Source organism: Crotalus tigris, unplaced genomic scaffold (genome assembly GCF_016545835.1).
Source record: "Crotalus tigris isolate CLP2741 ecotype Arizona unplaced genomic scaffold, ASM1654583v1 scf7180000018432.44079421565:4894166, whole genome shotgun sequence".
NCBI classification, from domain to species: domain Eukaryota; kingdom Metazoa; phylum Chordata; class Lepidosauria; order Squamata; family Viperidae; genus Crotalus; species Crotalus tigris.
The window spans coordinates 2,624,082-2,768,260 of NW_024096999.1; the positions used below are offsets into that span (position 1 = coordinate 2,624,082).

Genomic DNA, 144,179 nt, shown 5'->3' on the forward strand with positions numbered 1-144,179 from the left:
ATTCAAACTTCAAAGAAGAAATGATATGTATATACATCGGAACTAGTCATTTTTTTTAATTAACAGGGGTATCTCTTGGCACAGTTTTGCTATTAAATAAATAAAGCATTTAGTCAAAACCATCTATATTAACTATACAAAATATTGAAAAGCAAACTTTTTTGTTTCTTTTTCCTTAGTGTTTTTTTTACAAAAGTTCAGTATAGACACTTAAGATAAAAATTAATCAAGAACAAAAAAAAAACTGTGTTACACATGACATGTATTCCACTATTCACACTGAACACACGTAATACAAATGCCAAACAGTATTTAAATACTGCAGTTTTACGTAACTGTTTTTTTTTTTTAAAAGAAAAAGTACACCATCAATAGTTAATCGCATTTCACAAAACGGAAGCCGGATATATTTTGGAGCTGTGAAAATGAAAAACATAAGAATGCTCAGTCAATACGGACAATTTTGTGCAACCCTCCTGCCTCATTTCTTTTAACATTCAGTTTAGATGTTTTGAATAACTTAGCTCAGTAGAGACCCATAACCAAAAGTTCATGGAATGCCATAAAAGGGGGTGAAGCAAATGTCCATCTTTTCAAAAATCAGAAAAATTGGTCCTGGAGGAGATACCTATGGAGCTGAGTCCAACTCTTTGAGGCTTCTTTAGGACAGAAAGGTGAGGCAGCACAAGATGGAGAAGACCACGATGGAATATAGTGCATTGATATGCAGGTAGACTAGCATAGAGCTGGAAGGGACCTTGGAGGTCTTCTAGTCCAGCCCCCCACTCAAGCAGGAGAACCTGCATCATTTCAGACAAGTGACTGTCTAATCTCTTCTTAAAAACCTCCAGTGATGCAGCATCCACAATGTCTAAAGGCAAGTTGTTCCACTGGTTGATTGTCCTCACTGTCAGGAAGTTTCTCCTTAATTCCAGGTTGCTGCTCTCTTTGGTCAGTTTCCAACCATTGTTTCTTGTCCTGCCTTTGGAGTGCTTTGGAGAACAGTTTGACCCTCTTCTTTGTGTCAGCCCCTCAAATACTGGAAGACTGCTATATGTCACCCCTATTTCTTCTGTTCTTTAGACTAGCCAAACCCAAGTCCCGCAGCCGGTCTTCGTATGTTTTAGTCTCCAGGTCTTGGATCATCTTAGCTGCTCTTCTCTGACCTTTTTCCAAAGTCTCAGCATCTTTTCTGTACTATGGTGACCAACATTGGTTGCAATATTCCAGGTGGATCCAGGTCAACTCATTGCGGCCAACTCACTGCGGAACAAGAGTTACCCTAATATGTAACTGGTGGAACAGAATCGTTAAAGAAAGGATGCCAAAGGAGGGACAAAATTAAATATGAATGACAAAAATTAAAATAATTTTTGAATTCCAGGTAGTCCTCAACTTACAAGAGTTCATTTAAGGACCGTTCAAGGTTACAACGACACCAAAAAAAAAGTGACTCGTGACCCTTTTTCACACTTACGACCTTTGCAACACCCCCCCCATCGTCACAGGATCGAAGTTCAGATGCTTGGCAAACTGGTTCATACTTACGACCATTGCAGCGTGTGATCCCTTTTTGCGACCTTATGACAATGGAGACAGCCAGATTCACTTAGCAACCAGTTTACTAACTTATCAATGGCAGTGATTCACTAAACAACTGTAGCAAGAAAGGTCGTAAAATGGGTCAAAACTCACTTAACAAATGTCTCAACAGAAATGTTCATCGTAGGTCGAGGACTACGTGTATTTCAAATAATTGAATTGCTGAATTGTCCCACAACGAGTTGGCCGTGGGCAGTTTTCCTACAATGAGTTGGTCGCAGCGAGTTGTCCCATTCTGCAGGTGTTTCTTCTCTCATAAACCTAAAACTCCTAGTTAAACAGCCTGGAGATTCAGAGATTTGTAGGCCAATGCACTGATGTATAGAAATTGCAACCGTAAAAATGATGGAAATTGGCCTCCAGGCTTTTTAACCAGGATGGAGACATGATCAATCTATCTACATGACAGAAGATCTGCTAAGATCGGGTTCCAGATGAGTCATCTTCATTGAGGGCATCTGGCAAGGAGTCTCACATAACCATGATCTTCGTTACCTTTCTTCTCAACCTCTACTGCACATCCGAATGGCCACAGCGCAAAACAAACTGGGCTAGTGTAACTTTGCAGGACATCTCCCCATGTTTACGCTTCTGATCGAGGACCTGTGTATTAGCATCAATCTGATCTGCATGATGATCTGTATAATTGGGCTAATAAAGATGCCCTTTTTTTGGGTCAGGATTTCTTTTTAATTGCGTTAGGCAAACTTGTACATTCAGCATCTCTCCATTTTGCTAGAAGTCTCTTCTCTTTGTGAATATTTTTCCGACTTTACTGAAACGCAATTGTCCTGAATGCTGCCTTTTTTTTTTAGCACAGATTTCTACAGAGCTAGGTTTTTTTTTTTTCCTTCTTTACCAAAGCAACTCAAGCATTCTTTCATGTCCCTTCTTTCAAAGCATAACCTCTTTCTTGGCACGCTCTAAACGTTCAACTCATTTTTCTGTACGTTAAGACGTTTAATCATGTAAACCCCAGTTTCAACTTGAAGCAGCCTATGCTGAAATGGAGGTTATCTTATCTTAATGAGAAAAAAACAACAACACACTTTTCTTGATCACCCTTAGACACGAGATGATGCAACTTTCATTATTTCACATCTCCAGAAAAGCCATCGCTTCATGCTTTCTTTAAACAACCTAAAACTGAGTTTTATTTCTGCCATACCGAACAATTCTTTATTTATACCATTACACTTTAAACTTTAAAACTACCCTTATTAAAGGCATGTATCCCAGGGGAAAAAAAAAAGTCTCGGAAGAGTGTTAAATCAATACCACTTGATGCTTCATTGCAAGAGGATTGGGAAACAATGTAGGTCAAAGTCTCCTAAATTCAGAAGGGAACTGGAAGGAAAAGCAAAACAGGATGCATAAAAAGAAACGGGTAGGGACAAATCTGAGGAGTAAATTAAAAGGTGGTATGTGTTTTCAGCATCTCTGATCTAGCACACCAGCGTTCCGCAGTCAGATCTCTTTGCCCTCCGTGGCTTTTTCTAATGTAGTTTTTGTTTGTTTACATTCGATGGTGGTACTCTCTAAACGTGGCTGAGGAATTCTGGGAGTTGAAGTCCACAAGTCTCCAAAGTTGCCAAGTTTGGAGACCCCTGACCTAGATAGCCTAGGCTAGCTAGGGAATTCTGAGATGAGAAGTCAAGTACATTTAGAATAGTTGGAGCAGTGGTTCTCAATCTTTTTAATGCCGCGACCCCCAACCGGTCGTAAGTCGAGGACTACTCAACCGGTTGTAAGTCGAGGACTACTCAACTGGTGCAGCACCGTTTGCAGAATGGGACTTTTGGCAGGCTCAGCAAGGCAGAGACAGCCTGGACAACTCCTATTGGCTTTTGAAAGCCAATAGAATTAGACTCTATTCAAGAGAGTCTATTCTATTGGCTTTCAAAAGCTAATAGAATAAAAGGGAGTAGCACAGCTAAGAAAAAAAGGGGGGGGAGAAATGGTGGACTGCGTTGTTTGGCGACCCCTGTGAAATGGTTGTTCGACCCCAAATGGGGTCCCGACCCACAGGTTGAGAACCACTGAGTTAGAATATTTCTAAATATCCTAAATGTACTTGACTTCTCATCTCAAGAATTCTTAGCTAGCTGAAGCCTGGGCTATCTAGATCGGGGCTCTCCACACTTGGCAACTTTGAAGACTTGTGGACTTCAACTCCCAGAATTCCTCAGCCATTGAGGAATTCTGGGAGTTGAAGTCTGCAAGTCTTCAAAGTTGCCAAGCGTGGAGTCCCCCTGATCTTGATGGTACCAGATTAGAGGACATAAATTGATATCTGGATTATTTCTGATGTGCCTGGCTTTTGGGGCCAACATTATATCGAACACGAAGGGTCCTTGTGGGCTCTTTCCGATTCCTGATTCTCCCCCCCCCCATTGAATTTCCCACTGGTTTAATTTGTTTTTTTTTTTGAGGGGGGAGGGTACCTCTAGGCTCCAAAATCCATTTCTAATCTGTCCTCCAGTGAAGCATTTGCAACGTTTCCTATTCACGACTCTTCAGGTTAGAAGATCAGAATTATTTTGTTCTTGTTGTTCAAGTTGCTAAGGAAAGTAGAAAACATTCAGCCTTTTAAAACAGTCCGAAGGAGCAAGAAACTCTTTCTCAACCGCCCCTCCCCTGCACTTCCCCTCTCCCCCCCCCAATGGAATGTGTTCTTTTCATGGGTTTGCATGCAATATAACAAATATCACCTGAATACATCAGACTTCATTTAACACTATCTTATAAATAAGCTTATTCCTTCTATACCAGGCAAGTAAATTGCTATTATTATTTTTTTGCAGTCCATAATTACATATATATCTATCTATATATATATTTATATACACATACGGGAGAACAACAAAAGGACCGATAAACGCAAGCAGCAAAACAATGCTGGACCAAAAACAAGTCAGCCAGTGGTAAATAGAGAAGTTACGATCCAACTTTCCCTCTGCTGATTTCTAAACAACAGAAATAATGTATAAATACTTTTTTTTGGGGGGGGGAAGACTTTAGAAAATTAAGAGAATAAATCAAAGAGGCTACATGCCCTAAGGAGTGACACACAGTGTGGAATATCTCGCCAGCTGATGCCAGAAGAAAGAAACTAAACTACAAGGAACATCAATTTTGATTTGTTTTGAAAAGGTTCGCGGGGAGGGGCAGGGGGAGACGGAGGAAGACAAAAGCTTTTTTTTTCCTTTTTTCTTTTTCCCCAACAAATGCTAATTAACACATACTTCTGGTCTCTGGCCCTTGAAACCATCTGATCTTGCGTTGTGTCAGCTTCATCTATTCAACACTTCTGCAAACGTTACACTTTCTCTTTGCAAAGGGTAACGTGACATTTTGATTCAACCAACACTGGAGCTCGGGGTGGTAAAAAAAAACCAAAACAAAAATATAATCTAATAACACTTTTAACATTTTGTAAATGTAAACAGCAACCTAAAAAAAGTCCCGAAATGCATATACTGTTTTCAAAATAATTACACCCAAATGGTCAAAAGCTTCCTCTGTTGTTTCAACAGCAACAAAAGCCTATCTGGATTTCTTGCTGGGGGGGGGGGGATAAAAATCAAGATTATAGCCAGAGAAAATGAGGGGGGGGGGGAGGAAGAAGAGGTGAATCCAGAGCCCCCCCTTCCCTGTCTTGTAAAACTCAAAATAAAACAAAAAAGCCCTTGTGTAATTTGAGGACCAGACTTAACACCATTTCCTTTTCAGCTACTCTGCTCCTGCTCAGCCACTAATTTATGACGGGAGGACAGGGTGTTTACAGGTGATGGTGGCTCTGCCTTTGGATTTCTCTCTCTAAAGAGATGGAGCCTTATGGTCTCCCAAGAGTAGTTAGGAGAAAGCAATGTAGAGTAGGCTCTTTTTCATACAGCCTTACTTCCATCTCACATATGGAACAAGAACCGTAGAACATAGAAAAGCAGCTGGGTGGAGAAGAATCCTAAGTCATGGTCTGCTGGATTATGCCCTAAGACACAACACTTGTGAACATGGTCATGGTTGATTATAAGACACTCCTGGTCTTTATAACAAACCTCAAGAAAGTCCCCTGGTCATTCTGACCCTGATCTTCAGAGTCTCATCGGAGAATATGGTGGTCAGAGGAGCCTTGAAAAGACCAGCAGAAGTTATCGGAAACTAAGCACAAGTCACTTGTTGATGTCATCTCAAAGCAACACCTAAAAAGGTGTTCATAAGAACAATGAAATCCTTGGTGATGTATGAGTTCAGAGACCACCAAGGACTCCACACTTCAGTCCTGAGCTACATACATGCTCTTCTAACCATAGATACCGCAAGATGCCAGAAACCCCCAGCTATTATTAGGAGTAGTAACAAGCAGCAGAGATGGTCTCCTGCATCAATTCAAGATTGACCATGCTTTTCTGTTCCCTGAACACCGCAAATTCCCACAGACCTTCTAATCAAGGGGTCTCCAAACTTAGCCCTTTTATGACTTGTGGACTTCAACTTCCAGAATTCCTCAGCCAGCATGCCTGGCTGAGGAATTCTGGGAGCTGAAGTCCACCAGTCATAAAAGGGCCAAGTTTGAAGACCCCTGTTCTAATCTAACAATAACAGAGTACATTTGTTCTCATGGTTTAAATAAGTTTGAAAATGACCTAACTTATAAAGGTGCCCATTAAAAAATAAATGGAAATAATAAAAGTTTGGACATTATAGCTTTGTTGATGAGCAACATGAACCCTTTCCTCATCACTAGTATTGAGTGATGAGTAGTAAAATAGTAGCAGGCTACATGAATGCAATCAAGTAAAAAAAAATCCTTCCCTGGTTCCATCACCCCTTCCTTTCTGGCAGCACATTCAGTCAAATAAGAAGTTTTGAATTACCCAAGAGGTAGCAACTATTTTTGTATTTCTGAAATCCAGAATTGCTTCCCATGCTGACATGAAAAAGAATTGCATGACGTGAGCCAACCTGCGCAATAAACTAGGTGTCTAACCATTTGTTCAAAGTCTCTTTTCCAATATCACAAAGGAAAGCTTGCTTCAGTGGCCTCCCTTAGGAAACTGGTTTTAAACACAGCTCATCACAGGGGGCTTTGTACGAACCAATGTGTTATGTTCAACTACCCATTCCCACCATCAGAATCCCACCTACCTCTTAATGTCCATCAGTCAAAAGTTCTCCAGTGTTTTGCTTAGAGAACATCTACACTCAAGGAGGCACCATGAAATTCTCCTTGAACATAAGAGATCTTCACACATGACCATGGAGAACTTCTCACAAACTTCTGAGGACATTTGTGATGTACACTTCTGGGAGCGGACTAGTTCCACACACCCTTTCATGTCTTCTCTGAATACATGAAAAAGTTTCTGTGAAGATTCCCATAAGGATAACTATGGCTGTTTTCTTATCTCTGTGTGTGTGTGTGTGTGTGTTGAACAAGCCAATTCTTCCAAAAATAATAAAAGCCACAAGTTATTAAAGTTAAGTGATACAGTTCCACATAATATAAATAATATTAGGTTATTATTATTATCACCCTTATTTTTTTAGTGTTTTTCATACAAGTTCTAAAATAGTTTTAGCAGAATATTAATTATGATAGCAACCATACTAACATGAATAAGGACAACACCGATCTTTCCCCAAGAGGCCACAACACGCTTCCTTCATGTGGGAGAGCTCCCCAAGAGCTGGGGGGGGGGAAGAGAGAGAGAGAGAGAGAGAGAGATCCATTTCATGTCTGGTAGAAGTGATGATAATGGTGATGGTGCTCGTGATGGTGGTGGTGCTCATGTCTCTGGATCATCTGCCCAACTTGACCTTCGTATAAGATGACCGCAGGGAGATCTCTAACGTGCTCTTTTTCCACAACGGTCCCAGGAGCTTGGAAACTTTTGCACAACTGATGGGTCTCTTTGGCCCTCTGCTTATGTTTCTTGTAAGTCTGCTGAGACTGCATGGGGTGGTAAGGTAAGTTCTGACCTATCCGCGGGGTAGGAGAAGCCATGGGAATTGGCGCTCCTTGGATGGGTTTACTTCTCATAGCCCTCCCGGTGTGTACAGAAGCAGTATTTTTGCTCTGAGTCTTGGGAGACTTCACAAAATGTCTGCTGGCCTCTTGACTCCGCAGCCTCTGCTGAATTTCTGCCAGCTTTGCGTATGAAGCTTCCATTAGGTTGATCTGGACAGGGTCTACCACAGGTGACCTCCGCTGGTGTGCGTGGAAGACCTCGGGCTCATGTGAACGGGATCTTGTTTGATTGGCAACCCGAATGGTTGGATTGTGCTTCTGAACTATCGGTGGAGAGCCTAAGAAACAACAAAAGACCATTTAAAAATTGCAGGGCACCTGAGCAACTGCCCCCCTGATTTAATGGACATTGGCGGCTACCTTAATGACTCCTGCTATGAATATAACAATTTTAGCATTATTAAAGACAGATAAATTGGGTTCGTTTAGTCCTTGTTATGGACTTAACTTGGAAGATGTAGACCTAAAGAGGTATGGGGAGACAAAATACTAGATTTCTAACAATCACTTGTAGATTGAGTCACAGGGTAGATTAATAGAAAAGAAAGAGATGGGTCTACTGTATGATCAAGGGCAAGTTAAAAAGAACTTAGATTAACTAACCTCATTTAAATACATTTTGCTTAGCACACCACACCACAGGTAATCCTCGACTTACAACTGGTCCTCACATTCTGCTCAGCAGAAGCACGAGGATCAGTGCCGAGCTCCAGCTGGAGCCTGGCGCTGATCCTGGTGCTTCCGCTGAGCCCGGACACCCCTGCAGCTCCAGCCATCTCTCGCTCAGGCTTGTGCAGTGCTGCCACCGGTTCAGCTCATTCCCCTCCCCCGCTACCACTTTTCTAGGATGGTCGTGTACCACCTGCCAGGTGCCAATGTACCACAGGTGGTACCTGTACCACTGGTTGAAAAGCCCTGCTCTACAGAGCCCTTTCTGGAAAACAACAGATAATCAAAGCTGTCCTTATCAGTTGATACCTCCACACTTCATCTGTTCTAGCCCTCTTCCAGGACCTTTGCTTCAAGTCTCAAAACACATCCTGATCTCTGAATATTCAGCATGACCCCCCCCCCCATCCAGGTAAGCCAGACAGTCTCATTTCAAACGATAGCAGGATCTGGAACAAATTGCAAGGCATGGGGGCAACATACCTGGCCCAAACTTCGAGGTGTAGTTTTCTATTCCTGCAAGATCTAAATAGTGGTTCCGCCTTTCAATGTTTTCATCAACGCAGTGATGGTAGCACCCGTTCGGTTCAGGCTTAGATTCGCCATGATGGTACCTATTCACAAATTACAGGATGCCGTTTAGTATCATCGTACCATGTTAGCGAATGCCTTTAAAAACTAAGCTTTGTGCTTTTGGTATAAGAAGGGAAACAGGAAACGGCTAAGAGGTTTGAGTAAGGGAAGCTTTTGGTTACCCAAATATCACTTACTTTGAAATTATAAACAATAGAGGCATTTTGAAGAGGGAAATTAAAATTTGGATATTTTAAGTGCAAATGCTATTAAGGTATGTTTTGGTTAGAAAAGTAATCTAAAACTGATATTATTGATATTATGAGAAAAAATGTAACAAAAATGTTGATATTCGATTGTATATTTACTAATAACAATAAGAATGGTATTTGCCTAGTGTGGGAAAACAGGTACTACTGGAAGAAGAGAAGGAACTGGTGACATGGGTGGCATAGAAGTTTAATCAATCAATACATTTGAAGAACTAGAGCCTTCAGAGATGGTTTAGATTTCAGAGAGACATGCCCTCCAAATCCCCTGATTTTTATTTTTTTTTAAGGACTTTAAATTGAAAAGCTCAACAGGTGACAAGGGCAAAAGACCAGGTCCACACATGAAGATCCAATTAAACAGATTTATTGCTAAGAACCTATGCACAGGACTCTTCTCAACTAATGGTTAGCCTCTGCTTGGAATTAGATATGGGTCCACAGAATTCAAGGAGGTTGGACTCACTTCATTTGTGTCTATGTAAGGATTTTAGGTTGATGCCTCTTTTAACTCCACCCCCAGGTTCTGCCATTCATTCTCCTACAACAGGAGATAGCAGATAGTTATCTTAGTTTGGGCTGAGCAGCAAAGAAGGTCAAGGTTTGGTCAATCCTTGAATGAGAAACTACTAGAGAAGTTCTTTACTGCAAAATGTTTGCAGCCTGGCTACTTTGCAGAACTTTGCAATTGTTGATGTTCGTTTTTGCTGGTCTTTTAAAATTAAAATTCTAAACATTTCAATTCATTTCACGCATATCGTTAACAAGAAGGACGTTTAGCGGTGATGCCTGTTCTTCCTTGATTTGTGGGGAGTTGGGGACAGTTTTATTTTCCATCAAATGGGCTAAGGCTAAAACAGATATCAACATTAACGAACATCAATAATTTGACAGGTTCAACCCCTCCTGGTTCCAAGCTTCTGAACTGTGCCATGTTAATATGGGACCATCCTTGTTAATGTGGGACATCCTATGGGGAAAACATATCTTGGGCACAGCACTGTTTGAAAGGGCCCCCTCCTTCCAGAAGTGCTAAACTGAATGTGTAAATCCAAGGCTATCTAGCATGACATTTCTCCAGAGAGACACAAAACATTTTTCTCTAGTTTACCTGAGGGAACCCCTTGGCTTCTTGTCACAACTTCTTGCTTCTTCCCCAGCTTTGCTCTCTACTCGATGCCTTGAGCTTTGAAGATCTACTTCCACAACACACACACACAGACACACAAAGAGAGAGACACAGAGAGAGAGAGACACACACACACACAGAGAAACACACACAAAGAGAGAGAGAGAGAGGAGAAAGAGAGACAGACACAGAGAGAGACAGACAGACAGAGACAGAGAGAGAGAGACAGACAGAGACACAGAGAGAGAGACAGACAGAGACAGAGAGAAATTGTTACTTCATCTCTTCTTATTGAGTTTCTGGTACAGTCCAACTAAAAAGGGCACATCTCTTCTTGGTGAAAAATAGGTAGACAGATTCATTTCTTTGCATCCAGCCTCAAAGGCAGGAAAAGATTCAGCACACCTCTTGAAAACATTCTCCAATTTTAGAGGAGAAAAAAAGTGATTGACTGAAATGAAGAAGCGCAAGCAGGAAAGATGTTCAAAGAAACTTTGGCCAGAGAAAGCAAAAAAAAAAAAGAAATATTTTCAACCGGACCGACTGGGGTGGAGAACGCAGTCCATTAAACTAAGGAAACTTTGCAATGTACTATTTCAATTGCCAATTTCCTTGAAAGGTTGCAATTCCACATCACATTAAGCCAGGATTGATCAACCCATGGTTTCCTTCAACGCACCATTATGTTTTAGCTTGTAAAAAGGTACATTGATTTAAATCCAAAATGAACAGATTTTATTATGGCTTGGTATAACAGGCAAACACAGCTTAAGAGTCTCTCTCAGTCTAAGGAATATCTTATGATACTTTAGTTGGAAAAGGAAGAAAGATCCAAATCAAATCTTACCAGCGTGATTCAGCATGATGCTTCTCTTCTTCTGGCTCCCATCTGGAGCAACAGTGAGCTTAACCCTCAACGTTTTACTAGAGGTGGGTGAATGATTTACAGAAGCATCCACAACTTCATAGATGGTATGAAGCAGGCTTGTAATATCCTAGAAAGAGAATAAAATACATGTGTAAACACCAGTAATGATAGTGTTTACTCTGCCAGTAGTCACATTTTCGTATTTCCTTTACAAAAAGAGTAATTCTTACCAACAGTCTGAAATCCCACAATTACAATTCAAAGAGCTATGAATATTTTGCAATATCACAGGAGCTAAAACCAAGGTGGGTTTCCAGGAAGGCAGAGGATAGACTATTGTAAAATTACAATTACGGAGCAATTGCATAAAGATTCTGGCTCAGTTAATTTGCACCCAAACTGTTTAAGCCAGTGGTTCTCAACCTTTCTCATGCCACAACCCCATAATACAGTTCCCCATGTTGTGGTGACCCCCAACCACTTATACATCACTGGATGCCAGGGGCGTGGCCAAAGAAAAGGGGGGGAAATGGCGGACAGCCTTGTTTGGCGACCCCCGTGAAATGGTCGTTCAACCCCAATGGGGTCCCGACCCACAGGTTGAGAACCACTGGTTTAAGCTATCATGGTATAAGATACTTCTCAAGTGAAGGAAACATATTCATATCCTCAATATATCTTCATTACAAGCATCAATCATACCTGTTAATGCACTTATGAAAACTCATTTTACTAAATGATGGAACAACTAACCAACAAAGAACTATTATTATTATTATTATTATTACAAAAAATCAGGCATCTGCGAGTTTAGGTTAAATATTTTCCAAAAATTCCACCCTGATCTAATTCACTTAGTCTGCATCAGCTGAATATCTAACTAATTGACAGAGGGAGAGACTAGATAACCAGCTCTCAACACAATTGTATTCCTGATGGCTTGGTCCCCCATTCCCAAATAGACAGATTCCCACAACATGTCTATTGTCCCCTTCTCTTCTTTTGGTTTGGATCACACAACTATTGTGGTTTAGAAGGTGGTAGATACTATCAATGATAAGTCCTGGGTCATATTTCAGCGTCATGTCAAGATCAGCTAATGCCAGTCAGCAAATCATGGTCAAGATCACCATAGCTTTGATGGAAGTAGGAGTTCAGTCATATTCAAAGTCATTCTTTTCAAATTCGGATAATCCTTGACTTACAGCCATTCATTTAGTGACTACAGCCATTCATTTAGTGAACATTTCAAGTTACAACAGCATCTTCCTTGGCCGCTGCTATATATATATATGACGGTTGCAACGTCCTGGGGTCACATGATTCCTTATTGCCGTGGTGGCAAACCTATGGCACGCGTAACACAGGTGGCAAGCAGAGCCCTCTCTGTGGGCACGTGCACCATCGCCCCAGTCCTAGGCCTTCAGCTGGGTTTTATAAAACCTTTTCACTTTAGGCCTCCACCGCCGTGTGCAAAAAAAAAAAGGTTCTATCAATCAATTTTAACTTCTCGCGGGGAAAAAAAGATCTCGCAAAGTTGGAATTGATTGATTGAACTTTTTAGTCCCACCCAGTCTGCCATTACCACCGCAGCCACATCCACCATATGGACCACGTTCACCCAATGGGCCATGCCCACCCAATGGGCCATACCCACCCAATGGGCCATGCCCACCTGGGTTTTGGGTTGCAGTTTGGGCACTCGGTCTCTAAAAGATTTGCCATCACTGCCCTATTGCAAACTTCTGATAAGCAAAGTCAATGAAAAGCATGCTCCATACATCATCCAGGTAATTTTAACAGGGAGGAAGTCTCTGCAGACAACTTTGCCGATGAAAGACGTGTATAAATAACCCCAAGTTTCTTCTGCATTAAATCAGGATGGGTTCTTTTGCTTCACAACTGCCAAAAAATTGGCAGCAGGGTTTGAAGTAGGCGAGGTTCAGAAATAGTCCACAATCCCTAAAGGCGGCTTAACATATTTTATAAAGAAAAGAAAGAAGGGGAAAAAAGCCCAATGTCTACGCCATCCTCTCCAAGCAAAAAATTCATGGCTCTCCTTCCTGGGTAATGGTTATCCCTGTATTAAATGCTGCATGTGAATGCACTTGTTGTGAGTGTTCTAAGAAATCCTGGTAAATTAAAAAAAAAAACTGGTAGCCATCTAATCAAACCACCCTGGTTACCGTCCATGTGCAGTTCCCTGAAAAAATACCCGACACTTAACACTTAAAAGCAAGTGGCCTTTTAAGATGTAAAACCTCTAAGTTTAATAAGGCGGGCTAATTAAAAGCCTCCCCGTGTTTCAAAAAACGCTGTGACTTGTAACTGAAGTGAAAAATAATTCCAGATAGACATGAATTCCCTTCTAATGTAATTATAGTTTTGCACCAACGTTCTGCATTCATCTATCCCAGAGACATATTTCTTCAGTCTTGGCTTCAAACGCAACAGCTGGATTGTCTCTCTCTTTCTTATCCAAAGCCGTTTGATTGCTTAAACCCATAAAAATAAAAATCTTGAATATGGGGAGTGGAGGGGGACGCAGAAATGAGTCTATACTCTTCCTATATTCATTTCTCCTTTCTTTTACATCCTCGTGGTATCTCTCTTCACCTCTTCAGAAGCTCTATTAACACAGACCTCCTCAAGCAAAGCCTTAAAGCTATAGGGCAGCGGTGTCAAACTCAATTTCATTGAGGGCCGCATCAGCGTTGCGGTTGCCCTCAGGGGGCCGGGTGGGTGTGGCCAGGGTGGGTGCGGATGGAGTGGGTGTGGCCTACTGGGTGGGCATGGCCAGCTCTACATCGTTCGCGTCAAGGGTGCCTGTGGGGGCTTGGGCAAGTGTGGGACAGATCTGAGGGTCTTTGGCAGAAGGGGGTGGGACCAGGGCAAGTGTCAAGGCATGGTCCATTGGAGGAGCCTCACTGTTCCTCTTAGGCCATACGGGGGGGGGGGTGTTAATGGAGCTAAGACTGAATCTGTTTCAGCATAGATGGCCACCACAAAATTGTACATTGGCTCCCGGCCGGTTTGGTCCAGGGCCAAGGCAGCAGGGGCCGTTCCCTCACTGTTTCCAGGATGGCTTCACGGGCCACATGAAACCACTTTGTGGGCCGCATCCGGCCCCCGGTCCTTGTGTTTGACATGTCTGCTATAGGGCATCCACTAAGTTATTCACAAGGAACAACACTCAGCCTCCGTAACAACCCATGGGCGTTCTCTCTGAAATGCCAGTTTTGCTCTCTAATTCACCACACCAAAAATAACACACTTCACACTTTGGCTAAGCTTCGCTGTTTTCCTAGCTGAAGACATTTCCGTCTCTCCCATCCCCCCCTCCCGCCTTGCTGAATCCACAGGAATTCTGCATTCTCACCTTGTCATTGTGTGAATTGCCGGTATAACACACTACCAAAACTGAAATAGCCTACAGACAAAGTGGAAGAGAAACAAGTCCAGGAATAAGCGGTGTATTTGTTATTTCAAGTGCAAGGTTAAGTCCAGACTGATGGAAGAACCTGGAAATCTTGAGCAAAAAGCTTGGCCTGAAAATTTGATGCATTTTTACGGCACACGGGTGTTGTCACTTCTAAATCTATAAAGCATGTAAGCCTCAGCAAAATCTTACACTTTGCACTTAGATCCCTCCTCGTGATAAATACGATTATCGGTCCCGCTGGGAAAAAAAATGTTCAAAGACCACGCTTGTTATTTTATTGGCTTGGTTCTTATAGCAACTGGAGGAGCCAGAAAGAATGTCATATTTGCAAAGGGTGCTCTTGACACTCTGTTTAAGGAATAATTTGTCTCAGATGTTTATCGCTTTCCAAATTCACACTTTTAAAATGTTCCTTAAACACACACATACATGGACAGCGCTAATCCTTGACATTAAACAATGCCAACTGCGAAAACAAAACCAGCAAAGAATTCTACTGCAAGGATTCTAAAAGCAGAACCGTGAAAAAGTTGGGTTTATATTGAATCAAACGGAATACTTTATATGGCCAAGTGTGATCAGACACACATGGAATTTGTCTCTGGTGTAGAAACTTTCAGTGTACGTGCAAAGCAACAGAATAATCATCATAATCATAAAACCAATAAGAGAGGGGAATAAAGATGATAATACAGCCATAATACATATTGTTAATGTGTATTAATTAATTAGTTAATAGTAATAAATGTTCATTCAGGATTGCAAATTCAGGCAAAGATTTCAACAAACATGAATCAGTTCTGTGGAGGAGAGTTTGATTCACAGATCAAATTAATGCTAAAGTAGATCTTCCATCTGATTGCCAATGCAATGCTATTCCAGATGAATCCTCCATATGATGATAGATATCAAACTATTACTACTTGGTATGCAGACATGCATTTGAGCAGGAAGTCTCCCACTTGGGATTAGCTGAAGAGAGAAAGATCTTTGAACTCACAACACTGTGGTACAGGGGACACTTGTAGTTCCTATGAAAAATGTCCAAAATCTATAATCTCAAAAACATTCCATAAAACAGGGGTTTCCAAACTTGGCAACTTAAAGACCTGTGGCTGAGGAATTCTGGAAGTTGAAATCCATAAATCTTAAAAGTTGCCAAGCTTGGAGAACGTTGCTGTGAGGGATGAGTGCGCTGCACAGATTTATCTCAAAAACCTGCAGCAAATGAATCAGTGGCCCTAAAGAAAATCAATATCTAAAATTCATGCTCTCCTGAGCTAGAAATATATTGATTTATTCCATGGAGAACCTGCCTTTTTCTCAATTTTCTTTGCCAATTTTTTTTTACCGTGTGTAGTTTTTATGTGTAACTTGGCTTACCTCACGGGTGACTCTGCCATTGTTGTCAAAATCATAGAGGGTGAAGGTCCATTCTTGCCTGTTGTCTTCCTCAACAGACACATCACACTGCAATTCCTAAGGAACACACAATCATGAACGTGCATATGGTTAACCAAAACAAAAAGGCTAGTTGTTATCTAAAACATGCTTTGTTTGAAGATGCTTTTCCAAGGGAAAAATCCCTTTTTTAGCAGAGATAGTTGAGAAAGTGATTAGGCTGTGACTTCAAAGGGCTCTGCAAGAAACAGATAATCTAGATTCTTTCATTAGGGCTGTCCTTGAAGACTATTCAAGGCATAACTCTGAGAGCTATGGTCATGCCTGTTGATGATTATTGATGAATCCATGACTGGTGTGGTTACAATGATCCTTGCTTCCTTTAATCTCTCAGAGACTTTTGATACCATCAGTTTTGGTATCCTTCTGGACTGCCTATGGAGATGAAGAGGAGGTGGACATACTAAATGGTGGTGGGTCTCCTCCTTTATGTGTGGTCAGTTCTGTTGGCACATGTGGACAGATCAATCCAAAGCCCAATAGAATTAGACACTCCCACTTGTTTAACCATCAGCATGAGCCCGTGACTGAAGTCATCCACCAGTTTGATATAAGGTATAATCAGTGCTCCATTGTCTGTATTGTGTAGAGGGAGATACTATAATAATAATATTATAATAATAAAGTTGGAAGGGACTTTGGAGGTCATCTAGTCCAACCCCTTGCTCAGGAAGGAAACCCTATACCCTTTCAGACAAATGGCTGTCTTCTTAAAAACTTCCAGTGTTGGAGCATTCACTGCTTCTGGAGGCAGGTTGTTCCTCTGGTTAATTGTTCTAACTGTCAGAAATTTTCTTCTTAGTTCCAGGCTGCTTCTCTCCTTGGTTAGTTTCCATCCTTTGCTTCTTGTTCTGCCTTCAGGTGTTTTGGAGAATAGCTTGACTCCCTCTTCTTTGTGGCAACCCTTGAGATATTGGAACACTGCTATCATGTCACCCCTCATCCTTTCTTCATTAAACTAGACATGCCCAATAATTCCAGCAACCATTCCTTATATGCTTTAGCCTCCAGCCCCCTGATTATCTTTGTTGCTCTTCTCTGCACTCTTTCAAGAGTCTCAACATCTGTTTTACATCATGGTGACCAAAACTGGATGCAGTATTCCAAGTGTGGCCTTACCAATATAATAAAATAATATAATCCCTCTCCCTGGTAGACCTACTGCACATAAATTATTGGGATGAAGACAATTATGTCTGCGAATGCATCATAAACCATAAAAATAGAAGTATGTTATTTTGATATGTGATTCCTTGCAGCGCTAAGCAATATTAAAGATAACAATAGCACCTGAGACTTATATACTACTTCACAGTGCTTTACAGCCCTCTCTAAGCGGTTTACAGAGTCAGCCTATTGCCCCCCAACAATCTGACTCCTCATTTTACCGACCTCGGAAGGATGGAAGGCTGAGTCAACCTTGAGCTGGTCAGGATCAAACTGCTAGCAGTGGTTTCCTTATCTAGTGGCCCACCAAAACTGTCAATGACAATGCAATGATCTGCATTGACTGGGAAGCATACCTAGTTCTTACATAGTTAGAACTTGCTATCTTTGCTTCATCTTGCAACGAACACCTGAAGAACTCAGATTGCAATTAGGAAAGTTTGTTAAAGACATTGCCAAGGCAGAAAGTTGCAGCTATAACAAGACCAGTAACAAATGTTGGGACACTACTGCACCAAGAAAGTTACAACTTAGAAGGACACGTTAGAAGGATGCTGGCTAAGGCACATAGATATATAAACTCTGGTAAACCTTTAGCTTATTATAATAATAAAACCCACACTCCTTTTGAAAAGAAAGCTTATTAGCATAAACATGCAATGTATGGAGAAGGAGGAGAGTAAAATAGAATAACCCAATCAAAAAAAACATGTGTTAAGGAACCAATGATTGATTCTTAGGGTGTTAACTTCCTTAATTATAACTGTATAAAATTTCTATTTGTGCATTGTTCAGGGTCTCGACTCCTTTAGCTGCCGAGACCCTTTTGCTGGAGTATTCCAATAAAAGAAGCTGAAAATGTCATGTCTTATGTCTGGTGGTCTTTACTGCCTTTGGCGCCAGCCTAGGACCCATTTTGAAAAAAACACACCCATTTTTACCAATTGAAAATAAAGGCAAGATAGAGACACAGCATTCAAATTGTAAGTTACTCCCTTCCAGGTCTAATGCAATATTCATTTCCTAAAATGTCTGGTCAAGACCACCAACCAGGTCATGTATTTTTACTTATTTGTTTTTATTTATTTTAAATTTTATTGGCCGCCCATATGAACAATACCTCTGGTTTGTATACCCCATAATCCCAGAAAGTGTCTTATAGATTTATTTTATTTTTTAAATGTTACAACTTCAAATAAGATGTGTCAGCTTCCATTTGTCCTCTCCAAAACGGCAGTCGTATTTAGGGGCGATGTGTCAGCTGTTCTCGGATTGGGCAAAAAGAAGATGTTGAATAGAGCTTTTTAACCTAATTCCCTTCAGCTAAGTTTCCTGCAGAGTTTGAAATATTTTCAGTTTCCTTAAGTGCCCAGGAGAAAGCTACTTGCAAAACCGCTTAGAAATCGGAAGTCAGACCCTCCAGTTTGAGAAAGAACAAACTAATTAATCTAAAGAGAAAGCGGAAAAGATTTACAGCATAAAACATGAACGTTGCTACAAACTGGTTCCCCCCCCCCAAATCTATCCATTGAAAAAACTCTTTTCATCCACAGATTTTAAGTATCCTTCCTGCTCATCCTCACTTCTGGCCCGTGAAAAACACCACAGTGTCCGAATCCAAACAACAACGCCCCCTCCGAGCTGCCTCATCGAATTCTGCACATTGATTTAGACTGAAACCTTGAAAGGTTTTAAGGCCCAGCAATGCAACTAAGGCCTCTTGGTATGAAGTCTGTAAATTGAGAATGTTAAAGAAAACATTCTTTAAGCAACACTTTATGCAAAACCAAAGAATTTGAGCCTTCTGATTGATCATCCTTTCTGGCAATGACACATTCAAAGATTCTCCTGATGTTGAGTCACTGGAGCCTGACATGAAATAAAACATGCAGGCAGTCCTCAACTTACAACAATTCACTTAATGAGCGTTCAAAATTTACCACAGCATTGAAAAAAGTGACCAACTTTTTTACAATGAAAAGGAGGACACAAATAAATTGAAGAAAAAAAATATCGTAAATAAAAGAAACATTTTACTCATTGCAACAATGAGTTGCATGTGCATGTGCAAAGTTTGCCAGCCGGGTGTTTTGGCGCGCTCAGCAGCAATTCCTATTGGCTTTCAAAAGCCAATAGGGGGAGTAGCACAGCTCATGCAAAAGCTGAAAACAAAAACCATCAAAAAAAGGTGCCGGAACGCCATTCAGAACGTTCTATGAGGGGAAAAAAAAGCCCTTCAGATTAGTCTTCAAATATCGAAAAGGAGGACATGAAGGAGGACACTTTTTGAGGGAAGACAGAACTCACAAAAGGAGGACTGTCCTCCCTAAAGGAGGACGGTTGGTCACCTTACTTATAACCAGTGGCGGGATTCAAATATGTGAACAACCGGTTCTCTGTGTGGATGCCACTTCCGGACGTCCGTTCTGGGCCTGGGCAACAAAAAATTAGCTACCGGTTCTGCTGAACTGGTCCGAACCAGCCGAATCCCACCACTTATAACCATTTTCCCCACTTACGACCGTTGCAGTATCCCCAGGGTCACATGATCCAACATTCAGAAGCTTGGCAACTGACTCATATTTCTGACGGTCGCAGTGATCCCGGGCTCCTGTGATCCACATTTGTGGCTTTCTGACAAGCAAAGTCAGTTGGGAAGCCAGATTCAGTTAAGAACTGCGGCAGGAAAAGTTGTAAAATGGGGCAAAACCCACTTAACAAATGTCTAGCTTAACAACAGAAATGTTGGGGTTGATTGTGGTCATCACTGGAGAGCTACTTGCATTTAAAAAATAAAAATGGCCGAAGTCTGAGACATATCGTGGAAATTATTTTCTTAGTTTGGGTTTTGACAGCGACGCCCGGCCGCCATTTTGGAACACAGTTTGGGGATGCCTGAGAAGAGCTAAAACTCAATCTTGTATCCAAGAAGACATGGACCAGCTCGAGTAAAGGAGTGAACCACTACCGTTGTTGAGTTAGTAAAATGGTTGCTAAGTGGCTTACTCACTGACTTTGTTTGTCAAAAAGTTGCAAAAGGGGATGGCATGGCTGTGGGACACGGCAACCGCCATAAAGATGAGTCAGTTGCCAAGTGTCCGGATTTTGATCACGTGACCATAGGGATGTGAAAAACGGTCCTCAGCCGTGGTAACTCTGAATGGTCACTAAATGGACTGCTGTACCTGGAGGACTGCCACAAAAGAATCGTGAAAGGATGCCCGGATGTTTTAAACCTGGCTAAGGTAAGAACTGAAGGAGGGACTCTCCAGTTCAGTCTTGTGTTTCCAAAGAGGGAAAAACTGTTTGCACAACCAACTCCACTTCAATCCAACGCCTCACCTCGACTTTACAGGACCCTCCTCACCTTACTTCTGTGGAACTCTCCTGATCAGAGTCAAGGGGAGCCAAGCAAGGCATGGGGGCAATTAAAATAAAAGCGGTCGCACTCAAAGAAAATAAACAGTTCCAAATAGCTCTGGCAGGATGGAAGGCCTGAAATACCTCCTTGATCTGCTGACTTGAAACCAATTCCCTACAGCAGTTAACGGTAAAGCCCCCACTTCCCCTGCTGAGTTCAAAGGCAGCCGTCTCCTGCTTGTTACAGGCCCCAGCTTGAAAGCTGCCAAAAGACCCCTACACAGTTGTGGAAGTGGAGGTTCAGATTACACAAACATTCTCTGCATCTTTACCGCGGCCTCCGATTTAGACCTCTTGACTGGTATTTCAGACTCCTGGGTGCCTTGTCATAAAATGAAAGCCTCTACTGTGTGCTCAGCCCATCTGCTTGCGCCACTGAGGAGCTCTGGTCTCAAATGCAAGCGACCTATCTCCACACTTCTCAAAGGAGGAGACTCCTTGGACAACCCAGAGATAGAAATCAGCAATGTGCATCATTATGGTTGGTCAGACAGATGTTTAGGCTGGATTTGTCCTTTTTATCTGCCTATCGTCCTTCCCGAGGACCTTCGATGGTGTTAAAGATAACGTTACAGGACGGAAGCTGATCCAAGCAAGCAAAGCTGCCTTTTGCAATTGACTGGTGAATTTGTCAGTGCCAGATGATGACATTCAAGTGGTGCTCCAGATGTTTCAGGATTGAACCAAGGCAGCAATTATTATTATTAGCACTATCTTTGCTTTCTTTTGCCACATTCATTATACTTCTATTTGCAAGGGTTTATCGTTTGGGATTTTCTCCAGTTGTTTCTCTTCTGTTTTGTTGTCTCCAAGTACTGCCAAGTCTACTAGCCAGAGTTTTTTTGTCTTTCTTATCCACAATTGTGAATAAGAGGGATGGGGGGAAGGAGAGAGGGAGGAAGAAAGGAAAGAAGGAAGAAAGGAAGGAAGAAAGGAGAGGGAAGAAGGATGGAAGGATGGAAGGAAGGAGAGGGAAGAAGGATGGAAGGATGGAAGGAAGGAAGGAAGAAGAGGGAAGAAGGAAGGATGGATGGATGGATGGAAGGAAGGAAGGAAGGAAGGAAGGAAGGAAGGAAGGAAGGAAGGAAGGAAGGAAGGAGAGGGAAGCAGGAAGAAAGCAATCTTAAAGCCACTCAAATCATAGAAACCTCATTGACTGTGTTAGATATCAATGAAGCTACATGAAAAGTCCCTGTTTTCTCAAAGATGTCTCTCTGTTTGATTCACTAATTCTATTTTGAAAGACCAATCAAGGAGGCGGGGGGGGAGTTAAGATGAAAGTCTATTCTTTTGCAACTTCAGTTATCAGTCCTGGAACAATTTTGGCAAGATCACCACCAACTTCTGAAGACTCTTAATCTGTCCACTTAGCTGAATTTATATCAAAGAGGAGAATTAGATCACTTAGGTACTTGTAATTGGCTCTGTTTACTCCCAGCACTATCTGTGTCTTTTACAGCAACAACACACTGATCACTTTTGGCAAGAAGATAAGAAAACAGAAACTCGGAGAAAGAAGCGTAATGACAGCCAACAGAGAAGATTCATTAATGCCAATACATGAGACGTAAGAATAATATGTATAGTAATATATTTAAATTTTGCCACAGTTGGCATCCCTGGTGCTTGGTTGGCCCTTGAGAAAGTTCTCCTCGTATGAGCTCATGGAACTTCATGGAACTACTGCACACACAAGAACACTCCAAATAAAAGGTTTCCCTTGAACCAAGTTTGATTCCTAGTGATTTCCTGGAATGAGTATGCAGGGTGTTGTTTTTTTTTCAATTTGTTGTTTTTTCCAGCTTCTCAGTCAAGTCCTGATCAAGTCTGATCCTGCTTAGCTTTTCCAGATCAGCTAAGGGCAGCCAGTGCTGCAAGCCAATTGGGCATGAATCTAGAGCTTAATTCACAACTGTAATTATTCCATGGGACATAACTGGGGAAACTTCACATAAACACGCATGCCCCACTATAATTAAAGTGTTTAAGTAATAAAGATATTGAGACTCTAGAAAGAGTGCAGAGAAGCACAACAAAGATGATCAGCGGACTGGAGGCTAAAATATACAAAGAACGGTTGCAGGAATTGGGTATGTCTAGTTTGATGAAGAGAAGGATGAGGGGTGACATGATAGCAGCCTTCCAATATCTCAGAGGTTGCCACAAAGAAGAGGGATTCAACCTCTTCTCCAAAGCATCTGAAGGCAGAACAAGAAGCAATGGATGGAAACTAATCAAGGAGAGAACCAACCTAGAACTAAGGAGAAATTTCCTGACAGTGAGAACAATTAATCACTGGAACAATTTGCCTCCAGAAGTTGTAGGTGCTCCAACACTGGAAGTTTTTAAGAAGAGATTGGAGAGTGATTTGTCCAGCATGGTAAGAGTCTCCTACTTGAGTAGGTGGTTGGACTAAAAGACCTCAAGTTCCCTTTCAGCTCTGTTATTCTTTCGGTTGCTAAAGATGCTTTTGTAAACAAAAGCTGGAATAATCTTCCTGGGAGTTGCAAAGTTTTTGAACTTTGAGAGCAAATTCTGCTTGCCCCATGGATCAACTTGGGTTCTTCAAAGGTCGGGTCTCCTAATTAAGTAAAGTCAATCAACCACCCTCAAGAAGCAGATTGAGATATGATGATACAACAACCTATCAATGGAGAAGTCTGCCCATCACCCAAACTAAGCTCTCCCTTGTACTAGTAGTTGCTGCCTCATTGTCAGTTTTGAAGTACGATTCAACTGCTAGCATGGTGGCCTCTTGTACGTACAGCAGGAGATGGAGGCAGAAAGCATGATTATTGGGTCACCTCCAATTCTTTCCAAATCTTCCAGGATACGGATCTAGGCAATCACTTTGCAACCACATACACACAATATAATCCTCCACAATATTTATTATGTGCTCCCAAATAGGGCAGAAAGCTAGCAGTTCTCTGAACTCTTGAAGCGTCTTCTATCTTCCAGGAAAACAGGGCATGCATTGAAAGAGGCTTGTGAAATGTTTCAAAGACAAAACATTTCAAGACTCCAAATGCCGTTTCAAGTTCAAAAATGGGTTATTTCATCGTTTCTGGAAGCGTTCTGATGTTGTTCCAACTCTCCTGGAAGGGTTCCAAGTGCAAACCAGAGCTGTCTTGACCTCAGAACACTCCCCAAATGTTTGGAAGAAGACCAGCATCGCTGTTTTGAACGACGCTTGCATTTGCAAAACCGCTAATGTGGAGCCGATTAGGAGTCAAATAGGATGGGAACGGCATCTTTTGAAGATCTCAGAGCAACTGGCCGCCCTAACAAAAGGACAACATGCTTTTACCTCAAATTTTAGCTGCTTCTTGGCATTTGTGCGGACATCAGTTTCCTTTTCGGCTTTCTTTTCATCACCGCTGCAAGCTCCATCTGTCTTTTCTGGAGGCAGAGCAACTGGGAGTAAAAGAGAGAGGCAGAGTTAAGGAGAACGCTCTAGATGTTGGGTTGAGTTTAGCTGTAGGGAGGCACAAAATACCTGGTTTCGCCGAAAGTAAGCCCTACCCTGAAAATAAGCCCTAGTTTGGGGGCGAGGCACACAGTTAAAAATCAAGCTACGACAGGGGTGGGGGTGTGAATCTGCCCCACACACACCACACCCACTTACCTTGCAGCTAGGCCTCTCCTCACCAGCCCACTTCTTCTGCAGCGTCTTCTGCAGCCAGCCTGCATTTCTCAGTCACGGGCCTTCCGGAAAGGCATGACTGCAAAATGGAGGCTGGAATGCAGTTGCAAAATGAAGCTGCTCCTTCAGCCGCAGAAGAAGTGGACCTACTGGGCAGGGCTGTCAGCGCCGGAGGGGAGTATAAAAGATACCCCCCAAATAAGACCTCTTTTGTAGGCAAAAAAATAAAAATAAGACCTGATCTTATTTTTGGGGAAACACGGTACCTCAACCTTGGTCAGAGTGCAAAAGAGATGTGTTGAGCATCCTAAGCATGAAACAAACCTTTTAGAGTTTTGTTCTAAGTCTGACATAGAGCCCATTTTTCCCAGCATGGAGCCCAGTTTAATTCTATTGAGAGATGCATTTTCCAGGGCAAACTGTTTGTACCTCAAAACATTCAGAATAGCTGCCCAGAGAGCTTTCTTGAACATGACATAGAATCTATTTGGGGTTTCATGCTTAATCAGCTGATGTGCTACAGATCTCATTGTATGTTTTAGCCTCCAGTCCCCTAGCCTCCAGTATGTTGTTAAGTCTATGTGTCCCTTGATGGCTGATTTGTCAAGTGTGCCAGCCTTCTACAAATTCCCTGGCATCTTTATCAATTTTCTAGGCTGGTCACAACTACAGATACAGCTTTTCCATAAATGAAAAAAGGCATCACCATTTGTGGAATATAGATATATTTCTTTAAAGCCCCCTTCAAAAGCAGCCCAGATAACTTAAGATGGACAGCTATATGAATCTTTTAAATAAACACATACATACATAAATAAACAGGCTGCCTAGGATGAAAGATCACTGCATCAGTCAAACTGCTCAGTCTTTGGAGTAAATAGGATAGGGGGGAAAATATCAAAGGATAGCATTTTTGGCTTGAGGCAAACAAATTTTGTTTTAACACGTGTTTAACTGAAATACAGAACATTTAAGTGCTTTTAGGCTATATGCCCTTCAGCGATCTGTTTCTATGCATATGAAGCAGCACAGGACAATTAAAGGGATCTGCTCACATGTCTCTCTCACACACGCACACAACTGAAAAGCAATGCCCTGAAAGCATCTATAAAGAAAAATGCAAACAATGGCCGGGAAGAGTTAAGAATGGCAGCGCAACAACCCAAGAAAATCCACAAGGCAAAATGCAAAGAGTTCAGCTCGGTGCCATGTGATCTTCCACCCAAAACCTTGCCAACAATATTACATTTGTCTAGGCGAGATTGCTATCTTAAATAAAAGGGGAGATCGTCAAGGATCCTAATTGTCAACTCAAGAGCAGTTCAAAACAGATCCGTGGGCAAGATCACTTCTGGAAAAATATTTTCTTTTCCCCCCCAGGCATATGCACACAATGAACACAAATGCATTCGGGAGACCAAACACCTCAGGTCTGCAATTGGGAAAAAATGGCATCATTTTGATACCTATGGGAATAACTATGGATTAGATGAACCAATAGAAGGGAATGTCTAGGTCAGAATTGAACTGTGGGCTCCTTGGTGCTCTCTGAGCTTTGTGGTTCGCTTGCAGACATTTCATTACCCAACTATGTAACATCATCAGTGCTGTACTGATCATCATCATCAAGCACTGATGTTAGGATAGAATAGAGCTGGAAGGGATCTTGGAGGTCTTCTAGTCCAACCCCCTGCTCAGGCAGGAAACCCTATACCATTTCAGACAAATGGCTGTCCAGTCTCTTCTTAAAAACTTCCAGTGTTGGAGCATTCACCACTTCTGGAGGCAGGTTGTTCCACTGATTAATTGTTCTCACTGTCAGGAAATTTCTCCTTACTTCTATAGGTTGCTTCTCTCCTTGATTAGTTTCCATCCATTGCTTCTTGTCCTGCCTTCAGGTGCTTTGGAGAATAGTTTGATATTACCTGGCTAGCAGGTAAATAAAACCTCTGCAAGCAAACCATCAAGTCCACAGAACACCAGGCACTCCACAGTATTAAATTAAGTTACTTTCAATATGTCCCAAGTCCTGAGTAAAATCCTTTGCAAGTGTTGCTTGAAAACATTTTCAAGACGCCCTCAAAACAACTCTTTCTAGATCAACTTGGGCAATGGTGTCCTTTTTTCACTCTTTGGAATTCATTTCTACCCTGTGTGTGTCCATGTGCACATGCCTGCATGGTTATTTACTCGACATGTATGGCACATCGTTGCAGAGACAGCGTTAGTTCCTGAAGCAGCAGTCTGAGCTTGGGAAAAAAAAAAAAGACCCAGCTGCTTTCATGTTCCTTCTCTGCTTTGACCTTAAAGTTGTATTATAAAATACGTTGGAAACTCTGCCTTTAATTTTGACAGGAGTTTGGTACTTGCCAGTGGAGGCAGTGTCTGGGAAAGACCAGATTTGACAGTTGTTGACATTTCCTGGGTCCTGTCTCTCAACATTGGCAAGGAAGACTTTCTTGTTAACCTCAATGGTATGCCAGTTTCTTATTATTAACTATAAGACGGTCTTCCTGTCTAGAAAAACCAGAGAACTGAATGGCAGAGCTCAGAAGCATCCAGGACAGATGTTAGTCATCACACCTCCCCAGATAGCAAATCAGGCGTGCTCCCTCCCCAGGTAGCATCAAACCCAATCACCCTTCTCTAAAAGGATGGTGGCACAGCTAGTCCTCAATTTACAACCACCATTGAACTCAGCATTTCTGTGGTTAGGTGAGACATTAGTTAAGTGAGCTTTGCCCCATCTTATGACCTGGCTTGCCACAGTTGTTAAATGAAACACTGCAGTCGTTACGTTAAGTCACACAGTTAAGTCACACTTCTCTGTTGACTCTGCTTCTCAGAAGATCACAAAAAGGGGATCATGTGATGCCCCGGGACACTGCCAACTGTCATAAGTACAAGTCAGTTGCCGAGCGTCTGAATTTTGATCACGTGACTGCGCGGATGTTGCAACGGTCGTAAGTGTGAAAAAGAGTCTAGGTCATTTTTTCCCAGTGCCGTAAAGATGTTCGAATGGTCGTTAAATGGACCGTTGTAAGTCGAGGACTTGGTAACAGGTAGTCCTCCACTTACAACCATTTGGTTAACCACCCTCTGAAGTTATACCACCAGAACTTTAGTGGAGGCAAGGAAAGTGAGGAGAAGGAGGTCCACTCTATCTACCATCAGATTCTGGAGCTGCCTTTTAGTTGCCTGAAGTAAAGTTTGAAGATGAGAAAACTCTGCAGATGAATGAGCTTATTCCACCAAGTATTTTTCTTTTTTCAAAGGAAAATTTTGGAAAACAAATAAATACCAGCTTGCTTGAGACATTTAATTTGGGGGTTAGGTCTATCTATTAAATTCCTGCTTAAGAAGCCTGTTTGGGGGGGGGGAATGGGGGCATTTTCTGAATTTACCAAAACTGGAATAAGCAAACTCAATTACTGGACAGTTTTTACTCAGTCCAGAAAAGCGGGGGGGAGGGGAGAATAAAATGAAACTATCATATTATCTAAAACTAAGGCTTTTGGTTCTCATTTTCAATTGAACGAGGATTACATCTTTGAAAATACATCTCATTTGCTTCTTCGCAGGCTCTCTTTTCTCTGTTGCTAATTAGGAAGTGTGTGCCTCCAACGCCGCAACACAATGTTCCTTTTCTATCCAAAACTGGAAATGCAACAAAGGGAACAAGGCTGAGAAATATTACATTTCAAACACGGTGAAACAGGACTCTTGCATTAAAGAGACTAATTGGTACAAGAATACTTCCAGATTATCTGTTGCTGAGGTCGCTTAATTAATAACATCTATTTGTTATTAGAGAACTAGGCCCCACAAAAATGGTGTCTACAGAGAGATGGTTCCATGATTGTATTGTCAATCTGCATTTTGTACTATTGAGTTGTGCCCAAAGTCATAACAACACCAGCCTTTGTAGAATGTTACGTTCAGGATTATAGATAGTATGGTATGGTATGGTGTGGTGTGGTATAGACAGAATAATGATGGAGTGGAGTGGAGTGGAGTGGAGTGGAGTGGAGTGGAGTGGAATAGAATAGAATAGAATAGAATAGAATAGAATAGAATAGAATAGAATAGAATAGAATGATAGAATTAAGAATAGAAGAATGATAGAATTAAGAATAGAATAGAATAATAGAATTAAGAATAGAATAGAATAATGATAGAATTAAGAATAGAAGAATGATAGAATTAAGAATAGAATAGAATAGAATAGAATAGAATAGAATAGAATAGAATAGAATAGAATTTCTCGCCTTGTAACCATTTTATTAGAGATCACTGGTCGTTAAGGAGAACATTTTTTCAGAAGTGGTTGGCTATTGCCTCCTTCTTAGAGCTGAGAGGGAGGGACTGGCCCAAGGTCACTTAGCTAGAAATGAGTTCTAGTCCAACCTTAAACCCAGACAGTTGGGTGACCTCGGGCCAGTCCCTCTCTCTCAGCATTATGAAGGAGGCAATGGCCAACCACTTCTGAAAAAATATCCTCATACTTATGACCATTGCAGCATCTTCCCCTCCCGATGGTGTGATCAACATTCAGGCCCTTGGCAACTGGCATGGATTTAGGGCGGTTGCGGCATCCCTTGGTCATGTGACCATCATTTGCCATCTTCCCAGCCAGCTTCTGATAACCAAATCAATGGGGGGGGGGAGACAGATCCACTAAATGAATCTCCACGATTCACTCAGCAACTGCAGTGATTCACTTAAGAACCAAGATTTTAAAAAAAGGTCATAAGATCAGGCGGAGGCCATTTCACAACCGTCTTTTTAACGATGGGAATTTCGGTCGTTAGTTGACGGCTACATCAATTCAGTGGAGCTGAATTCTCAGGAGAGACTGAGAAAAAAAAATATTCTTCCAGTCTATTACTCTGGTGGCATATTGCAAAATACAGCCAGCTTGACAAATCAGCTTTATGTGGACTAGTCGTGTTACACCTGGGCACAAACAGTCTACTGAAATTCTCCAGCTGTAGGGACTGTTTGCTTCAATTTCTCCAAGGAAGGGGAAAAAATATCCAATCATTTCCCAAGGATAAGATGTCTCCTTAAAAGTGAAGATCTCATTATTTTTATTCTTTGGAGAGAAGTGACCCTTGGGATTTATTGGGCATATAGGAAGTTGAGGAAGCTAGATTTTTTCTCCCCTCGAAACATCCTAAAACAGGGGTAGGCAACCTTGGCTCTTTTATGACTGGTGGACTTCAACTCCCAGAATTCCTGAGCCAGCCATGCTGCGGGGAAAGGGAGAAGTTTCCAAGCTGAGCCAGGCTGGCTCAGGAATTCTGGGAGTTGAAGTCCACGAGTTATAAAAGAGCCAAGGTGGCCTACCCCTGGTCTAAACCCATGTTGTATAAACCCAACTGTGAATGGTTTTGTATAAGGAATCCAGTGGTAGGATTCAGCCAGTTTGCACCACTTCAGTAGAACCGGTAGCCAATTTTTTGTTGCCCAGGCCCAGAATGGACTTCCAGAAGCAGTACCCACACAGAGAACCATTTGTTCACGTATTTGATCCCACCACTGAAGGTATCTACAGTTAATTAAGCAAACTATGGCTTGGTGTGCTAGGGGAACACTGCCAATGTTGAACTATGGAGAACCAATCACAATTAAGCATTATGCCTCTACAAGACTGCATTTTTTTACTAATCTCTGTGCTACCCAGACAGATATGGCTACCATCTCCCACAAGTTCTGCATAGCTGATAGCACGTTACATTTCAACCAATACATGGAGTATCTCTCTCTCTCTCTCTTTGAGCATTCTATTAGCTGATCCCAACCGTCCAATCTCTGACCCTCACCTTTCTCAATTGAATAATTTATTTGACTGGACAGTCAGAAGAAGACAAGGGGATCATACCGAGAAGACATAAAGAATTAATAACGTTTGCATTGATCATTAATTCAACCAAAGTAGCCCACTTTTTAACTTTAGAACCCCTAAATATCTTTCTCCCCCCCCCCTTCAAACACGCACTGGAAAAGAAAATTGACAGATATCGCCAAACCATATGGCAGCTCTAAACTGCTATTAGTTAGCAATTATATCACTTCAATACTAGCTCGGGCACCTAATTTAATTCTTTGCACTAAATACTTGATGAATTTATATAGCAGACAATCATTTCTCTTTCTAATTAGTGGCCAGGCTGGTAACGTTTCATCAACAGCAGCAGCTAGATTAAATGCCATACTTGACCATCTTCACCCAAACCTACTTTGATGTTCACTTTTCCAAGCTTCAGAATACCTTTTGGATGGAGATCAGACGGCATTAAACAGAATTACTAATTAATTAAGCAAAGTTAAATTCTAAACACTGTTTGTTCTGTTAGCCAAAAGCCTCAACAGAACAGGCTTTTCCCATCTCTGCTGAGATCAAAGGAATATATATATATATATATATATATATATATATATATATATATATATATATATATATCCCTCTATCCTAACCCTCCCGCTCATCCTCCTCCTTCGAAAGTTAGCAAGTTCAGTTTAGAAGGAACACAAGATGAAATGCTTTATTGCTATGTACAGAAAAGCCTTTTTATTAAAAAAAACCCACAATGTTCCAAATTACTGCCTCATAAAAGAAGACATACAGCTTGCATTGGGTCTCATGACTTGGACAGCAGATGATGGTGCAAAAGACTCCCAAATATGAAAAAAAAAAAACCCCACCCTCTGGGAGATCAGCAGATGGGGGCGAGGAGAAGGCAGTTTTTATAGCTCATCGGAGGTGCAAATCCAGAAATAGGTTATGGAACATTAGCTCAAGCAGCAGATGGAAAAACGCCTGGAGACTGGTAAGCTTTGGAGAACAGTCCCAGAAAAACGTTCCCAAATCTATATAGGCAGGTTGAAGAAATGGGTGGAATGGGACAAAACCTTAATTTAATTTAGTTCTGCCGGCATTTAAGCTTAAATTAATGATAGGTAGCATGGTTGCTTCTCAAGTACTGGGTAATCTTTCCTAGTTATCGTCTTAAAAATTGGAGGTGCCACACAAGTGGCCCTCAAAGATTTGGGGGTGGAGGTGGGGGTCCACCCACATAGGTGGTCCTGGATGAAACCTTTGGTTTCAGATATCTGTTTATGAAGATCTCCTATAACAGAACTCCTCATTTAAGCAGCTCATCACCAATAGAGAAATGGCACTGATAGAAGAGAATATCTGTAGCTCAGGGTTGAAATGAGGAGTCCTCTCTCAGCTTGGTGCTTTTCTTGCAGACGTTTCATAACCCAACTGGGTAACATCATCAGTGCTAGAAGGGAGTGGCATTTTGCACTGATGATGTTACCTAGTTGGGTCATGAAAAGTCTGCAAGAAAACCACCAAACTCCAAGAGCACTGAGGACCCGGATAGAGAAATGGCACACAATAGGCTAGAAAAGAAACACAACAGGCAGGGTCCATATTCAGCCGTGTGTGATTGTGATAGCCTATCAGGACATGCATAATGAATTTCCTTGTGGCTTACCTGGGTCTGTCACACCTTTGGCTGCGTTTAACTTTGCCTGGGCCTCATCCAGTGGCTCAGGATTTTGCTAATTCCTACTGCTAACAAAAAGGGGGGGGGGGTGTCAAGAAAAGTGCAACAGGGTGAGGAAATTCAACCACACACTCAGAATAACACAAATTGCTGTTTTGTCCCCGGAGTTGCTCAGTGCAGTTTACAGATACAAGTCCTTTCTCTCCTTCAACCCCGTTTTTTTTTTTTTACATATTTCTGTTTCCACCATCATCTTTTTTTTATTTCATTTTGATTTTTGGAGGGAGGCTGTCTGGTGATCCCTTTAGGGATGTTTCATTTTGAAGTTCCCAAGGAAAACCTACACAACACTAATTTAAATGAAGGTTGTGCGTAGGTAATATCATTAATAATGCAGACTTTGATCCCCAACCAGTCTCTCGGCTAACTTAGATGTGCCAAACACACACACACACACACACACAGCGCCCACATTTGCTGTGATAACAAGAGCTCTGAAAACACCAAGATGATGGAATAATCATATCACCCTTTTCATCAAAATTGCTTCCCATGGGGAGAGCTGTCACTGTGATCCTCAAAGCTCTTCGTAAAAATGCTGTGGAGACCAATTTTGAATGTCTTTCTGATCGCCATGAACCACCCAAATCATCCTTGTTCCTGCAAACCAATGTAAAATTTACATTGTAAAACATAGACTGATGCTCCAAACATCTCTGTCTCTTCTAAAAAGTGCAGCCCAAAATTCACATATATTGTATAAAACCGTATCGCCATATTTGGTGGGACTATAAGAGGTCCTTCACTCTTCACTGATTCAATATATGTGCTGGACAACAAGGCCACCTTATTTTTATAGGGGTTATCAGCATGTCTGTATTTCAACTAGGAAAAAATATATATTGATAGGCTGTCTCACTTTCCACACAACATGAAAATGATTATCACTTATTTTTATACCATCGTTAGCATGAGTTTTCACTGTAGTGAAACTACACCTTCTGGAGTAAGATAAAGTCTACCTCAGGGGTAAGCAACCTTGGCTCTTTTATGACTCGTGGACTTCAACTCCCAAAATTTTGGGAGTTGAAGTCCACGAATCATAAAAGAGCCAAGGTTGCCTATCCCTGGTCTACGTTATGTACTTTATGCTACTTCATTTTCTTGGAATGGAAGTTCTAGACTTAACATTCTAGGTCTTCCTTATTAATAAACAGGAGAGGGAAATCCTGATTATGTTCAGGATTTTAACACCTTCCTTATTCCCCCACAAAAATGTGTTGAGATTGTTAGGAAGGGTTTGCTTCTAAACCAGTTTTCCTCAATCAGGATCTCTCTAAATGTGAGGGACCAAATTCCAGAATTCTACCAGCACTGTGAAATCCAAGCCATCAAACTACTCAACTAAAACCAGCCAGCTGGTTACAAGCTTGTCAATAAAAGGAATTAATGTTTCAGGTTCACCTGATTGTCCCAAAGGCACTTTTTCAAGAGGCAACTGGACTTTCTTCATTTTTCCTTGAAAACATTTTGCTTCTCATCCAAGAAGCTTCTTCAGTCTTCAAGAAAGTCCAGTTGCCTCTTTGGGACAATCATAACCTGGATGACTGAGAATCTTCATAGATGATACTTTAAATATACTATTTTCTTTTAACTTAACAGAAAAAATTAACAGAAAAACAGAGTTGGAAGGGACCTTGGCAGTCTTCTATTCCAACCCCTGCTCATGCAGGAAACTCTACACCAGTGACAGCGAACCTTTCAGAGTCTGAGTGCCCAAACTGCAACCCCAAACCCACTTATTTATCGCTGGGTGCTGGGGGGATGTGGCCCACTGGGTGGGCATGGCAGATTGGGTGCGTGTGGCCAAGCTGGGCGTGGTCACCTCGATGTTGCTCACGGGGAGGGATGCCTGTGGGGGCCGGGCAAGGTTGGGGGAGATCCAGGGGGTGGTGGGCAGGAGGCTCGTCCTGCAGAGTGAGGCTAGGCAAGACAGGGCAGGGCAAGGGTGCCATTGTCGCAGGGCAAGGCGAGGCATGGGCCGAGGCGGTGGCTGCCTGACACCATCAGTCCCCGCACACAGAAACCAGTGAGCCCATGGGGGGCGACAGTGTCTGTCAGCAGCCACAGCCTGCCGGCCCCTCAACTGGCGCACTCTGGGGCTCCACAGCCCACCGCCAGCAGTTCAGAGAAGCCACCTCTGAGCTGGATGGCCGGCCGACAGCTGAGGAGGCGATGCAGTGGGTCGTGCCTGGGAAAAGGAGAGCATGCGAGGCCAGGAGGGATGGGATGGGGGGAGGGAAGGAAACCTGCCATGCTGGGATGCATCCAGCCATGTGGGAGATCAGTGAGTTAGTGGGCAGCTGGTTGCAGAGAGACGGTTGCCATCTCCAGGGCATGGCACGTGTGCCCACAGAAAGGGCTCTGAGTGCCGCCTCTGGCACGCATGCCATAGGTTCGCCACCACTGCTCTACACAGACAAATGGTTGTCCAATCTCTTCTTAACTCACAGACCAATAACAGTTTCATTAAAATTTAGGGGCCGAAATATAAGGAAAAAAAGAAGAAGTTTGACTCCAAATAAATGCTAGATTGTCAAAAAAAAAAGAAAAGAAAAGAAAATTTCCTTCATAGGAAAATAAAGCTGAGTGGTACAACTACTACAAGGTCTGGATATGATTGAGATGAAACATCTGTTAAAAAGGAGAATGGAAAAAACCCTTCCCCCACCCCACTAAAAATACATCTCTATTTTCCATCCCTTCTTCTCAAACTTAAAACATGTGATGAAATCCCTGAAGCTACTTTCAGAACTATAAAAGTCACCTCAGTATCTGAAGCTAGTCAGAAATTCCACCATTCATGCTGAGCTTTTATGAAGAGCAGATTTTTAAGAGGAAAGCGGGGGGGGGGGGGTGGAAAGCTATAATCTGTCTAGGTAACAAAGGCTACCTTATTCTCTGCTTGCTGAGTAAAACTTAGGGTTTTGGGGGGTTTTTTTGCAGCTACCCAGAAAAAATAAAGTTGAAACACACACAATAAGGTCCCTGACAGTTTTCAATGCTCTTCAAGCTACGACCCCAAGCTGGCTGAAGTTCTTTTCTCCCCCCCCCCCTTGGCTTTTCTGCCCCAACACTTGCTGTTAAGCATTATTTGTTGCAGTTTTCCCCAAGAACAATGCAGTTGTTGTGTCTGGAAAACATTCAGCCCCACCCCGGGGGGCTTCCAGAATTTAAGCAAGCCATAGGAACAGTTATGAAAAGACAGCTTGCAAGTTAAGTTCTCTCCTCTAATTAATTCTTCTCTTTTCCTTTGGGGAATGGGGGGGAGGGCTTTTATAAAGGCATTCATGTGTGCATGTGGACCTCTCCCCCTTTTTCATAGATTCTTGACTTACAAATTCACTGCCTCCCCCCCCCAGACTAGAGAAACTGGTCGGGTTTCTGTTGTCCTTCTCAGAAATACATGGAGATGGAAGAGGATGTTTTGCTCAGGACTCCGAATAAAAGCATCCTTAACAGAAGACTTTCTACTTACAGGCGGGTCCTCAACTTACAACCTCCGCTGAGCCTCACATTTCTGTGTCTTAAGTAAGACAGTTAAGTGAGTTTGGCCTCGTTTTACGACCTTTCTTTCCACCGTGCTTAAGCGAACCACTGCAGGTGTTACATTAGTAACACGGTTGTTCAGCAAATCGGGCTTCCCCATGGTTCATATTTATGACGGTTGCAGCGTCCAGGGCTCGGGTGATCCTCCTTTTGCGACTTTCTGACAAGCAAAGTCAACAGGGAAGCCAAATTCACTTAACGACCGTGTTCCTAACTTAACTACTGTGGACAGAAAGGTCGTAAAATGGGGGGGGAACTCACTTGGCTGTCTCACTTAGCAACATAAATTTTGGGCTCCATCGTGATCGTAAGGCGAGGACTACCTTGATAGAGATGATCTTGGGGAAGGAATGGATGGCCTTTGATGGGACACGAAACAACTCAATACTGGGAAAGTGGAAAGCCCAAGAAAAGAAACTCAAAGTAACTCCACCTTGGATTTTATTTGGTATACAGTGGGGCAGAAAGAAATACCGACGACAAGATTCTTAATATTATACCCTTGTTATTATTATATTGTTATTATCCTGGTTGGATCGGTTTCCTGACCTGATCAATGCATTTTTGGAGTCCTTTCTAGATTATACCCTGAAACCAATATTAGTGGGATCATTTTAATAGCTATGCAATCTGATTATCCCTCCAGTCTCCCACCTTCATAAATATCCAGGTAGTCCTCAGTGACCACCATTGAACCCAAAATTGGGGCAAAAATGAGTTTTGCCCCTTTTTACAACATTTTTGCCGCAGTTGTTAAGTGAATCACTGTGTCAACGCTACTAACATTAAATGTTTTTGCATTGATAACAGATGGAGATGCAACCATTTTTTTCTTTTTGCTTTTAGAGTTAGATGATGCTGGGGAAGGGGGAGGAAGGTGCATGGGAGTTTAGTTAGACATAACAATGCTGAACCTAGTGTGAGAACCAAGGTTATTGAATACGAGATGGCGGGCTGGAGAACTGGAGGGAAAGTCTGCATTTCAAACTAATTGGAGAATGTGATTTATGACTGTTAACTGGAACAGGGAATTGTGCATTGATACTATGTGCTCAAGGGAGGGGAACTCAGTTTTTGGCTTCCATTGTGTTAGTGCCGATGCTATGCTTCTCAAATAAAGATTCTTTAAGGTAAACAATGCTTCTTCAAAGAGTTTCATCTGTCAGAACCATGACACACTGCAGATGATAAATTAGGAATCCGGTTGTTAAGTGATACTGGATTCCCCACTGACTCTGCTTGTCAGAAGATCACAAAAGAGGATCACGTGACCCCCAGAAACATAGTAACCATCATAAATACGAGTCAGTTGCCAAGCAACTGATCGCTAAATGAACCGTTATAAGTCGAGGACTACCTGTACTGTATATTACAGTTTGCAACCTACGTCTAATTCTGAGAAGGTGATCATGATCAAATTGATATTAAAAATGAGCCAGTCTATCATTAACCCCTACAAGAGCTTTAACTTCAGTATGTGGGATAAAAGAAGACACACACTCCCTCTTTAAAAACAAAAACAAAAAAAACACCCAGTTGTCCCAAAAGTACTAGGATGTCCAAGGATAAAAAATAAAATAAAAATCAAACCAGACAAAAGTTAAATTAGGAAATGACAGTCAGAAGGTTTCTATCTTCCTGCTGTAGGATAAACAAAATAATTCAGCTGCAGCTGAGCCTCTTGTCAAATCTAAGAACTGAGTCAACAACCTGTTTTTGTGGCTGAGAGCTTTGATGTTGGTTTTGTTCTTTCCACAGTTTAAAAAAGGAGGACTTTTACCAAATACAATCTTAATCCCAGAATCTGGAGCCCTTTCGCTGTGGCCTGGTTAAACCAGTTAAGAAGAAAAGGATTTGATTAAGGTTTGCAATGCAACCTTAGAAATTAAATCCAGTTAAATCATCTTCCCCTTCCCCTTCCCCTTCCCCTTCCTCTTCTTCTTCTTCTTCTTCTTCTTCTTCTTCTTCTTCTTCTTCTTCTTCTTCTTCCTCCTCTTCTTTTTTCTCCTCTTCTTCTTCTTCCTCCACTACTACTACTTTTCTTCTTCCTCCTCTTCTTCTTCTTCCTCTTCCTCCACTACTACTATTACTACTACTACTACTACTACTTCTTCTTCTTCTTCTTCTTCTTCTTCTTCTTCTTCTTCTTCTTCTTCTTCTTCTTCTTCTTCTTCTTCTTCTTCTTCTTCTTCTTCTTCTTCTTCTTCTTCTTTCCCCTCCTCCTCCTCCTCCTTTTCCTTTTTTGATAATTTGGGTTGCTGGTGCTTACTGGTGGTAACTCCATAAAGTGTGGGAAGTCATAGTCCCAATTTGAAATACAATCAAAAGAATTCTACTGTTTATCTAATGGGGGCTTTGTCTGATCCCTGTAGTTCTTTTACAATACAGTTTCTCAGGCGAAGCACCTGTACATCACCAGATGCTCTAAATGTTTGGGAAGTAACATATCCCAAAAAAATACTCTGGGGTCTGACCATAAGGCAAGAAATATGCAGGTCCATCGAGAGCAGCTCCATCGTCTGCTGGAACATAGAATAATAGAGCTGGAAGGGACCTTGGAGGTCTTCTAGTCCAACCCCCTGCCTATGGCAGGAGATTTAATACCATTCCAGACTTTCTTTGGGCTTGATGGGATGGATACATGTGATCCTATCATGTCTATCCCTCCCATCGATATATCATTTCAGAGAAATCCAGAACATCAATCAGTCATAGATGACTGATTCACAAGAAAGAAGAACTATGAGCTGTATCAGTTTATTTGAATCGGGATTTGTTGAGTAAGTTACTATGGCTGTACGCTGTCCCATAAACCACAATGGCCAGATTCACACAGCATCTCAAGCCAAAACTAAGAAATTATGTTATGGTCAGCAAAATATGTGAATTCTGGTTCCATGAAAAATATGAGCCTCCCTTTGCTACAGCACAGCTATAAGGCCAATCTCTTAAGTTTCAGAAAACTGGGAAAAAAATGGGTCATTGTAGGGAATTAGATAGAAGACCACTTGGGAAATTTTGAGTTGCAGACCAGGTTGGGATAAACAAACATACAAACCACCCTGTAAGAAGACATCACAAGCCACCATCTTCTGTGGTGTACCCAGAAAGTTGCTGTATGGTCATAAACTTGTAAGTCACAATGGATCAATCTTGACTTGAAAGTAACATGACTTCATTAAATCTTTCATTTGATATTCCCACAGGGAGAAATGACAGCTGTCTTATCTATAGTTCAATGAAACAAGGCCATCTCAAACTGTAATTTATGAAGCTAGATCAGTGGTTCTCAACCTATGGTCCACAAATCCTGGGGGGGGGGGAGAGTTGCAATGTCACAGGGGGTCCACAAAGGCTTGAAGAAATGTTACGATTTAAATCTGGAATTAAGTCTTGGGGATCCATGGCCACAGAAGATATTTAAAGGGGGCCTGTGGTGAAGAAAAGGTTGAGAACCACTGAGCTAGATCATTTCAGAAAATTATCATAATTAATCACAGGTTTGCGATACTATTCACACAACACTGTAGCTAGTATTCAACTGCAATAACCCAAGCATGAAGCAAAGCTGATAATCTTCAGTGGATAGTACTGAACAAGGTATCCATCCATACAACAATAAGAAGAAAAAGTAAAACATGAGAATACAACTACCAGCCAATCTCACAAAAATACAGGAGAAACTAAGAAAGAAAGAAAAACTCTTCCAAGGTAAAAACTGAATCTGCTTTCCTGGAGCAAGCAACAGCGAGAACTGATCTTCTGTGTGCATAAAGAAAGGATATCCAACAAAGAGTTTTCTAATGCATAAGAAACAGCTCTACAGCTGCTGAAAATAAGTTCCAAATGTTATACTGGTCTTAATGGGAGCTTTATTGGCCAGGTTTCAGGTCAAAATATTTTTCTTTTCATTATAGATTTAGAGTTAAAACACTGAAATACAAAGAGGCAGGGGGAAGGTGGAAAGGAAAGGAAAGGAAAGGAAAGGAAAGGAAAGGAAAGGAAAGGAAAGGAAGGGAAGGAAGATTGGAAAGAGAAAGGAAAGGAAAGGAAAGGAAAGGAAAGGAAAGGAAAGGAAAGGAAAGGAAAGGAAGGGAAGGGAAGGGAAGGGAAGGGAAGGGAAAGGAAAGGAAGATTGGAAAGAGAAAGGAAAGGAAAGGAAAGGAAAGGAAAGGAAAGAGAAAGGATCCACTCTTGAAATAGTCTTCCAAGTTTTTAAAGTGATGTACACAGAGAGAGACAGATAGACAGACAGATATAGATATATAGAGATATATAGATATATAGATACACATACAAACACACACATACACATATACAATGGATTCTATACCCCACCCAGCAGCAACATTTCCAAGGAGTGCGTGAAGTCAAAATGAGGTGAAATGCAAAAGAAAGACAAATTATTAAAATGCAAATAAATTAAGCACATTTCCCCCCCTTAAATGTATACTTGGGAATTCAAAGGTGGTGGAGAAAGCATCCACCCCTCTACTGCAGTCGCACAGTAAAAGCCTAAGTAAAGAAACGGGGTTTTTAGGAGGGAGCCTGAAAGTTATGAAAACAGACACTTCTCAAAGATTAGGAAGACCAAGGCTGCAGAGAAACCTTGTCTCTAATGAGCCAACCCAGATAATGAGCCATGGGGATTGCATATATAAAATGGGCCTCTTGAAAACCAAGGAGTTGTCAGGATGCCTGCAGGCGGAAACCAAACCCGGCAAATAAGTGAAATAAAATAAATAAAAGGAACAGAAAACCCAGGGACCTTCCTGCTTCTTTTTCCCACCCCGAAAACAACTCAGCGAGAGCAGTGCTGATTATGCTCACCGCCCGCCGAACGCAAGAAATGGGAAGAAAGAGCGGGACAAGAAGAGAATGGAAGGACTCAAGTACAGATAGTCCTTCTAGCGATTCTCAAGGTAGCTCAGTTCCCCCAAATCCTTAGTAATTAAGATCTTGTTCGCTTTATATAAGCTGCTGTTTCCCCCACCATCACCACCAATTTTTCCAGTTGTTTTTTTTCTTCCAGGCCTTCCCATCTCTATTCCCACCCTACCCCACCCCAAATCTTTGAGTGCCAAAGATGACTAAAGCTTGGAATCCTTATTCGACCAAAAACATTACAAGGTGGACAGTGTGGCAAGTATGATATTTTTTTGCCTCTCTCCCCAATGCATGTTCACAAACGTACATCCTTGGGTTTGGGGAACAAGAAAGAAAGAAAGAAAGAAAGAAAGAAAGAAAGAAAGAAAGAAAGGAAGGAAGGAAGGAAGGAAGGAAGGAAGGAAGGAAGGAAGGAAGGAAGGAAGGAAGGAAGAAAAGGGGGGAAGGAAGGAAGGAAGGAAAGAAAGAAAGAAAGAAGGGGGAAGGAAGGAAGGAAGGAAGGAAAGAAGGAAGGAAGGAAGGAAGGAAGGAAGGAAGGAAGGAAGGAAGGAAAGAAAGAAAGGGGGAAGGAAGGAAGGAAGGAAGGAAGGAAGGAAGGAAGGAAGGAAGGAAGAAGGAAGGAAAGAAAGAAAGAAAGAAAGAAAGAAAGAAAGAAAGAAAGAAAGAAAGAAAGAAAGAAAGAAGGAAGGAACCCTGTGATTGCTTTTATATCTGTTAAAAAATAAAATTCACCTTCAAGATGAAAATGTTCGTTCTCAAGGACTTCTCTGAAAATTTCACCAACTGCCTCCTGTATGGGGAAGGGGAGAGGAGAAAAAAAAGATGCCTGTTAGTTTATTTCATATAAAAACAATATTTTTATTTGGTACTTTAATTCAGCCCAAAACCAGCACACACACCCCAATAAAAGTTCACCACTGTGAAGTATGGTTGTAGCTATTTGTATTTAACCCCGCAAGCTATCATAATGTTGACTGTTTGGGATAGGGAGGAGGAGGAGGAGGATTTGTTCCTCCTACTTTTCCCTCACAACAACCCAGAGAGGAAGATAGGTATCTGGCCCAAAGTTATCCAGAAGGTTTCTAAAGTTTATGGGAGACTCTTTCTGGTGGTTTGCAGTCATAGTTCTGAACCCTTACACCTCTGCTTTGAAAAATTAGCAGTATTGCCAGCACATTTTATATATATATATATATATATATATATATATATATATATATATATATATATATATATATATATATATATATATATATATATATATATATTGTACATTTTTATAAGACTGTGACCTTTTAAAAATGCAAACAATTCATTTATTCCCTTTAAAATAACTACTGCATTGGTGATATATATTAGTATGGAACAAGGTAGCATGGTGATTTGAAAAAAAGAGCCTCTGGAGAGGAATAAAAATGTGTATTTTTTTTTCCAATGTCTTTTTTTTAAAAAAAAAACATGCTTCCCTGGGCCCTCCAAGCATTAGTTTATGTTTATCGTTCTCCATTCTGTACTCATTAGTTATTTGTTTAACTGGGCTGATAATTATTGACAATTCAGGCTTCGCTTCTTAAATTTCGTCTCCTCGGGGTGGTTATTAAAACGAGAACTTCCAAATAGCTGTTTTGTTGATTTCTGCAAGAGCATCAATATGCTTATTAATAGCCTATTAACCGAATGTTCTTTTCCAAAACAGACCATGCTAATCTTTGTGCCTTTCAGAGCTACCTCTGGGTAACTGGAGTGCATCAGCTGTCAATTAAAATTCTGCTCTCTGTTGTGCCTGTCTGATTATGCCATGCATTATCTCAGACAGACAGGTATTTATTTAATAGAACTGTGAGTGCAGACAGACTTCTTCTTCTTCTTCTTCTTCTTCTTCTTCTTCTTCTTCTTCTTCTTCTTCTTCTTCTTCTTCTTCTTCTTCTTCTTCTTCTTCTTCTTCTTCTTCTTCTTCTTCTTCTCCTCCTCCTCCTCCTCCTTCTTCTTCCTCTTCTTCCTCCTCCTTCTTCCCTCTTCTTCCTCCACCCTCTCCCAGCTTGCTAGATGTTCAGACTGGATTGCCAGATGTTCAGACTGTTGTTGATGTTATTGTTATGATAATGATGATTCCAAGAACCAAGGAAGAAACATTCACTTCTCCAGGCAAAGGGACTTAAGCCCACCCTTACCATTGCTTTTAAAACAGCCCTAGAGAGAAAAACAGCACCCTCTTTTGCAAAGATATCCCTGGATCAGATTCCAAGGAGAAATAATTAATTCATCACATAGATTTTCCACTGAAATCAAGAGAAGGGTCATCAAGGTCCCTTTAGGAAGTTAGGGGTCAGTTCTGAAAAGATTGTAATTGCCACCTCCGTTCCTCTCTAAGGATGTTGGATTAAAATCTGCCGAAATTTTGAGATAGGAAAACAGAAATTGCCATCCAATAAATCTGGAGCAATGTTTGTCAACCCCAACAATTTTAAGAGGCCTGGACTCCAGGTCCCAGAATGCCCCACCCATCTTAAAGTTGCCAAGGTTGTTGACAGATGCTGGCCTGGACAATAATCGGAGAGGGAAAACTCCACCTAACCATAACTTGGGAAAAGAGTGCACTGCATTTAGTTTGAAGTTAGAATACACCTATTCCAAATGCATTTATTTCACTCCACACTTGCCTGCTTTAACAGTAATTGTGAGAAGTTCCTGTTCTCCATATGCCAGCAACAGGAGGGTACAGTGTCTTTCTTTAAAAAGCAACTTAAACCCGGGGGATTTTTATTTTAGGAACAATGACAACTAGAGAAGGAAGTGTCATCAATGTGAAAAAATAAGCACCACCGAACAGAGATACTGTGTGTATGTATATGTATATATGTGTATATATATCTGAGTGTGTGTGTGTATGTATATGTATATGTATATATGTGTATATATGAGTGTGTGTATGTATATGTATATATGTGTATATATATCTGAGTGTGTGTATATATATGTATATGTTATAAAACAAATGAATAACTAACGATCACCAGGAGAATAAATGAAAAACATTTAATAAAATCAACCTAGCTTTCGTCAGAAGCTTCCGACATCGTCAGGGTTAAAAGCAGTCGTTGGGACTGCTTTTAAACATTAAATGTTTTTCATTTATTCTCCTGGTGATTGTTATTTATTTATTTGTTTTATAACATGAATATACCCGGGAGTCGTATTTTTACCCATATATGTATATATATACACACACACATATATACATACACACATACAGTCATGCTTCACAGTCCACTTAAGGTAACCATTTGTTCAGGAAAGATACAGAAAACTATTTCTTGCAAATTCCCCCCCCCCCCAAATGACAATTTTTATAGCTGAAAGAGCCTCAGACAAACTGAAAGTCGTTCGCAGCTACAAGTTGGGGCAAGTGATCCTTAATGACCATTGGCCATAATTGGCATTCTCGGCCTTTATTCCACCTATCTCAAGATTGGAAGCCATGTTTTATCCTTCTAATATCACCATTGAAGCAGGTTGTGTTAGAACTAATGAGTGGCTTCACACATCCTGTTAAGCTCTCATGGGGCTGGCTTGATCTGGGCTTAGCACCAGAGAGAAATGGCTAGTGATGTAGCTGCTCTCTGGGAAAAAACCATTTTTACAACTCAGTCCTCTGGTGAAGAACAGATGGGTGAAGAACAGATGGGATATGGCGATGGGAGGAGGATCAGGGAACTTGAGAGAAGACCACAACTGTTTTAAGCCTTTCCTTGGCAGCCTTCAAGATCCCGGACCCCACCCTATGCCATCTCTGTCAATTCTGATCCAGCTTGCCTCCCAACAGGTGCTCCACCATGAGGCTGGATTTTATCTTGGTCAATTGTCACTGCAAATAAATAAACCTTTCCAGGGCAAATGAGAAATTGTGTTTACCCCATAATCAAAACACAGGTGTAGGATCTTTACTAGGAAACTAAAACTATAAATCTGTCAGCAGAAGGTGTGGGAAGAACAGATGGCTTATGTTGCTCAAAAACTGGTCCTGGATCGTCTTTCCCACCCAGAATTGCAAGTATGTCATCTTTCTTTCTTTCTTTCTTTCTTTCTTTCTTTCTTTCTTTCTTTCTTTCTTTCTTTCTTTCTTTCTTTCCTCTCTCTCTCTCTCTCTCTCTCCTTTCCTTTCCTTTCCTTTCCTTTCCTTTCCTTTCCTTTCCTTTCCTTTCCTTTCCTTTCCTTTCCTTTCCTTTCCTTTCCTTTCCTTTCCTTGATTTTAGAGACTCGAATCCTCTAGTCTCAATTCTCAATCCTTTGTATCAAGTCTCAGTTCTTTATCTATGGAGATTCTCAGTTATAGTTATCCCAAAGATGCTTTTTCACGAGGCAATTGGACTTTCTTGTTTTTTCTTTGAAGACGTTTCGCTTCTCATCCAAAAAGCTTCTTCAGCTCTGACCCCACCATCCAGTCAGAGCTGAAGAAGCTTCCTGGATGAGAAGTGAAATGTCTTCAAAGAAAAACAAGAAAGTCCAGTTGCCTCGTAAAAAAGCATTCTTTGGAATCTCAGTTCTTGTATCACCACAGGCAACTTGAAAATTCATGTCGGTCACTCTGAAAAGATGCTACCAGTCACAAATTCTAGAACAAATCAACCAAGAGGTTGATTTTGAAAGCCAGAATGGTACAAAGTGTTGGATGAACACCAGGAGACACCTGGGTTCCGATCTACCTCCAGGAATGGAAGTTCACTAGATGGCTTTGGACCAGGTCAACTTGTCTCATAAGTTGTTATGGGGGAGGGGAGATATTTAAATGGAAACTCCTTTCCCTATCAACTTTTGGGACATTTTTATCAGAGTCTTCCCGCAGGAACATTGCTACGTCAGGCAACAGCTCCACCAAAATCCAAAACACACACACTCCGAAGCGTAGCACACCCACGTTCAAATATGCTACCAGGGACCAATCTTCTCTGTGAATTTCCTTAAAAGCAACCACATCAAAGCTCCAGAATTTTGCCAACCCCAATTCCCCTATTCTCCCACTTTAAAACCAAGGCTTCCTACTAGAAAATTTAATATCTTTGCTCAGTCTCCCCACTCTATGTATTTCCCCCCCACACAGCCTTTTTTTGTCTGAAACTGTTCTCTTAAAAGCTAACAGATGTTAATGCCATGAAGAGGGGGGCGGAATCGTGCCTGCATAACTCATTAAAGCTTATATATTCCAAGAATTCTTGTAATTCAGGAATCACTGGAGGTCTGATGGGGGTGGAAGGGAGGGGAGAGAGAAAGGGGAGAGAAAAACCTAGAGAGAAAAGGCCCCAAAATATATTCTGAAAGAACATAGTTCACTCGGCATAACATATACCAGTGGTGGCCAACCTATGGCATGCGTGCCAGAGGCAGCACTCAGAGCCCTCTCTGTTGGCACGCACCACCAGCAGCAGGTGCCTTAGGCCGCCCAGAGCAGGAGCCCCGCCCAGCACAAAAGAGGTGAAGCATCTGACTAGCAAGCTCCAGTACAGGTGGTAGAGCAGAGGTCACCAACCATTGTTGATTGGTGGACTGGAAGAAAAGAGAGGGGGAAGCATTTTACATGCATGCATGTGTGCACGGGGCCGCGAGCATGCACGCGCTGCAAATGGGGCGGGGCTAGTGCCTGCGTGATACTCACTAGCCCTGCCCCATTCTTGCATGGTGCAGCACCTTGTATCTGTACCCCATGGCACGGCCGTTTTTGCGCCTTGCAGCACGGTGGCCCATTTTTGTGCCCCCGGTTTCTGCGTGCCAGAGGCGGCACTCAGAGGCGCCTCCCTGCCCCCCCCCATGAGGGCACCACAATGCTGATGTGTCCCTGGCACTCTGCGATAAATAAGTGGGTTTGGGGTTGAGGTTTGGGCACTCGGTCTCTAAAAGGTTTGCCATCACTGACATATATGCTCGAGAACAACCAACAATTCTTCAACCACCTTTTGCAGATCCCTTCCAACTATGTCACATAATTCGGGTAGTCGTCAATGTACGACTAGGAGGGATTCCCCCCTCCATTTCTGTCGTTAAGCAAGACAGTTGTTAAGTGTGTTTTGCTCCCTTTTACAATCTTTCTTGCCACAGTTCTTAAATCAATCGCTGTGGTTGTTAAGTTAGTGACACGGTTGTTAAGGGAATTGACTTGGCTTGTCAGAAGGTGCCCAAAAGCGGGTCAAGTGACCTTAGAGAAGCCTACAAGGACGTGTCTTATTTGAATCAAGCCAACTTTACCTTCCCTTCCTTCTACTTCTAAAAGTTAAGCATGATTGATGGCATTACAAATGTCCTTTGAATAGTCTTCTCTTGGCAAGTTTCCTGAACCTATGACCATCACAGTGAGGAGACAATAGATCGTAGCTTAGCATAAGGGTTGGACGAGATGACCTCCAAGGTCCCTTCCAACTACTACTACTACTATTGTTATGGTTATTGTAAGTAAAGGCAGCCAGCTGCATCTTCTTCTAGAAACCATGGTTTTGAGCGCAATCCATGCATTCAAAACTATGTTCCTAAAATGCAGGTTCCCCACTGCACGTCTCCAACGCTCATATTTCCATTTCTACCCAAAACTGTCTCTCCAATCTGCCATACAAGCTTTACCCTTACAGAATAACACATCTGGAAGGGACCTTGGAGGTCTTCTAGTCTAACCCTCTGCCCGTGGCAGGAATTCCTATACCAGGGGCAGGCAACCTTGGCTGTTTTATGACTCGTGGACTTCAACTCCCAGAATTCCTGAGCCAGCCATGCTGAGGGGAAAGGGAGAGGTTTCCAAGCTGAGCCATGCTGGCTCAGGAATTCTAGGAGTTGAAGTCCACGAGTCATAAAGCGACCTAGGCTTAGGCCCGCGATAGGCAACCTTGGCTCTTTTATGACTCATGGACTTCAACTCCCAGAATTCCTGAGCCAGCCATGCTGAGGGGAAAGGGAGGTTTCCAAGCTGAGCCATTCTGGCTCAGGAATTCTGGGAGTTGAAGTCCACCAGTCATAAAAGAGCCAAGGTTGCCTATCCCTGTCCTATACCATTCCAGATTTTCTTTGGGCTTGATGGGATGGATACACGTGATCATAGAAACAATAACAGAATAACAGACTTGGAAGGTGCCCTGGAAGTCGTCCAGTCCAACCACTTCCAACCCAAGCAGGAGACCCTATACCAGGGGTCCCCAACCCCTGGTCCGTGGACCGGTATCGGGCTGTGGCATGCCAGCAACCGGTCCACACAAACAAGCAAAGTTGCATCCCTGGAATGCAGGCAGCACACAAAACCACGCACTCTCCAGTCCACGGAAAAACCTTTCTCCACGGAACCGGTCCCTGGTGCCCAAAAGGTTGGGGACCTCTGCCCTATACCATTCCAGACAAATGGCTGTCCAGTCTCTTCTTAAAAACCTCCAGTCTTGGAGAACCCACAACTTCTGGAGGCAAGTCGTTCCGCTGATTAATTGTAAAAATAACCCTGTGGTGATGGTTTTTATAGTTCAGTCCCGTTTTATTCTACTGGACCTATGACAATAAAACAACAGCAACAATGCACATTGAAAAGAGGACAACAGGTCCCAAACCCGACTAAACTCTCTGCAGCTGATAACCCGTGCTAGCAGACTTGGTTCTTTAATTGAAAGATGAAGACACGCAAAGGGCCTCCATATTTTTTTCAGATGTGAAAAGCATGAAAGCATTTTTTTCCCTCCTCTAGTTGGGCCCAAAGTTCCCAAGACCAACCAGGAGTTAATGATGGTGCTTTGGGGGGGGGAATGAGGGGAGAAAAAAAATAACAATTAGGTTACATCAGCATCCCAGTAGGAGGGTATCAAACTGCAGAGTCTTCCTTGTCTCCTGTCCTAATGTTGGTCAATCTCCCCTTGAAATCAGTGCAAGTTGCCTACATAGAGGCTCTAGGATCAACCCAGACCTTCAAACAGCAGGGTTCAAGATCACACATGACCTCAATCCGCATCATCCTTTAGACTTGGCGCCTGCCCTACATTTGGAGACATATAAAAGACTCCTCTCCTCCCTCCCCCCCCCAAAAAAATAACTGTTGTGGAAAGGGAGGTGGGGAAGGAAAAGGATGAAGCTAGCTACAATGCAAGCACTGTTCAGCTGAAACCTCGCCCTGAACCTTGAGTCTCTACCTTGGATTTGAGGGCAACCACAAACCCGGTCCTGATCAAAGAGGCAGACAGTTGAAAGGCACCTAGGTGTCAATCAATCCCAAACTGGCTAAATCACAGCATTCTTTTGTTAGCGGCCTCTTGCTGTTCCTTCATCAGTTTACTACTAGGAGAGAGCAACCCTGTGCAGTAAAGCAGAGATTTGGAGGGAAGATCTCTTAGTAGGTGTAGACATTTAGATGGAACTCAGCTGCTGCCTCCAAACTGGCACCAAGGCTGCCACATCTCAACAGAGGACCAAGTCTCCTTTGGGGTCCCAGAGTGACTTTCACCCCTACTCTATCTTGCAAAGTTCTAGCAACCTTCTTGAATGTGGTCCTCAGATCAAAACAGAGTGATACATCTTGATATAGGAAGACACTGAAGCTTCTTTACATCAAGTCAACCCGCTGGTCAATCAGTTCTTCATGGTCAAAACTGATGACCAGGAAAGCACTAGAGTTTTGGATCACAGGCAATCCCAGCCTTATCTGAAGATCGTAGACACTGAATTTGAAACCTTTGGTAAAGGAGATGTTCTATTAGATGTAGCTTAGGACCAGATGATTCTGTTTAGGACTAAGATTCCCTGAAGCCCTGACTTATGTCTAGCCATAAGGGTGGGCTTGTGGAAGCCATAATTCAACCGGTTTGAAGGGTGTCACATCAGCTACCTTTGATGGCCCTGAGCAGTGCATGGTCTGTTTGCTAGGACTTCCTACTTGCATGGATAGGAGTAAATCCCCAAGGAGGTTTTATTCTTCTAATTGTCCAATTGTCCAATGTCCAATCCATTTATTAGGGTTTTCTGGTTCTCCCACCTCAATGCCTACCAAATGTAAACCATACTTCTCTTCCAAGATCAGATAAAGTCATCTTTATTTCCATCTGCTGATGTGCATATTATTTGCACAGACAGAGGAGAATGAGAATTTAGAGGCGAGGACACAAATCCACCTAATTGGAAGCATCTCCAGTGCTTCTTCTCTAAACACCCACTGTGTGCTAAATAGGGCACCAAGTCTCCTGACATCAAAGGGGCAACATCTCACTTCACTTGAAAAGTCTTCCAGATCTTGTACAAACACAGCATCAACAGCCCCACCCCTTTAAAAAGAAGATGAAAGAAAGCAATCTCTTTTCAAAAATTACCGTAGGAAGGAAGCTGGCGCCTGCAATTCTCCCTTTTTTTCAATGGGAAGGATATTTTTTTTAAAGCTGGGGGGTGGGGGAGAAGGACCCTAACTTCAATCAGTTTGTATAAACCAGCTTTTGTTTTGGTTTTCTTTTTTTCTTTTTACCCTAATGACTTTGCTCTTAAGGATTTGCTATATATAACTGTATTGCTTTGCTACTCAGCAGGAAGTTGTAGCAGTAAGCAAAGCTGATCAACCCTCCAAGTGAGTTTTTTTTCCAACTCTGCTGACAGTTCAAAATTTTCGGCTCTTTGGAAATGTTTGCTGTTGCAGAAGCTGTCATTGAGAAATGGAGAGCTGTTGAGTTTCTCCCCACAGAATTTAAAGATAGGTGGATCTAAGGGGAAAGAGGATCAGCTCAACTGACGCTACAGTGTCAGGCACAAGAAACCAGGTGCCGGGATAATAAAGTTCAAAAGCAGTATAGGTTTATTTCATGCTACCTATAGACAAGAATTTGATGTACTAGTGGTCAAGGCAAATTGGCGCTAGATAATAATACTAATACTAATAGCGTAAATGCTGGCGTATAAGGCGACTTCCGCGAGCACTGAAATCGGTGCCAAAGACGGGGGTCGTCTTATACGCTGAGTCGTCTTATACGCTGGAAATACTGGTAGTTTCCGGCGTATAAGATGACGTTCTACGAATGCGGCCCGGCTATAAAGACGGGGGTCGTCTTATACGCCGGGTCGCCTTGTACGCCAGCATATACAGTACTAATAAAGTTGGAAGGGACCTTGGAGGTCATCTAGTCCAACCCCCTGCTCAGGCAGGAAACCCTATACCATTTCGGACAAATGGCTGTCCAGTCTCTTCTTAAAAACTTCCAGTGTTGGAGCACCCACCGCTTCTGGAGGCAGGTTGTTCCACTGGTTAATTGTTCTAACTGTCAGGAAGTTTCTCCTTAGTTCTAGGTTGCTTCTCTCCTTGATCAGTTTCCATCTGTTGCTTCTTGTCCTGCCTTCAAAGCAGTATATCCAAGTCTTCCAGGAGCTCCTTTATATGTATATGTATATGTGTGCATATATATATATATATATATATATATATATATATATATATATATATATATATATATATGTGTGTGTGTGTGTGTGTGTGTGTGTGTGTGGTGTTGTGTGTGTGTATGTGTATGTTGTATATGTGTTGTGTGTATATATATATATATATATATATATATATATATATATATATATATAAAGGAGCTCCTGGAAGACTTGGATAGGTTGATAATGTTCTCATCCTGGAGTCAGGGTGACACCATCCTGAAGAAGATATATAGAACCCTAAGCCCACATACCACACAATTTACTAGCCTAACGACAGTGTTCATTGATCCTCAGCCAACAATTACTGGATCTGATCCCACAGCCTATTTCGGTATCTGGCGTTGGCTTACAATCAAAACACTCGTCCTGTTTTCTCCGCCGCCGTTCCAGTGCCAACTCGGCCCTGCAGGCTGGATGGAGGCAAGAAAAGATGGATATGCAAATCTGGCAGGTGTTTGGGACATGCCAACACTGTTCGCGAGGCTAGCGTGGATGATTTTTGTGTTTTGTTTTTAAGGAAACAACAGAAGTGGATTAAGGCATTCTATTCAATGCTTAGACTGAGCAACACCATGGCTGAAGGGAGCAGGAGGGGGGTGAGGGAAAAAAAAAAAACATCTCTCAAGCTTTAGGAGAAAAGACCAATTGTAAAGCCCTACAGAAAAAAAACAAAACGGCAGTCTTTAAATCCCTTGCAAAAGTGTTTGAAGTCTTCTCTCCCTGGAGGATGTGAAAAGGAAGTGTGCCAGCAGCCCCCCCCCCCCTCCCTGGTTCTTATGCCCCGGAGCAGAATTTGAGGTTGCTTTCCTTCTGTCTTTAGCAACTTTAGGAACCAATGCAAAATTTAACACCCTTCCAAACAGCCTCAGAGAGTTCTCCCTCTCCGTTCACACACCTCCATTGAAAAAATACATCAGCTACCTGGGAACTGGAATTGTGCAGGACGACTTCAGACACCTGGGCCCAATCAGTTGTCCAAAAGCAGAACTTTTCAGCAAAATCCGAAGGGTTTTGTGTGGTGTGGTATGGTATGGTGTGTTGTGGTGTGTGTTTTCAGAACAGAGACTATCTGCAACCAGGAATGTGAACATTTGTTGTTATCCATAGAAGGTCCCATCCCAGATATCTAAGCACACCTCAGCAAAGCCAAAAAAAACTTTTTAAACATATACATATATGCACACAAACACATATACATACATACATATGTATGTATATGTATATTTGTATACATATATTTGATAAGCCACCTGGGAAAGCCAAGGGAAATCATCAAAACAATTAAAAAACAAAAATTAGAATATTTCGGACAGGTGATGCGACACCCAGAAAAATACGGCATACTCCATTTAATCCTCCAGGGAAAGATTGAAGGCAAACGAGGTCCAGGCAGAAGAAGAACATCGTGGCTTCAAAATCTAAGGGACTGATTTGGACAAAGCTCAGCAGCACTTTTTTGTGCGGCTGCTGATAAAAACAGGATCGCCAACATCCGATAACGGATATGGCACAAGAAGAAGAAGAAGATTTGTATACTAGCTGTATTTGTACACTTTAATGCAGATATATGTTTTTACATTAATGCAAAAAAACTATATGTATACATACACATATCTATATCTATATCTATCTATCTATCTATCTATCTATCTATCTATCTATCTATCTATCTATCTATCTATCTATCTTTAAACCCTGACGATGTTGGAAGTTCCCGACGAAAGCTCGGTATTTATTAAAAATTTTTCCAGTTTGGATTTTCCTGATGGTCGTGGTTGATTCATTTTATGACATATACACATACATATGTATATGTATATATATGTGTGTGTGTGTGTGTGTGTGTATGTGTGTATGTGTGTGTATGTGTATGTATGTATATGTATATATATATATATATATATATATATATATATATATATATATATATATATATATATATATGTAGGTCTTTGGTTGTTCGGGTTTTCTCCCACGTAAAATTGGAAGTGTCTTGGCGACGTTTCGACGAAGTCCCATTCGTCATCTTCAGGCTGGTGTTTTCAGCTTCATGCTTCGAGCAGCAATGTGTGGTCTTAGCTGTTTCTTCCTTTTAACTGCCAGTGGGGGTATGAACTGATTGGGTGGGAGCTTGGCTGTGTTCTGATTGGGTGGAGGTGTGTTCTGATTGGTTAGGGGCTTTGCTGCTCGAAGCACGAAGCTGAAAACACCAGCCTGAAGATGACGAATGGGACTTTGTCGAAACGTCGCCAAGACACTTCCAATTTTACGCAGGAGAAAACCCGAACAACCAAAGACCTAGATAGATAGATAGATAGATAGATAGATAGATAGATAGATAGATAGATAGATAGATAGTAGATGGTAAATAGATAGATCGATAGATATAGATAGTAGATAGATAGAGAGATAGAGAGATAGATAGATAGGTGATAAATAGATAGATGTGTGTGTGTGTGAGAGAGAGGGGGGGGGAGAGGGAGAGAGAGGGAGAGAGAGAGAGAGAGAGAGAGAGAGACAAAGAGACAGAGAGATAGGCAGGCAGGCTAGCTTGCATTGAAACAGAATTGCTTGGATGCTCAAAATGAATACATTTGTTGAGTCTCAAGCTACATTTCAGTGTCAAATATCAGGGCAAAGGAAAAGTCCACACATGGGAGAATGAAACCAACTGGGGAACACAGACTCTTGCAAAGAAGATATATCCCTGGAATCCTTCTAAGCTCCTCACAACAACCTTTTTCCACTGATCTTCTCCAGATGGGTTTTGTTCTGCAATGATCCTGGCTGCAAATGCATAACCAAGACGTCTGCCATGCACCACGCTGGGCAAGGCGCAAACGATCTCCTTGTAGCTCAACAGAGGGTGGTAGTAGAAAGATAAATTAGACACAAAGGGTGATAAACCCAGGGCAGGATAAGGCACGTGGCCCTCAGGCGGGACTGATGGAGGTTGTAGTATCCAATGTCTCTAGGGTTGCAGATTGCTGACTGACGCAATGCATCTGTGGTCCTAAAGATGGTTGAAATCCTGCACCAAGCATTCTTTAGTCACAGCCATGCTGATTATTGTCCAGCACCTCTGGAGAACCACATGCTTCTACTCTTATTACAGATCCATCTGGCAAGGGTCCAATTTCCATGGCATTCTCCATTCCAAATGCAGAATGTGAACATCTCCCTATCGATTGCTTTATCTTTGACCTGTGGAATCTTGGAATGGATTGTGGTTGACTTAAGACATTTCAGATGGTTATTTCAAGCGTGTAAGGCAGGAGGGACTCATAGATAGCTTAGAAACAAAATCAGACAGTCCTTGACGTACGACCACAATAACAACAGAGTTGGAAGGGATCTTGAAGGTCTTCTAGTCCTACCCCATTGCTCAAGCAGGAAACCCTAGACCAGAGGTCCCCAACCTTTTGGGCACCAGGGACTGGTTACGTGGAGAGGGGTTTTTCCACGGACGGGACGTGGTTTTGTGTGCTGCCTGCATCCTGTGAATGGGGCTTTCCTGGTTTGTGCGGACCAGTTGCTGGCATGGTGTGGCCCCGTACTGGTCCAGGGACCAGGGGTTGGGGACCCCTGCCTTAGACCATTTCAGACAAATGGCTGTCCAATCTCTTCTTTAAAACCTCCAGTGTTGGAGCACCAGCAACTTCTGGTGGCAAGTCGTTCCACTGATTAATTGTTCTCACTGTCAGGAAATTTCTCCTTAGTTCTAGGTTGGTTGATTAGTTTCCATCCATTGCTTCTTGTTCTGCCTTAGAACATACAATACAAAGGGACCTAGGGGGGCATCTAGTAGAGCAGGGGCCCCTCTACCATTTCAGACTAATAGTTGTCCAGTTTCTTGGTTGATGGGATTCAGGTCAGAATCTTGGTTGCTAAGGAAGGTGGTCATTCAACAAGCCATCATATAACCGAGCCCAGTTTTAGGACATCATTGTTAAGCAAATCTGTTTCTTTAAATCTGTTTTTTTTTTCCAGTGCCATCATAACTTGGACAATTGTTAAATGAATGGTTGCAAATCAAGGACTACCAGGATGATAACAGGTTCCAGCCATTAGGGGTTATTTAATTTTCTTTCATTTTAAAAAGATTGGGAATGGATTTACCCAATGTCCAAGCAGCAACTTCTCGGGATTGGAAATAGGAGCAAGTCTTTGTCCAGCTTATTTGGAGAAAGCAGCAATCCAACAGATGGTGTTTTATATGCAAAAACTAGGAACACAGGATAGTCCTTGACTTCTGTCAACAATGAATTGGCTCAACCACTTTTTTTGGCTTCTTAGCTATTACAGGTAGCCCTTGACATATGACGATTCATTCAGCGACCGTTCAAAGTCACCACGGCACTGAAAAATGTGACTTAGGACTGTTTTTCACAGCTACGACCTTTGCAGCGTCACCATGATCAGGTGATCAAAATTCAGACACCTGGAAACGGGCTCATATCAATGACCATTGCCATGTCCTGGGGTCACGTGATTCCCTTTTGCGATCTTCTGTCAGGCAAAGTCAATGGGGAAGTGCGTTTCACTTAACAACCGGGTTACTAAGTTATCAATGGCAGTGATTCACTTAGCAAATGGAGTAAGGAAAGTTGTACAATGTGGCAAAACTCACTTAACAAATGTCTCACTTAACAACAGAAATTTTGGACTCAATGGTGGTCGTAAGGCAAGGACTACCTTTTATCTAAGTTTTTTAAAATTACCGTAAATGCCGGCGTACAAGGCGACCCAGCGTATAAGACGACCCCCGTCTTTATAGCCGGGCCACATTCCTAGAACATCGTCTTATACGCCGGAAACTACCAGTATTTCTGGCGTATAAGACGACTCGGCGTATAAGACGACCCCCGTCTTTGGCGCCGATTTCAGCACTCGCGGAAGTCGCCTTATACGCCAGCATTTACGGTATATTACTGCTTGCTTTTACTTACTGATATGAGCTAAATCAAGCTCTTTGTGGGAAGAAGAAATGCATATATATGTATATATATATATATATACACATACACATATACATATAGTCGCATCAAAATACCCAAGAACCTAACCAGTGGTGGCGAACCTATGGCATGGGTGCCAGAGGTGGCACTCAGAGCCCTCTCTGTGGGCACGCGTGCCATTGCCCCAGTCCTAGGTCTTCATCTGGGTTTTATAAAACTTTTTCAATTTAGGTCTCCACAACCGTGTGCCTCCCCCAAAAAAGGTTCAATCAATCAGTCAATTTCAACTTCTTGTGGGAAAAAAAAGATCTTGCAAAGTTGGAATTGATTGATTGAACTTTTTAGTCCCACCCAGTCTGCCGTTACCACCACAGCTACGCCCATCCCAATGGGCCACACCCCCCAATGGGCCACACCCACCCAGCACCCGATGATGCATTAGTGGGTTTTGGGTTGCAGTTTGGGCACTCGGTCTCTAAAAGGTTCACCATCATTGACCTAAACTATATTTTCCCCAAGCTGGTGATTCTCAGATGTGCTGGTTTGAAACTTCCCAGGGTCCCAACAGATTCCATGAACATCTGGAGAACCCCCACCAAGCAAAGGCTGCTCTAGTTCATTAAAGAGTGAGGAAGAATTAAGTTACAGACAGAGATGTTTTTATAACTTCAACCTCCAGAAATGAATCTAGGAACGACAAAAAAAAAAAAAAGCCAAGGTTGACATAAAAAAAAATCCGGTGTATGTAATAAGATCTGAACAGATATTAGAGAAGAACTATCTTCAAGTGGAGTTGTGGTAGAACCCACATCAGAAAGTTAAAAAGTGATCTGCTAAATGGATTATCTTCTGGTGCAACAGACAAGCTGCCTTTCCAAAAACAATAACTCCCTCTCAGATAAATGGCTTGATGAAAGGGAGAGATTTTCTGCTTTGTAAAAGCACAGCCTAATCATAATATTAATTCTGCACACAAATGCAAGCATGAAAGCTAGATTAACCAATTATAGCAACCTAGATGGCACAGACCCAAATCCCACATGCTTTAATGAATCACAGTCAAGGTTTTATAGAAGCAACGGCAAGGGGAAAAAGCAATGAATCCATAATTAAGAGAGGTTTTGCTCTCTTTGGAATAGGCTTTTAGAAAGGGTGCAAAGAGGAGGAGGAGGAGGAAGAGGAAGAGGAAGAGGAAGAGGAAGAGGAAGAAGCAGAAGAAGAAGCAGAAGAAGAAGCAGAAGAAGAAGAAGAAGAAGAAGAAGAAGAAGAAGAAGAAGAAGAAGAAGAAGAAGAAGAAGAAGAAGAAGAAGAAGAAGAAGAAGAAGAAGAAGAAGAAGAAAGAAGAAGAAGAAGAAGAAGAAGAAGAAGAAGAAGAAGAAGAAGAAGAAGAAGAAGAAGAAGAAGCTTTCTCAAGGGGATATTCATCTGAAATTTGAGAGTCCTTCCTCTTGAGAAATGGTTATAATGTAGAGAAATGGTTATAATGCAGAGAATGGTTATAATGTAGAGAAGGTCCACACCAAATAAACAAGTCGCTTCTACAGGACATTCTGTGTAGAGCCACCATTTCTCCAACTGAAAGTCAATAAGACCATATCTCCTCCACCATTCACAGCTCTTTTCAACAGGCCACCAAAGAAGAAAGATGGTTATCATATCTACATCTGGGTTTTCCAACCTTGGCAACTTAAGACGCTTTTCCAACCTTCTGGCAACTCCCAGAATTCTTGGAGTTGAAGTCCATATATCTTTAAGTTGCCATGGCTGGGAAGCCCCGATCTACAGTATAACACACAGCTCATCCATACCAACAAATTAACATTTCAGGCCAATGTTTGTTTTAGAAAGGGCCTTAACCTTCTCTAATCTGAGCAATCTCCAGGCATCGTAATATCAACTCCCCAAACTCAAAGCCAGCACAGTTTTTGCTAAGAATTCCAGGGTTCATATCCATATATCTAGATGGTGTCCCGATTGACAGAAGCTAATCCACAGCAGCAGAAGATCACCTTGACTAAGCACAGTGGAAGACAAGCCAGGAACCATGTGAAACTTGAGAATGATCAAACACTACAGCGGATGGACCACGGTCAAGGTTTTAAGCCAAACTCAATAATAAAGCTCCTTCTCTCTCAACTCTACCTTCCTAAGCAGACACATGGGGTTATAAAAAGGGGAAGCAAATTCACTTTGAAGCCTATTTCAGAACTTCCCTAATAGTCTGTAGAAGTTTTCTGCTCAACATTGTCCCACTTGGGACAACGAACATAAGGAGAAAACAAGGGATTCAGAGATTGAACGTGATTCCTCTCTGCTCACCTCTGCTTTGTTAAATATGGAAATGGTTTACTAGCTCTTGATCTTCTCTCCTTGTCAATCCAACCTTACCGAGTATTTTCCTCGATTATTCCAGATGCTGTTTTTTTTCCAAACTACCATTTAAGCCTTCATCTCCACAATCAAGGTGTGTTTCCCCCCCCCCCAGAAGCTTTGTAAATATCAGGGCCTTTCCAAACCCTCCTACAAGAAGAGGGGTTGTTAAATAAAAGATTCATTTAAAAGGGGGGGGGGGAAGCAAAATGTAACAGAAGAAGCATGAAACAGCTTTCTGAACCAGCAATTTGACTCAGATGTTAAACGTTACAAGCAAAGACATACATAAACACAGTTTTAGAGCTGGCAGTTTTCCCAAATCTGTGTGAGTTGTTCTTTTGGAAGCAAAAAGAAAAAAGAAAAGAAAAAAAGCACACTTTCTTCTTTGCATTAAATAAAAATGCATGTCTGAATGGCCCGGCCGAAGAGGTAAAGAACGGAGCCAGCTTGCTGGGAATCTGATCATTGCATGAATAGTTTACATTAAGGTTTCAGCAAAACTGCAAACATGCAAATACTAGAGTTCCCCAGTAGATGCTTCTGAATAAAGAGACGGGTAGCATTCACAGTTCCACGGCTCTGGCTATTTATTCAAGGTTTGCTTGAAAGATCAAGAAAGACAGAAATTCTAAAATCAAATGACCCGTGTGAACATTGTTCAAAAAATCTTAATGCTGTCCTGAATCGGCAGCCGTACAAAACATTCAAGCCAAATATCTCATCTCAACAGACATCTCAAAAGAGCTTATATTTATCTTTTGGAACTCTGCTTTTCAGCACCTTCTTATTGCTTTTCTTTCTTTCTTTCTTTCTTTCTTTCTTTTTTTAAAGGAAGGATTTGAATTGGATATTAGGAACTCCTCATTTGTTAAGACTTGAGTCTCAGATATAGAAGAAGTGAAGCTTATTCCTTCTGGCTGGTTCTAGATGTCCAGCTGGGTTCTAGACGTCCGGTAGAATATTGATTATTCAAAGTTCAGAATTCCTCCTAATGACCGAACAAAGGTAGTCCTTGATTTAGGGCAGTGGTTCTCAACCTGTGGGTCGGGACCCTATTTGGGGTCGAACGACCATTTCACGGGGGTCGCCAAACAACGCAGTCCGCCATTTTTTTCCCCTTTTCCTTAGCTGTGCTACTCCCTTTTATTCTATTGGCTTTTGAAAGCCAATAGAATAAACTCTCTTGAATAGAGTCTAATTCTATTGGCTTTCAAAAGCCATTAGGAATTGTCCAGGCTGTCTCTGCCCTGCTGAGCCCGCCAAAAGTCCCGTTCTGCAAACGGTGCTGCACCAGTTGAGTAGTCCTCGCGGCATTAAAAAGGTTGAGAACCACTGATTTAGGGCCACAATTGAGCCCAAAACTTCTGTGGCTAAGTCAGTTTTGTTCCCACTGGACAATCTTCCTTGCCACAGGTGTTGCAAATTTTGCTCCATTTTATGGCCTTGCTTGCCATCATTGCTTTTTTATTATTATTAAAAGTTTTACAAATTTAATACATTATAACCCAAACCCTCCCACCCCTTCCCCACCTCCCCCACTTCCCAGAGCTGATTACAAGGTGAAAAATAAACAAAACATAATCTAACTAACATAACCCAGCTATACTATCAATCAAATCCCATAACTCCTTTTGAAAACAAGTATTAACAAATTAAAAACAAAAAATAATAATATAATTAAACCATAATACTAAAAATAATATAAATTCAACCATACTGAACTATTAAAAATAATCTAAAATCTACTCATAAGCAAGCCCATCATTGCTATTGTTAAACCTGGTTATTAAGGAAATCTAGCTTTTCCATTGATCGCGTAACTTCGGGACACAGCAACCATCAGTTGCCAAGCGTCTGGATTTTGATCACGTGACCACGGGGAGGCTGCAACGGTCATAAGTGTGAAAAACAGTCCTAAGTCACTTTTTTTCACATTGTTGTAACTCTGGACAATCACTAAACGAACCATTGTTAAGTTCGAAGACTAACTGTACTAAATGCCATGGATTTATCTTTTTTTTCCCAGGAGTCTTCTGAAACACCAACTCCATGCAAACTTTGGACTCAAATATGGCCCCGCAACAGATCCTGAAGTTGAAACTCAAATACTTTGGCCACTTAATGAGAAGGAAGAACTCCCTGGAGAAGGGCCTGATGCTGGGAAAGATTGAGGGCAATAGAAGAATGGGACGACAGAGAATGAGATGGCTGGATGGAGTCACTGAAGCAGTAGGTGTGAACTTAAATGGACTCCAGAAGATGGTAGAGGACAGGAAGACCTGGAGGAACATTGTCCATGGGGTCGCGATGGGTCAGACACGACTTCGCAATTAACAACAACAACAACAACAACAACAACATGGCCCCGCAAAACCTTGCAAAGCCTCCGTGGATTTTGCATCGGGTCCACCTGCCTAACTAGAAAAGGATTTTCCAATCACGTATGCTGAAATTTGGTGGGGATAGAGAAATAGGAAGAGGAGGGCGAGGGAGAACCTAATAAATCTTTGAATATGCCTCTTGGCAAGGAAACCACCACTTGGTGTCATGAAGGAACACATTTATTGCTCTCCAAAGGACTACCCGGCTCAGAAGTTAGTGTTGTATTTAAGACATATGGTAGCTACATTAAATCAGGCTGTGAAAAATGCAGGATTTATGCTTTTAAATTTGCCTTGGTGTTTTCGTTAAATATCTTGAAACAGATCTTAGCATGCCCCCCTCCTCCCCCCCCAAAAGCAAAAGGGTAGAATTACTGCTGGCTTCCATAAATTCTGAGAAAAAGGAAGTTTAAAACTTGGGTGTTCTTAAGTTACACTCCACATGGAGGCCATTTGTTTCGAGAGTTAAACAGCATAAATACACAAAAACCCTTAACGCAGTTCTTAAAAAAAAAGGGTGAAAAATCGAGAGATGGGTGTTACAGACCCACATAGCCTGCATCAAAGACACAAGGCACAATCTTGGTTCTCAACTTAGGACTGGACCAGGTTACTTACAGGATCGCATACTGCCGCATAGTTCCCAAAGACCAGTGAGGTCCACAGATTGGGCCTCCTTCAGGTCCCGTCGGCCAAACAATGTCGGCTGGCAGGCCCTCGGGGAAGAGCCTTTTCTGTGGTGGCTCCGACCTGGTGGAATCAACTTCCCCCCCCGAGATTCGAACTACTCCCACCTTGCCGGCCTTTAAGAAAGCCATTAAAACTCTCCTGTTCCGGCAGGCCTGGGGTTGATGTCCTCGGGGGGGGGGGGGACGGGATACAACTGGACATGCTGTATGAATGCACTTATTTTATTGTTTTATTGTTATATTTATTGTTTTAATTTTGTACGCCACCCTGAGTCCCTAGGGATTGGGCGGCATATAAATTTTATTAATAAATAAATAAATAAATAAATAAATAAATAAAGACCGTTTAGCATTGCCACGGCCTTTGAAAGGGTAGCTCACAACCTGCAAAGCACTTCTGGCTATCGCAAAATATTCTGTCCTCTTCCCTTGCATGACCATGGTTAACAACTGCTGTATAGTTAAAAAAAAAAAAAAAAATCAGGTTCTGTTACCCGGTGCCTTGACTTACGACCACAAGGACTTACAACAAACATTCCGGTTTGTTCCAATAAAGGCCGGAAAGCAAGGAGTACTTATATTCTCATTCCACCCCAACTTTCATTTACAATCGCCTCTGACAAGCAACCCAGGGCTACGCCGACATTTAGAAAGAAGACTCGTGACCATTTTTCATGCGTACGACCACTGCAGCACCTCCGAGGTCACGTGATCCAAGTTCGGAGGCTTGGCAACCAACTCATAGCTAGGAAGGTTGCGGTATCCCAGGGTCATGAGAACCCCTTTTGGTGGTCCCATTCTAGACAAGCAAAGTCCCCAGGGGTTGTGTGATCCTCTCTTGCAAACCTTTGACAAACAAAGTCAACAGGGGAGTCCGATTCAATTCACAACTGTGTTACTAACTTAACAGATGCAGGGATTCCCTTAACAACGCTGGCCAGAAAAGTCATAGAATGGGGCAAAATTTGCTGAACAACAACAACATCATTATCATCATCATCATCATCTTAGATTTTAAAGAGATACCTGGTTGATACCTAGGATGCTGGCAGCAACCCGTGTCAACCATCAGCGCCAGCCAATTTGAATGTTCAATTGACTGAGGTTCACATCTAATGAATAATAATAATAATAAAGTTGGAAGGGACCTTGGAAGTCATCTAGTCCAGGGCTTTTCAACCAGTGGTACGGGTACTACCTGTGGTACATTGGCACCTGGCAGGTGGTACGCAACCATCCTAGAAAAGTGGTAGTGGGGGAGGGGAATGGGCTGAACCAGTGGCAGCACCGCACAAGCCTGAGCGAGAAAGGGCTGGAGCTGCAGGGCTGTCAGGGCTCAGCAGAAGCACCAGGATCAGCACCAGGCTCCAGCTGGAGCTCGGCACTGATCCTGATGCTTCTGCTGAGCCCTGAAGAAGCGCTGATTAGCTGGACTGTTGCAGCCTCTCCAGGGTCTTGTGATTTACATTCAGATGCTTGGCAACTGATTCATATTTATGACGGTCACAGTGTCCCAGGGTCATGTGAAGTGACCAAAACCTGCTGCAACCACCCAGCAGACGGAGGGAATAAAAACCAAACGCCCCCCACTCCACCCCCGCTGCCAATCCTCAACAGAAATGCTCACAATAATGAAAACCTCGGACAGGAGGAAGAGCGCAGCCGGGTGGGCAGGCAGGTGTCTTGCTCGGCTGTGGCTTGGGGGGCATTTTTTTCAGTGCCATTGTAACTTCGAATAGTCACCAAGCGAACTGTTGTAAGTCGAGGACTACCTGTACTTCATCACTTTTTTCCTTTTGGGGGGGGGTCATCAAGTTTTTGACACCTTGCTAGGTGACTGGTGGTACTTGGATGTTGCCATATCCTAAAAGTGGTACAATGGGTGAAAAGGTTGAAAAGCCCTGCTATAGTCCAGCCCCCAGCTCAGGCAGGAAACTGTCTCCCTTAGCAACAGAAACAGCAACCATTTGTCTGAAATGGTATAGGGTTTCCTGCCTGAGCAGGGGTTGGACTAGAAGACCTCCAAGGTCCCTTCCAATTCTATTATCATTATCATTATCAAATGTTGGGCTCATAAGTCAAGGACTACCTGTATGGTAACTTTGCTTTGGAAGTCAAAGCTCTGAAGCATCTTTTGACGATAGCTAATGGAGAAACTAGATACAGGAAGACAGATGGACAGAGGTCCCCAATCTCTCTTTCGCTCAGCTCTTTCTCTTCAAATATGAAATTTATCCATTATCTATCATTTTAACAAGGTCTCCCCCCCCCCCGGCTTCAACCTCCAAAAGCGAAGTTTGAGCAAAACGGTATATATCCAAGCCTCAGCTCCGTGAGACACAAAATATTCAATGTCATGTTGTTACCATCCCATAAAGGCCGTTTTAAGAAGGGCTGATGTTCTTTCTAGGCTAGTGAAATGTGGGAGGGGACTCCCTGTATGATTCGGGCTTTGCTAAAAACAAAAAAGTTGAGCTTGCAGGATAGAATTTATCAACGCTTTGTTGTTATCATTGTTTTTAAAGCCCTTTACGTGGCCTTCAAACTTGAAGGATGGAAGGGGGGGGGGAAACCAAATAAAAGAAAACAAAAGTTTTAAAGAAAAGGCAGTTTTTATCTTTACCTTTTCAAAATGCATGGAACCAAAATGTTCACCTATAATCCTCATCGCTCAGAGACGCCTCAAACCGCGAGATGGGCGACAAATCAGTTTGAGAATAATAACATTGATGATGATGATGATGATGATGATGATGATGATGATGATGATAATATCCACTTCTGCCTATTCCAGGTCCTTGGGAAGGACTTGATAGGTAGACAAAAATGCCAAATCCAGTCTGAACATCTGGCTGACTGTGCGATGATCAATAACAACAACAACAACAACAACAAAGTTGGAAGGGATCTTGGAGGTCATGTAGTCCAACCCCCTGCCCAGGCAGGAAAGCAACCCCCCACAAAGACTAGGACTAAATTTTAGGAGCGGAGAAGAAGAAGATGAGAGCGTTCTTCACAGATACCGATCGAGCCCAACGTTTCTGTCGATAAGCGAGACATTTGTTAAGTGAGTTTTGCCCCATTTTACAACCATTATTGCCACGGTTACTAAGTGAATCCCTGCAGTTGTTAAGTCAGGAACACAGTCGTTAAGCGAATCAGGCTTCCCCATTGACTTTGCTTGTCAGAAGTTTGCCAAAGGGGATCTCCTGATCCCGGGGACACTGCGACCGTCATAAATATGAGTCAGTTGCCAATGAGCCAAACTTGGATCACGTGACCACAGGGTTGCTGCAAGTGAAAGTTAAGTGAAAAAATGGTGATAAGTCACTTTTTTCAGCGCTGTTGTAATTCCAAACGGTCATGAAATGAACTAAGTCTAGGACTGCCTCTACCATTCTATAAAGCGTGGAGCAATTCCAAACATCTAATTCAGCAATCAAAAGAAAACAGGACAAACTGCCTTATTTTCCAAACAACCCAAAGCAACTGAATTGCACACACTCAAGTGCACAATCACATCCCTTTGCAAAAACACAGGGGGGGGGGGAACTCCTCCAGCAAAAGGCAGAGAAGTGATTGGCTTTTATGGGGGGGGGATCCCACTAATGAGTGTCACACAAAGCATTTGTGCAGCTGTTTTTCTGGCCCTTTGTGAGTTGTGAAAGAGAGAGTTGGGGGAAGGACGGGTCACTCTCTTGGGGTCAAAGCGATGGCTTGTTCCATGGGACAAAAATAACTTTTTTTTTTTGCCAAAATCTTCCAGGAATAAAGAAGCTGGGAGAACAATGCCCCTCTCCCTTTTGTGTCATCTCTCATTTCCGTGGCTTTGTTTAAAATCGTCTTCAAATGCACGCACTCTGTGGAAATGGAAACCAAACAATCTTTCACAATGCCTGACTGGAAATATCCCAAGTTTCGCCATGTGAGCACTACAAATACTTCAGGATGCTCCAAGAAGGAGCTACGTTCTCTCTGTGTCTCTCTTCCAACTTAATATTACTCCAAAACTAGCCTTGCGGTGTCTCAAAAACGGTTGTTTTTCTCCCTTGCGTTTGGAGAGCTTGAACATTTAATTATCTTTGGGAAGCGATGGGGTTATTTGATTTATCCTTCGCTGGTGCTAAGATGGCTGCTGATGCTTTCTGGTCTCTGACCTTGTCCAATCTGAAAAAGGCATAATAATTTTTCTCCCTGGATGTCCCTCTGAGTTCATTGAGAGAATTCAGGCTATATTTTTTTATTGATTGAATGTTTTTATACCTTTATTACTTTATAGGTAATTCAAGGTGGTGAACATGGATACTACTCTCTCCTCCTCCTATTTTCCCAAAAATACCTGTGAGGTGATTGGGCTGAGAGAGAATGATTGAGCTAAAGTCACCCAACTGACTTTCCTATCTAAGGCAGGACTAGAACTCCCAGTCTCCTGGTGATTGGTCCAAAGTCACCCAACCAGCTTTCATGGCTTAAGCAGGACTAAAACTCATGATCTCCAACCAGCCAATGTTCACATCTAAGGTGGAACTAGAACTCACCGTCTCCTAGTTTCTAAACCAGCATCTTAACCACTACATCAAACTAGCTCTATACAAGAGATATCCAGTACTTGGATCTTGAGCTGAAAAAGTGCCTCTGAGTTCATGTGGACACTCACTCTGCACCTCACAATTGCTCCTTAAGGACCCTTTTTTTTTCCTGGGCCCACACAGCAGCAATATGGGCTCAGGAAAATACATGTAGGAATTGAGATGTTACTGAGATGGCCATAGGGTGCCACCGCATGGCATACTTACACCCAAGGCCATTTTTTTTTTAATTCCCCATTCAGAAAATTGTTCATCAATCAATTGGCATCTCAAAATAAGTCCTTGCTAAGACAGTCGGACAGATCTTCTTCTCCTTCTTACTAAGACAGATGATCTCAGCCTGCAGTCTGATGTGTGTTATATGGAAATTATTTCTGTAGGGAGGTGTAAATATAGGTGACCTCTGTGTAATAGCAAGATTGTCTCTTGTACCAAAAATAAAACCCTGCCCCTGAGATGACAGTGTTTGACTCTAGTATTTGCAGCAATCCTTCCTTACAACTACAAAAGCCAAGGAGACTTGTAATTTAGGAACACCTCCGGGACTTTTAAGTCCAAGCCAACAAATTTAGGATGAAGAAGACTCTGTGCATATCATCCACCCTTTTCTTCCTGGCTGCATCGGAAGTTGCAATCAATCTCCTCCTCTTAAAGCAATCTTCAAAAAAGAGTCTTTCCCAACATGAACACCTAACCAGTGTTTCTCAACCTTGACAATTTTAAGGCATGTGGACTTCAACTCCCAGAATTCCATAGTCATCAAGTTTTTGACACCTTGCTAGGCGACTGGTGGTACTTGGATGTTGCCATATCCTAAAAATGGTACAATGGGTGAAAAGGTTGAAAAGCCCTGCTCTAGAGCACTTCCTGGAACCAGATCAGACATCCTATATGGCTGGAATGTCCTTGGAAAAAGCCAGCCAGTCTTTGCATAATGAAGCCCTCGAAATGTTAGGGAACAGGTCCGCCACCTTCCCACCAAGGATCAAAAAGGTTAAGCGAACTCACCCCCCCATCTAATGCCTTCAGAATGTGCGTGTCTTGAGTTTAGCTAATCCTTATCCAGCACCGGTGCCTTGCTGGCTAAGGATTAGAAGAGTTTGAACACTGACCAATTGGAAAGACATCAGCTTTGGGACAAGCGAGGCTACTTAAGAGGGAACTGTCCAAAAGGAGCAGAAGAAAAAAAATACAACAAAAAAAAAAATCTGGCACAATCTAAGAAGCTAAGAAAAATGAATCCCCTGGCAGGGCTTAATAAGCAGAGAGATCTGGCTTAATCTTCACGAAGGGAGGAGCAGTAGAAACAGCTGATGATTAGTGCAGTCAGATTCTTTGGGTCTTTTGTGGGGGGGGGTGGAGGAGAGGAGCACTCCCACCCAACGCATGGAATATAAACTTCATCTCTATAATCCAATATTCATCAGAGAAGTTGTCTTTATTTATGTATTTAAAGGGCTTAACGACGCTATTAACTCCTTTTCAGAGAGAAGGAAACTGCCTTAATTCTCTTAAGCTTTGAATAATGAAAGAGAAAGAAAGAAAACAAAGAGGAAAGAAAAGGAAAGGAGGAGGGAGAGAGGAAGAAAGAAAGAAAGAAAGAAAGAAAGAAAGAAAGAAAGAAAGAAAGGAAGAAAGAAAGAAAGGGAGAGGAAGGAAGGAAGGAAGGAAGGAAGGAAGGAAGGAAGGAAGGAAGGAAGGAAGGAAGGAAGGAAGGAAGGAAGGAAGGAGCAGTTCAAGGATACTTTTTAAATTATTATTCTGAGTGTTAAAACGTTCCAAACCTGGCCCCAAGCTAGTTTTCATAATTTAAAGGAAATGGTTCTGAACTTTCAAAGATGTTTAAAATAATAGGGGGAAAGGTACAAATTGAATCTCTTTGCTTTTAGATCCTATGTATTATAAGTTCAAAAAAGGCCATCTTTACTTAACAGGCTCTTTGCATTATGGGTCGGTATTCTAAGGAAGCTATTCCCAAGGTGCATTGTTCAAACCCATTCAAAAATGAGCGTCACAACTAACAATGCCCATAAATTTCAGTGGGAGAGAGCAATGGCTGGCTAGCGCTGACTCCGAACGGCCTATCCTGTTTGCAACGAAGCTGAGAAGCAGCAGGGCAAAATCCATTTAATAAATACGGGGGACAGACCAGAGGACCATGCAGAATTTAAAGCTGGTCTCCCAGTAAGGAACGCCTCTTCGGTCTCAGCCACCATGGTCACATTTTGCAGCCTCTGGAGAAGACGTGGGGTGCCTCTTATCCAGACAACACAAAGAGACCCCGAGACCCCCGTGGACCCCAGCCCACCCTGGTTCTTCTGATTACAAAGCTTCTCCATTCTAAATCCCAGCTCACCCAAAAGCTACAAGCACGCGCCCGCGCGCGCGCACACACACACACACACACACACACGCGCGCGCGGAGCCTCCCGTTTGAATTCTTTCGTAAACATTTTGACACACATTTCACTTAAGGCAAGTCAACAAGTTAAAAAACTCTCCCGTGGCCAAGAATAACATTCCGGAGAAGGTCATTTGGTTATTTTTAAGATGGTTTTAAAACTTTGAGGCTCCATGGGAACCTAACAATTCTGTCTCTTAACCTTTAGGGCAGAATTTTTAGTGCCAAAAGAGAGGATATTCTCTTTTTTAGGAGACTTCAAAAGCCTATCGCTTCCTGGATCCCTCTCCAGTGGCGGCGGGGGGGGGGGACCAAGGATAGTTAAAAACTGAATTTTGCAACATTGGGAGAATCATAGCATCCCCATCCCGGGTTTAAAATGACGAAAACAGCCCCATTCTCTAAATCTAGAAGAGTGTACAGCTAGTCCTCATTTAGCAACTGGTTGCTTAGCAACCGTTCAAAGTTATGATGGACCTCTCCAGATAGCTATTTGTGAGCCGTTTTCAAAATTCTGAGAGCCCGCCCACCCAGAGTCATGTGATCAGATTTTTGAATGCTTGGCCACTGGCTCACATTTATGACTGTTTGAGGCATGTTGTGGTCACGTGACCCCCAATTTTTGGCATCTTTTGTTGGTTTCCGGCATTTACTTCCAATTTCTAGCAAAAAAAACAACCATTAGTGAAAATGGGTTCGCTTGAAGACCCCCGTGTTTGCTTAATGATTGTGACATTTTCCTCAAAAAGGTCATCAAATCGGGTGCGGTGACATGGTGATCCACTTAACCATTATGACTTACATGGCCCTGTGACACCACAACCATCATAAATACGAGTCAGTTGCCAAGCATCTGAATTTTGATCACATAACCATGAGGATGCTGCAATGGTCATAAGTGTGAAGAACGCTCATAAGTCACTTTTTTCTCTTGTAAGGTATAAGCTGTAGACCTTTAAAGATAAAAAAAGTGAAAATAAAATTTAAAAAGTGAAATTAAAATCCAGGTATGCTTAAGAAAACGAACTGCCGAGAGAAGATGGATAACTAATGATTTTCCTAGAGCTCCCACACACTGGAATCTTCAAGACTCCCCTCCCCAGGTGGGTCTACGGCTATCCAAAAATCATCTTGGGTCATTCCTGTGCTCCTATTAAAATCCAGGGAGCAAAACTGCCAGAGAAGTTTTGTAAAACTTAATAACAAAGATGGGAGATAAATAAATATTAAGGGAAAGCCAGATCTGGTATCAAATATTCACACTTCCAAAAGCAGATTCTCACATGCCTGGAATCTGCAACCCCAAAGACTCTTGGTTCTGTGGTCAACATGCTGGGGCACAGTTTATACAGAAAAAAGGATCAAAACTATCAACTACTACCCTGGAAGTAAGAAAGAGGAGATCTTGTGTGCAAATATAGTACAAAGATGAAATTTTAAAGCAGATCAACATATCACATAAAAAGAGGCAGGATGAAGAATAGAAAATTCCTTTGGAGGGGGGCAGCTGAGAGCTCGCTCATGTGCGTCGTTTTCCAGAGTTCCCAATTTACCCTGAAACTCCTTTACAAATTCTCTTTAAACTTTTCAAAAGGGCTCGTTTTGCTGACACCACGGAAAGAAGCACCCCTACAAAGAAACTTGGGTTGGGGGGGGAGAAAGGGGGGGTGGAAGTGGGAGGGGACAGGAAGGAAATAAAGACTTTACTATAGAATATTTCCGGCTACTTAGTCACAGTTCTCTTACGCATGGAAGAATAATGTCAATTTACTGTGCTTTTTTACAGGCTGACTTTATTCTTCTGGGCTGTTAAGGCTTTTTACGTTAAAAGGCATAGACTCAGAGGTTTTAAAATAGCTCTGCAGCGTAATGCGATGTTGGACAAATGTCTGGCTAACCTCTTGGCCAGGAAGACGGGTCTTGGGACTTCCCCCACTACACTTCACCTGGGCTCAGAGATGTCCAAGGTAAGGATTTAAAGCCAAAGTGATAAACAAGACTAATATTCTATTGTGTGCTCTGTCTCGCTTCCAGTTGAGCAGATGAAAAGACAAAATATGACTTATGTACGGATGGAATCCTTTCATCTAAGCATTTCTCAACCTTGGCAACATTAAGACACATAGACTTCAACTCCCAGAATTCCCCAGCCAGGGCAATTCTCCTGCTTGACAGCCTCTCAGATGCTTGAAGGCCTCCTTTACTTCTTCCATTCATTCTTCCTTTCCATTGAGCTAAATGTGCTATGTTCAACTCATTCAACTATTCTTTCTATGGCTTGGTTACCAGCCTCCCTGCCCATCTAAATTTACTCTTGAACCCACCTGTCCTCCTTAAAACATGGATCTGGCCTTTGATTCAATTAAAACCAGACAATTTCCTTTGGATAACTCACTCTGAACGTAGACTAGAGTTTCATTCCGACTCTACTTTGACGGTTCAAATCCAATGGAAGAATAGAAGCCACACACAACTTTCCCAGTTTACTTCCTGCCTGTAATTTGCGCCAAACAATGTCTAGCTGGAGTTTAAACCCTGATGAAAGAAACTAAATCAAAACATGAACCATTCCATCTGTGAATAACTGGCAAAGAAAAATCTGCTTGCTCTCCAACTTAAGAATTCTCCAGCATGGCGGGAATGAAAAGAGAAGCTTGGGGAAAGGGGGAGAGATTCTTCTTCCTATTCCTATCCTTTATAAACTGTTCTTCTGTTTGAAGTACACATCATAAACCGTTCTCTTAAAAAGTTGAAGGCAGACAAAGCCTGACCTTACGTTATACCTTTGTGTTTAGAAACTTGGAGCGTGAGATTTCATCTCAACGTAGGCAAGGGCTGTTTAAAGAAAAACATCACATACCTCCACCAAATCACACACGGTTCATGAGCTGAACAAAAAAGGTCTGGAGGCTCAGAGCCAGCCCAGAAAGTCCTTTGAAGTTAGCAAAACATTGTCCAGGCAGGACACACTCATGAAAGAGTGGGATAGGTCATTTGAACCACATTTGCTCCGAGATCACCTGTCGCCTGTCCATTGAGTAACTTCAACAATGTCCTTCCTCATCCTTAAAAGATAAGCCCCTCCCCAAACACGAGACAGAGAATACCATGACACCTCCTGTTCCAAATTCCTGGATGTGGGAGGACACTTAGTTTTTGCAAGCTAGAAAGTCATTCTAGACAATGAAAACTAGCTGGTAAGTCATTAATAATAAGAGCACATTGAGTGATTTCAGACATCACGTTAAACCATGCTGTTCTAGCATCATGAAGAGTCTTGATAGCAACATCTGCAGATACCTCCAGCTTTCTAATCTTCTAACTCAAATAGATGCCAACGTCAAGACAGATCGTTTCCTTTATCTCCTGCTTCTGATCTACCTAATCTTGTATACACCTTGCCTGATAAGAAGTCACAAAATGTTTATTTGCGCCTTTGGAGCTGATTTGAGAATGTTACTGGATATTTGTCTGATTTCAAATCATGTCTTGCCTCTTGAGACAGTTAGATGACATTTTGGTTTTCCTCCAAGATGACCAAGCTCTACAAAATTTGTCAACTTTGGGCATATGCAAAGTTTGGAAAACATCTCCTGGAATGTACACAAAATGACTATCGCTTGGGAAAGGGGGTTTAGCTATTCTCAGATAGCTGCTCTTGGGTCACAGTCAAGCCCCAAATGTCTACAAAGTATGTTGTCAGGTTGGTGCTCATATTTCTCCTCAAGCAAGTTCTCCCTCCCTGTTCGGGGTAGGTGGGCATCCTTCTCAACAAAGCAGAGATGTGTGACTAGGGCCCCTTTATGATCTGTGCTTTTCAACTCCCAGAATTCCTGAGCCATAGTCAGTTGGTCATAAAGGGGCCATAGTTGCCCGCCCGTGATTTAAAAGGTCTACAGAAGCACCTAGAACAGTGGTTCTCAACCTGTGGGTCGGGACCCCATTTGGGGTCGAATGACCATTTCACGGGGGTCGCCAAACCACGCTGTCTGCCATTTTTTTCCCTTTTCCCTAGCTGTCCTACTCCCTCTTATTGATGGTCACACCCACTTGGGGGTCACCACAACATGGGGAACTGTATTATGGAGTCACAGCATTAGAAAGGTTGAGAACCATTGACCTAGAACATCTACAGACTCTGGATTCTAAATAAAGACAATGCTAGAAGTTGCAAGGTCTCTTCCCGGCACCCAAATAAAAACCTAGTGCTCTAGAGAGGCTGGTGGACCCCAGAGCAGACATCCATTGGTGCCCACAAAGTTTGCAAGTCAGCCTACGAGGTGACTTGCAAACTTTGGTGGCCTGGTTCACACATCAAGCTCAACCCTTTGTATGTCTCCTCGAAGATCTAATGGATGCTTTCCCTAAACCCATTGGTTAGGAGATTATTGGCATTAGTAATTATCTTTTGTTTGGGGGGGCGTGTCCTTTAGAGTGTCACATTGTTTAGCAGGTATCAGAAGACAATCGAGGGATTACTTAAGATTTATTGGCTAACATAAAGCCTCACCGTGAACCGTGTACAGAATGCAAGAAGCGCTTGCAAAGCTGGTGGACCACCTGTCAATGCTGAGACTTCGGCATGAGTTTCAGGGAAGAGACTCCAAAATTTCTGAATGTTCAAAGGATAAGCAACAATATAAATCTGCTTGGTATCTGGCAGCGATCCCAGATTTCCCCCCCCCACCCCCCACTATCCGATTGCAGAGAGATGAAAAGAGGAAGGCCATGCCAAAGTTTGCCCTGCAGTTCCTCAAAAAGTTTCTTCCACCACAAAAGAGGCTTCGGTTTTTGCGCTTCGTTCTTCCTCTGCTTGAGAATTTCTTCCAAGCATCTCCCTACTTTTTAAATTCGCTTTGTTACGGAAACAAATGCACAAAAACCTCCTTGCCGGTGTGTGTGTGTGTGTGTGTGTGTGTGTGTGTGTGTGTGTGTGAGATAAGTCCAACCCAAATCTAAATTGCAAGATTAAAACAAACAATTCAGTCCCATTCAGACGTTTGCCCTGCAATTTGAACTTCAAGGGAGGGGAGGGGAAGGGAAAAAAGTTATCTCACAATCTGACTATTCGAAACAAATTAAAATAACCTCATCCCTTGCAAATTAAAAGAACAGCTTCAAAAGATCTTAAGTGAACTGTTTATAGGAATCAAGTTGAAGCTTCTGTTAAGATACTCCTGTGCTCATTTAGCCTCAGAACAAAATGACATCTTTCAGTGCCCGTGCTGAATCCACCTGCATGGGATAAAAGAAGATCAAAGCTTCATCCAGATATAGTGAAGTCACACTGAATTAAGCAAGGGCCTGCTTTGGGCTGCTTTCCTCCAGCTGTGTTAGGTCCCGTGGTCCTCTCCAGTTTTTGCCTTTTCTCTGGCCAAAGAACACACCACCTTCTTTGTGTCTCCGTTGTTCTCCACTGAACAAGCTGCTATGGCAAGTGACTGTGATGGTGCGGTGGTTAGAATGCAGTATTGCAGGCTAATTCTGCTGCCAGCTGGGCTGCCAGCAGTTCGATAGTTCAATTCTCACCAGGCTCAAGATTGACTCAGCCTTCCATCTTTCTGAGGTCGGTAAAATGAGGACCCAGATTGCTGGGGGCCATAGGCTGACTCTGTAAACCACTTACAGAGGGCTGTAAAGCACTGTGAAGCGGTATGTAAGTGCTATTGGAAGGAAGGAAGGAAGGAAGGAAGGAAGGAAGGAAGGAGCGAGCCATGGTGGCCCAGTGGTTAGAATGCAGTATTGCAGGCTAACGCTGCATTCCCACTGCCACAAGTTCGATTCTCACCAGCTCAAGGTTGACTCAGCCTTCCATCCTTCCGAGGTTGGTGAAGTGAGGACTCATTGTTGGGGGCAAATAGGCTGACTCTGTACATCACTTAGAGAGGGCTGTAAAGCACGGTGAAAGGTATATAAGTCTAAGTGCTATTGCTATTGCTACTTCTTCCAAGGGCATCAAGCCCTCTCTTCCTCCTCCTCTTCCTCCTCCTCCTCCTCCCCTCTCCTGGCAGATAAGTAAAGCAGAGGGTGTGCACGTTTCCTCCACCGCACACATCACACGACAGATGAAAGCCCCTCCAGAGCAGCTCCCCCTGTCCCATTTCTCCTGCACGATGGTCCTTTGTTCTCTCTTTCCACCCGAGCTGATCCCGGCAATGCGTACCTCACGGCGTGCACAGCATCACCCCGAGATCAAACACTCAAGCATGAGTTTTCCTTCCACAGATCTTGAAATCACAGTGTTAGGCTTTAATGGGAACCTCAATGTGCCCTAATCCTCTCAAGCTGGCACAGAGATGCTCGGAAACATGTTATGCTCCGGCAGAGCCACCACAGCTCAGACATAAACACTCTCTGACCGATAACACCCAGGCGCACACAGAGAGAGGCCAGTTCCTCAGAACTAACACAGAGGCAGATGTGGAGGGAATGTGGGTAGCCCAAGGCAAAAAAAAAAAAATCTAACCACCTGAGATACAGATAGTCCTTGATTTACAACAGTTCATTTAGCGAGTGTTCAGAGTTCCAACAGCATCGACAAAAGTGACTTGTGACCGTTTTTCCCGCTTACGACCGTTGCCACAGCCCCAGAGTCTGATTCCCACATCCTGCTAAACTATAGCAGGTACATAGAATTACGTTAGCTATGTTTGACTTAATCATGGTGTAATGACTAAACCAGAAATGGCTGGGCTCATATAACACAGTGGGCCCAAATCAAAAGCATGCCAGGATGCAACTCGTAAGTTGTAGGAATGCCAGTCATCATAATCCATGACTACACAGTGTCGGAATCAAGTGTCTAGCTTGTTCAACAAACCATGATTTTAGAGTTCCCGGAAAGGAGAGAAAGCTCGATGGGGTCAGGATGTGGTGGAATGTAGTCTGGATTCCAGGAGGGAGGGGCTGCATTCCCGAGGACCCAGAGAAAGTGGAAATTTAGATACTTGGGTTGGGAGGAAGAGAGTTAAGATAGCTCCCCTTAGAAGCTCTCAGAATATCCTTTTAATGATAATCATTTAGTGTCAGTTCAAAGTTACAATGGAAAGTGACCGTTTTTCATATTTACGACCGTTGCAGCATCCCCAGGGTCATGTGATCAAAATTCCAACACTTGGCAACTGACTCATTTTTATGACTGTTGCAGTGTCCGGGGGGGGGGGTCATGGGTTCTCCTTTTTGCAAACTTCTGACAAGCAAAGTCAATGGGGAATCCAAATTCACTTAACGACTGTGTCACTAACCTAACAATTGCAATGATTCACTTAACAACTGTGGAAAGAAAGACCGTAAAATGGGACAAAAGTCACTTTAAAAACTCCTTGCTTAGCAACCAAAATCTGGGTCTGAATTGCCGTCGTAAGTCAAGGTCTACCTGTCCCATTGTTTTAGTTCGGCAAGATTTATGCCTCTAAGTGAGGCATAGAAAACCATTTAGAAGAAATTCAGTGTGTCTTTGTCTTGATGTTTGGAGTCTATCATAAGTAGATAAACACCGGTGTTTTGGATTGCTAGAAAATAAACATAATAGGAGTTTTCAAAACTACCTTAAACCAAACCACCATGGATTCTGCTGCTTTCTACTCGAGATGGCAACAGTGATCTTTGGTTAGTTTCTCCAAGCCGGGAGCAACCACTGATGAGAGCAGGGGTCAAATGTGAACACTTAAAAGTGTCCAGCTTTTCAGTAGAGAGAGATTCCCTCTCTTTGTTTTTCCCTTTGAGGAAGGCAGAACACCAAGTTTCCCACTTAAGATTTTCAACAGAGTCTTAAGTTTGTTCTAAACTTTCTCTGATCCCTTGGGGGGGGGGGAGGCAGGGTGCAGAAAGGCATCAAACGGAATTCCTTTTCATGCTTGCTGTAAATGCTTTCATTAACGGGACGGGGTCTTCTTAGAATTGGTAAGGTCATTTTTTTTTAAAAGGATGGCACCTTCGTAGGTCACCCACCATTGAAGGATGCGAATGGCGAGACATTTCATTTCCCAGTGAAATTCCAGACATGCAGAGAAGTATCCTTGCTCAGCCCAGCCCAGAAGCCAGTGAGAAATCTACACACCTCCTAAAAAATGATGAGAGCCAAATAAAATCTGAGCCTGCAACTTACCAAGAGTCTCTTTTTTTCTGGACTTCTTTCTAGCCTCTCAACTTTAAAACAAAAAAACAAAGGGCCTATTCTTTTTCACCTGCCACCATGAGGACCAGAACCTTGTTTCTATTTTAAAGGACAGGATCCGGGGCCATTTTTCCATCTGCCACTCGACACGCTATATCCAGCTTTAGGTGCAACGGCTTCATCGCAATTCACGCTGAACAAACAGGTCTTCTAAGTAAAGCAGTCTTTCTTCAGTTTGGCCACTTAAAAGACGTGCCAGCTTCAACTCCCAGAATTCCTCAGCCTGCATGCTCACTGAGGAATTCTGGGAGTTGAAGTCCACATGTCTTCAAGTGGCCAAACTTGGAAAACACTGCTCCGATGCATCCCTTAAAATCCAAATAGCCATCATTTATTTATTTATTTATGAGACTTATATACCGCTTTAAGTGCAAGCACTCTCTAAGCGGTGTACACCAGTAAGCAATGTATATATATATTTACATTGCCCCCAACAATCTGGGTCCTCATTTTACCTACCCCGGAAGGATGGAAGGCTGAGTCAACCTTGAGCCGGTGAGATTTGAACCGCTGACCTGCTGAACACAGTCAGCTAAAGCGGCCTGCAGTACTGCACTCTACCTGCTGCGCCACCTTGGCTCATCATGATAAAGATACAGTACAAGCTACAGAAAGACAGCACAACCATCAAAACATTACATCAAAAAATCAACGCTCTGAAAACTCCAAAGACACCCTGGTAAAGAGGTAAACAAGACTGTAGGTGCTTCCTATTTTTTAGCACATGTTGTAGTGGAATTGTGTTGGCCAATCAGAGTTGGGGGGAAGTTGGCAGGTTTTCACAACGGCGATATCAGGCCCTTCCACTTTTGCAAGTGAGCTTGAGTAAAATACTAATGTGTGCAACATGGTGGGAAAAGCTAGAGTAACTATTGGTGCAATCTAGGCCAAAGTAATCAAGCAAGGGAGAAATTAAGCCCCGCCTTAATTGCAAGAACGTGTCTATTATATCAGGGACAGACAGCCTGGCGTGGTGTCTGAATGAGAACTTTCATTATCTTTTGCCACTGGAAATGCAGGCTGCAGGACTGATGAGAACCGCATTCAAACCATCTGAGGACATCAAGGTTGTCAACGAACGATCAGGGAAAGCGACCATATAGGTTCCAGGACGTTTAGCCAATGGTGCATGATTGAATCCCATCATAGTGAAAGCAGTTTTCAGAGGTATGGCACTCAGTATCCAGCTGCTTAGCTAGGTCACATGAACTCAGAAGTCCAGTCTGCCCTTGTCCTGCTCAGCTGGCATGGGCAAAATGGGTACAAGAAGGGGGGGGAAAGTAATAATTTTTAAAATCTGGAAATAATTGACAATAAACATATCCAGTATTCCTATTTTCCTCTGACAACGACCCTGTGAAGTGGCTTGTGTTGAGAGAGAGAGGGGGTTTGGATGAAAGTCACCCAGCTGGTTTTCATACTAAGGCAGGACTAGAACTCTCCATCTCCTGGTGATTGGCCCAAAGTCGCCCTGCTGGCTTTCACACCTAAGGCGGGACTAGAACTCTCCATCTCCTGGCGATTGGCCCAAAGTCGCCCTGCTGGCTTTCATGCTTAAGGAACTAGAACTCTCCATCTCCTGGTGACTGGCCCAAAGCCGCCCAGCTGGCTTTCATTTCTAAGAAAGGACTAGAACTCTCCATCTCCTGGTGATTGGCCCAAAGTCGCCCTGCTGGCTTTCACACCTAAGGCGGGACTAGAACTCTCCATCTCCTGGCGATTGGCCCAAAGTCGCCCTGCTGGCTTTCATGCTTAAGGAACTAGAACTCTCCATCTCCTGGTGACTGGCCCAAAGCCGCCCAGCTGGCTTTCATTTCTAAGAAAGGACTAGAACTCTCCATCTCCTGGTGATTGGCCGAAAGTCGCCCAACCGGCTTTCACACCTAAGAAGGGACTAGAACTCTCCATCTCCTGGCGATTGGCCCAAAGTCACCCTGCTGGCTTTCACGCCTAAGGCAGGACTGGAAGTCAGGGTGCCGTCTTAACCACTATTACTAGTAAAAGCAACCCAGTGGACTGGCAACTTGAGCCACAGAGTCTCTCTCCTGCCAGAGAGAGATGCAGATCTCGCTTTTGAGTGAGTTTCAGCCTTCTGCTTCCTGAGAACCAGGAAAAGTAGAGCCCCAGGCTTCCACAGCAGGAACTGTCTAGTTTGCCAGAGCATTGAAGGAAAGAAAATAAACCACCCAGACGAGTAAAAAAAAAAAAAAAAAGAATCTCTTACCAGGCCCCCTGAACATCTGCAGTTTACTTTTCAACCAGGTTTTGAAGCACACTTGCAGGAAACCTAAGCCGTGCCCTTTCCAGAATTTCTATAAAGGCCAGTGGCTATACTGGCGGGAGGTGGCCCCAGCGCAACACTCTGTTTTGTTTTAAAAGATCATCTCTGCATGCAGGTTTCTCTTCTTCTGAAGCCAGCATCAGCCCTTACAAAGTTTCAATACTCCAGCGGGCTCCGGCTTTTTTCTTTTCCCCTCGCCTCCCCACCCCCGCCCCGCCTTCCTTCCCTTCATTCTGAAGCCAAGTTCAAAGAAAGTCGTAAAAAGAAAGTCTCTGGGAAGGCAAAGAACGAGGAGGCTATAAAAACACCACCTATTTAGCAGCTCCAGGCTCTCCGTGGTGGCAGAATCCACACAAAGGCATCTTCCAGGGATAAAAAAACTTGAGAGCAAACGGCCGGCCCAGCACTTTTTCTCACCCCTCCATTGCTGAAGAAGCAAATTTTAGGATGAGGGGCTTAAAGCCATCGCACCGTTCCGTTGGCCCCCTTCAAAAGAGGAAAATCCCATTTTCAGCACGGAGACACTCTCCGGCACAAGGCAGCACAAAGATTAGATTTTCAACCTTAAACGAAGCCACGGATCTTTTAAGTATGAACTTCTCAACAGACCGTTTGATTTCCAGAATTCCCGTTTTCTTTTTTAGGCCAAAAGCTGGCTTGTTTATTTATCTTTGAGAGAGAGGAAAGCTGTTCCGATTTATGATATTTGGGTTCAGTCCTTATGTCCAGATCATTTTCATCTTTGTTGTTTATTAGGCACATATTTTTTTTCTCCTTTGAAGTGAATCTTTTAAATTGGAGAGGGAGGGAAAGAAACTAAATGAGTGAGCGCGGCTATATAAACCATGGTTAACTGATTATATCACGATTGCTAGAATTTACCCCATACAATCAAATGAAAAGTAACTCCAGATTTAGGCATGAAATCCATCTATCCGTCTCATTTAGCTTTGTGTACACGAATGGACTCTTCTGGGGATTAAACCAGATTTTTCCCTGGCCCTCGTTTCTCTTGCGCTGATGGATGGAAACCATTAGTTAGAACTGACCTAGAATTAAGGATACATTTCCTGACAGAATAATTAATCAGTGCAAGGATTTGCCTTCAGAAGTTGTGGGTGCTCCATCACTGGAGGTTTTTAAGAAGAGATTGGACAGCCATTTGTCTGAAATGGTATAGGGTCTCCTGCCTGAGCGGGGGATGGACTAGATGACCTCCAGGGTCATTTCCAACTCTGTTATTCCATAATTCTGATTCTTCAGTCTTCGGCCCTTGCACATGTCTGTCTCTAGTCACGTTCTGAATATCCCTTCTCACCAATTTCTTTACACACCAAATGTGCTTAAACTTAGCAGACCTTACCTGACCTCAAGAAATTAAGCAAGATTGGACCTGCTTAACACCCGGATGGTAAACCATCAATAATATCAGAGTTAAAGGCCAATCAGGAAATTGAAATAACTTCCTTAATCACGTTTCTCAATCTTGGCGACTTTAAGATGGGTGAATTTCAATCCCCAATTCTGCTGACTGGGGCATTCTAGGTGTTGAAGTTGATTTGTCTTACAATTGCCAAACCTACTTCCACATACTTGCCAAGAAAAGTTACATAAATTTGACGGTGAAGTCACCAGGAACTCAGTCCAATTCAAAGGGAACATTACCTTTATTTTGCTTTTTTGACTCAGCCACAATCAATCTCAATTATTACTGTTTACAGTCTCTTTCTCCCAAGCGTTTCATTCTCTCTTAAAGTAGAGAGTAAACACAAGAACCATTCTCATAGGCTCGCCAGGATCCGAATTTACAAGCAGCTCTATCAGATATGAACAATTCAGAAAACACACCCAAATAAACACAGATCATCATCTCTTCTTGGCCAGCTCCATCTGGTGCCTCTTTAAACTCAACTCTGCCGAATTTCACAACACAGAGCAATCCTTGTGACAATTTTACCTCCGGCACAAATGTTGCACAGAGATGCTAGAAGCTTTCTACCCTGTTATGGTTTGTAACCATACCAAACTATTGTCTGACAGTAATTGCCACGGAATCCAGACCAGCTTTCTGTCGGATTACTGGACAATTCAGTTAATCCCATCCCCACAGCGTGACTGAAACTTCAAACACTCGAAATGGCAATTGAGCAGTAAACTAATTTAATCTCGCTTAAAAATATATATATCACTGGCACATTGGTCTGCTCCATCACACTTTCCCCATGCCCATTTTTGAATGAATGTTCTCCGAAAAATATCTAGAGTCAAACATTTGTAGACAGTGAAAGACATCAGAACTTTCATTTTAGGACAGTAGTGAAAAACAGAATAAATATATATATACATTCCTTGTGGTGTATTTTTTTTTGTGTGTATGATGTCTCATTCAAGACGTATTTCTCAACAACTTTCAAATTGGGTAAAACAAGCTTGTTACAAAGAAGCAACGGAGTCTGAAATGAAGATAAAACTCAACAAACACAGCCCTTCCCTTAGAACAGTGGTTCTCAACCTGTGGGTCAGGACCCCATTTGGGGTCGAATGACCATTTCAGGGGGGTCGCCAAACAAGGCTGCCCGCCATTTTCCCCCCCTTTTCTTTGGCCACGTCCCTGGCACCCGGTGATGTATAAGTGGTTGGGGGTCACCACAACATGGGGAACTGTATTATGGGGTCGCGGCATGAGAAAGGTTGAGAACCACTGCCTTAGAAGGACTGGGTGCCATGTTTTGGAACCCAAGATTGAGAGTCATCCTGTAATTCTGCATCAGATTATTTATTCCGACAGCAAGAATGGAAATAGGGTCTTCAACAACTCTAAGCAAGGTTGGAGAAACGGTTGTCTGAAACTCAATCCCTCTTGATAATACAGGCAGCCCTCAACGTGCCACTACAATTGAATCAGCCTTAGTCCTCCAGGAAGATGAGAAAAACATTCGTGCTATTATTAATAAAACAAGCCCTAAGCCATATTTTTTCCCAGGTCGAGCACCAATAATGTGTCCCTTTTGTGATGGAATCCAAGGTTAATCTTCAAACCATTGGGTTAAAATTCCAATTCTATATGATCTCCATTCTTGGATGATGCTGATGACCATCAGCAATATTAGCATGTGGACTGTAATCTGCATAAATTTAAATCAAGGGTTTTTGTCTTCTTTTGGCCTATGATTGGCTTCCAACAGAGGCGGACCCAGAGTTAAGAAATAAGACCAATGCAATAAATTAGATTTCATTTGCTTTGGACTAAATAACAGGTAGTCCTCGACACAAGTTCTTTTAGAGACAATGGCACTGAAAAAGTTACTTAGGACCGTTTTCACAGTTGCAACTTTTGCGGCATCCCCATGATCATGTGACCAAAATTCAGACGCTTAGCAACTGACTCCTATTTATGAGGGGCGCTGTGTCCCGGAGTTATGCAATCCCCTTTTGCGACCTTCTGCAATGATTCACTTAACAACTGAGTCAAGAAAGGTCTTAAAATGTGGCAACACTCACTTAACAATTGTCTCACTTAACGACAGAAATATTGTGCTCAGATGTGATCGTTATGTCGAGGACTATCTGTAGTTAACATCGTTCAACAGCTGGGCCTTTAAGAATGTCTCCATCTGTCTCAATGAAAAATACAAAAGGGTAACAAACTTGGCAAGAGCTGAGAAGACCATCTACCAGCATTTGGGGATTTTTAGATTATATACTTCAAGATAGGACAAGCCCCTAATTTATCCACCACCACTTAGGTCACAGTTGACCACAATCCTTGCTTGAGAGTGCTGGAGTCATCCTGCTACACCACAATGATGGAAACTAGGGGTGTGGTTTCCCATTATGATGAAGGGACCATGTTACAAAATCAAACGCACAATTCATTTGCTCATGAGAGTTGCTTTGGGAAATTCAAGACCATGAATTAAATTATACATTCCCAACATGGAATGTCTACTCCCATGGACGGCTGAGTTCGCTCAACAGGTTTAGCAAGTCAGTAAAGCCCTAACATTTCCATTAACATCATCTTAAGCTTGATCAGAATTAATCTTGGATGTATTTATTTTTTAAGCTTATCACTTCATGCAAACTCAGTCCTTTTAATGGGTTATGCTAATCATGGATGAGGAAAGGCAGTTTGGTGTAAATGTCTATGATGGAGATTCTCAATTATCCAGGTCCGTGGCTGTCCCAGGTGCAACTGGGCTTCGGTTTTTTCCTTGAAAATGTTTCACTTTTCATCCAAGAAGCTTCTTCAGTTCAGAACTAAAGAAGCTTCTTGGATGAGAAGCAAAACGTTTTCAAGGAAAAATACCAAGGAAGTCCAGCTGCATTTTGAAAAAGGACCTTTAGGGGCAGTTTGATGAAATGCTAAGGCACCAGGCTAAAAACCAGGAGACTGCGAACTTTAGTCCTGCCTAATGCACAAAGCCAGCTGGGTGACCTTGGGCCAGCCACTCTGTGTCAGCTCTAGGTAGTTAAGACCAAGGCTTTTTTTCTCATAGAACGCCCAGAACGGAGTTCCGGCACCTTTTTTGGATGGAACCTTGTAGGGTAGGCAAGGCGAGTTGTATGACGTGTGTGAGTTCCAGCACCTTTTATTTTATTTTTTTTAGAAAAAAAGCACTGGTTAAGACAATGGCAAACTGTTTCTGAAAAACCTTGCCAAAAAGCTACAGGGAACTAGCCCAGGTAACTGCTAGGAGTGAACACTGACTTGAAAGCACTTGTTGTTGTTGTTAATTGCAAAGTCGTGTCTGCCCCATCCCGACCCCATGGACAACGTTCCTCCAGGTCTTCCTGTCCTCTACCATCTTCTGGAGTCATTTAAGTTCACACCTACTGCTTCATCCATCCAACCACCTCATTCTCTGTCGTCCCCTTATTCTCTTGCCCTCCATCTTTCCCAGCATCAGGCCCTTCTCCAGTGAGTCCTTCCTTCTCATTAGGTGGCCAAAGTATTTGAGTTTCAACTTCAGGATCTGGCCTTCTAAAGAGCAGTTGGGGTTGATCTCCTCTAGGACTGACCAGTTTGATCGCCTTGCAGTCCAGGGGACTCATAGGAGTCTTCTCCAGCACCAGAGTTCAAAGGCCTCCATTCTTTGGTGCTCAGCCTTTCTTATGGTCCACCGTTCACAGCCATACATTGCAACTGGAAAAACCATGGCCTGGACTATAAGCAGTTTTGTTGGCAGGATGACGTCTCTGCCTTGAAAGCACACACACACACAAATACACACACACACACACACACACACAAACATCATTGGATTAAGTGTCTATGGAGATTCTCCATCATCCAGGCGATGGTGGTCCCTAAAGGTGCTTTTTCAAGAGGATTTTTTTTCAACTGGATTTTTCTTGTTTTTCTTTGAAGCCGTTTCGCTTCTCCTCCAAGAAGCTTCTTCAACTGAACTGAAGAAGCTTCTTGGATGAGAAGTGAAACATTTTCAAGGGAAAAAAAACCAAGGAAAATCCAGTTGCCTCTTCAAAAAACGCCTTTGGGACAACTGCAGACCTGGATAATTGAGAATCTCCAAAGACATTTACACCGAACTGCCTTTCCGCACCCATGGTTAGTGTAACGTGCTAAAAGGGCTTGTACGAAGTGATAAGCTTCAAAAAAAAAACAAAAAAAAACAACCAGTCTATCCAGGGTAAATTCTAATCAAGCTTAACATGGTGTTAATGGAGATGTTAGCCTTTTTCAAGAGACAACTGGACTTTGTTTTTCTTTGAAGACGTTTCGCTTCTCATCCAAGAAGCTTCTTCAGCTCTGACTGAAGGTCAAAAAGTCTGAAGTCAAGTTGCCTGTTGAAAAAGCACATTTGGACACCAAGATTTAGGCTACAGGACTTTTTTTCTGCACCAATTTCAGGGGCAACAGACCTGAGCAATCTAGTCTGTCCCTCAGTTCACTGTGGGTATGTTTCTCAGGATATTGCCAGTTTATGCATCTCTCATCCACCGTGATAGATAAGCCAGAGCACTGAACTTTGTATGTAAACCAAGAGGTCAGCATAAAAAAAAAAAATTGGCATTTGAAAGTTGTAGGCTGCTGATAAAAACAGGATCGCCAACATGATCGCCAACGTCCGATAACGGATATGGCACAAGAAGAAGATGAAGAAGGCAGTACAATCAAGATTCTTTGGAAGATCCCCTTAAAAAGAAATGAGAGGAAGAGTGGATCTAATTGCTATGCTGTTCATTGGAAAAAAAAAACCATGGCTTCATAAAGTTATAACAAGTATTTGGAACTACGCTAAATTAACTTATTCAGCAAGAGAATTTAAACTCCGACAGAATGAATGTTCCACTTTTGGCTTATTTCTTCTTCAAAGGACCGGAGATGGGGAACGACCAAATGAACATCAACCAGGAAAAAAGAGAGAAAGATTATTGTGTGTGTGTAATTTAATCCGTAATTTTAATCCTGCAGAGAGAATGCTGCGGGATTCGGAGGGAGTAACCGTCATGTCTAAATGGAAGCGTTCCTCTCAGTCTCCCCAGATCCAACCCAACATCTTATAGCTACTAAACCACACTGCCTCCTCCGTAAACAACCCACAACTGAACAGTTTGGCCAAGAACCAAACTTCCACCTTGTCTGAATGAAAGTGAAAGCTCTGCACGTTTGCATCTATATTGCAGAATAGGTCCCAGTTACCTAGTATCTTTAAGGTTATCAAAGAAGAGCCAGTATTGATACAATCCACCATCACCATCACTACGCAAAAGATACAGGCAGCCCTCAACTTACGACCACAATGGAATCCAAATTTTCTGTTAAGCGAGACATTTGTTAAGTGAGTTTTGCCCCAGGTCATGACCTTTCTTGCCACGGGGGTTGTGAATCCCTGCAGCTGTTAGTAAGCCGGTTAAGTGAATTTGGCTTCCCCCATTGATTTTGCTTGCCAGAAGGTTGCAAAAGGGGATCGGGTGACTTTGGGACACAGCAGCGGTCGTAAGTGTGAACCAGTTGCCAAGCATCTGAATTTGGATCACATGATCACGGGGAGGCTACAAAGGTCATAAGAGGCACTTAAGATGATATAGGTCCTCCTGCTTGAGCAGGGGGCTGGACTAGAAGCTCTCCAAGGTCTATTCTACTTTACTCTATTCATTATTCTATTCTACTCTACTCTATTCATTATTCTATTCTATTCTACTCTACTCTATTCATTATTCTATTCTATTCTACTTTACTCTATTCATTATTCTATTGTATTCTATTCTACTCTACTCTATTCATTATTCTATTCATTATTCTATTCTATTCTACTCTACTCTACTCTATTCATTATTCTATTCTACTCTACTCTATTCATTATTCTACTCTATTCATTATTCTACTCTATTCATTATTCTACTCTATTCATTATTCTATTCTATTCATTATTCTACTCTATTCTATTCTATTCTACTGTTCATTATTCTATACTATTCATTATTCTATTCTATTCTACTCTATATTCTATTCATTATTCTATTCTATTCTACTCTACTCTGTTCATTATTCTATTCTATTCATTATTCATTATTCTATTCTATTCTACTCTACTCATTATTCTATTCTATTCATTATTCTATTCATTATTCTATTCTACTCTACTCTACTATATTCTATTCCAGCTCCTATTCTATTCCAGCTCCTATTCTATTTCTATTTCTATTTTAGCTTCTAGTCTAGTCTAGTCTAGTCTAGTCTAGTCTAGTCTAGTCTAGTCTAGTCTATAAGTGAAAAATGATCATAAGTCTCTTTTTTCCAGTCCCGTTGTAATGGCCACTAAATGAACTGTCCTAAATCGGGAATTAGCTGCACGTATGCTCTTAACGTCAAATGTGTTTAAGGGTCCAGACCAAGCTAAGCAGCTGCAGATTGTATGCCTGATGACATCAGCACCATGTAAATGAGGCCATCTGCATAATTTACCTCATTTGCATGATGACATCACCAGGGGTGGAATTTCACTACTCCCCCCCCCACAAAAACCAAGAGGGCCATGTCTGTATGTGCTTTATTTAAATTTAAAACGCCAGGGAATCTCTTATGCACCGCCACAGGGGAGTGCTCAATGTTAGTAAGAGCTGTCTCCAGATGACCAGAAAGCTTGGTGAAACATGGTTTCCAGCTGCAAATAATAAATCTCGGCTTGTTAAAACAGACCTAAGGCCAGCAAATTTGAGGATAAAGCTATAAAGCTGCTTTAAAAACCCCCAGTTTGTCATGTATACACATATTTTTAAGAAAAAAGCTCTGGTGTCTCAGTCAGGGACAAAACCAAATCCACAGCTTTCAATTAAAACATTATCTTTCATTATGCCAAAGCCACCAGACTTTCTTAAAGCATACGAAAGAAAAGACTCTTTACAGCAAGGATGGGAAACATGTAGCCCCCCCAGATGTTTATGAGCTTCGGTTCCCAACAGTCAGAGGTAATCCGCCTGATAAAAAAAGGGTGACAGAAACTCTAGTTCGGCAACATCTGGATGGCAACCGTTTCTCCATCTTGACACAAGAGTTCAGGTGTGCCTCCAAATTTAAAATAATAATTAAAAAAAAAACATTTCTCTCTTCTCTCTTTTGGAAGCAGGGAAAACTGAAATCCAGATGTTCAGGAAAACATGTTTGATACTTTTGCAAAAACCTGCCTATTATTTCGTTATTTTCATCTCATATTTTAGCAGACTTGCCCAACTGCAAAGCACTCTGCAAATCTCTAGCAGGGGATCAAGGCAAAGAACTTAACTTATTGCAAGCCTAAAGGCAGTTTTGTAGAACAGCATTTTTGGCACTGTTGCGTTAACAATTTTAGCCCAGCCTTCTCCAACGCCATAGCCTCTGTGGGTGTAGGATTCAGCTCTCCTCATCCTCAACCAACAAGACACTGGAAATGATGGGAAATGGATCCAACATACAGGCAAGTCCTTGACTTATGACAGTTCATTTAGTGACCGGTCAAAGTTACAACACGGAAAAACGGGACTTATGTCCATTTTTCACGCTTACGGCCGTTGTAGCATCCCCTTAGTTACGTGAGCAAAATTCAGACACGTGGAAAGTGATTCATATTTATGAACGGTCGCAATGTCCTGGAGGCACACAATCCCCTTTTTGTGACTGTCCGACAAGCAAAGTCAGTGAGGGAAGCCAGATTCGTTTGACTGGGGAACTAAGAAGAGTCATAAAATGGGGCCAAACTCACTTAACACTTGTCTCACTTAGCAACAGAAACGCCGGGCTCAATTGGCGTCGTAAGTGGAGGACTACCAGTTTGGGTGAAACTAACCGGGGACAGAATCCCCAAAGTTAGGCTAAAGCAGGGGTCCTCAAACTTGGCCACTTTAAGACTTGTGACTGGCTGGGGAATTCTGGGAGTTGAAGTCCACCAGTCTTAAAGTGGCCAGGTTTGAGGACCCCTGAGCTAAAGGCTCCTGCAAAAAAGAAAAAGGGTACCTCAGCTACAGGGGGCTGCGCTCACAAGCCATGGTTTAATTAAGCATTGTGGGTTCCACCACCGGCTGTCCTTGCGCGTGGGAATCAGCCTCCCACCCAGCTGACAAGCCACCATAGTTTCAATCACACTGCACGCCTGGGAGCAAGCAAGCCAATGACGAATAAGCGGATCCCTGAGCGACTCAGAGCAACATCTGGAAGATCAGAAAACATCTTCCTTTTCCACGCCCCTCCGCAGGGCCCCCCCCCCCGTCAAGAAGTCAAGCTACCAAACAAGGAACCGGAACTGGCCACCTCCAAAACGCCCTGGGAAAATCCCAAGGCCTTTTGGCAGCCAAGTCACAGGGAGGGACCGAAGGGGGGGGGGTGCTCAATCAAGGGGGGAAAAAAAACCCTGGGAGCTCTCCAGATGCCTTCCACCCCAATTTTTGGGAGTGGGGAACCTTATTCTCTGGGATTAGGGGCACTAAATTCAAAAGTCTGGGGGAAGGGCATCCGTTCAGGGAACGAACTTTAATAAGGACCAGCAGCTCGTAGGAAAGCATCTTCCCCCTTTTAGGAGGATGGGAATTGCAGCTCTCCATCATGGGAGGGCACCAGAGTAGGGGCAAGGCCAGAAAGAATCGCTGGAGGGGGTTGAGGGTACGACCAGGGAGGGGACACCAGTTAAAAGGCAACTCCCACTCTGTAATGCGGATTTTGACCTCCCCCCCCCCTTCTCTCCCTATTCCAGGACCCTCCATCTGCCTCCCACGTTCAGGAGCCAGGAGCCCCTTGGCCCAAACCTGCCCAAACCCTCAGGGTGTCCTGCCCCACAAAAGAGGATAAAGTGTTTCCACACACACAAACACACACACACACACACACACAAACACACACACTGCCCGGCCCAGCCATTTGCAAGCGGGCGCCCGCGACGTCTCCGTCAGGGATGGAGTTGCCGGAGAAGCGGGAAAGGCACAAACTCACCCTGGGGCCGGAGCCCTTGCCAAGCGCCCGGTGGGGGCAGCCCTCAAGCGGGACCCTCAAGCCGCCGTCCCCGTCGCCTTTGGGGTTCACCGGCCATTCCTCCAGCCCTTTCCGCGCCAGCGAGGCGTTCACGGCGAAGCTGTCACCTGGAGAAGCAGAGCCGGCGGGGGAGAAGTGGGCGAGGGAGGCCCCCCCTGTTCCCGAGACCCCCCTCCCCCAAGCGTCCCCCCACCACCCCCACAGCCCCTCAGCCTCCTTCCACCGGGGCGACCAGGCAGCAGCCCCGGGACCCTGTCAGCCAGCGGGCCGGGAAAGCGGCGCGCAAACTTTTCTTTCTCCCCCCCCCCCCACGCCCTTGCAACCCCTTCGAAGGTTCTAAGGAAGCCCCGCGCCGGGAAAAGTTGGGGAGGGCCTGAAACCCGGTTATTTCCCCCCCCCTCAGCCGCCCCTCCCCCCACCTCCCCCCCCCCAAGGCCGCCCCGCTTACCTTCGGGGTTCTCTCGAGGTTTGCAAGCAGCAGCTAGCGGAGAGATCCAGAGGGGCAAATGCAGAGGTGAGGTGAGGGGGGGGGGTTTAAAAGAAAAAAAAAAAGATGGTTAGATCCCCAATCGTGGCTTAGCTGGTCCAAGAGCTGCTCTCCTCCCCCCCCCTCGCCCCCCCCAGCTCCATATCTCCCCGGCGGCCTCCCACCCCCCCACCGCCCCCCACCGCAGTCCGGCGGGCGCCCCCCCCCCACCCAAAGCCCTCCCGCCGCCCCTTTGCAACTCACCGTGCTTGGAGTGAAGTTTCCCCATCGCTCTGTCCGGCTCTGCGCTCGCGCTGGCATTGGGGAGCGTTGGCGGCCGGCGCTGGGGGTCCCGCCTTCTCGCTCCCTCCCGCCCCGGCGATCTGGGGAGAGCGGGGAGGGGTCCCCGAAGTCAGGCAGCGGGGACAGCTGGCGCCCGGTCCCGGTTGCAGCGGCGGTGGCAGTTCCTTCTTCTCCTTCTGGAGCCCCCCCCCCTTTTTTTTTTTTCTTTTAGCAATCCACGTGCTTCCTCCTCGCTCTCCGGGGCTTACTCGCGAGAAGGGGGCAAGGCGGCGAACCGGCTGGGGAAGGGGCGAGCGGAGGCCGCTTCTTCCATCCAGTGGCGACGGCGGGAGCAGCGCGGAGACCGAAGCGCCCGGGCGGCGGCGAGAACAGCAGCTGCGCCTCTCTCTGTCTCTCTCTCTCTCTCTCTCTCTCTCTCTCTCTTTTCTTTCTATTACTCTCTCCCTCTCTCTCTCCTGCTATTCGGCTCTCTCTTTCTCTCTCTCTCCTGCCACTCCAGTCTCTCTCTCTCTCTCTCTCTCCTTTCTATTCCTCTCTCTCCCTCTCTCCTGCTATTCGACTCTCTCTCTCTCTTCTTTCCTTCTCTCTTTCTCCCGCCACTCGTCTCTCTCTCTTTCCTTTCACTCTCTCTCCCTCTCTCTCCTGCCACTCCAGTCTCTCTCTCTCTCTCTCTCTCTCCTTTCTATTCCTCTCTCTCCCTCTCTCCTGCTATTCGACTCTCTCTCTCTCTCTTCTTTCCTTCTCTCTCTCTCTTTCTCCCGCCACTCCAGTCTCTCTCTCTCTGCCTCTTTCCTTTCACTCTCTCTCCCTCTCTCTCTCCTGCCACTCCAGTCTCTCTCTCTTCTTTCTTTTCCTCTCTCCTTCTCTCTCTCCTTCTAGTCGACTCTCTCTCTTCTTTCCCTCCCTCTCTCTCTCTCTCTCTCGCCACTCGAGTCTCTCTCTCTTCTTTCTTTCCCTCTCTCCCACGACTCGAATCACTCTCTTCTTTCTTTCCCTCTCGCCTTCTCTCTTTCTCTCCCTCCTGCTACTCGAGTCTCTCTCTCTTTCTCTCTCTCCCTTCGCCCGCCCCCCCCCCTCTTCCCAAAGACAGAGGCGGTTACGAAAGACTTTCCTGCACCCACCAGGGGCCGTGATTGACACCTCATGGAGATTAGACCACTTGCAGGCAACCTCTGGATGCCGATTGGAGGCGGGCGGCACATGAAAGGGCTCTTTTGGAGTCTCCCCCCCCCCCAAAAAAAAGAGCCAGGAGAAGGGAAAAAAAAAAGCAATCACCCAGCCCTCCTGAAATAAAAGGAGCGGCGGCTGCTTTGAGGTATTTCATTTCCAGCCAGGCGCAGGCAGCAGAACCCAGAGCTACGGAGGAAGGAAGGGAGGAAGGAAGGAAGGCAGCAGGCAGAGAGGGAGGGAGAGAAGGAAGGAAGGAAGGAAGCAGACGCGCCCGCCCGCGCTGCAAACGGCGGGGCTTTCTCCTCGTTTCGGTCTCCTTCTCCCCCTTCTGCAAGTGGGGGATCGGGCAGGGCGCACCCCGGTTGCTCTTGGGTCAGATGGGCTGGCTTGGAAACTCGCCCCCCCCCCCCCCGCTTTCCCCATGCGCGCCTGCAGGGTTGAGCTCCGATTTGGCCAAAGGGAGAAGGGGAAGGGGTCCTGCGCGTGATCGTGTGAATGCATTTTCCCCGCTGTCTTTGCCCGCATCGGGCTTCTCTGGCAGACTTTGGAGAACGTGGGGGGGGGCTCCCGAGGGGGAATTCAGATTGCAACGTGTGTGTGTGTGTGAAGTGCTGGTTCCTTGAAGGGTGCCCAGCTTGTAGGGCAAACGCCAAGATGGGAAGGTTTGCCAGGGTTTATAAAACCCTGGCTTCGAACTCTTGGGCTCAACTCTAGCCCAGGGTTGAGAAATCACGTGGGTTGGTCTGTTGGATTTGCCCAAGACGCCAAGTCGTAAGGAAACATATCGTGACATACAATGTGCAGGACCAGAAAATTGTAGGTCGAACACAGCTATAGACTCTATGCCGTGACCCCCAACTGGTCGTAAGTCGAGGACTACTCAACTGGTGCAGCCCCGTTTGCAGAACGGGACTTTTGACGGGCTCAGCAGGGCAGAGACAGCCTGGACAATTCCTATTGGCTTTTGAAAGCCAATAGAATTAGACTCTATTCAAGAGAGTCTATTCTATTGGCTTTCAAAAGCCAACTAGAATAAAAGGGAGTAGCACAGCTAAGGAAAAGGGAAAAAAAATGGCGGACTGCGTTGTTTGGCGACCCCCGTGAAATGGTCGTTCGACCCCAAATGGGGTCCCAACCCACAGGTTGAGAACCACTGATGTAGTCCTTGACTTAACAACCATTCATTTAGCAGTGGTCAAAGTTACAATGGCACTGGGGGAAAAAAAGTGATTTACAACCGATCCTCGCACTTAACAACCGTCGCAACAGCTCCAAAGTCACAGAAATAAAATTTGGGTGCTTGGATACCGTGTGTATTTACAAACCGTTGCACCCTCCCAGGGTCATGTGATTGCCATTTGCAGTCTTGAGGGGGGGGGGGAAACTGATCAGCTGACTGAATGGGGGAAAACCAGATTTGCTTAACAACAGGATGATTCATTTAACAGCAACGATTCACTTAGCCGGATGCTTAAAAAAAAAAAAAAGATGCTAAAATCAGACACATCTGGGTTAACTGCCTTGCTTAGCAATGGAAATAGTGTTCATAAGTCAAGAATTACCTGTAATCCATAAACTTAGATCAGTGGTTCTCAACCTGTGGGACGGGACCCCATTTGGGGTCAAGCAACCATTTCACGGGGGTCGCCAAACAACGCAGTCCGCCATTTTTTCCCCCCTTTTTCTTAGCTGTGCTACTCCCTTTTATTCTATTGGCTTTTGAAAGCCAATAGAAGAGACTCTTGAATAGAGTCTAATTCTATTGGCTTTCAAAAGCCAATAGGAATTGTCCAGGCTGTCTCTGCCCTGCTGAGCCCCCCAAAAGTCCCATTCTGCAAACGGTGCTGCACCACTTGAGTAGTCCTCGACTTATGACCGGTTGAGTAGTCCTCGACTTACGACCGGTTGGGGGGTCGCAGCATTAAAAAGGTTGAGAACCACTGACTTAGATCAACTCACTTAATTGTATCCCTCCTTTATTATATTTTACCATAATGAGAGGAGGGAGGGAGAGAGAGAGTGAGAGAGAGAAAGACTGGCTCAAAGTCACCTAGCTGGCTTTCATGCCCAAGGCAGAACCTGAACTCGTGATCAGTGCATGAGTTCTTACCAAGGGCCCTTCAGTGTGAATTCCTCTTCCATTTGCCTGACAGGTTGCTCAAGACTGCTTAAAAAGCTTTTTTACAGGGCCATAAATACACAGATTTACACATATCTGGATGCAATGTGTGTGCCTTCCCCTGCCGTCACAAGCTCCAGTTGAATGACCTAGTTATAATGGTATCAATCCTTTTTCATAGTTTTGGATCCCCTTTTTGTACAAAGGAAGAACAAATAACCGAGCAGAGTGGAAATATAATTGCTCCCCAAAAAGGCATAATTCCTTGCTAAGGGGTGTGCACATAGGCATACTTCCTGCTAAGCCTGTGGTTGTGTAGAGTGTTGTGCAAATCTATTATGCTTTGAAAATCAAAGACTCTGACTGTGTGGCTTTCTCCAGTTTCAGCCTCCTCCAGCAAGCGGACTTCCAAAGTCTTAGCAGTGGCCATATGTACGGAGGGCACCTTGGCTAGCTGGGCTGAGTGTATTCTCTCAATCCTGCTAATCGTGGTTTATTTCACAAATACGGCTTGGCAGCTCACCTGAATCCCACCGGTTTTAATTCATCTCTGTTTGCACATTCGCTTTTGTGGCACTTAAGGATCGATCAGTTTTATATTCAGATTAGTATTCATTGATGGAGAGCCAGTTTGGTCTGGTGTATAAGGCACCAGGCTAGAGACTGTGAGTTCTAGTTTTGCCTTAAGTGTGAAAGCCAGTTGGGTGACTTTGGACCAATCACTAGGAGACTGTGAGTTCTAGTCTTGCCTTAAGTGTGAAAGCCAGTTGGGTGCCTTTGGACCAATCACTAGGAGACTGTGAGTTCTAGTCTTGCCTTAAGTGTGAAAGCCAGTTGGGTGCCTTTGGACCAATCACTAGGAGACTGTGAGTTCTAGTCTTGCCTTAAGTGTGAAAGCCAGTTGGGTGACTTTGGACCAATCACTAGGAGACTGTGAGTTCTAGTCTTGCCTTAAGTGTGAAAGCCAGTTGGGTGCCTTTGGACCAATCACTAGGAGACTGTGAGTTCTAGTCTTGCCTTAAGTGTGGAAGCCAGTTGGGTGACTTTGGGCCAATCACTAGGAGACTGTGAATTCTAGTCCCACCTTAGGCATGAAAGCTAATTGGATGACTCCGGACCAATCACTAGGAGATTGAATTCTTGTCTTTCCTTAAGCATGAAAATTACTTGGGTGACTTGGGCCACTTATCAGGAGACTGTGAATTCTAGTCCCACCTCAATCGTGAAAGCTAATTGGATGACTCTGGACCAATACTAGGAGAATCCTTGTCCTGCCTTAGGCGTAAAAATCACAGGGTGATTTGAGCCAGTCACCAGGAGACTGTGAGTTCTAGTCACAGTTTAGACCTAAAAGGGTGGCTATGGATCAGTTACTCTCTGTCAGCCCACAACATGATGACAAGCCAATGGATCAATTCCTATCATAACCAATGTATCAACATTTGATAGATTCCCCCCAAAAAATCCAGACCCTCCACTTTCTGGAAAACATTAGGAAGAAAAAAATTACTTTTCATTGATCACGATAGGGTACAGTCCACTGACGTTTGTTGGTAATCAACCTTTCAACCTTGCTAGTTTTTCCAATGTCAAAAAAATTCTGTCCTCTCCCCCCAAAAATACTCTGTTAATATAGGCACCTCTTTCTGGAAAATAGTGAATGTGTGTACAAGCTCTGCAGAGTTATTAGAGATAAACCTAAACCAAAATGTAAGTAACTCAGACACAAACATGTAGTGGGATGTGTGTGGGGGGGGGGGTAAATATATATCACTCTCTTTCATCATCGCAGTGGCTTAAAGAGTGATGCATAAAAATAACTGAGTTTAACTTGAGCACAAACTGGCAATTTTGGCTCAAACGGAGCAGGAGCTAAATACTCGCTCTGTCAACATGTATTGAATAAAAGCGCAGTAGTGCTGTGGAGGAACGTATCTGGGGAGGGGAAGTGAAGCCTTGCCAAAATCTATCAGACCAAACACGGTTCCCCATCCTATTACAGAAACCAAGTCTTAGATCGTCTGAGGCAGATGGAAGCAAACCCCTGAGCTACTTTAACTGCCCATTCAAATGCTGTGTTCACACAACCCCGTTTCTCTCTCCGCCAGTGGCTGTGCTCACTTGCCATGCTAACCGTGATTTACTGAATGAATGCACTTGCTTTGGTTCTTGCAACTTGGGTCATTAGCTAGTTATTCACATTTTAGGGAGGCTAGTTGTACAAACCCAGCCGGGGGGGGGGGGCAGTACAAGCCATGATAAGTCAAGTTACTTGTCCCCACTCTGAGGACAGCTATACCCAGGGTTCTCTTGTGGTTAGTATGATGATGGAACAAGGGAAATTCAGCTCCAAGTCTCCATTTATTCTTGAATTTGGCCTGTCTCAGGTAGGAAAGACACAATTACAAGCAAACATACTTACTACAGTGGGTACAATAGCAACAGCACTTTGACTTATATACCCCTGGCCTGTGGACCAGCAACCGGTCCACACAAACAAGCAAAGCCCCATCCGTGGGATGCAGGCAGCACATAAAACCACACGCCCTCCGGTCCATGGAAAAACCTCTCTCCAACCCCCAGTCCATGGACCAGTACCAGGCTGTGGTATGCCAGCAACTGGTCCGCACAAACAAGGAAAGCCTCATCCACGAGATGCAGGCAGCACACAAAACCACGCACTCCGGTCTGCGGAAAACCCTCTCTCCAAGGAATCAGTCCCTGGTTTTCCCCCATTTGCCTTTCGTTAGAACCAAACGGGCTAAACCTTGTACAGGGAGCTGATGCAGGAAGAAGCATTTGAGCCTCAGATGGGACAGAAAACCATTCTCAGCCCGTGAACTGAAAATAACCATTAAACCAGGGGTAGGCAACCTTGGCTCTTTTATGACTCGTGGACTTCAACTCCCAGAATTGAAGCTAACCAAAGAGAGAAGCAACCTAGAACTAAGGAGAAACTTCCTGACAATTAGAACAATTAACCAGTGGAACAATCTGCCTCCAGAAGCAGTAAATGCTCCAACACTGGAAGTTTTTAAGAAGAGACTGGACAGCCATTTGTCCGAAATGGTGTAGGGTTTCCTGCCTGAGCAGGGGTTAGACTAGATGATCTCCAAGGTCCCTTCCAACTTTACTACTATTACTATTACTTATATAAATGAGGGCAATTGAGAGTGATGTAAGGTAAGGTGACCAACCATCCTACTTTAGGGAGGACAGTCCTCCTTTTGTGAGTTCTGTCCTCCCTCAAAAAGTGTCCTCCTTCATGTCCTTCTTTTTGATATTTGAAGACTAATCTGCAGGACTTTTTTTCCCCCTCATAGAACGCTCAGAATGGCGTTCTGGCACCTTTTTTTGATGTTTTTTTTTTTTCAACCTTTGCATGAGCTGTGCTACTCCCGCTATTGCCTTTTGAAAGCCAATAGGAATTGCTGCTGAGCGCGCCAAAACACCCGGCTGGCAAACTTGGCACATGCAAGTTGTCTGTATTATTGTTGCAATGAATAAAATGTTTCTTTTATTTACGATATTTTTTTCTTCAATTTATTTGTGTCCTCCTTTTCACTGTAAAAAAAGTTGGTCACCTTATGTAAGGATATGCTTGTAAATAGTCTAAAACAGTGGCTTTCAACTAGTGGTCTGCAGGCCCCGGGAGGGGGGCTGTGATATTATCATGGGGGGGAGGGTCTGGGAAAGCTTGAAAAAATGTCATGATTTAAATATTAAGTCTTGGTGGCCCGTGGCCACGGTCCGTGGCCTCAGAAGGTATTTAAAGGGAGTCTGTGGGGAAGAAAAAGTGGAGAGACACCGGTCTAAAACATCGTTAGAGAGAAAAAGATGGTGTCATTTTTAAGCTGAAAATGTCCAAAACTATATAGTGGGCTGCATTTATTCCTTGTTTCGATCTTCAGGGATCCTATGGCAGAAGGATAATGGAGAACTTCTCCTAATCACACAACTTGTTAGATTAGCCTTATCTGAGGCCAGGATGCCACAAGGCTCGCAGAATTTATTTATTTATTCCCCCCCCAAAAAAGCCTTTTTCTCCAAGTTTCAGTTCTTCGTTTGGTAGCAAACATTTTGCTGAAACGAAGTTTCATTCCCCCTCAACTTAACAAATATTTTGCTGAGAAGGTAGAAAAACTCCCCCCCCCACCAGTAATCGCGAACGAATGGTTTTTATTCCAATAATAAAAGAAGATAAGAGGGAGAAGGGAGAAGGAGGGTGTGTGTGTGTGTGGAAATCAGCAGTTTCTGTACTTCAATAATCCTTCAGCATCTAGACAAATGATAAGGGAGAAATTTTAAAATAGTTGGGGGGGGGGTGTTATTTGCATTTCTTAACAATAAGGGTGGTTTATACTCCACCTGGTGCCTTTTCTCACATCACCTTTTGTGAGTTTCTCTTTGTGACAAGTATCTTTGTACAAAGGGCTTCCTTTCCCCCCCCCCCACTCCTGGCCTCCTCCCATTCTAACTTTCTACCAGGCATCAATATACAAGCACAATGGAGGCATTGAACAGAGAACAGTGGGGCACCACCTTTGATCTTGTGTTCTAATAACTTGTGTATGTTTGCATCCCAAAAAACAATGCTCCCACGGTGTTTTCTTCCTCCTCCTCCTCTCTCACAAACTGTTTCCTGATGCCTTTGCTCTGCAGGAAGCAATTTTCATCCGCGGGGCAAGCGTTAATTTTATTTTATTTTAATTGAGTCCTTTTCTTTTACTGACGGGTCAAGAAAGTAGAGCCTGCGTTTATGGCTTCTGCATAGAAGATAAGGAGACTGGTTGCTGGCCGTTGCTATTAATTGCTTTGATGGCATCCCCTGAGCAGAGGCAAGAGGGGCTCATACCGGTGTTTATACAAACTTCATTAGGGGAACTCAGAAAAAAAGAGCCTCAATGTCCTTGTAACCAATGTACAGTAGATATCCAGTAACTTCTTGTTAGTTGCGAAGTCGTGTCCAACCCATCGTGACTCCATGGACAACGTTCCTCCAGGCCTTCCTGTCTTCTACCATCTTCTGGAGTCCATTTAAGCTCACGCCTGCTGCTTCAGTGACTCCGTCCAGCCACCTCATTCTCTGTCATCCCCTTCTTCTATTGCCCTCAATCTTTCCCAGCATTAGGCTCTTCTCCAGTGAGTCCTTCCTTCTCACTAGCTGGCCAAAGTACTTGAGTTTCAACTTCAGGATGTGGCCTTCTAAAGAGCAGTTGGGGTTGATCTCCTCTAGGACTGACCGGTTTGATCGCTTTGCAGTCCAGGGGACTCGCAGGAGTCTTCTCGAGCACCATAGTTCAAAGGCCTCAAAGGAAGGAAGGGAGAGAGGGAGGGAGGGAGGGAGGGAGGAAGGAAGGAAGGAAGGAAGGAAGGAAGGAAGGAAGGAAGGAAGGAAGGAAGGAAGGAAGGAAGGAAGGAAGGAAGGAGAGGCTGGGGGACAGGAGAAGGAAATCCAGAAAACAAGATGATTATTACACAATGTCCTTAAAAGGAATATATATGGAATATTTTTCTTTTATTCTCAACATTTGTGCAGAATACAAAATCCATTCCCAGGCTCTCCAAAGGAAAACTAAAACAAACAAACAAAAATCTATCCAGAGTGAAAGTTAGGAAAAGAGAAGCAGGGTATTCCCAATAAAAGAGGCACCCTGTCACACAATCAGGATGTTGCTTTTAGTTTGTTTCCCCCCAAAGTCTGCAAGGGCTGTGTAGCAAAGCAAGAGACCTTGTGCCTTCCACCAAGTCTTGTCTCCGCACCAAAGGCAAACACAATTAGGGCATTCAGGAGAAGCCAGTAGGAGATTCCCTTTGATGTCGGGATAAATGGAGAGCCGGCATGGTTTTGTCTGAGATGACAACCGTCCCAGGTTTCCTAATGGGTATCCAATGGTAAAATATAATTTTATGATGCTCATTAATTACCCAGCTGTCATGTGCTCCTGGCAGAAAAAAGTAATCCTCTTCCACAGATTAGACAGCCATCACAAAGGACTTCAAAGAATTCAGATTCCCCTCCCCTGAGAACGGCCTTGCGCCTTGCGTAATGAAAAGCAGGGAAACGCTTGACAAACACTTCCTGCTACACCAGCCGCATATTTCAACAGGCAGCTGAGATATTTATGCCCGGGCCAGCTAACAGACGGGCATGTGGGGCCTACGTGCGTGCATGTACACACGGGAGGGGCACAACATTTGGGAGAGGCGTCCAGGGTGCTCCAAAATACACCCTGGAGTTTGAAAGCTGCTCTGGCAGGGCATCGCTTCTCGTGTGGCGCGAGAGGAGGGCGCTGCCCGTCTTCATCTTGCCAATTTGGAGGGTAGGGATGAAAGTGGGATGGACCAGGGACCCTGCTCAGCCGCTGGTTGGCTTCCAGCCTTTTGATGGGGCACAGAGGTTGTTCCCATCCTGGCAGGGCATATGGTCCTCGTTCTCCTTTTGCGACTTCTGACAAGCAAAGTCAAGCCGGATTCATTTAACGACCGTGTGACAAGGAAGGAAGGAAGGAAGGAAGGAAGGAGAAAGATGAAGGGAGACAAAGGAAGGAAGGGATGGAGGGAGGGAGGGAGGAAGGAAGGGAGGGAGGAAGGAAGAAAAAAAAGAAGGAAAAGAAGGGGAAAAAGGAAGGAAGAAATGAAGGAAAGAAGGAAGGAAGGAAGGAAGGAAGGAAGGAAGGAAGGAAGGAAGGAAGGAAGGAGAAAGATGAAGGGAGACAAAGGAAGGAAGAGACGGAGGGAGGGAGGGAGGAAGGAAGAAAAGAAAGAGGAAAAGAAGGGAGAAAAGGAAGGAAGAAATGAAAGAAGGAAGGAAGGAAGGAGGAAGGAAGGAAGGAAGGAAGGAAGGAAGGAAGGAAGGAAGGAAGGAAGGAAGGAAGGAAGGAAGGAAGGAAGGAAGGAGAAAGATAAAGGGAGACAAAGGAAGGAAGGGAGGAATTGAGGAAGGAAGGAAAGAAGGAAAAGGAAAAGATGGAGACAAAGGAAGAAAGAAATGAAGGAAAGAAGGAAGGAAGGAAGGAAGGAAGGAAGGAGGAAGGAAGAAGGAAGGAAGGAAGGAAGGAAGGGAGAGGAGGGAAGAGAGGGAGGGAGGAAAGAGGAAAAGGAGCAAGAGAAGGAAGGAAGGAAGGAAATCCAGAAAACAAGACGGTTGTTACATAATGTCAAATGGAATATATATTGCATATTTTTCTTTTATTCTCAACACTGTGCAGGATACAACAAATGCAATGATTCACTTAACAACTGTGGCAAGAAAGGTCGTAACATGCAGCAAAACTCACTTAACAACCATCTCACCTATGGACAGAACTGTTGGGCTCAGTTGCAATAATACATTGAGAACTATAAAGTTGAAAGCCACGAGAACGTAGCCAAAACACCGGCACTATCTAAGGATGCAACTTTCTTCTCAACACAGCGAGTCCTCGGCTCATGGTCACATGGATGCTGCAGGTGTAAAAAATGGTCCTAAGTCAACTTTTTTCCAGTGGCGTTCGAATGTTTTTCCATTCGGAGAAGTGCTGCAAGATTTCATTTTGATTTTTCGCCCCTTCTTCCCCTCTTAAATACTGTACGTCTTGAGACATCAAGGGTGTTTGTACACCAGAAATAATCCCAATATTAGCATAAGAGGCAAAGCAGAGTTCCTTCATCTTTTCAAAACAAATCAGCCTAATAGCTGTTAAGAAGATCTTTCTAATGATTGGCTTGAGGTGGCGAAACAGATAATCGCTTCTTAGGACTATAAAGGTGATATCAACACCGGGAGATGGTTGACAATGGGCAGCACACAAAATCTCTTAGGAAATCAAAAGATGCTCCTATTAAATGATCTCCAGACACTCTTTTTATCCTGTAAATCACAGAGATCACATGTGATGGGTCATCTGGGTCTTCCCCAAGAATTTGGAAGGATTTCAGACACCGACAAAGATGGAAGGGACCTAGAAAAAGGCTTTTGGCTCCTATTGAAAGGATCCAATTTCTCTAGGAAGCTCCCAACAATTTCGTTCTTCTTTTCTACTTGGGTTCCTCCACAACTGATAGATCTAGAACCTCATTGTCTCTGATGCTGGAATGATTTTCAGACCCTTGGTGCTCTGAGTTGGCTGTCTTCTTGCAGATGTTTCATTACCCAAACTAGGTAACATCATCAGAGCTAGAAGGGAGGAGGAGGAAGAGGAGGAGGGGGAGGAGGAAGAGGAGGAGGAAGAGGAGGAGGGGGAGAAGGAGGAGGAGACTGTGTAGTTCTTGGTGCTCTGAGTTGGTTGTCTTCTTGCAGATATTTCATTACCCAAACTAGGTAACGTCATCAGTGTTAGAAGGGAGTGGGGTTTTCTTCCCATTTATATACAAGTCACTAGCCCTGTTAATGTTGGTGTGGATATTCTTGGGGGTTCCTTCATTAGAAGAAGTAAGGTCAGCAAAACCCCAATCACGGAGCTACCAATTCAGACAAACAAGCTAACAGTAAACAATGGCCTAATCAAGGAACCACTCCCTACTAGCACTGTTGATGTCACGTAGTTGTTAATGAAACATCTGCAAGAAAACCACCAAGCTCAGAGAGCACCAAGGACCCGACAGTAGTAGTCTTCTTCTTCTTCTTCTTCTTCTTCTTCCTCCTCCTCCTCCTCCTCCTCCTCTCAAATCCCATTTTCTTCTATCACTGATGATATTACTTAGTTGGGTAACAAAACACCTGCAAGAAAACCACCAAGCTCAGAGAGCATCAAGGACTCCACAATCCTCTTCGTCCTTCCCTCCTCCTCCTCCTCCTCCTCCTACCCCCCTATGCCAACCCCTCCTCCTCTTCTTTCTCCTCCTCGTCAAAAACCCCACTCCCTTCTAGCACTGAAGATGTTACCTAACTGGGTCATGAAACGTCTACAAGAAAACCACCAAGCTCAGAGAGCACCAAGGACCCCACAGTTCAACGCTGAGCTACAAATATTCTCTTCTATCAGAGGTTATTTGTGGTCAACATAACTAATGAACACTGATTTCTTTTTCTACAATTCTTGTTTAAAGCCACACAAAAGTGCAAATGTCATTAGATCTTAGAGTACCAAAGGTCATTATTTGAATGTGTATTATTGAAGGTACTTCTTTTCTACTGCCTTGGGTTCCGCTATATCTGATGATCACAGGCGGTAACACAGTTTAAGAAGGAAATTTTAAAAAATCTCGCCCCACATTTCTCACACCTGACATAACGTCCTGCAGCTCCATTACACTGCTTTTGACCATCCCCCCCCTTCCCCTGTGACTGTGGGATGCCACTATAGTTGTAAACACAAGGACCTGCCCCAAAGCTTTATTTTTAACACCCTTCTGAGAATGCTCGCTAAACGAGGCAGTCGGTAAGCGAGGACTCGCTGTAATGCTCTTTTATACCCAATAGGCTGCTCGTGGGGTTTTTTTTAAAAACTTGCTAGATTTAGAAAATACATTTTTCCAGTTAGTTTGAATGTAGCAGGTTTTTTTTTATTGAAAAGTTTTATACAATATACATCCCAAGACCCAGTAGCAGTTTTGACCGAACAGGGAAGCAGGGAAGGGAAAAGAGAAAACTCTTTTTAAAAGCAAATCAAAAGAACTATGTTTGCTATAAATGGTTTCTGCAGACATTCATCTTTCTCAAATGGAAACAAATGGAATTCTAGACCAGCTTTGGACGTGAATGAATTCAGTAGTCATGGGGGTCACGCCATGCATGATAAAAAGTATGTGCCCCCAAAACCACACATGCAATTTATTGCGACAGATTTAGAGCCGAGAACACAGCTTTTGGATTCCTACTCAGGGTGACCACGGTGACCTGCACACGACGGATATATAATATTACCCAGTGGTCAAACTCTGGTCCTTTCATTAGCAGCAGCCAAGACTGAATTCTCCTGCATCAGATTTCAAAAGAAAAGAAAACAGAAAAGGGGTGAAAGGTAGACATTCTAGAGTTCTCTGGCAAAGAGATCAGAAAAAAGAGGAGGAGGAGGAGGAGGAGGAGGAGGAGGAGGAGGAGGAGGAGGAAAACTTTACAGGGTGGTTCTTTTTGCCAATATTACACTGGGGCTGCTTGGAAAAAAGAGCAACCTGCACAAAGTTTTATCAAAAGCTGGAGAAAGAGAGAGAGAGAGAGAGAGAGAGAGAGAGAGAGAAAGAAAGACAGAAAGAAAAAAGAAAGAGAAAGAAAGAAAGAAAGAGAGAGAGAGAGAGAAAGAAAGAAAGAAAGAAAGAAAGAAAGAAAGAGAAAGAAAGAAAGAAAAAAAGAAAGAGGAAGAGAGGGAAAGAAAGAAAGACAGAAAGAAAGAAAGAAGGAAAGAAAGAAAAAAAGAAAGAAAGAAAGAAAGAAAGAGGAAGAGAGGGAAAGAAAGAAAGAAAGAAAGAAAGAAAGAAAGAAAGAAAGAAAGAAAGAAAGAAAGAGAGGGGGAGGGAGGGAGGGATGGAAGAAAGAAGGAAAGAAAGAAGAAAATGGGAGGGGAGGGGAGGAAGGGCGGAAGGAAGGAGGAAAGGGACGGAGGAAAGGAGGAAGTAGGAAGGGAAGGGAAGGGAAGGGACATCCAACAGAGGATAAACTAGTTAGATAGGGCATAGCTTACAGGGATTCAAAAAAGGACTTCTGGAAGTTCCTGGCAAAATGATGTCCGGCAGGTTAAAAAAAATTGGAAGCATATAAATAACTCAATAACATCAGCAGCATTCCAGCTTTCCAATCTCAAAGACAGCCACTTCTAAGACTAAGAAGTAACCTTAGAGGAGTTATTCTAACATCCCCCTCCATGGTCAATATATTTTCCCCAACCCTGGGGAAGGAAATTGAACATCAACTGCAGCCTAAAAGACATTCCGTGTTTAACTCAGGGGAGTATTGTTTACACTGTTGCTTAATTTTTACAACCAGACTCTGCATAAGATCCCATCTTTACCCATATAAGGGAATGTCTTATAGCTCTTTTTTTTTAACACCAACATCCACAGTGATTTGAACAGATTGTGTAAAAGCATCCAGGTGTAGGAAATGACGGGGCTGAGCCCGAGGGAGGGGTCAAACATGTCACAAGTCACGAGTCCCTGGGGCTTGCAAGAGATCTAAGTCCAGCCCACCTTGAATGCCTCTCTTATCTCTTGCTCATTTCCTTTGACTGTTAGTTGGTCAGATTCTTGTAGAGAGCTGAAGCTTGCAATAAATCTTTATACTCGTTTGAACTGCCAGAATCTCTATATTTTCCCTAGCCCTTGAGATCAAGAACCTTTATATTGGCTGGTGTTATCTTCTCCATCCAGCATCAATCCCCCTTGGCTTCTTCTTGTTTCCCTGGCGCTTGGTATCATTCCAGCCCCTATAAGCAATATTTTAACCCCGAATTAAATCCCCACGACTCTGTTAGCAGAAGTAAGGCCAGACACCACAGAGGAGAAGCAACTAAATCATGAATATCCCTGAGATACTTGACTCAGCTGGATGATTAGAACTGGTGACCATTTCTCTCTGTGTCAACCACTACTGCCATCTTGACCAAGAAACAGAAGATGATCAAGTGCTCCTGTGATTCATATTATGAATGGCACCAGGATATCTCCTTTATTTTTCCATGGGAACCCACGTAGGAGTTCTCCTTTCCCTCCTCCCACAGCAGGTCCTTGGGATTTTCATTTCGATGAATCATGACATCTTCATTAAGAGCTGTGAAAGGGTTTTTCCAGTCGTGACATGATCCCTAAGAGAAGGCAGGTCTCATTTTGTTAGGAAGGATCCATGTACAAGCTCTGTGGTTAGCGGGTTTTCAAGATATCTGCTCATCTTGTTTTCATAGGCTTGGACTAGTTATGGAAGACCACCCTCCCATTATCTGAAATCCGCCAGCTTGTCCATTTTTTCCCCCACCCAAACAAATTCAACAATATTTTTCAATACTGTGGGAGAAACCACAAACCCAGTCCTATCAACACAATTTGAACGGCAACTCCTGAGCCACAGAGGATTGTCAATTGCTGCTTTGCGAGACTAATTGTCAGCTTAGCCCACAGATTATAATGTCCCCTTTTCCCAACTTTTGTTGATCAAGTTCCATTCATAAACACTTTTTCTTCTCTGATTTTTTTTTTTTTTTTTTGCATTTTCATCTGTCTTCTCCTCCGCCTCTTCTCCGTTTTTTAAAGGCATCCTATCCTTCTCTTCCCTCAATTCCCATTATGGCATACGGTTCCATTTCATTTTCCTTGTTTTGTCTGGATATGATTTCTCTCTGGCGGAGATTCAAAAGAGAACAGGAATGTTTCACATTATTGTTTGAGCATGAGCGATATTCCGTGTGCCAGGCTAAACACACATGGAGACAGAAAGGTCTATTTGGAATTTGCTGTACCCTGATTTTACATTGGCACTTGATCTTTGTAAAGACTTCGCCTGGTTTTCATTAGATACAGGTATTGGCCTGGAAAGTAAGAAGCTGAGAGCACAGAAACTGGAAAGATGGAGGAGATATCCAAAAGAAACTCCTGATAAATAAAACAAAGACACCTACAGTACAGGGAATTCCCAACCCATCTGATGCTGGGTGAAAAATACCAAGTTTGAATACCTCTTCTGCTCCAAGTTCAGATGGACCTTGAACGTAACTTTGCTAAATCTCCCCCAAAACCTGGAGGAAATACTGTTCTTGGGACTTTTTTTTTGGTATATCTCAGTCCTTACTAATTCCATCAGGATCTGCCAGATCAAAACTTACGAATCTGCAATGGTCTACGACAGACTTACTCCAGTAAGTGAAATTTAAAGAAATGTACAGGTTGAATTAGCAATTGACGTCATATTGGACTCATCTAGGCTGATACTGCGTAATAGTTCTTCGGGAGATTTTTGCCAACTAGAACAGGGGTTAAGGTTGGGGACCCCTGAACTGGAAGACCAACAGGATTGAACCTGATACTCTCATCTCATTTCAGATGTCCAGAATAGGCCATATTCTCATCCACAGGTTCCTAGGCAAGAAAAAGTTAGATTCTAGAACTTTTGGTTTATTTAGATGTTTATCTAGATGTCAACCTAGCACTAAGGAGAAATTTCCTGGCTGTGAGAACAATTAATCGGTGGAACGGCTTGCCTCCAGAAGTGGTAGGGGCTCCATCACTGGAGATTTTTAAAGAAGAGATTGGACGGCCATTTGTCTGAAATTCTATAGAGCCTCCTGCTTCAGCAGGGGGCTAGACTAGAAGATCTCCAAGGTCCCTTCCAACACTGTTATTCTGTTATTTCTTAAGGCAATCAAGCTTTCCTTGTTTTGGATAGCTCCATCCACTTAAACTGACCACTGGCTATTTACAAAAGGAAGGACTTCCTAAGAAGACATTGTCTGGAATAATTATTTCCTTTGGTTCTGAGGTGTGGGGTTTTTTTTTTGTTGTTGTTGTTTGTTTGTTTGTTTGTTTGTTTGTTTAGCTTCCTGGCTTGAGTTCTGAGCTCTGCTTCTTGGACTGATCTCTCAAAACGTCCTGTTGGAGGCAACTAGTGGGAGAACTTTTAGGATTCATACAACATTCAGAGACCAGAGCTAGGTAATTGAATAGAATACAATTGTGCCAGTCTTCCATGCCACCTGATCCATGGCCCTTGATCCAGGAAAAGTAACAGTGGGGTAGAGAACATCCATGCTGCTTTGTTTCTTTTTGCAGTAGAGCCTAGTGGTGGTGGTGGTGGGGGGGAGAGAGAGAAACATTAACAACAGTGAAGAAACAGCCATGGTGGAGATTCATGAAGGGGCTTTTCTCTGTAAAGCTCAGAATACCAGTGTGTTCTTTCTGTAGCTTTATATAGTCTGATCTCCAAGGTTGGGACTAATTCTGAAGTGTTTGTCTGGGCAGGACTTCCATCGCTTACTTTTGGAGTGAACAGCAAGGCACAGATGATGCCAGAAACATGTTCTGGGAAGGAAATGGCTTGGCTTCTCCTAGAAAAATATTCTACGCTGAGCGTTCAACTCCATAGGAAGGGGAGAATACAAAGCACACTGGCTTTTGAGCATGGACCCTCCCATCTTGTTGACTTCAGCCTCATGTTTTCCCATGCACTTTCAGAAGGATCGATCCAAAATAAAACCTGAATATTGGCTATGGTTTTCTTTTTCTTTTTTTTCTTTTTCGTAACTTTGCAGAGAAATATGTCAACGTTCTATTGTTTTAGATCACGCTTGATTATTCTAGAGCAGGGGCAACTATGGCCCCTTTACGACCTGTGGACTTCAACTCCACAGGGCGTAAAGCAGTGATTCTCAACCTTTCTAATGCCGTGACCCCATAATACAGTTCCCCATGTTGTGGTGACCCCCAAGTGGGTGTGGCCACCAATAAGAGGGAGTAGGACAGCTAGGGAAAAGGGAAAAAAATGGCGGACAGCATGGTTTGGTGACCCCCGTGAAATGGTCATTTGACCCCAAATGGGGTCCTGACCCACAGGTTGAGAACCACTGGCATAAAGGACCATCATTGCCCACTCCTATTTTAGGGGGAAATTTATAGCAATTTTCTGGGTGTTCTTTAAAGAAATTGCTGGGTGGATCTGGTGGCGGGGTTGCACCCCTCTGCAAAAAGTTATGATCTTCTCAACTACCAGGCTCCAAAGCCTAAGGAAGACGTGTTGAAATTCTTCCAAGCAAATCTCTCTATTGTTCTTCACTATAAATAGAAATCCTTCCAAAGTAAAGCAGAATGCACGCATCGTAAAGCATACAGTCCGGGAACTCTTAGGGAGGAGTCATCTTCATTCTCTTTCACTCACAGAAATTATGTTGTCTCTTTCTCCTCTGGAATGCAGCCCCTCCTTCCTGGGAATCCAGACAAAATCCGTTTTCAGCACAGGATGACGCCTGGCCAATTGACCATAACAGATATCTGTGACGTCCTGAACCATCCTTCTCATGTCCTCATCACCCTGAGCAATGAAAATGCTATCACAATATTTATTTATTTATGAGACCTATGTACCACTTTAAGTGCAAGCACTCTCTAAGCGGTGTACACCAGTAAGCAATGTATATATATATATATATATATATATATATATATATATATATATATATATTTACATTGCCCCCAACAATCTGGGTCCTCATTTTACCTACCCCGGAAGGATGGAAGGCTGAGTCAACCTTGAGCCGGTGAGATTTGAACCGCTGACCTGCTGAACACAGTCAGCTAAAGCGGCCTGCAGTACTGCACTCTAACTGCTGCGCCACCTCGGCTCTTATTTATCATCCAGCTTTTGCCCACCTTGTTCTCCAGATGTTGGAGCACACTGGCTGGAAATATTGTGAGCTTAAGCCCCCCCCCCAACATATTTCAACGTTAACCAGGCTGTAGAAGATGGATCTAAGTAAATTGTGGGAATGGCGGAGATATCCCACCCAATCAGTTCATACCCCCACTGGCAGTTAAAAGGAAGAAACAGCTATGATCACACATTGCTCCTTGAAGCACGAAGCTGAAAACACCAGCCTGAAGATAACGAATGAGACTTCGTCGAAACGTTGCCAAGACACTTCCAATTTTACGCAGGAGAAAACCCGAATAACCAAAGACCTACATACAAAGGTCTTTGGTTATTCAGGTTTTCTCCCATGTAAAATTGGAAGTGAATATATATATATATTAAAAACAACACTAAAAATAGAAGAATGATTCCTGGGTATGTACATATTAAAAGACAAAGAGTGATCACCAGGAAATATAAATAATAAAGTTTTAATAAATAAAACCAAGCTTTCGATGGCCTATAAGTGCCATCATCGTCAGGGTATAAACATGTAGGCAAAGGATGCAAGGACAAACCAATTGACTTTGTAGGTGAGGCAAAGATTGGTCAGCCGGGACCTATCACGAGGTCCAGGAGTCGAGCGCAGACGCGGTTACATCTATAAGTAAGTTCTCCCATCAACCTGTTTATACCCTGACGATGGGTATACATACATACATACATACATACATACATACATACATACATACACATACATATATATATATTTCAACAGTTTTTATGACACCCCACCGATGCTGATGAGGCATAGTAGCACTGGATACAGCCTACTCTTGTCTTTCGTCTGCAATTGCTTTGATGCCATCTACAACTGCGTGAGCTGATCCACGGTATCATTCCAGCCTTTGGTGTCTAAGCTAATCAAAGTTTTGAGGCTCCTGCAGTATCCAGATACGCAGCAGGAAAGACAGGCTCATAGTTAAACTCAGAATTCACTTATTTTCATTCTTTGATGTTATTTTAATCTAGTTTTGATGGGACTTCTCTATCACGCACTATCCAGCCGCTATTTTATAAAATGAAGGGCTCCCTCTAGCCCAGCCTATCTGGCGTTGTAAGCAGGCTAGTTGCCTGCTCAGAATGAGAGATACATTTCAGTGCTTAAGCCTTCTCCTCACTTGCACCTAATCGGAATATCACCCGTCCTTGGCATCCTGTTCTGCCATATTACTTTCATCTTATCCCCAGCCCGTGAGTAAAACAGGCTTAAAGCACCCTTAGCCTCAAGAACGCGGCTGCAATATTTTCTCCCACATTCCAATACCAGCTGAAGGCAGTCTCAAGGGTACAAAATGCGTTAGGCTTTGTCACATAACGCCTTGGAGGAGAGTCAGGGGATTGGCAGCGGCTGGGAACAGAAGGAACAGAGGCCAAAGAGGAAGCAGCGATGGAGGCAGCAAAGTCCACCTTGGGTGGATTTCAAGAAGGGATGGAAATTATGTTCACCCTAGAACAGGGGTAGGCAACCTTGGCTCTTTTATGACTCATGGACTTCAACTTCCAGAATTCCTGAGCCAGCCATGCTGGCTCAGGAATTCTGGGAGTTGAAGTCCATGAGTCATAAAAGAGCCAAGGTTGCCTACCCCTGCCCTAGAAGAAGGCCATTCATGGATTCAACTGGACGAAGAATTTGGTTTGGGATAAGAGGTGTTGGCTGAAGTTATGTTCTGGCTCAGCAAATTTCTGCTAAAATGATGAGTCACATCCATCTGATCACCTCTACTACAAGACTCTCATCAGACTTTCTGCTTTCCTTGGAGAAATGGCCATATAGACCTAAAGGTTTGACCTCAGACCTTTCCTCCCCCAAACCAACTCCAAGTTGAAATATGTCTTTACTCCACCACCACCCCAAGGGTCCTCTCTCCTTCAGCTGGTGAATCCATCCCAGGTTACCTATGTCTTCTGATCTGAGCCATACCTCCAGAGTTAAGGCAGATGAAGTTCTGGCTGAATGCTGGACTGAAAGTCAGGTGTCAGACAATGTATTTGGGATTGAGATTTAGGATTTAGGTTTAATACGATCACTCCAAGGGGGTACTATTTAGTACCCTAATCTATCTACCTACTTACACATTATGGAATTTAGTATTTCACGTTTAACATTTAGCATTTAGGTTTTGATTAGTATCCATTTCATTTTCATCTGTAATATTTATATGCAGTGGTTAGTATTTGGGTGTCTTTAGGAAACCAAACCAGAGATTAGAGCAAGCCCAAAGCCATAACTGAAGACTTACCAAAGAAGTTGGAATAAACCAGTTTCCCAAACTTATAATTGCTCAAATAACAACTAGCTTAGCCAGGATTTCTTTCCCCCCTTCCTTCTTATCCAGAAAGAACTGAGTGGGATGGTATAAGTCCAGGGTCAAAGGTTGCTAAGCTTTCTGGGAAAATGCAACAATAAGAGTGCGTAGCCTTTTGTGGAGACCACACATGAATCTTGTGGAAAGCAATGGAATAAACATGAGAGCGGGACAAAGAGGAAGTGGGCATATTCAGATTAAAAGCACATTTTTCTTAACCCCCACCCACCATTAAATTTAACCTTCTCCTCCCGTGTTCTATCTTCCCTCTTTTCCACTCTTAAAAACCGTCCCTTTAATTTTAACTTTTGAAAGTTCATGAAAGCTGGGGAAAGGGGTTGTGGGGGGGGGCTCACAAAAATGCCTTGGGGACAACATATGGCATCCACATGCACGCTGTGCATCTGCATGTGCTACAACATTGAGTTTGGAGGTTCCACTCGCAAGTTCTCCATAAACCTGTATAATCCAAGCTGCAATCCCAGTGAACATCTTCTCCATAGTGAATGTCCACCACAAAATGCCTTTCATAAGGAGACTATCTGTAGGAGATGACCAGGCTGAGCCCGAGGGAGGGGTCAAACGCATCATAAGTCATGAGTCCCTGTGCGCTTGCAAGAGATCTAAGTCCAGCCCACCTTGAATGCCTCTCTTATCTCCCATTCGTTTCCCTTGACTATTAGTTGGTCAGATTCTTGTAGAGAGCTTAAGCTTGCAATAAATCTTTATACTCGCTTGAACTACCTGAATCTCCTGATTTGCCCAGTGCTTGACATTCTCAGATTTTTAGGCACCAGTTTTCTCTTTCATTGTATTTTATTTGCCTGAACTTTGAAGAAATGATGAGTTCACGAGCCGTAGGCACCTCCAAGAACTCCTGGTCCAACCCAAGATGGTTGAGATGGGACCCAAAAGAATTCTGATCTTGCAATAGTGGTGAATATCTGTAGCTTAACTGTAGAATGAGAGTGGAGATTCGTTCTCCGAGATTGTGGTTGGCTTCCCAATGTTTCATTACCAGGCTAGGTAACATCTTCAGCAGAGTTTAGGGGATGTCAGTGTCAGTGTCCTTCTGTTTATAAGGACTAATATGGATTTCTAAGAGCTGATAGGGGCTTTATGTGGTCACTAGTGACCACATGAAGCCATTATGAGCAGAAGAAGACCAACAATGACGTTCCCTAAATTCCGCTGAAGATGTTACCTAGCCTGGTAACAAAATGTTTGGAAATCAACCCACAAACTCAGAGAACAAATCTCCACTCTCAATTCTGATCTTCTTTCCACAATAATCTGATTGGTTACACATTGGTTAGTTCACAATTGTCTGTACCTTGACTGTATAGAAGCAGAACATTCAAATACCCAGAGTTCTCCCTCCTCCCTCCTCTGAGGGTTAGTAGGCAGATAACTAACAGATAACGTTTCTCGGTGATTCAGTAATCTTCTTTACTAATAAAGGGTTCCCCCCCCCCCAAAAGGCAAATACAAATCCTGATTGTCTAAATGACCTCAAGATTGCCAAAAAGGCATACGGTGCAAGGTTCCAGCATTGAAATATGGGTCCGTGTAGACAAAAATCTATATTTTAAAATAAAAGATAAGCCACAATTACTTGTTGTTCAATAAATAAATAAGATCCAGAGAGAAAGAGAAGTGTGGGGGGGAAGGAGACTCAGAAGATCAAGGCATGCCACAGGAATGCTTGGCTTGTCAGAATAATACACAGACATTAATCACATTCTAATAGAACTTCTGCTAGCAGTGCACACAAAGTTCTCATTATATGTTAACATAAAACAAAACAATACGAAAGAGTTTTTTACTCCTTCCAAATCTTGAATTCTATCGCGTTCTGGAGCTGAAAACAAAAAACCTGACATAAATTGTTCCTCTTTCTTGAAGAGGACAGCGTGAGCCCCAGAAAACTGTCACTTTGAGGGTTGGCTAGTGTTAATACCACTTTACAATGCCTTGGTAAGGCCACACTTGGAATACTGCATCCAGTTTTGGTCACTGGCTGAAAAAAAGATGGTGAGACTCTAGAAAGAGTGCAGAGAAGAGCAGCTAAGATGATTAGGGGACTGGAGGCTAAAACATATAAGGAAAGGCTGCTAGAATTGGGTATGTCTAGTTTAACGAAGAGAAGGACAAGGGGGGACATGATAGCAGTATTCCAATATCTCAGGGGCTGCCCCAAAGAAGAGGGAATCAAGCTATTCTCCAAAGCATCAGAAGGCAGGACAAGAAGCATCGGATGGAAACTCATCAAGGAGAGAAGCAACCTAGAACTAAGGAGAAACTTCCTCACAGTGAGAACAATTAACCTGTGGAACAACCTGCCTCCAGAAGCGGTGAATGCTCCAACACTGGAAGTTTTTAAGAAGAGACTGGACAGCCATTTGTCCGAAATGGTATAGGGTTTCTTGCCTGAGCAGGGGATTGGACTAGATGACCTCCAAGGTCCCTTCCAACTTTACTATTATTATTATTAAAGGCTAGAAGATCTGGTAGTCAAATCAGAGGTTGAACCTTCCTGTGGAAGGCTTGCAGTCGTTAAGGCAAGGACTATTGGAACAGACTTAGTCCATTGATCCTTGTCCTGCCATCTACAGCAACATAACCATTCCCTCTTAGGTGTGACATTCCTTTAGGTATTTGAAGACAGATTATTCTGAAGAGGAAGACACACTTAATGCTATAAGCCACCCAGAGTCATTTTGTTACCAGATGAGTGGCAAATAAATTCAATCAATCAATAAGTAAGTAAATCAATCAATCCATCCATCCATCCATCAATAACACATCACCTGGTTACAGGCAGGATCCATTTTCTGGATGGGCATAATACCCTGCAATATAAATGAACCAAATGAACCAGCCATTTTCACACGACACACTAAGCAAGGCGAAAAATATCCAAAATTAAAATGAACTAACATTCACACTTTGTGTAAATGCAGTGCAAAATCTTCCACTGATCCGGCTAAGCACAGCACGCCGGCGCCCCAGTTTGACTGAACTGGTCATGCTAGCAGTGAGGCCGTTAGTTAGTCTACCCCAAACGAGTTAGATTCACCTTTATGTGCTAAACTGCAAACTACAACTAACAAACCACAATGCCTGGTTTCATGCAGCGTTCTATATTTAAAGAAGCATAATGACAGATAGAGCATCCGCACGTCTTGAGTTCAACCCTCCATCTCCGATCATATCTCCAAACTGTTCTTCCCCTTTGGAAGATTTCTTAAGTGGCCTTTCTAAAAACAAACAAACAAACCGGAATTCTTTTCTCATCCATGTAGGATGAGAATGGGGGGGGGGAACCCACGCAAGACGTTTTCTTCCGTCAGGCACCAGTAGACGGCAACCCCAGGTACCAGCCTCACACAAAGTGAGGATGACAGCTGAGAGCGCTATAGCAATTTGCTGAGTGCCCAGATTTATATTTATGACTAGGAAATTTGTGGGGGGGGGGAGGGCTTCCTTTGTTTTGTTCCCCTTGGAGCAGGCATTTTTTCTCATCTTGGCTCACCAATTAACTGATTACTGAGCAAAAAGGCCTGCAAAGCTCTTGGAGGCAAGGAAAAGGGCCTGGCAGAGACTTTTGTTTAAGGAAAGGGATGTTTATTCAACTCCCAGAAAAAAAGAGGTTGGAACTACTAAGGGCTGCAGCTGTTCCATATACTTCCGCAGCAGAGGCATTCCTTAGAGATGTGGGGGGCTCTGGCAAGACCCTCCCACGATTTCTGTGATCCACAGGTGTGCAGGGATCGGAGTTTTCCCTGTGAAAAAGTCCAACTCCTACTGCCTGTCTCCCCATCTCTTAGTTAAAGGTTGTGCGTTTACCATTTTTCTTACAGGGAGTCCTCAGCTTAGGACCACACATTGGGGACCACAATTTCTGTTGCCAAGTGAGACAGCTGTTAAGGGGGGGGGGGTTGCCCCACTTTATGATCTTCCTCGCTAAGGTGGTTAAGAGAATCGCTGCAGTGGTTAAGCTAGTCACACTGTTGTTAGGTGACTCTGGCTCTCCCCCCCCCCCCCCGTTGACTTTGCTAGTCAGAAGGTCGGCAAAGAGGATCGTGTGACACACACACCCCAGGGACACTGAGACCGTCATAAATACGAGTCCAAGAAAGTAACCCAAGAAAATCCAGCTGCTTTTGGGAAAAAAAAGCCCCTCTGGGACAAGCATGATCTGGATGATTGAGTATCTCCATAAAGCAGGGGTCCTCAAACTTGGCCACTTTAAGACTTGTGGACCTCAACTCCCAGAATTCCCCAGCCAGCCATGGCTGGCTGGTGAATTCTGGGAGTTGAGGTCCACAAGTCTTAAGGATACCTGCCATAAAGCTTTGGGAGTTGGGCCCCTTCCCCCCCCCCTTTTGCAAAAGCAAGAAAAAAAATAAACACAGCCGGTCCTCAACTTCCATCGATTCACTAAAAAAAATGACGTGTGACCATTTTTTCCCACTTACGACCGTTGCAGCATCTCCGGGGGTCACGTGATCAACATTCAGAGGCTTGGCCCACTGACTCACACTTATGACCGTCGCAGTGTCCCGTGTGATCCCCTTTTGCCACCGTCTGACAAGCCCCATCAAGTTGGGGGGGGGAACCCAAGTTTTTAACAGCCATATTACCAATTTAACAACCGACGCGATTCCCTTAGCAACTGGGGCAGGAAAGGTCGTAAAATGGGTCAAGACTCCCTTAAGGAATGTCTCACTTAGGCACAGAAATTTGCGGCTGAGTTGCGGCTACAAGTAGGGGACCACCGGCGTGCTTTTGTTTCAATCCTTTCGGTGAGCGGGGCCGATGAAAAGTTATCCTGTTTTAGCTCTCACCCCTTCTCATCATTTATTCTCAATTGTCATTGCACCCCTCTTTGCAAGGAGAAAAGAATTTGGGGAGGGGGAGAAAAAAGAGTGTCCTGCAGGTCTAGAACAGGGGTGTCAAACTCAATTTCATTGAGGGCCGCATCAGCATTGCGGTTGCCCTCGGGGGGGTGTGGGCAGGGTGGGTGCAGCCTACTGGGTGGGCATGGATGGAGTGGGTGTGGCTGACTGGGTGGGCTTGGCCAGCTCTACATCGTTCGCGTCAAGGGTGCCTGTGGGGGTCTGGGCAGGAGTGGGACAGATCTGAGGGTCTCCGGCAGAAGGGGGTGGGACCAGGGCAAGTGCCAAGGCATGGTCCATTTCTTCATTCCTCACAAAGGGTGACACCTCCCCAGCATTCACCCAGAGGCTGGGACCAACACAGCAGGGGCTGGTTCCTCGCTGGTTCCAGACGGCCTTGTGGAGCTAAGACTGAATGCTTTTCAGCATAGATGGCCACCACAAAATTGTACATTGGCTCCTGGCTGGCCTGGGCCACAGCCAAGGCAGCAGGGGCCATTCCCTCAGTGTTTCCAGGATGGCTTCGCGGGCCACATGAAACCACTTTGCGGGCTGCATCCGGCCCCCGGGCCTTGTGTTTGACATGTCTGGCCTACAAGCATTTGGAGATAAGAGGGGCTTTGGTGAGCGGCATTGTGCTTTGTAACAGATCAGCTTTTCTCTTTTTATTTTATATCATTAAAAAAATGTTTTAAAAGGCGCCAAGCTAGATATCTGTAGGCATACTGATGCTCATGGACATAATTTTCAGCTTTGGAGATCTAGAGGAAAAAGCTGTTCAAAAGAAATGTCTAATCGTGAACAGAAGCCTTTGCATAACCCTATTTGAAATACCACCTCACACCATATGTTCAGATGCGGCTTTTATCTTTCTACTGTCCTAGATAAAAAATATTCCTCTTTCTGGGCTACAAGTGTGAACTTTTGCATTTGGGATACAATCCTCACAATAAATGGTGCTTAAAACATCAACAGGAAGAAAACTCGTAAACGTTCTTTTTCTCATAAATAGTGAGTTTTGCCATAGATCTAAAGAGGATTAGCCCAATCAGCACAATAACTGTTGCTTAAAAACTTCAACACGAAGATGGCTCAAGAACTTTCTTTTCCTCATAGATATTAAGACCATGTTTGGAATACTGCGTCCAGGTTGGTTTGCCACCGTGAAAAAAAAGATGTTGAGACTCTAGAAAGAGTACAGAGAAGAGCAGCTAAGATGATTAGGGGACTGGAGGCTAAAACATATAAGGAATGGTTGCTGGAATTGGGTATGTCTAGTTTAACAAAGAGAAGGATGAGGGGGGGACATGATAGCAGTGTTCCAATATCTCAGGGGCTGCCCCAAAGAAGAGGGAGTCAAGCTATTTTCCAAAGCTCCTGAAGGCAGGACAAGAAGCAACAGATGGAAACTAACCAAGGAGAGAAGCAACCTAGAACTAAGGAGAAACTTCATGACAATTAGAACAATTAACCAGTGGAACAACCTGCCTCCAGAAATGGTGAATGCGCCAACATTGGAAGTTTTTAAGAAGAAACTGGACAGCCATTTGTCTGAAATGATGTACCATCTCCTGCTTGAGCAGGGGGTTGGACTTGAAGACCTCCAAGGTCCCTTCCAACTCTGCTATTCTGTTATTCATCATATATCTAAAGGTTATATCTGCACCTTATTGGCAACTGGGGGATCTGGTGTCATGAATACATTCTTCTGAGGATTTCAAGAGGCAGCTGACTATCAGGGTTATGCTTTTTCTCACAAAACTAGGACTCCAGATTCCCTCAATATCTCAGACTGATTAATGGGGCAAGAGACTCTTAATCTGGAAAGCCCATTGAAAGGACCTCAACCACGACTGATGCTACAAAAGAGTTGATGGATGGGATGACATCATATCTCTATGTATGGAGGATCCTATTTAACAAGAGCTGTGAGAATTATGTCATTTTACTCCTGTGTGTGGCTGGAAAATACTATAAGGGCTGTCAGAGGGTCAGGTCAGCAATTCCCTGCTAATTTTTGTCTTTAGAGACACTGGTCCCGAAGGTGCCACCATGAATGAACTCTTGGTTCTTTATTCCAAAAGAAAAGGAGAAACGCGAAAGGAAATGGAAGCCTGCCAAACAATTTTGTGAACTAAAAAGGGGTCTAACAACTGAATTCTGGGAATTCTGGGTCAGCCATGTTCCTCAAAGTTAATGAAAAAAAGTTTCATAATTCACAATGTGCATCGGGGGAATTCTGGGTCAGCCATGTTCCTCAAAGTTAAAGAAAAGAAGTTTCATAATTCACCATGTGCATCGGTTGAGATTCAGCCCACCCACCACAATTTCCACCTCATTCCCTCAGCCCTGAGTCAAACCGATCTCCCCCCCCAACCCCTTTCCATTCCTTGCTTTTCCAAAACATTTTGGAACCCAGAAGGTTTGCTAGAAAGACAAAAGGCCAAATGCTCTTTTTATTGTCTTAGAGAGCAATCAATAACCTCAAGTTTTGAGAAACAGCTCCTTGGATAGCTGCTAGCAGGAGAATACTTGTGGGAGAAAGGGAACGCTCTATTACCTACATCAGAGTTTTAAAGAGTTGGGAAAGTATTTTCTTTACCTCTGGGGGAGGGGCAGGAAAACTGTACTGTGTGGTGTGGAAGGTAGAAGTCGAAAGATTTTCTCCAAATAATTTATATATATATGTTTTCTGAGGTTTTCGCAGGTGTTTGTATGTAGGTCTTTAGTTATTCGGGTTTTCTCCCGCGTCAAATTGGAAGTGTCTTGGCGACGTTTCGACGAAGTCCCATTCATCATCTTCAGGCTGGTGTTTTCGGCTTTGTGCTTCTAGGAGCAATTGCTGAAAACACCAGCCTGAAGATGACGAATGGGACTTCATCGAAACGTCGCCAAGACACTTCCAATTTTACGCGGGAGAAAACCCGAATAACCAAAGACCTACATATATATATATATATATGTATTTGCTCCTAGAAGCATGAAGCCAAAAACACCAGCCTGAAGATGACGAATGAGACTTCGTCGAAACGTCGCCAAGACACTTCCAATTTGACGCGGGAGAAATTTCCGAGAGTCACTGGAAAAATGCACGGAGAGTGAAATATGATTATTAAAAGAGTATACAACTGATGTGTATGCCTAACAGTGAGGACAATTAATGGATTGCCTTCAGAAGTAGTGGAGGTTTTTAAGAAGAGACTGGACAGTCACTTGTCTGAAATGGTATAGGATCTCCTGCTTGAGCAGGGGGCTAGACTAGAAGATCTCCAAGGTCTCTTCCAGCTCTATTCTGATTCTCATTTGTCTGAAACAACAACCCTCACACACACACACACACACACTCCCCTATTTTTACAAGGATGACGAAAGAGAGATCCTCCTCTTCCTTCCATAGGTCCCAATCTTGCTGTTTCCTCTTCCCTTCACCAACTACGAGGGATGAAAAAAAATGGTTTACACAAAGAACAAATGTAAGTGAAGCTTCCTAGATGCTGGAGGCATATGAAATCTGCTACGCCTTACTTTCCCATGTAAACATTCTTCTGCTGTGAGAATTTGCCCACGAGACCTTTACGATAACACATAAAAAGAGGCTCTGAGCAAGGCAAATCCAATGATTTTGTTTACCCTTGCCAAGTTTCTTGTTGTTTCATTCATGAAGTTCACCTTATTTCCTCCTTGTCTCGATTCGGAGTGTTGTACAAACTTAAAACCATTGGTTTAGTGACTGTTCAAAGTTACAAATTCCTGGGTGTGCAGCCAACAAGTAGGCTGGCTTGGTCGCTCAACAGTGAGAAACTGGCGCCTGCATTTTCTGCGTCACATGAGAAAAGCACATCTTCCTTCCCCTGTCCTGACCACTTTCTACAGGGGGACGATCGAGAGCATTCTGTCCTACAGCATCACCGTCTGGTTTGGAAGCATCCCTGCTTCAGACAGGAAGGCGGTGCGGAGAGTGGCGAGGACGGCAGAAAAGATCATTGGCAGTTCCCTCCCTCCCATCCAGGATATAGCACAGAAACGTTGCTTAAGCAGGGTCCGTAAGATCATCTGGGACACTACACATCCTCTCCACGACCTGTTTTTTTTTTTTTGCTACCTTCTGGGAGGGGGGGGGAATTCGTGGTATCCATAGCAGAACATCTAGATTCAGCCATAGTTTCATTCCATACAGCATTAACCTTGTGAACTCTCAAGCTTCCTCCTTTCCTTATATATTCAAGATGGACAGTATTTAATATTTATTTGTTACGTATATGTAGGGGTGTGGGTCTGTACATATGTTGTACATAGTATGTTTAGGTGTGTGTCATGTATGTGTTTCACTTTGAGAGTGGGCAACTAAATTTCATTTTTGATGTGTGCCGTTGTGCCCATAGTAAAACAATGACAATAAAGGTTATCTCTTACAAAAGCCCTGAAAAAAGTGACTTATGGCCGTGATTCACACTTAACAACCATTAATGGGTACTCCATGGTCATGTGAACAAAATTTGGACACACTGGCCTGTGTTTATGACGGTTGCTGTGTCCCGGGGTTGTGCAATCTCTTTTTGAGACTTTCTGACAAGCCATGTCAATGGAGAAACCAGATTCACTGAACAACTGTGTTAACTAACTTAACAACTGCAGCAATTGGCTTAACCACTGTGGCAAGAAAGGCCGTAAAATGGAGCAAAACTGACTTAATAATTTTTTAGCAATGGAAATTTTGGATGTAAGGACTATCCGTGTGGTATAATTTAAATACATTATTTCTTGCCCACATATAGCTCCAGTAGAAGGAGGTTTTTTAAACTTGGCAACTTTTAAGACCTGTGGACTTCGACTCCCGGAATTCTCAGCCAGCATGTCTAACAGCTTAAAGCTGCCAAGTTTGAAAAACCCCACTCTAGATATATGTGCTTGGATTTGGTATAAGGTATATAGCAGTGATGGTGAACCTTTTAGAGACCGATTGCCCAAACTGCAACCCCAAACCCACTTATTTATTGCAAAGTGCCAGGACCGTGTCAGCATTGTGGTGCCCTGGGGGGTGGCAGGGAGGTGCCTCTGAGTGCCATCTCTGACACGCAAAAACTGGTGGCAAAAAAATGGGCCACCGCGCTGCAAGGTGCAAAAACGGCCACTGCCACGCCACGGTGTGCAGATACAAGGCGCTGCACCACATAAGAATGGGGCAGGGCTAGTGGATAACGCAGGCACTAGCCCTGCCCCATTTGCAGCACATGCGTGCTCGCGGCCCCATGCACGCATGCATGCAAGTAAAATGCTTCCCCCTCCCTTTTCTTCCAGTCCACCAATCAACAATGGTTGATGACCTCTGCTCTACCACCTCTACTGGAGCTTGCTAGTCGGCCGCTTCGCCTCCGTTGTGCTGGGTGGGGCTCCTGCTCCAGGTGGCGGTGGTGGCCTGATGGACCTGCTGCTGGTAGCAGTGGCACGCGTGCCAACAGAGAGAGCTCTGAGTGCCACCTCTGGCACGGGTGCCATAGGTTTGCCACCACTGGTATATAGTCTTCACAAATGGTTTTCTGGAATACCCTGTAGGTTCTCCATCTTATTTTCCTCAATGTAGACCTTCAGGTGCATGATCTTCCCTAATAAGCTGGGTTTTTATTGTTTCAGGCGACAAGCAATTGCAAAAATGGGTAGCTATATTCACATTTCAATTTATGCATTGAACTGCAAATAAAATTTGAAATGCCTTCAAAATGCACCATTATAGTCCTGGACTTAACGACCACAATTGAGCCCAAAATTTCTGTTGCTAAGAGAGGCAGTTGTGAAGTGAATTTGGCCCCATTTTATGACCTTCTGGCCACCGTTAAGTGAATCGCTGCAGTTGTTCAATTTGTGACACGCTTGTTAAGGGAATCTGGCTTGCCCATTGACTTTGCTTGTCCAAAGGTCGCAAAAGAGGACCTCACAGGACCCCGGGACACTGAAACCATCCTAAACATGAGTCAGTTGCCAAGCTTCTGAATTTCGATAACATGACCGTGGCGATGCTGCAGCGGTCGTAAGTGTGAAAAGCGGTCATGTAACGGTCACTAAATGAACAGTTGTAAGGCTACCTGAGTAGGATTATAAAAGGGACAACAAATGGCGTGAAGAGCCAAAACAAGATGGCGGCCGAGCTTTGACGAATGAATGCTGATTCCCTGAGGGAAGTCACCCATCCCTTGCTTTCAAAGAATTTACCCTGGATTCAAATGTGCTGCTAATTTTCACGCAGCAAGGGAGATGCAGTGGGGCTTTCCTTCCTCTCTGAAAGTGGTGATGTCATCATCCTTTTCTTTTTTCCTAAGACTGGAAGGGAACATTTTCTCAGCTAAAAGTAGGACTTTGTTCATCAGAATTAAATAATTCCACATGGAGCGTTCCTTTGGGCCGTCGCTTTATGCCTCTACAGGAGGATTAACAGTTAAAGAGAAGTGCGTAAAAGTATGGTTGGCCTCCGAAGGATTTTGCGCTCTTCTTCCGAATAACATCTCCAGTTCCCTTCTAAACAAATGTCCTAATTTGGGATGGAAAACAACCGCAAAAATGTTGCCGATTGGATTTTTTCAAATCCTGCTTAGGAAACCTTGACGGTCCCATTTTGTTTGTACAGCCAATTTAGATCAAAATGCAGTTTCAAGCTAAAGTCGACGTGTTCGCATCCAAAGAATAACAGTCTTAGGAAAGTTGGCAAAAAAACCACCATCACGACTTGGATTTTTGTTCCTGCTTTGATGGGAAAGCATTTTGGTTGGAAACACCTCTTGGAGGTCCATCATCTTCCTTGCACTCCGGTGGGAGATGGGCTGGAGGAGATCCCATGCAAGGAGGAAGGGGCGAGGAAGTAACTGTGTGTGATAGCATGCCCTTGTTTAAAAACCTGGGCTCACAATTTCCCCAGGCATTCTCGGGGGCTTTGAAGACAGAAGCACGTTACAAAACTCTACGGCGCACAATCAACTCTAAATTCAATTTCATTTACATTTAATTAATGTGAAGCACAATCATTGTGAGTTCTGTCCAGTGGCGACTTGTCATTTCCCAAAATCCATTCTACCAAATCATCAGATTCAGATAGAAGTGAATATTTGTAGCTTAGGGTTGAACTGCAGGGCCCTTGGTGCTCTCTAAGCTTGGTGGTTTTCTTGAAGACATTACATGACCCAGTTAGGTAACATCTTCAGTGCTAGAAGAGAATTGGGATTTGGGAGGAGGAGGGGGGGCATTTGTGGGGTCCTTGGTGCTCTCTGAACTTGGTGGTTTTCTTGAAGATGTTACCAGTTTGGTAACATCTTCAGTGCTAGAAGAGTATTGGGATTTGGGAGGAGGACAGGGGGCATCTGTGGGGTCCTTGGTGCTCTCTGAGCTTGGTGGTTTTCTTGAAGACGTTACATGACCCAGTTAGGTAACGTCTTCAGTGCTAGAAGAGAATTGGGATTTGGGAGGAGGACAGGGGGCGTCTGTGGGGTCCTTGGTGCTCTCTGAGCTTGGTGGTTTTCTTGAAGACATTACATGACCCAGTTAGGTAATGTCTTCAGTGCTAGAAGAGAATTGGGATTTGGGAGGAGGAGGGGGGCGTCTATGGGGTCCTTGGTGCTCTCTGAGCTTGGTGGTTTTCTTGAAGATGTTACATAACCCAGTTTGGTAACATTTTCAGTGCTCTCATGTTATTTGCTCATGGCTTGCCCTGTCAGTATTACCTAGTTGGGTAACGAAACATCTGCAAGAAAACAACCATCCTTAAATTCTGCTCAACACATTGCAAAGTAGAATGTTAGTGATGACATCCCTGTGTTTAGCTGCTCCCTCGAGATCTTATTCATCTCCTACCTTTATTTGCTGTAAAATTAACATATCGCTGTCTTTCTTTCCTAGAAGTCTCTCGGACAACATGGCTTCACAATCCTCCTCCAAGTGGAAGGAGGGTAAGTTCTCTGCTTTGGAGATATGCTTGGTTACCTGAAGAGAAAATATCCTATAATGTCTCAGTGTCAGCAGCAAAATTTCAAAATATTTTGTAATGTTCTGATATTTTGTAATGTTCCGCTATGATTTTTTTTCTCCTTCTCTCCTCAGCTGTAGATTGAACAGAGAAAACGCTTCTCTTTTTCTTCTGCTGCTCTAAATTTTTTACATCCTTTTCATAATCCAAGCCTGAGGTAGGAATTCTCAATTTACACAAGAGCAAAAAACATGACCTTTGAAAACCTGATACAAACATTCGGAAACTTAAAACTCAGAGCATTTTTCATGCTTAAAGTGTGCTGCTAAGTCAAGGATAGACAATTGGGGGTGAAGGTAAGCAGATATATTTGTCTTAATTGTCCCTTTCTCCTCAGTCCTTATTTGGGAAAAAGGAAAAGCTTTTGTTTTCCAAACAGCTATAAATATCATTTGGGCTTCCCCCCCCCCATACTTTCCTTATCTTTTGCCTTGAAAATTATCCTACTCAAAGTTTTTATTATTTTCTTCAAACATTTGTAGATAGCACCTCAAGCCTACCATAACTTAAACAAACCCCAAGGTCACTTGGTGACATATGTCACTTGTTATTTTTTTCCACAATAGACGTCTGGTAGGATCAACAAACTGTTGTTGCCATGAAGAAAAGATTGGTGCCAGGATGGTCTGAATGGATCACAGCTATTCCTCAATCACTTCATCAGTCTAGAGATGGACAATCTAGTGCAACAAATTTGCAAATCGCTTTTCCAATATATTTATCTGTTCAAAAAGGTAGTGGTGAGAAGGAGGATGGGGAAGAGGGGGGGAAGAGGATGAGGAAGGAGGAGGAGGAGGAGGAGGAGGAGGTGGTGGTGGTAGTGGAGGAAGTAGAAGAGTAGGGGTAGGGGTAGGAGGAAAAAGAAGAAAAAGAAGAAGAGGTGGTAGAGGTAGAAGAGGAAGTAGAGGAGTAGGAGTAGGAGGAAGAAGAAGAAAAAGAAGAAGAGCAGGTGGTGGTAGAGGTAGAGGAGGAAGTAGAGGAGTAGGAGTAGGAAGAAGAAGAAGAAGAAGAAGAAGAAGAAGAAGAAGAAGAAGAAGAAGAAGAAGAAGGAGAAGAAGAAGAAGAAGAAGAAGAAGAAGAAGAAGAAGAAGAAGAAGAAGAAGAAGAAGAAGAAGAAGAAGAAGATTGTTCCGTAGTGTTAGTTATTCTAGTTTAACCTGACACTTTTCAACCTCCAAATGGAGCATTCAGTAGCCACTAAAAATGATCTTGATTCAGCCCAAACCAAGATAATCACAAGCTGGCTTAATCAAACACATGAACTTCAGAGTAGTAGATACGAATGACACAAGAAGAAAAGAGATGGCTTCCTTGCAGCCCCAGCCAGGGCCAAAAATCATCTCAGAATGCCTCTGAGTGAATTCTCACATCTTCCTAAGCCAAGTTATTGATTACATGCATTTCTAGCTGGCTCTTCGCAGTATCCAGGATACCGGGCAGAATTTTTTTAACAAGGGGAAGAAAAACTCAGCAGCTCAACTGCTTGCGGTTAGGGCTGTTGTCAGTTCAGGGAGACCGAAGGCAGTAAGCATCTGAAAAAGCAAGGTGATTGTGATGACATTAAGACAATTAATCACTGCCAGAGAGTAAGGGTCACCCAACAATGCATGCTGGGAAGAGTGGCAGGGATTCTCAGACCTTGAATGGGCAGAGGAGAACAAACAAGCTGCTATATCCACAAAGGAGTAAAAGTTTTAGAGGTCTTGTCATTTCAACTTGCAAGCATGCCCATTATCATCATCATCATCATCATCATCATCATCATCATCATCATCATTATATTAATAATAGATTATTATTTTAATATTATTAATTAATAAAATTAAATGACGTTTAACAATAAAATTAAATGACGTTTAACAATTGCATCTGAATTAATGCAATTTCAATAATTACATAGTTATTTAAAAATAAAGAAAGATGATTCAAAAGAAATCTATTGTTATACCAATTGTGATTGGAGCAATATCTGAAGCAGCGGTCCCCAAACCTTTTGGTTCTGTGGATCAGCAGCAGCACCAGTGGCAAGCACTGTGTGTGGGGGGAGGGGCGAAAGGAGATGTTTTTGTGTGCACAACTTAATCCCGCACATGTGCAAATAAAGCTTTGTGTGTTCACCCACCACTTGTGAATCCCAATGAGTTGTGGACCGGTACTGGTCCACAGCGTGAAGGTTCAAGACCCTTGATCTAAAGGACTACATCACTATCTGGAAATATTGATCAGACCTGAACACCCTAATTTTTTAAAAGAGCATCCTGCCCGGAGCCGCCTATATTATTAGATGCTCCTTTAATCATTCTTAGGTCCTTGGTTAGGGTTAAGTTTGCTAAGTAGAATTGCTAAGTTTCCACCAGTTTTACACTGTGAATCTAACTGTAAATTGAGCCACACATACTGTAATAGTAATTGAATAAAATTGAATACATTGTAAGATTTGAATAAACTGAATGAAAATTGATGTTGAAAGATTATGGCATCACCAGCCTTGGTTATCGGCCATACCAAAGACATCTTGGCCAGCACTTGGAAAATCTGCACATTGACAACATTTCCATCTGTCAATTACCAAAAGACCACACTTCTTGGATCCATGCTACTCTGATATATGATGACATCCTAAGTCCTTGAAAAGAACTCCGTGAATATGAGGCCAACTCTAGCTAAAGAACTGGCAGCTGTGATTTCACGTTGTTGGATATATAATCATCATCAACAACATCATTATCACAACATCTGGCTGACTGGGCAACCAATGTGATAATATATATTTGAATGTGCATTTGGGATGTGGGAGGACTGACTTGGCTTGCTGGCTTAATAATCCTTATCTGAACATCCATGTTCCAACTTCATTCTTGTTTTTCTGCCTGCTTCTTCTTTCCATAATGAACACCGTGGGAATCTAGCTAGCTGAATAAATCACTTGCGGCTTGATCAGAGCAACTGTGAGCATGTGACAAGGGTGAGACTACACATAAATTCAGGCTTGTCTTTCCCAGGCTGGTGACATCAAGATATATTGAAAGGATGAGCCCCCAAAGTTCCCAGTTTACAATGCTACAATTTGAGATTCAAACAAGTTTGGAAGGCAGCACCGTGTGGGAGGCTGGGCTTTATTATCTTAATTAACATCAGTATATATTTAGTTGCATTTTCCACTTCTTGCTGCAATGAAGCCTAATAGTAGTAGAGAAAGTTGAAATTTCACATGCTAATATATCCCAAAACTTGTTCTTGCAGTTTGCCTATGTAAAATCAGGAAGCCAGGATCAGTCACTTTTAAAACATAGCAAATCTACAAAGTGATAATCCGGGGAGGATCCAGAAACCAACTTTCAGAAATCTGGGGTACGTAGTTCAGTCATTCAATAGCTAATCTGAGCCTGGGAGTTTTTTAAGAAAAAGGTTCTACGTTTACATTATCTGTAAGCAGTTCTCTACTGAACTCTTTTTATTCTTGAGAAGGCCTGGTTCTCATCTAAACCTTCTCAATTGGGTGTCAACCTTCTCAACTGGGTGACAACCTTCAGCCACTCCCATTCCCTGGGATTAGAGCAGAGGTCTTCAAACCTGGCCCTTTTTTGATTTGTGGACTTCAGCTCTCAGAATTCCTCAGCCAGGCACACTGGCTGAGGAATTCTGGGAGTTGAAGTCCACAAATCATAAAAGGGCCAAGTTTGAAGACCCCTGGATTAGAGTTTTCCCCTGTGGGATTTGGAGTCATCTAACATCTTTAGAGTCCTCTCTTCCCTGGCTTCAGACCAGGACTCCTTGATGCTGTTGCTCTTCTGGGACATCCAGATCTGAAGGCTCTGATTCAGTGAAAGCTTTGCCAGTAGAAGAAGAGCCTGGATGTCAGTCTTTATGACTAGCCCTTATGGTTATTTCATAGTTCATTGTGTCATGGGAACTCAGAACACTGGGTGAATTAAATAAATGATGGGTCAGTGAACCACTGAGAAACAAGTAATAGAAATGCAGTCACAATCTGTCACGGAATCTACGGAGGACTATGCAAGATGAGATGGGACAGGTCTTCAGTTGTATGAAGTGGGCCTCTCTGTGAGGTAGAATAAAATGGCAGAATATTGATAGGAGATGCAGTGAACATCAAGTTCTTCCTTGACTGAGAAAGGGATGAATTTTGTCTTGCTTCCTGTTTCTTTCCGAAGATGTCAGCTACAAATTTCTTCCCTGTTCCTTGATCTTCTCCACCTCTTATGTTTTGTGCGTGGATGGCAGAAGGAGAAAGAGAATCACTGATGATGGTGCTTTGTAGTCATTGTTTCCAGGTGGACTGGTACAACTCATGTCACAGAACTTGGAGAAAGCTCGAAGGTGCTCTGAGGCAGGCTGTGCTTTGATCCACCCCCATCCCTCTCCAAAGGCTGAAACCCGGTGCCCTTTACAGAAGAATTGGGGGGGGGGAACCCAGTTCTACAATCACAACACATCTTTTTGTTGGAAGAAGTCACAAGTAAAGACTCTGGGTGGTGAATTAAGGGTGATGTAGGCCAGCAAAACCTGCTTATGAAGGAATCTTCCAAAAATGTGGCTGAAACGAAAGTTTCCCTATTGGGAGTACAAGAAACTAAAATAAAATTGGCAAAGCTCAGAAGGGCGATAGAAGAAGGGACGCTGATTTAATTGAGTTTTGGCAAAAAAAAAAATTGAGGCCCCTGTGCTGTTTCTTAAGTATTTTTTGCAAAAATGGAGAAAGACCTCAGAAGAATGCCATCTCCTTTTCCGAAGAACCAAGACCAAAGTTTAGAGGAAGTTCAAGCCATGCTACTGTGGCGCTTGGACAAATCGGCCATCAACAGGCACAAAGAGATAAACAACATCGGCACACCATTCAAGAGAGCCAATTACAAAGCTGAAAAGGAAACAAAAAAGACCAAAACATCTCCTCACCAGCAATCTCAAATATGCAGAGATTAATACCAAAATTAACATTAGATCAACAATCAAGAAGTAAACAATATCCCAATTAAGGAACTACTAACTCAGACAAACAAGCTAACAGTAAATAACAGCCTAATGAAGGAGCCAGCAGAACAGTCTCACCAACAGGGACAGGGCAAGCCATGAGTATATAAACAGAGAGGAAACCCCACTCCTTACTAGCACTGAAGATGTTACCTACTTGGGTAATGAAACGTCTGCAAGAAAACTACCAAGCTCACAGAGCACTAAAGATCCCACAGTCGTTCACCCCCACCACCTTCTCCTCTTCCTCTTCTCTGCAAACCACTGAAGATGTGATCTGGATGGATAATGAAACAACCATTGATTCTGCAAGAAAACAACCAAGCTCAGAGAGCACCAAAGACACCACAGTTTAACCCCGAGCTACAAATATTTATCCCTACTAAAGTTCTTAGGTTTTGTTTCATGGGCCATGAATTGAAATCAGGCACTGTGTTTTAATCAACACAGCCTATGTTAAGGAAAACATGGTTTTTACATGGTGATGCTAGCAGATATTCTGGGACCTTGCCAAGCTATTCTTTTTTTCCTCCTTGCACGTTGCAGGTGCTAAAAGTAAGATTCATTTCTGAGACAGCAACATCATAAAAGCCTCTAATCAGCATCCAATGAAATATCTCAGAAGTGGCAAATAATTGCATGCACACGTAATTGCGTATTCACAGATTTTTTTTTTTCCCATCCAGTTTTGCAAAAAAAAAAAAAAAAAGGGAAAAACACATTCTTTCAAAAGGGCTTTTAATTTTCAATTTGGATGAAAAAAAAATTCTTGTGGTTTTTTTTTTTTTTTTTTACAAGACCTGGCCTTCCTTTTAAACCCATCCAGCTGAGTTTCTCACTCTTTGCCTGCCGCCAGCTTTGGAGATTCAAGAAAGCTAAACACATGTGGACAATTAAGCGTGTTTGAAAAAGCATGAATCACTCTGGCCAGCTCTTCAGTGTTTCCCATTACGAGAGCCCTTCTAAAGGGTTTGGTGGCAAAGTGGCTCAGGATGTTGGAGAGCTTTCATCTCTCAAGATGTTTCTGGATGCCATCTGTCCAGAAGACAAACAAATGAACCAGCGGGCTCCATTTTCTTAAAGCAGGCCGTTTGTCAAAGGGGCTGGGTTCACACATCCCTCTCAGCCATAAACCTGAAGAGGCCACTCTTGGGTGGGAAAATGGACATGCTTTTTTTTTTTTTTTAACAAAATTTTATTCAATTTATATAGGTGAGGAAAAATAGGAACAATACAGGTATGGTAAAGGGAGGGGGTAAAAGGAAAGGGGGAAGGGAAGGAAATAAGGGATTAGGGTAAACTAAGGATAGGTACAATCACGTATTTCAACAAACAAGCAACCGTCCGGATCATAATAATGAGTAAATATCATATTCAACCATTTTTAACAAAGCTTAAACTGTAACATATTAAAAATAATTAGTAAACAAATACGTTGATCTAAGTAAACACTACTAATCAAATCTCAAAAAAAAAATAAATCCTAACAATCAAAAGTAACAAATGAAAATCAGTAAATCAAGAAAAGTAATCGTATCATCAAAATGTTAGTTAGAACTCGATTAAAAAATCAGTCATCTATTCTAAAATATTAAATCCTTCAAGTTCTAACGTGTCTCTAACCATTGATAAAAATTTTCCCAAGTTCTAAAATAAATTGAATCATCTTTTTCTTTCATTTCTAATGTTAGTCTATCCATTTCTGCACACTCTAAAGTTTTGGTAATAATAATCTGGTCAGATGGTAGATTCTCATTTTTCCAAAATTGGGCAAATACTATCCTTGCAGCAGTTAAAACATGCACTATCAAGTAGTCATTTTCTTTGCCATAATTAGGTCTTAATATTCCTAACAAAAACAATTCTGGTTTAAATTCTATTTGTAGTTTCATCATCTTTTCCAACCATCTATGGATCTTAGACCAATATTTCTTAGCGATAGGGCATGGGAAAATGGACATGCTTTGGGGGGGGGGATTTGGACATATTTTATTGAGTGGGGGTTAAGAATTCCTAAGGGGACACAAAGATGCAAATTGCAGGGATTTCATCACCCTAATTAAATAGGAGCAGAAGTCTCATCTGTTCTATCTTTGGGGGAAAGCACTGAACTATTCTAGGGATTATTCATTTATATCCCGCCTTTATTATTTTGATGAATAACTCAAAACAACAAACATATCAAACACATCTTTCTCCTCCTATTTCCCCATAACAACAAGCTGATGAGGTGAGTTGGGCTGAAAGAGAGGATCTGGCCCAAAATCACCCAGTTGGTTTCCATACCTAAGGTGGGATTAGAACTCTCATTCTTCTGTTGATTCGCCCGAAGTCATCCGGTTGACTTTCAGGGCTAAGGCGGGACTCACAGTCTCTTAAACAATGCTTCACCAAGCACAAGGGGTTGATTCACACAACGTATCCATAACTGAGTTTTGAATATTATGAAAACTATTAACAGGAGTATTTAAATTCCTCTTTTCTCCCCTGCAACAGAACCCCTTCTAAGACTAAAGCAACTACCATTTTAAACCATCAAGTGATTTCTTCTTTGGGAACGTACACCTGGGGGTCGTGTGTGTGTGTGTGTGTGTGTGTGTGTGTGTGTGTGTGGATTCTAAAGTCCAGAGGTCTGCAATAACCAAGTGACCAAAGCCTCACCCCTTTTTAATGAGCGGCAAGTGTGCATTGCAAATAAAAGGGAGGGGCTTTGATCAAGTGGACCTTGCCCCCATTGACCCCTTCCTGCTTTTTCCATCTAATATAATGAAATGGGTACAATGTAGTAGGCATGGTTTGGTCCCAGCCAAGTTAGAAGAATCTCTAGGGAGCTTTTGACCTCAGATGTTTTTTTTTTCACCAAATACTTTCACAAATTTAAGGTGACTTGTGAGTTTTAAGAGGGGTTTTTTTTTTCTATAGAAAGGACCTCTCCAGTCCAAGAGTACAGGACATTCTGTTATTATTTTGTTCCTCTCTCTGAGTAGGAACATCAAAAGCCCATCAATTCAATGCAGCTGTTTCATTTCCTTCCCAAATGCCATCTGGTGGTGGAATCTCACAGTGGTCCCTTTGACAAGAGTTGTGGTAAAAGGATGGAGCGATAGGTCACAGGGCACTCTTTGCAACTTGACAGGAAAATGCAAACCTTGGCCCAACCTAGAACTGGCTCTCAAGATGGATAAAGATATAGATCTATTCATGTAGTTCAGTGGTTCTCAACCTGTGGGTCGGGACCCCATTTGGGGTCGAACGACCATTTCACGGGGGTCGCCAAATAACACAGTCCACCATTTTTTCCCCTTTTCCTTAGCTGTGCTACTCCCTTTTATTCTACTGGCTTTTGAAAGCCAATAGGATAGACTCTCTTGAATAGAATCTAATTCTATTGGCTTTCAAAAGCCAATAGGAATTGTCCAGGCTGTCTCTGCCCTGCTGAGCCCGCCAAAAGTCCCATTCTGCAAACGGTGCTGCACCAGTTGAGTAGTCCTCGACTTACGACCAGTTGGGGTTCACGGCATTAAAAAGGTTGAGAACCACTGATGTAGTTGGATATAGATTTATTAGATAAATGGGGATGCTACGGCTCCAGAGTTAAAATGCTGCGCTTGTAAGCTAGAAAGCTGACAGTCTGGGTTCAGGACTCAAATGTTGCACAGTGGGGGTGAGTTCCCGTCCCTTGCTCCAGCTCCTGCCCACTTAGCAGTTTGAAATCTACACCCATTTGGGAATATCTGTCTTTTGGTGTGAGCACACCAAGGCCAGGTATATCATCCAGCCAAGCCCCAAAGCTTCTGCCAATATCTGTGGTCCCTCTTAACTTGACACTGCTCAATTATTTCTTTCACACTGCTAACCCCCGTGGCTCACCACCGTCTCCTTTTAGAAACTCCTGGCCCATCAGCTCCTGGCTTAGCCTTCCCACGCGATCACTTCTGTGGCAATGTCCTTGGGATTGCGCAACTCCTATGTCGCCGTGTACATCAGTCCTAATGGCAGGACCTCGGAGACCACCTAGCTACCTCATTCAGCAAAAGGAGATACCTAAGACAAAATGGAATTATTCTGCTTGGTCTTATCAAGGATAAATTAGTTCCTGCTCTACATTTGTGTGAGATTTGAGATATGTGTCTGTGTTGTGGCCTCGACACTTTTTTGCCCTGTTAGCAGAATGCATTAGATTTTCCAGCTGCCAATAAAAATTGACGTATTAAGTTCTGGGTGGTCCCGATAATAAGGAAACACACACCGAAGGAAACTGATGCCAAGATATATTCAATCTTGAAGGCGTTGCGCAGAATTCATTGGCTGCCTATCCTGAATCTTGAGTCAGTGCTTATTCTTACACACAAACCCCATTTTTATGTGAAATAATGAGTTATGCCAAGCATTGCAAACCACTGCCTGTTCTTAACAATGTTACAGGTCACAAAACCACCACTATTACATAGGATGTGGATAATAGCCAACATAAAGTTCAACCCCAGAAAGAATCACAATGAGAAGGAATAAAATGAAGGCCGGAATGACCTCTTTTTTGGTGGGGAAAAAAAATCTACTTCATGAGATATTTACTAAATGAGATTTTCAGGGTGCTGGTTATTACCTTTAAAGTCCTATATGACTTCAGGGCTAGGTTATCTAAAGCAGGGGTCCCCAACCCTCTGTCCACAGACTGGCATCGATCCGCAGAATCCAGTCCATGCAAACAAGCAAAGCTCCATCTGTGGGATGCTAGCAGCATGCGAAACCCCCTCCGCTCTGCGGAAAAACCTCTCTCCATGGAACCGGTCCCTGATGCCCAAAAGCTTGGGGACCACTGGTTACATCTACCTTGTTCTCCAGACCAGCAAGGCAAGGTATACTACGGATCACATCCATCAAGGAAATGCATCTAGTGGGATCCAGAAAAAGGGCCTTCTCTGTGGTGTCTCCCTCCCTCTGGAATTTAGAATAGAAAAGAATAGAGCTGGAAGGGACCTTGGAGGTCTTCTAGTCCAGCCCCCTGCTCAAGCAGGAGAACCTATACCATCTCAGACAGGTGAATGTCCAGTCTCTTCTTAAAAACCTCCAGTGATGGAGCACCTATGATTTCTGGAGGCAAAGCTGTTCCACTGGTTGATTGTCCTCACTGTCAGGAAGTTTCTCCTTAATTCCAAGTTGCTTCTCTCTTTGATCAGTTTCCAACCATTGTTTCTCGTCCTTCCCTCTGGTGCTCTGGTGAACAACCTGACCCCCTCTTCCTTGTTTCATTCCCCCAGGGATAAGATTGACTCCCATTTTGATAGTTTTCCAGAAGGGCCTGAAGATATGTTTCTCTCAGCAGACCTGGTTGACACGGAGCCTGTCTGTGAATAAGCTGAACCCAGTCGGAACCTCGAGTTCTCAGCTTATCCATGAGCATATGTGGTAGAAGACATTCAATTTTTGATGAGCCACAATTCACTTCATCTGCAGCGTGTATCTGTTGAAACCATCACTCATGATAGCTGATGGCTTTTAATAAAACACGTTTCATCCGAAAAGGTGCTATCAGGCTCCTCCTGATGTCGGGACCTGACCACGTTTGATTCCACCAGGTGCCCCCAAAGCGGAACCAGCATACCTAACTTGACCAGCTTGGTAGATCAATCTCTCCCTGACATCTGAACTTTGAAGCCAACAGATGGGGCCTAATAGAAACAATCTTCCTCTCTCTTGACTCCACACCTGGGCAAATCTCTCCTTTCCAGATGAATTTTGCGGAAGACAGATAAGCTGGAATTACCCGACAGTTAGCTGGCTCACTTCAAAGGCTCGCTGTCAGAAGACGTAATCAGATTCTGAGGCAGGAGCAGCGGGCAGGAGAGGAGGGGGGATGGTTACCAACTGTTCATTTGATCCAAACTCAGGAGCGATTTTAGCATGGAAAGATACCTAATCAATTACAGAACAGACATCTGTTCCAACTGACATCGCTAAAGACTCTGGAGGAATGAATGCATATTACAAAATGTAGGTCCGGAGGGAAAACTAGCAGGTGTCTAGCTGGGCTGGCTGAGAAAGTGGAAATTACCATACGAGTGGAACTGAACGTTGCTACTAAAAGGGCTTGTGGTTCCTTGTCCGATGCAAAAAATATGTCCTGATGTATTCAGGGGTGCTCCTGAAGAAAAGGGTGTGTGCAGGTAGAAAGGGTGACATTCCAGTAAGGGGGTGCAATGATTACAATAAGCTCCTGCATATAGAATGGAATGGAATGGAATGGAATGGAACGGAATGGAACGGAACGCAACGTAACGCAACGGAACAGAACAGAACAGAATAGAAATAGAATGGAAAGGAAAGAATAGAATAGAATAGAATAGAATAGAATAGAATAGAATAGAATAGAATAGAATAGAATAGAATAGAATAGAATAGAATAGAATAGATGTAATAATAGAATAGAATAGAATAGAATAGAATAGAATAGAATAGAATAGAATAGAATAGAATAGAATAGAATAGAATAGGATGGGATGGGATGGGATGGGGCGGGGTGGGGTGGGATGGGGTGGGGTGGGGTGGGGTGGGGTGGGGTGGAGTGGAGTGGAGTGGAGTGGAATGGAATGGAATGGAATGGAATAGAACAGAACAGAACAGAACAGAACAGAATAGAATAGAATAGAATAGAATTCTTTGTTTTTACTCCTTGCACACAGCTGGTCATTTGCAATATTTTAGAAAGTTGTTGAGGCTATTGAGGTTTATCTATGTCCTCAGGGTCACCTGAGTAGTGCAAATGGGTGTGGAACTGCTGAAAGGACTGTGTTGTAGACAGCAGATAGATGATGTTGTATCCCTCCGATACAGATAAACTTCCAAGTGGCCTCAACGACTCTCTGAAAGAATCCAAATGACCAGCTCTCTGCAAGGAATATAAATCCTTCCATTCCCCACCATCCAGTCAGAGCTGAAGAAGTTTCTCGGATGAGAAGTGAAACTTCTTCAAAGAAAAACAAGAAAGTCCCGTTTCCTCCCCAAAAAGCATCTTTAGGTCTTCTGTGGTGTGTTCCCCAAAGTAGAAGTCTTCTCTCAGCTGGTTCCCACGACATCTTTGGCCCCTGTAAGTGGTTTTTGGTTTGCTTTTTGCAGTCATGGAAAAAGGCACAAACTTAGAATCCAGGGTGGAATTTCACATATACATGCCCACCTGTCCACCAATACCCCACGGCCACGTCATTTGCATTTATGGGGTCCCTTTGCCGCTGCACAAGAGGGCGATTTTTAAAAATGCGGGTTTGTACGTGAAACGAATGCCCCAAAGCTTGTTTTCATCTCTCCTTTATTGAGAAGATTCCTGCCATTTACTTTCTCTTTCTCTCTTTCTCTCTTTCCTTTTTTTTTTTTTTATAGTGTCCACTCGTCTCTTTGGATCAGCTGACAAAGAAATTCTTTTTAGACGCAGCGTGTGGTCAAACGGAGATCCAGTTCAAAGTGACATGAAATCAGAAATATTGGTTATCTAACATATATTGTCTCCTTCGTCTTCTCTCTCCCCCCCCCCTTCCCCCAGGCCCCTGTTTCTCATTGTCAGTAGTGGCCAAAACCAGAGAGGCCTGCTTACAAAGAAGTAAAGAAATGTTCAAAGTGGGCAACAGATGCTTTATTAGAAGGCAAACGCTGCTCTTTTTCCCCACATTCATTTCATCCTAACACAGGCTGGTTTCCAAGGGAGAGAAGAAAAAGCCGCTTTGAAGTACAGCTTCTCTCCCTCTCTCTCTCTTTTGAAGGGGCTTTAAAAATGGAATCCTAATTTCAGATTGCCAGCAAAGCTTCTTTTAATGATCTTAGCCAGTTATACTGTAATTCCCTCCCACCCACCCACCCTTTTTTTTTTTACTTTAGCACCTTGTCTAATTACTTAATTGGAAAGAGAGTTTGGGCCTGGTTCTCCCACCATTTCTTTCCCACGAAAGAGTTCCAACACTCCGCGGGAACATGGCAGGTAAGAGTTTTGCACATGACTTTGGACTTCAATAACCTGAGAATTGTTAACCCCTTTTTTAAAATAAAATCCCATAAACATTCGTCCCCATAAAAAGAGGGACTCCCGTATTATTATATCGCAGGTTGAGCGGCTCTTTGTTAGGCGAATTGTTCCTTAATATTGAGAAGCCAGTGGTACCTATATCAAACAGAGCCATTAATTACGCTTGTCAAATGCAGTTGGCCCGACCATTGTGATAAGCCGCAAACTCATCCAATGGAATAAGCTCATTCGGCTTTTGCCTTAACTTAATGTTAGATTCCAGTCAATTGTGGCTTATTCAGGATCCCAATTTTGATTTTTCTGCATGTGTGAAATGGATCACCATCTTCTAGTGCAGTGGTGGTGAACCTATGGCACGCGTGCTAGAGGCGGCACTCAGAGCCCTCTCTATGGGCACGTGCGCCATGCCCCGGAGATGGCAATCATTCCTCTTCAATCAGGAGGAATAGAGGCTAATTCTATTGGCTTTCAAAAGCCAATAGGAATTGTCCAGGCTGTCTCTACCCTGCTGAGCCCGCCAAAAGTCCCATTCTGCAAACGGTGCTGCACCACTTGAGTAGTCCTCGACTTACGACCGGTTGAGTAGTCCTCGACTTATGACCGGTTGGGGGGTCGCGGCATTAAAAAGGTTGAGAACCACTGATCTACAGTCTAATACATAGGATGGGTCCTGATAAATTTTATGCTTGTTGAGTAAACAGTTTGTTGCACATCACCCAGCGTTACTGATTTTTGTGAGATGGGTGGCTGTGAAATAAGAGAGAAGGTTTGGCGTAATGGCTAAAGTGCCGCTCTAGACACTAGGAGACTGTGAAATCTAGTCCCGCCTTAAGCATTAAAAGGAGCTGGGTGACTTTGGGCCAATCACCAGGAAACGGAGAGTTCTAGTCCCACTTTAGGCATGAAAGCCGGCTAGGTCAGAGGTCCCCAACCTTTTGGACACCAGGGACCGGTTCTGTGCAGAAAGGTTTCTCCACGGACCAGAGAGTGTGTGGTTTTGTGTGCTGCCTGCATTCCACAGATGGGGCTTTGCTTGCTTGTGTGGACCTGTGGCTGGCATTCCGTGGCCTGATAACGGTCCATGGACTGGAGGTTGGGGACCCTCTAGGCTAGGTGACTTTGGACCACTCACCAGGAGATGGTGAGTTCTCCTCCCATCTTAGCATGACAACCCTTTCCACTTCTACCAACATCTTCTGGAAAAAAGCTACTCAGATAAGCAGCGAAAGGTTTCAAGCCAAAGAAAAAAGTGGGGGAAAAAATCTATGACTCAACTTCCAGAGATCTACTGCCAGAGGAAAACATTGCCTGTAGTCAGCTCCAGAGCTTCAGAATTGTCCAAAATTACAAAGGCACCAATGCAGGATGCAAAGATGAAGTTTTATGGATTCTGTAACCTATTTTAAGCATCTCTCTATCGTTTTTTTTTTTTTTCAGTTAGGGGGGGGGGAAAAAGAGAGCTACAAAAGAGATCTGTACCAATTAAAAGAACATATCAAGTAAAAGCGAAAAATAAAGGCATTTGCCCCCACTGCACAATACATTTCTATGCATTAATAATTCCTTGTATCTCAAGTGTATTACTTGGCTTTGCGTTTTAAAAAGTCACACCGTTTTTTTTAAAATATATAATCTTATAGGAATTACATTTCAAAGCTGTGCTTTGTTTATTCATTAATCATCCTAGTTATGGGCATACTTATCTTATTACCAGCTATTCTATGTATTTGCTAGAAGAAAGCCACCCCAATGAGGTGGTAGGAAAAGAGAGGAAGGAAACACACAGAATAAAGCTATACTTAAAAACTGTGGAACCCATTCAGTGTTACTTATTGTTAGTGACATTATGCTTCAAAATACCAAACGACTCTTTCAGACAGAAGCAAATCCTTTTTACTGTTATCATCAACAACAATGTTCTATTGTTATTCCCCCTTTTGTCCAGAATTAAAATGTCAGAGCTCATTGTTACGAACTTCATATTTTATGGATTATGCTTTTCTCTGCGTGGGTGTGAAAAAAATGTTTCGGAGGCCACACCACAATAAGAACACTTCACCGAGGGCGGAAAAGGAAGTGAATTATTAAACATGCCAAGGCAACCAACTTCATTCTTGTAAATACTAATGCACTTGAAGGGCGCCTTTCAGGAGAGAGGAATTCAATCATGCAAAATCAGAAAAGCTGTAAGCAACTAGCAAGAAACAACGGGAGGGGTCTTAGCAGGCAAAAAGTGATGTCTAATTGGGTATCAAACTACACTTTTCCTAAATGGAAGTTGACCTCTTATCAATTTACGTTTGTAAACATCATTAACAGTCATCCAATGGCAGGTCCAAAATATTAATACAGATAAGGGGACTGGAGGCTAAAACATATAAGGAACGGTTGCTAGAATTGGGTATGTCTAGTTTAATGAAGAGAAGGACAAGGGGGGATATGATAGCAGTATTCCAATATCTCAGGGGCTGCCATAAAGAAGAGGGAATCAAGCTATTTTCCAAAGCACCTGAAGGCGGGACAAGAAGCAATGGGTGGAAACTAATCAAGGAGAGAAGCAACCTGGAACTAAGAAGAAAATTTCTGACAGTGAGAACAAATAACCAGTGGAACAACCTGCCTCCAGAAGCAGTAAACGCTCCAACACTGGAAGTTTTTAAGAAGAGACTGGACAGCCATTTGTCCGAAATGGTGTAGGGTTTCCTCCCTGAGCAGGGGGTTGGACTAGCTGACCTCCAAGGTCCCTTCCAACTTTACTACTATTACTATTACTATAATCCTTCGTTAATCCAGTTATGATCACGACGGACTTGCAAAATTTCTGTTGCTTAAGCAAAACATTTGCTAAGTGAGTTTTGACGCTGTAACCACCATAGATACGTGCCAGCTGCCAAGCATCCCAATTTTGATCACGTGACTGTGGGGATGCTGTGATGGTCATACGTGTGAAAAATGGTTGCAAGCTACTTTTTCCAGTCCCAATTAAATGGTCGCTAAATGAACAGTTGCAAGTCGAGAATTATCTGTAATGTAACATCCTTATAAGAATGATGCTGTAGGAGCATCTCTGTAGGAGCATCATGGACATCCTGGCCTCAATGCGCACAGTTGACTTGCGTTACAACATTCATGTGACTTGCGTTACAACATTCATGTGACTTGCACCAGGATATTGTGATGGTGTGGCATCCTTCTGGCTTGTTATTTGTGCCTTTGGCTGGCTAGCAAAGTCTGACACCATCTTTCCTCAGCCATCTGCTCTCCAGATGTGCTACCATGGCAATTCCAAAAAGGTTGAGGTTTTTTTTCCCCCTTCCCTTCCTTGTCTTTCTCTTCTGCTTCTCTCCACAAGGCAGTTGGAATTTGAGGCAGGAAAATCTCAGCCCAGCTGAAGAGACATCCTAAAAGTAATCCTGTGCCACAATGGACAATTTGTAATTTCTCAAGATGAAGAATGCTTGCAGGAAATGGGCTATGTCTAGTTTAGCAACAGCAGTAGGACTTAGTATTTATATACCGCTGCACAATGGTTTGCAGCCCTCTCTAAGTGGTTTATAGAGTCAGCCTATTGTCTCCCCAACAATCTGGATCCTCATTTTACTGACCTCAGAAGGCTGGAAGGATGAGTCAACCTTGAGCCGATTAGGATCGAACTCCCAGCAGTCAGCAGAATTAGCCTGCAATACTGCATTCTAACCACTGTGCCAGCCCGGCTCTTTAATGAAAAGAAGGACCAGGGGTGACATGATAGCAGCCTTCCAATATTTGAGGGGCTGCCACAAGGAAGAGGGAAGGTCAACCTGTTCTCCAAAGTGCCTGAAGGCAGGACAAGAAGCAACGGATGGAAACTAACCAAGGAGAGAACCAACCTAGAAATAAGGAGAAATTTCCTAACAGTTAGAACAGTGGTTCTCAACCTTTTTAATGCTGTGACCCCCAACCGATCATAAGTTGAGGACTACTCAACCGGTCGTAAGTCAAGGACTACTCAACTGGTGCAACACCGTTTGCAGAATGGGACTTTTGGCGGGCTCAGCAGGGCAGAGACAGCCTGGACAATTCCTACTGGCTTTTGAAAGCCAATAGAATTAGACTCTATTCAAGAGAGTCTATTCGATTGGCTTTCAAAAGCCAATAGAATAAAAGGGAGTAGCACAGCTAAGGAAAAGGGGGGAAAATGGCAGACTGTGTTGTTTGGCGACCCCTGTGAAATGGTCGTTCGACCCCAAATGGGGTCCCGACCCACAGGTTGAGAACCACTGAGTTACAACAATTAATCGGTGGAGTGACTTGCCTCCAGAAGTTGTGGATGCTCCAACACTGGAGGTTTTTAAGAAGAGACTGGACAACCATTTGTCTGGACTGGTGCAGGGTTTCCTGTCTGAGCAGGGGGGTGGACTAGAAGACCTCCAAGGTCCCTTCCAACTCTGTTATTCTGTTATTCAAAACTTCCATTTCCGGTGAAGGGCCCTTTCTAGTTTTTTGACCTGATCCTCAAGATGCCTGAGAATCGCTTTTGGGCTTCTGTTGCTTGTGGTTTGGGGATCGTTCCAGGTGCTGAACTGCCTTTGCTCAACCCCACCGAACGAGACGTCAGCCAAGCATGGTTTCACCTAATGGCTTCATGAAATTGCGGCGGGATCCAAATCCCATCAATAAATAAATATTTCCCTGAGATCTGCCGCTGAAAGAAAACTCCCAATCGTACTTTCGTTGGCCTTGTTCCCACGTTCGGAAAGCCACAAGCACATCTGGAGCAGTTGCGCTGTTCCATGTGGCCTTTGCTCGACTGAAAGATTTTTTTTCTTTTCTTCAAGGCTGGAATGCTGCTTTCATTGTGCTGCCTATTTATGCTATTCTATAAATAACGATTTTCCATTAATTATCCTTGTCCCCCTAATTCCTTAAGTGAACGCAGTCTCCGGCAAGAATTTAAACGGGAGAGTGTGCCCCCAGGAGCTCGTAAGGAATGAAGATTGCCAACGTGCTGAGATCTGTGGAATGTGGTACTTTTTATTTCTTTTCTTGTTAGGAAAGACATAATAAAAAAAAAGATGTAAAGCTGCACATCTGGGCAAGACATTAAAAAGAAAAAGAGAACCCACGATCAAGTATTTGAGGAACTAAGTACAGGTAATCAAGTCAAGTCTTGAGGAACTAATACAGGTAATCCTTGACTGAAGTTACAACGGCACTGAAAAAAGTGACTTAGGACCGCTTTTTCACACTTACGACCATTGCAGCATCTGTGTGATCACATAATCAAAATTCAGACTGCTGGGCAACTGGTTCATATTTATGACGGTTGCCGTGTCCCGGGGTCATGCGGTCAGCTTGGGTGACCTTCTGGCAAGCAAAGTCAATGGGGGAAAGCCAGGTTCGCTTAACGACTGCGTGACTAACTTAACAACAGCGATTCAATTAACAAGAAAAAAGCAAGGAAGGGTGCTAAAAGGGGGCAAAATTCACTTAACAGCCATCTTGTTTAGCGAAAGAAATGTTGGGCTCCATTATGGTGGTAAGTCGAGGACTAATTGTATGGAAGTTAACTCAACCATCTTCTCCAAGGGTATCAGGACTGACCACAGACCACTGCTCTGGAATTCTTCTACTGCATCACAGATTCAAGAGGGTATGGATCTTCTCCAGCCAAAATAACCATAACTGGTTTTGCATGACCCACTGACCAGGTCAGTTACAAAGCTAGAAGATGCAGGTTTGCACCCAGAACACTCCTAGTCAACCCTTCTTCCAACCAAGATCAGAGTACGAAACACAGTCCAGCTAGCATCTCCCTATATATAAATATTTATTAAACATTGGCAAGTATCAGAAATGTGGAGAAAAAGGGCGGGAAAGGCAGCCAAATCAGGGAACATGGCCTTCAGTTGTTCCAGTTTTAACCCTCTTATCCCCCTAACAGCATCAGAACAGAGGTGGAAAGTAGGCCACCAGGTGATCCCAGTTTTTAATCAAGTAGTTCGACATTCAAACTCCTCTTCTAGAGATCTCCTAATCAAAGAGCTCTCCAGAATCCATATTTGAAAGGTGGAGGGAGGGGGATGGAAATGAGAAAAAGAAAGAGGAGAAAAATTTGGCACATGAATCCCTCAGAAGAATGGGCTGTCAAGATGAAAGGCTATAAATAAAAATGAATAAAATATACGTGTGCGGAGAGCAAAGCGGTACAAAAGTTTTATTCTTGGGGCATTTTCAACTGTAGAGTTTTCAGAATCCTCTTTCATCGCCGTCCTCTGATTTAATTCCAAAAGTCCACAAACAAAGGGAATATCTGTGACTAAAACTTCCACTCATTCTCAAAGCACTGCTGCGTCTGGCCAATCGTGTCAGAAGTGCATTTAAAAAAAAAAAAAAATCTGAAACACAGTTATCTTTTTATGATCCAACATTCCTCTGCCAAAAAAAAAAAAAAAAAAAAAACCTCTTTATTTAGACTCTTCCAGCTCTTGCAGCTTCAGAAGTTGGGTACAATCCTAATGTTGGAAAGGTCATAAAGTTCCATCGCTGATGGAGGATTTGGGGGCCTCACCCATCAGTGTGCAGCAGCAACCAAAAAAGCTAATACAATCCTGGGTTGTATAAACAGAAGCATAGAATCAAGATCACACCAGGTATTAGTACCGCTTTATAAAACCCTAGTGAGGCCACACCTGGAATACTGCAGCCAGTTTTGGTCACCATATCACAAAAAAGATGTTGAGAGTTTGGAAAAAATTCAGAGAAGAGCAACTAAGATAATCAAAGGCCTGGAGGCTAAAACATACGAAGAAAGGCTGCGGGACTTGGGTTTGGTTAAAGAAAAAGAAGAAATAGACATGATAGCAGTCTTCCAGCATTTGAGGGGCTGCCACAAGGCAGAGGGGGTCAGGTTGTTCACCAGAGGGAAGGACAAGAAACAATGGTTGGAAACTGATCAAAGAGAGAAGCAACCTGGAATTAAGGAGAAACTTCCTGACAGTGAGGACAATCAACCAGTGGAACAGCTTTGCCTCCAGAAATCATGGGCGCTCCATCACTGGAGATTTTTAAAAAGAGACTGGACAGTCACTTGTCTGAGATAGTATACGTTCTCCTGCTTGAGCAGGGGGCTGGACTAGAAGACCTCCAAGGTCCCTTCCAGCTCTATTCTATTCTATTCTATTCTATTCTATTCTATTCTATTCTATTCTATTCTATTCCATTCCATTCCATTCCATTCTATTCTAAATAGATTACCTCTATTATTTCATTTCGTCCTTTGTTGTTTCTTTTTATTGTTTCTTTTTATTGTTGCAACCTGCCCTTCTAGCTACAATACAGCCAACAACAACAGTTTCTTTCTTTTACTTCCTGTCCTATTTTAATAGTAGCCTTTGGATCTCATTCACCTCAGGCGAGTGGAAGAACTAACTGTAGACATAAACTAAGCCAGCATTTTTCAACCGTGACTGCTTGCAAAGATGTGAGGATTGCTTTTATTTGGTGTCTGTTATGATTTGTGTTGATTGCTCATTTGGTATCCTATGACTGAGTATTGTATCTTATGATTTATGATGATGGTATTTTGATTATGATCG

The 144,179-nt window shown here is 43.2% G+C and overlaps 1 protein-coding gene across 1 annotated transcript; it reads right to left on the reverse strand.

Annotated features, from left to right (window-relative positions):
• Positions 1-5,184: 5,184 nt before the first annotated feature.
• On the reverse strand, positions 5,185-90,284 carry NKD1 (NKD inhibitor of WNT signaling pathway 1). The gene is made up of 10 exons (XM_039352421.1): positions 89,744-90,284; positions 89,462-89,494; positions 88,975-89,120; positions 41,026-41,083; positions 23,942-24,048; positions 15,967-16,062; positions 11,121-11,268; positions 10,256-10,340; positions 8,786-8,916; positions 5,185-7,911 (listed from the first exon to the last, which is right to left on the reverse strand). Exons 1-10 carry the CDS (start codon positions 89,766-89,768, stop codon positions 7,337-7,339), a joined length of 1,404 nt encoding a protein of 467 aa, XP_039208355.1. The 5' UTR covers positions 89,769-90,284; the 3' UTR covers positions 5,185-7,336.
• Between the last annotated feature and the right edge of the window lie 53,895 nt (positions 90,285-144,179).

What these genes read in the sequence shown, in the direction of transcription:
- NKD1 (XM_039352421.1), bottom strand. Translation starts at nt 89,768, where the DNA reads ATGGGGAAACTTCACTCCAAGCACG. An exon ending in ACCTCGAGAGAACCCCGAAG is followed by an intron (nt 89,121 to 89,461) that starts GTAAGCGGGGCG and finishes CTGCTTCTCCAG; the next exon opens with GTGACAGCTTCGCCGTGAAC. An exon ending in ATGGCAGAGTCACCCGTGAG is followed by an intron (nt 11,269 to 15,966) that starts GTAAGCCAAGTT and finishes TTCTCTTTCTAG; the next exon opens with GATATTACAAGCCTGCTTCA.